The sequence below is a fragment of the Meles meles genome, chromosome 21 (genome assembly GCF_922984935.1).
Source record: "Meles meles chromosome 21, mMelMel3.1 paternal haplotype, whole genome shotgun sequence".
Lineage (NCBI taxonomy): Eukaryota > Metazoa > Chordata > Mammalia > Carnivora > Mustelidae > Meles > Meles meles.
Genome location: NC_060086.1, coordinates 23,597,059 through 23,718,954, shown reverse-complemented (window position 1 = coordinate 23,718,954; position 121,896 = coordinate 23,597,059). Strand labels below are relative to the sequence as shown.

Genomic DNA, 121,896 nt, shown 5'->3' with positions numbered 1-121,896 from the left:
AAGCGCAAGTCTTCACCCCAAACCTTGGTTTTCCCCACAATACAGTCCCCACGTGGCTCCAGCCTCAAGGACATTCAATTCTTTGAACAGTTCACACTCCTGCCCTGTTCTAATGGAACACCCTCCCACATCTACCATTTGTCTTAGACTGCCGGTTTCAGCTGAATCATGATTTCCAAATTACAAACTCAAACACACCCTGTATTTCTCAGCACTCAAGGAAAAACTGTAATTATTTATTTCACGGGTAATTATTTGTTTCTGTCTTGTCCATACAGGTGGTGAGTACCTCAGACACCCGTCAGACCTATTGATCGTGTGTCCGCAATCACCACCCACTACCCACCCAAAAGGAAGGGCCCACCACAAAGGGCCCCACTACAACCCTGAGAATGTAGACTCCAGGGGCCTCCACCCAAGAGCTCTGGAAAGTACTGGCTCTGTGCACGAATACTACGCGGTCCTGGGCCCGCATCCCTCTGAACCACCCCCTTCCCGCCTTCATTGGCCTGACCTCAGGTTCACAATGGGGATCCAGACAACCCCCAGTGGGATGCAACTTACTCAAGAGGGAGAATCCGAACATTTCCCCCGTCAACAGGACACTTAACTCCTTTCACGCCGGTCTTCCAGCAAGGCCTCAGGCCCAAGAAGACTGACACCCCCGTCTGCCTGGTTCGGACCGCGTCCCCAATCCCGCTATCCCCAGGTCAGGCGCACAGCAGGGGTGAGATAATTAGCCGCTCCTTACATGAAGCCCCGCTCCGGGCTCTTCACGGCTGCGAAAGCAGGGGCGCACGAGGTGACGGCTACCTTTTGGCGAACGAGCGTGTTCCTGAGACACGGGCCCGCCTGCCACCGAGGCCCCAGCCCCCAGAGGACGCCGGCCCCTGAGCCCTCACCCCGCAGGTACCTCTGAGCAAAGAAGCATCTTCACAAGCGCCGCGCACTCCCTCGTCGTCTGTATCGAGGAGAAAGGCAGGAAGCGAAAGCGGGCGTCCTCAGGCCACTGTCCTTGGACGCGGGGGTTCCGGAATGCTGTGCCCCGCGGAGAGACGCAAGCGGGTCCACAAATACCGAGGGGAACCGCCAGCCTCGGAGACGCAGGGCAGAAGGGCTGGCTCCGCGGACTCAGGGACGCCGCTGCCGTCAGCTCCGCTAACAGCCTTCCCGCTCATTGGCGCGATTGCTGAGTCGCTGACTGGATAATTTCCCCTCCGGCCTGAGCGAGCGTCCGTGTTGTGTGGCTGGGAACGAAAGAATTATCCAAAGACTCGAAAGCCGGGACAAGGAGGCCCAAAAAACCCGGGCCAGTAGCGTCTGGATTGACGCGCCAATGAGCAGGAAGGTTTCTCGGGGAGTCTGACGTCAGTGACGTCATTGAGCCGCGCCGGCTGAGAGCGGGGGAAGCCAGCCCATTTCTCCCGTCTTTTCGGCGTTTGGCCGGTTCCCTCCGCGTCAGTGGACCTCCGCTTCCATGTCCCCGGTGGACACAGCATCCCGGAACCTCCACGCCCATGGCCACTAGCTTGAGGACGTCCGCTTTCACCTCATGTTCTTCGGCCTCGACAGACACAGACGACGAGGGAGTGCGCGGCACTTGTGAAGATGCTTCTATGTGCAAGAGGTACCTGCGGGGCGCGGGGTCAGGGGCCGGTGTCCCCGCGGGTTGGGGCCTTGGTGGGAGGCGGGCCTGTGTCTCAGGAACACGCTCGTTCGCCAAAAGGTGGCCGTCACCTCGTGCGCCCCTCGTTTCCAACCTGTGAAGAGCCCGGAGCGGGGCTTCATTTCTGGAGCGGCTAATTATCTCACCCGTGCTGTGAGCCGCGCCTGGAGATAGCGGGACTGGGGGTGCGGCCGGAACCAGGCAGACGGGGTGTCGGCCTTCTTGGGGCTAAGGTCTTGGTGGAAGACCGGCGTGAAGGGAGTAAGTGTCGTGTTGACGGGGGAGAAGTTTGTGTTCTCCCTGTTGAGTAGATTACATCCCACTGGGGGTTGTCAGGATCCCCATTGTGCAGCTTAGATCAGGCCAATCAAGGCCGGGGTGTCGGAGGGATGCGGGCCGAGGACCGGGTAATACTGGTGCACAGAGCCCGTACTTTCCAGAGCTCTTGGGTGGAAGTCCCGGGAGTCTACACTCTCAGGGGTGAAGTGGGGGCAGCGTTGTGAGCACAGATGTGTGCCACATATTGGCAAGCACGAGGCTGGAGGGTAGCTCGCTCAGCAGAAATTGTTGAGAGTGTACTTTGTGGTGGGCCCTTTTGGGTGGGTGGTGAGTATTCAGTGATTGAGAACACATGGTAATTAGGACTGAGGTGTCTGAGGAACTCACCACCTGTTTGGACGAGACAGGAAGCAAGTAATTACCTGTGAAATACTTTGTTACCTTTTTGCTTTGAGTGCTGAGAAGGACAACCGTGCATTAGAGTTTGTAATTCAGGGAATGATGTTTAACCTGACAACAGAGGGCTAAGAACAAAACACAGATTGGGGCGGGGGGAGTGTGCTGGTTTCAGTTAGAGCAGGGAAGGAGTGTGCTCTGTTAAAGGAATTGAGGGAATGTTCTTGGGATTGGGGCCAGGTGGGGAATGTAGGGTGGGGAAAACCAAGGTTTGGTGTTAAGACTTGTAGGTTTTGTAGGTGCTTGGAGACTAAGAATACTGATTTAAAACAGGGAGTCCAGAGCCAAGTTGATCCTAGCGCTGCCACTCAGGAGCTGTGTTACTAAAGCAGTTTTCATCTCAGTTTCCGGATGGGAGAAATGGGGATGATGATAATCCCACTTCCTAGATGATTGTAAAGATGAAATGACATTGAACATTAATAAAACACTTGGAGCCATGTCTGTCGTGTAGTAGGTGTTAGTGGTGTTTGATTCAATAAATAAATAAATACATTCATCAGGACTGAAGACTTTAGGCTATCTGTGGTGTATTTTTGAACTGAAATGGCTTCGACCCAACTTCATTTCTTCTCCAGTTTGTAGGTGCTGTTGACCCCATGTGTAGCACTGTTGAATCAGAAATCATTTTTCTCTTATTGACTATTATTTGCTAAGGGAATCTGATGTGCCACCGAAGTGATCAGAGAGAAAGAAAATACTTTTCAGTAGCATATTTCAATTATGTTTCTTGAAAGATTGTTAATATAGATTCATTTAATATTTGTTGGTAACACTTTGTGTAAACTTGATTACTTAAAAAGAAGTTAATCAACTGTGGAGTAACTCAGATACCAGCAAAAGGAGAGAGAAGTAGTGTAAGTAGAGCTTGCCTATTCGTGACTCTCTGGGGGAAGGTTTTTATAATTTCTCTGTTCCTCTCTGCCTCAGTTTCCAATGCCCCCCTGTGTCTGCCAGCAGCTACACATTGTAGGGCAAGTTTGGGTTTGGAATTGCAGAGACTCTACGGCAGTCGTACCCAGGCCAAAGGGCACATCAGCAGAGCCTGTGGGGCTTTTTAAAGAAAAACGAGGAGGATTCTCAGATCCTCCTCTAGACTGACTGAGTCAGAATCTTCTGGGATAGATCCCGGGCTGTAAAGACCAGGTTGTTTGCCATGTGGATGCGTTTCATGACAGCTTTTTTGGCACGGGGCTTTCCTTCATTGGAACAACACGCAAGAAGGTTGGGAGCATCCACAAGTTCATGTTTGAAACCATTTTGCAGGGCTCTGTCCTTCAAGTTCCGTGATTTCGTGATCGGCATCGTCACCGTGGTGTGTTAAATCCTTAAACCTTGTCGGAAAGTCATGTTATTGGTAACATAGGGATTCCTTGCATGAATCATGGTCCAATCCCTTTCTGCCCCAGTCCTGTCTTTGGAATGGGGATAAGAATGGTAACCGGCCTTTGGGATGGAAGGATTCAATGAGAAATAGATCCAAGGCAGTGAGCACAGGATCTAGCACAGAGTGAAGCCTTCCACAAATTATTATTACTATTTTTGATTTCCCTCCATTTTTTTCCTGATTGTATTCTTTCTTTAAGAGATTGACGTCATGCATGTGATGAGGGAGGGGGAAGGACTCTCAGGCAAAATGCACACTGAGTGTGGTGCCCAACATGGGGCTTGATGTCGTGACCCTCAGATCATGACCTGAGCCAAAATGAACAGTCAGATGCTCAAGCAACTGGGCCATCTGCGCCCCTTGACTTCCCTCCATCTAAATATCATTGGGATGAAGTTACGGACTCTGTCCTCACTGTGGGTCACGCTGGTTCCTGCCTCAGTAGATTATGGCAAAAAAATCCCTAAAATAAAATAAAATCCCAGGAGACCTAGGGTGCTGCAGTTTTGGTGTGTTACCTCCTTCAATACAGAGGCCTCCTGAGACTAACAGTGTTGTAAACTGTCTGAGACGGCCGCTGGGAAGAATGTGAGGGGCTCCCCCCAGTGCCTGGCACACAGCAGGTGTTCAAGACTGATAGTGTCAGCACGATGTCACCTTCATCATGAACTCTCATGATGCTCTCATTCCTCCAATCCTACAGGTAGAACACTTCTCATTGGACATATTGGGCTTATATGTTACTATGTCTAATAATTCCATTCCATGTTCTTCATCTCCCCTCTCCTTATCTTCCCCATCCTCCTATTCCCCTAAGGCTATTCCCTCTTTCTTTTTTCTGTGACCCCCACCCCCAACCTGCCTCCCCATGTCCTGGGAAATTAGAAGTCCCTAATCACCAGCCACCTCTGTTTCCTCAACCTCTCCGTAGCCACTTCATCCTACTCTTTCCTTCGATCCTTCTGGGGGGGACATTCACTCTTGATGACCCATAGGGTGTTCTCTGAGTTCTCATACCCTGCATTATTCAGGATTGGGGGGGTCGAGATTGGTGTCCTCCTTCTTCTTTGCCCCCATGCCATTTCTTTGAGATCTGTGGTCCCTAGGGAGAGCACTCTGGCCTCCTCATCATTACTGTTTTCTCCCAACCCCCTGCAGTTATTAAACTAATTCATGGAAGACTTGGGTGCTGGGCCCACAGTCTTCCAATCCTGCTACAGGACTAGGTGGCCTCCATGTGCACATGGAGGACCCAGCTTCCACACAGGGCACTCATTTTCTCAAACTCATTTTCTCAAATGCCTACTTTGGCGTGATCACTTCCGCCACCACTCCCAGCGTGGTGCCCTGGATTTGCACATTGGTGCTGCACCACCTCGCACGTGAGCAGTGCGGCTCCTTTCAACCCCGATCTCTTCTTTCCAGCGTGTTCCTTCTGTCATTTCTGCTCTGCCATCTGTGTGCTCTTCCTGAGGACCTCCTTGGATTTTTCTGTCCTTTATTCTCCCTGGAGGCTCTCATCTCTCAGCTGAGCTTGAAGCTCCCAGCCCATGATTCAGCGGTTGTCCTGGCAATGCTTCTACCGCCCTTGCCTTTCGTCCGAGTAAACCCCAAACCCTGGGCGAACCAAAGCATCCATGGTCACCTTGAATCCTGATGGTGGGAATCACACAGCAGGGCAGCTCGCAACGACTGTGAGGTCTTGCCAACCAGCCTCACCGGTGTCCTCATGGAGCTCCCCCATTCTGTGGTTCTCTGGGCAGCTCCCTTTCCCACTCTCCGGAATCCTTCCAGCAGACTTGTCCCACTCTCCTCAACCCTGTGATTGATGCCGCCCTCCTCTTTCATTCTCTGTGTACCATGGGCATTGGGATGGGTAGTGCTTCACAGAGAAGATGGGAACCTTCAGATTGGAACTCCATGAACATCCGTGCAAGAAAGGGAACCATCCTTTCCTCCCGTGACTGTGGTCAGCGTCCTTCCCAGAGGCCACTGGGAGCACACCCGTCCTTAAACACAGTGGGTTCGTTACTCATCGTGGGGGAGAACCCACATATTGGGAACTGTGGGGCTGATCAGTGAGAAAGGGGTGTTCGAAAGAACGTACAGGATTTGGGCTTTGGGTGGGTGTTTTTGGGAGTGTTCAAGGAAGCAGGGCTGCGCTCTGGACTGAGTGCTGACAGGAGGCGAGATAGTTCTGGGATTAGGTAGCTCTATCAGTCTTTTCTAGAAGGAGTGTGAGTAGCGTGATGAACAGTGTCATTCTGAAGGAAGGCACTCCCTAGTATGAGCTGGGAAGGAGGATGATTGGTATTTTGTGGTAGGCACGACAACCTGGTTTTGTGTGTTTGGACAAGAGAGGAAGTGGGCCTATTTGGTCTCCCTTCTTCACCACGGCCAGGTCACCTCGTGCTGCTGTTCTGCGAGGTCGTTTGTGTCAAACGGTAGAACCACATGGCCTCTCTGCACGTGCCGGGCCCGCTCCTCCCAGCCGTGCAGCCTTGCTCATGGTGCCAGGCCGCCTCCTCGATGTCAGCCCTGCTCTTCCTTCTTGCCCAGTGGAGGAGGGAAGTCTTCAAAAGACAAACAGGTGTTTGCCAGACAGGGGAAACGAGCCTGGACACTGAAGCCCGGGGCTGTGTCAGCGGCACCTGACCTTGTGTCGGGGAGCGGGTAGCAAGAGAGCGTTCTGGAGAGGCTGTCAGAGAGTGAAATGCGGGAGGACCGAGAGGTTTCAAGTTGGGGAGTTGACGTGCTCTGGGTTTTCAACCATCCCCAGGAGCCGTGTGGGAGCTGCACTGGTGACAAAGGGCAAGTCTGTTCCCTTTTCCTTCCCTGTGGCCACACCCCCGGCTCAGGTCCCTTCTCCTGCCTGCTCTGTTGCAACATGTCTACCTCATCCTATCTGCTTCTTGTCCAGCTCCCTCTCCCAACCACATGCTCCTGCTCTGGCCAGGGTGATCTTTTTGGAATCCCACATCTTCTCTTGTTACTGTGTTACTGGAAACCTTTTGATTCCCCATCAGCGCCAAGGTGGAATCTGCACTGCGTGGTATGACTCCCTTTGCTTTTCGTGATCCTCCCACGGTACCCTGGGTCTCCTGCTGCGGACTGGTGATCTGCATTTGGATGCCTCAGAGTTATCCCAAATCCAATTTTTCCAAAACTATACTCGAGATCCCTTTCACCACCACCCCCTCCGAACTCGGTGAATGGGACCACTGTGTCCTTCTCCCACGTGCAAAAGGGCAGAGTTATCTTGGAACTCTGCTTTTACTTCCTTTCCCTCTTCTGCGATCATTCACGCAGATCTGTGATTTTATCTGCTAAATATTTCTGGGATCTACCTCCTTTTCTCCACCTCTCCGTCTGCCCTCTCAGCCCAATTTATGGTCATTTGGGGTCTGAGCCATGGTGCTAGTGTGATCGGTGAGCTTCCTGGTGCTCCTGCCTCCCCCAAGGACATCTCCCTGGGAATCCAGAGATTGGTGGAAGCCCTATTCATTCACACCCTGCCTAGGATCATGGCTTCTTGTTGCCATTGGAGCTGGCCGCAAACGTTCCTTCTGTGTCTGCACAGCTGCTCCGTCCTCCCTCTTCAGTCTTGCCTCCTCCTAGGTTCTCCCCAACCCTCATGAGCTCTCATCTCCCCTCAGATGAATGCAGTGACTCCACATTCTCTGTTGAATGTCTGTGCCAGGGGGTGCTGGATGCTGTAGGAGGGTTGGAAGGGGCTGTCATCTTAGCTGGGATGGCCAGGGAAGGCTCCCTGAGGACAAAGGTGGGGAGAGCCTTGCAAGAGGTGAGGGAGTGAGCCCTGTGCATGTCTGTGGGCACAGTGTCCCTGGCAGAGGGAAGGGGGAGTAGGAAGGCCTCCGTGGAGAGAGCTGGGCTGACTTGTTCCAGGAATGACAAGGCCAGAATGAGGGAGAAGGAGATGTTAGGGACCTGGGGTGGGCGCAACTGTCACGGGGGATTTTGAAGCAAAGAATGAGGTGACCTGACTTGGGTTTTATTGGGATCACTTCAGCTTCTCTGCTGAGAACAGTGGGGGGTTGGGGGGGTGGAAGCAGGAAGATCACTTAGGAGGCTCCTGGAATATTCCAAGAGAAGAGATGCTGTCGGATTGGATTGGGGTGGAAGTGCTGCTAATCGACCCGAGTCTGGGTACATGTTGAAGGAGGAGCTGATGGGATGTGCTGACAGATTGGATGTGGGTGAGGCCCATGAGTCAAGAAGGTGCCCTGCCTTCTGGCTGTTCCAGCTCATGTCAGATGCGGCTCCCTCCAGAGGCCCCTGACACCTGCAGACACGGTCCAGCCCACTATCTCTTCTCTGTGCATGTGGCAGTCAGTCCCGCTGCAACGCAGACATCTTGTTTAATGATTGTCTACCCTGTGGGAATAATGGTGCCCAGAGGTACTCTGTGTGTCTCAGTGCCTCGTGCCCTGTAGACCCCAGTAAGTACTTCTCAGCCAGCAGAGTGAGAGGAACTGAATGTAGATGCTCAGGTTCTATTTCCTGATGAGGTCTCCAAATTGTCATGTTCTCTTTCACTGGTTTTTAGTGGTCTGTGTGTTTTTGAAAGCAGGCCAGGGGCTGTAAGACTGAAATTCTGTTGTGAGAATTCCAGAAGTTAATCTGATGTCAACCGCATTGAAAAATGTCACTGTTGATGTGCAAGTGGGTCACAGGATCACATCTTGGCAGAGGCAGCATTTTCTGGAGGCCTAGGCCTTCCTTCCCAGCACGGTGTTGACATCTACACAGCTCAGCCCGGAGAGCAGGGTTGAGATTTTGACGTGACACATTCTGAAGGTGGGGGCGGCTGCTTTCCCTCCCCAGAGAAGACAGGTCACTCTAGAATGAGGATATTCTGGTGAGGGTCAATTAGCTGCCAAACTTGCCCATCAAGAAAATTGAATAAATCATGGCTTTTCTGGATTTTTAACCACCTTCCCCCCATTTTTTCCAAAAGGTAATTAATTAAATTTTGGGAAAAAATCGTGAAAAGCAATGGTCTCACATCTAGAATACTAATTACTTTCCTCTTACAGTTAATTTTTTAAAAGATTTTATTTTTTAAGAATTCATTTTTAAGGAATCTCTGTCCCCAAACCCCCAGATCAGGAATCACCTGCTCTTCCAACTAGCCAGCAAGGTGCCCCTTCAGGATTAACTTTTTCAATGAGAAAAGTGAATACATTTCCCCCACCCAGTAACCTAATTTAAATAAAGGGGGCATATAAGTTCTTGCCTCCTTTTTTTTTTTTTTTTTTTTTTTTTTGTTAATTGGCTGAGTGGTATTCCACAGTGTGGTTGTACTTATGTGATGACATTTGTGTTCATCATTTGGGTGGCTATTCGGGCTGTGATGAACATTTTTGCATGTGTGTTTGAATTTCCCAGTGAGATGGATTTCAGGGAGGAAGCTTCTACAAAATGGTCCTCAAAAGGTTACATCAGTTTCTGTTCTCACCCATGGTAAGTGAGATGTTCTCAGAATCATCTTAGTCTCTTAAATTGTCAGCTGGCAGGTAGAAAAAGATTTCTTTGTATTTTGAGAGAGGGGCAGAATGGGGAAGGGGCAGAAGGAGAGGGAGAGAGAGAATCTGTCCCTGCTGAGTACAGAGCCTGTGTGGGGCCAGATCCCACAACCCTGAGACCATGACCTGAGCCAAAATCAAGAGTCAGATGCTCACCCTGTTGAGCCACCAAGGTGCCCCTTAAGTTTATATTTTTATAATCAGTAGTAAGACTGAGTATTTTTAGTTGGTCTCTGTCACTGATCTTTTTTTTTTTTTACTTTTTTTTTCCATTTTATTTATTTTTTCAGTGTAACAGTATTCATTGTTTTTGCACAACACCCAGTGCTCCATGCAAAACGTGCCCTCCCCATTACCCACCACCTGTTTCCCCAACCTCCCACCCCTGACCCGTCAAAACCCTCAGGTTGTTTTTCAGAGTCCATAGTCTCTTATGGTTCGCCTCCCCTTCCAAAAATTTTTTTTTTTAGTAAACATATAATGTATTTTTATCCCCAGGGGTACAGGTCTGTGAATCGCCAGGTTTACACACTTCACAGACTGATCGTTTTTTATATGAACCCTCTCTCCTTAGCATTTTCCCACTGGGTTGTCTTTTTGGTTATTTATATTTTTATTATTGACTTGTTTTTTTTGGGGGGGGGGCTTTTTTTTTCCCTGAAGGTTTAATTGATTTATTTGACAGAGAGAGAGCACATGGATACAAGCAAGGGGAGTGGCCGAGAGAGAGAGAGAGAGAGAGAGAGAGGACAAGTAGACAGAGTGACAGGCAGAGGGAGAGGGAGAAGCAGGCTTCTCCCAGAGCAGGGAGCCCGAAGTAAGACTGGATCCCAGGACCCTGGGATCATGACCTGAGCCAAAGACTGAGCCACCCAGGTGCCCCTTTTATTGATTTGTAAGAACTTTGTATATGTAGGATGGTGGTCCTTTGCCTCTGGACTTGGTGCAGTATTTTGTCCCAAACTGTTCTTGTCTTTGAGTTTCGCTTGTACCAAACATTTCATGATACATTTCTTTTTTTTTAAATTAACATATAATGTACTATTAGCCCCAGGGGTACAGGTCTGTGAATCGCCAGGTTTACACACTTCATAGCACATACCCTCCCCAATGTCCATAACCCCACCACCCTCTCCCTCTCCCCCTCCCCCCAGCAACCCTCAGTTTGTATTGTGAGATTAAGAGTCTCTTATGGGGGGCGCCTGGGTGGCTCAGTGGTTTAGGCTGCTGACTTCAGCTCAGGTCATGATCTCAGGTTCCTGGGATCAAGTCCCACATCGGGCTCTCTGCTCAGCAGGGAGCCTGCTTCCTCCTCTCTCTCTCTGCCTGCCTCTCTGCCTACTTGTGATCTCTCTCTGTCAAATAAATAAATAAAAATAAAATCTTTAAAAAAAAAAAAGAGTCTCTTATGGATTGTCTCCCTCCCAATCCCATCTTGTTTCATTTATTCTTTTCCTACCTTCCAAACCCCTCATGTTGCTATTCGACTTCCTCATATCAGGGAGATCATAAGATCTGATTGACTTATTTCACTAAGCGTAATACTCTCTAGTTCCATCCACATCGTCGCAAATGGCAAGATTTCATTTCTTTTGATGGCTGCATAGTATTCCATTGTGTGTGTGTATGTATATATATATATATATTCCTTATCCATTCATCTGTTGATGGACATCTTGGTTCTTTCCTTAGTTTGGCTATTGTGGACATTGCTGCTATAAACATTCTATATGTTTATATGTTATATGTTTATATGTTTATAACATACGTTCATATGTTATATGCTATAAACATGCTATAAACATTCGGGTGCACGTGCCCCTTCGGATCACTATCATGATACATTTCATTCTGAATGCTTATATTGCCAAATCTGAAAGTTTAACTTCATGGTTTGTTTCTTTTAGACGATGCTTTAAAAGATCTTTTTCAACCAGTACTGCATTTTCTTTTGGCACTTTTATGGTTTTGGCTTCTATTGCTTAGACCATTTTATCTACCCTTATTATTTTGTATGATATAAGTAGCTGTTTTTGTCCCTACACCATCCAGTGATGGTCTATATCCCCCATGGATTTGAAACATCACTTAGATACCAAATTCTTACATATATTTTAACACAGCCATGTGTTATCCTTCTTCACTTCCAGTTGGATTTGCTTTTTTTCATTTTGATGCCTCAACCTTTTGACTTGTGATGTAACTTAGCTGTGAATTGATTGAGAGGTCCCATAGCTTGCTTCTCAGAGTAAGAATTGGTTTGTGCCAGGGAACTGTTTTCTTAGGTCATTTGAGCCGCTGTACTTTAGGAAGAAAGAAAAGAAAGGGACCCTGACAAAAGGCCCTTGTCTAAGTCTGTTAGAGCAGTAGCTTTTCAGGAAACCCTATCGTGTAAACTTCCACATACGTGTCATTGGCCAGAGCTAGGCATGTGGCCCTACCGCTAGCTGCCGGAACATGTGGGAGGGGAGAATTTCTCACAGGGCAGATTGGTACCTCGTAAAAATTGAGGTCCTCTTACTAAGGAAGTACAGGTAGGTGGGTATTGAAAGGGGAACTTGGAGGGTCAGCCACATCTCTCATCTTTTTTTTTTTTTTTCCCTCCTTTAGAATTTCCCCAGGTAGGGGTGCCTGGGTGACGTAGTCAGGTTGAGCGGGTGAGTCTTGATCTCAGCTTAGGTCAGAATCTCAGGGTTGTGAGTTCAAATCCCATGTTGCTTTCCATGTGGGCACATACCTTCTTAAGAGGAAAAAAAGAAAATAAGAATTTCCCAGGTAGTCTAAGAGACAGAGGGGAGGGGAAGGAAGAAAGAGACTGGAGGTGGGAGAGCAGGGGAGAGGAGATAATGTATAAAAGAAAATGCTCAGTCTTTCGTGGTCAGTTTGATGAGCTTTAAGAAATGTACACAGTTGGCTCTTGAACAACATGGGTTTGAATTGCATGAGTCCACTTATATGCGTGTGAGTCTAGACCTCAGCTCAGATTTTCTGGTATATATTGTACAGTAATGTAAATGTATTTTCTTCATGATTTTCTGAATATTTTCTTTAGCATAGTTTAGTGAGGGAATACAATGTATAATAGATATACCATACAAAATACCTTTAATCAACTGTTTTTATTACCAGCAGTGCTTCTGGTCAACAGGAGGCAAGTAATAGTGAAATTTTGGGGGAAGATGAAATTTACATGCAGATTTTGGACTGCACGGGCATGGGTACCCCTCGCCACTGTGTTGTTGCAGGGTCAACTATGTATCTGTGTCCCAGCCCTAAACACAAGACATAAAGTGTATCTGAAGCTCCAGAAGTTACCCTCGTAGCTCTTTGTAGTTCGTCTCCTTAGCGCCGCTGGTCATGTTCTGATTTCAGGATCTATGGTAGGTTAGATTTGCCTGGTCTTGAACAAGGTGTGAATGGAATCTTGCCGTATGTAATTCCTTTGTCTTCTTTCACTCAGTACGTTCTTTGAGATTTATTCATGTTGTGTGTACTTATCAAAGATAAAGCCTGGTCTTGGTTAAAGTTTAGAGACAGATTTTAATCAGTAATAACTGCATCAATCAGGAAAAGAGTCCTGCATGAGTGAAACTCCACCTCGGTTTGTCCAGAGTGCGTTTTAAGGAAAGATGAAGAAGGAAGGCCAGGGATGAGTAAAGACAGAGGAGGAACAGATGACAAAAAGTAGAATAGGTATTGATCCATATTTGCTCACTGGGAGACAAGGGCCTGACGTTTCAGTGTTGATTGAACAAACAGTAGATGCCTTGAATTTCCTCAGGCAGGCACTAAGGGGGACCTGGTGTTGTCGCCTGGTTGGGACCTGGAGCTGTTAGAAACTATGTTAATGTCTGTTTGAGTTTGTGTATGATAAGCCAGGTTTGAGAAGAGGGCTCAGAGCGGTCTGGCTAGAGTTTGGTCAAGGAAAGAGTCTTCGTCAGTGTAAAGTAGTTTCCTCCTTTGTATGTAGTGTGCATGTACCACGATTGGTTCATCTGTTCATCTGATGATTAGACATTTCGTTGTATCTGAGTGTTTGGTCATTGTGAATAGGCTACAATAAATATTCTTATAGAAGTCTTAAATTTCTCATGAAATTGTTAGTGGGGTGGGGCGCCTGGGTGGCTCAGTGGGTTAAGCCTCTGCCTTTGGCTCAGGTCATGATCTCAGGGTCCTGGGATCGAGCCCCGCACAGGGCTCTCTCCTCAGCAGGGAGTCTGCTTTCCCCTCCCACCCCCGCCTGCCTCTCTGCCTACTTGTGATCCCTCTCTCTCTCTCTGTCAAATAAATAAATAAATAAAAATCATTTAAAAAAGAAAATTGTGAGTGGGATTCCTTAGTCACAGGGTGGGGATATATTGAAGTGCTAGCCTAGTTTCCAAAGTGGTTGATCAGTTTACACTTCCCACCAGCAATATAGTAACACTCCAGTTGCTCAGCATCCTCGTTAACATTGTGTGTTGTCTGTGAGGATGACATAGTGTGGTCATGAATGATCTTAGTTGCCTTTTCATGTGTTTTTTGGGCATTCCCACATCTCTTGTAAACTGTTGATGTCTTTTGGCCATTTTTGTTGTTAATGTTTTTGGTTTTGACTTACTGGAGTTTGTTATATATTCTGGATAGGAATTCTTTGTCAGGTAGATGCATTGTAAATATATATGGATAGGAAAACGAAAATTTAAAATATTTTACAGTAGCATCTAAGACATAAACTGGTTGGGGTGACTGGGTGACCCATTTGTTGAAGCATCTGAGTTTTGATTTCATCTCGGGTGTGGAACTCAAGGTCATAAGTTCAAGCCCCTTTTTGGGCTCCATGCTGGGTGTGGAGCCTACATACAAAACAAAAAACAAAAAATAAGGAAACTAGCTAGGAATGAATCTCGTGGAAGACAAGAAACACCTCTATACAGAAAAGTCTAAAATATTGTTGAGAGGAATTCATGAAGACCGAAATAATTGGGAGATATGCTTTGTTCATGCATCAGAAGATTTGATGTTGTCGAGATTTGTTTTTCACGGCTTGATTCATGCAAACAATGCAATCCCAGTCAAAATCCTGGCCTTTTTTTTTTTTTTTTCTTAGAAGAAATGAAGAAGATTCTGAAATGTGTATGGAAAGGCAAAGGGTCTGGAATAGCCAAAAAATTCTTCCAAAAGGAACATAATTGAAGAACTTACACTGCTTATTCTTGCGGAATTTTAAGACTGATGGTAAAGTCACAGTAATCAAAGTCTTTGGCATAAAGTTAGATCAGTGAAACAGAATAGAGTCCAAAATAGAGCAAGCACAGCAAGTACTGTCAATTGATGTTTGCCCAGAGTGTTAAGTCAGTTAAGTGGGGGAAAGGGAAGTCTTTTTAATGAATAATTCTGCATGAACTGGATATTCAGGCAGAAACAATACGGACCTTGACCCCTACCTGATTCTGAGCACTGAGCACACACCTTAATTTGGGATGGATTATAAACCTAACTATAAAAACTACAACCAGGGGCAGCTGGGTGACCCAGTCTCTTAAGAGTCCAACTCTCGATTTTGGGCTCAGGTCGTGAGATCAGGGTCATGAGATCAAGGCCAGTGTCATGCCCTGTGTCGGGCTCCATGCTCAGCAGGGTGTCTGCTTGAGATTCTTTCCCTGGACCCCTCCCCCTGTGTGCTCTCTCCCCCCAAATAAATATTTAAAAAGGAAAAAAGCTAGAACCGGAAGGCATTTGTATGAAACCATGGGAGAATATCTTGACAACCTTGGGGTTAGGTAAATCTTTTGTATACAGAACACCAGACGCACTAATTACAACAGAAAAATAGATAACCTAAGAAAATTAACAGGCAAGGCAGACTGGGAGAAAATATTGAGAATACATGTTCTTAAAGGTTTACTTTTTTCTAAAGTATGTTAGCATTATTCATATCCATGGCATCCCATTATTCTTTCCTATGTTAACTTTTTTTTTATTTTTTGTTTAAGTCAGATACGCGACAGTATACCGCAGGAAATCTCTGATTGGCTTCTCCTCCTTATTCACTCTGTTGTAAATGTTGACTCCTTTTCAGTTAAGGTCTTGCCCAGACGTTTCAGGGGCTCCTTGCAACAGAGATCTTAGATCCTATTAATCCTTGTGAAGTACTTGGCTGTTAGATGAAGCTGGAAGACAATACCAGTAGCTTCCTTTGAGAGGAGATGATAGCTCATGGGTCTTAGTTCATTGAGGCCCACTGTTGCTTTTTGGTTTTAAAAATATTTTATTTATTTATTTATTTAAGAGAGTGAGAGCGAGAGGAGGGGAGGGCAGAGGGAGAGGAGGAAGCAGACTCTGCGCTGAGCGTGGAGCCTGAATGCAGGGCTCTGTCTCAGGACCCTGAGATCATGACCTGAGTCAAATCAAGAGTCAGACACTTAAATGCCTGAGCCACCCAGGCGCCCCTGTTTTTCATGGGGTTTGTTTTGTTTTCCTTAAGTGACTAAACACTTAAGGCCTTGCAGATCTGCTGAGGAAAGCAGCAGAGCTCATAAGAAGGGAAACAGACTCAAAGTCTGTGCAGGTTAAGACTTAAGACTTTGCTTCCTGCCTCCCATTTATAACCAAGAGTAAAACCAATGGGAAATAGACACCAAAAAATGAGACTAATCCGTGCAAAAGAACAAAGATAAAATTAAAAATGAGAGGTAGAGCAATATCTCAAAGGCCAGTATGCAGCTTGCAGTTCATATTCCAAACTCAGTAACTGATGTTAAGACTATTGGATTGATGTTTGTACTTGAAGATGTAAATATTGTAGGTACATGTGTATGTACATACATTGATTATACACACATGCATACACACAGACATCATTTCAGCAACTGAAGTGTTGGGGGAGGGATCACAGTCCAAGTGGGTAAATTCGCTTCAAAGGCAATAGAATTAAGTTTCATCCAAGGTTGCACAGCTTGAGGAAATGACCTTGACCTCTGTAAAGCGGTGCCTTCCATATGGGAGCTTCTGAGGGTGGTACATGTTCCCGTTTGTCCAGCATGTGGAATAATGCCTGCGTTGTAGCCAGCACATATGAGTGCTACTTAGAAGTGAAATGAAGGAGCCCCCACCTCGACCCTCACTGGCTGGGAGAGCGAGGAGGGCCCTTTCTCCTTTCCTCCGATGAAGAAATACCGGTGGAGGACAGGTCACAGGTTTCCTGGCAAGTTCCCACTGTTGCAGGTGACACTCCTGCCAATAGGGGAACGTCAGGCAGCGCTGCTTGAGTGGACAGGTGGCTGGAGCGGATCAGTGCTTCCCACGGGAGGAATGTGAGATGACTTTAGGTGGCACCCAGATAGATGTTTTACGTTTTAGAAGGTATTTATTACAGGGTGTGTTAGAAGAAAATATTGCATAGAGAGTGAGTTACAAAAGGAATGTTAAATGGAGCAGGTGGTTTGTGAACGTCATGAACATTTCAAAAGCAATAGTTGATTCAATGAAGACTTAGAAAGGTCTTTTATAAATCTGAGATTTTGGGTTCTTTGGGATTTCTTCCTTGTGGTGTGGCTGGACCACTGCACCTGCAGCCCCTGGCTGGTTCAGTCCACGTACATTTATGGGCCATTTGAAGAAGGAGCACAAATCCTGATTGCAATTCGAGAACCATCCATTGGTACCTTCTGATGAGATCAAGAAAGACTCAGTACCACAGCCTACGTCTGGTGGCTCCGGAGCGTGGGAAGAAATCTCAGAGGCGATGATAGCCATCTCTTGAGAAACTGCTGCCTGGCCAGTGCCCTTGGCAGCATGAAGGTCAATGTTGTGTGGAAAGGGAAGGCTTCACCAACTCTTATCAATCATGTTGAAAGGGAAAGACTTAAACCAACGGAAAGGGAGGATTTAACCAACTCTTACCAATCATCTGAAGCCTTTTATTCTTTTCAAATAAGTCTAAAACAGCTTTTTCATATGCAGAAAACTAAAATTCTAAGAAATCAGAAAAACATTAACAAATTGGTAGTGTTTCTTTTTTCAGTCTTACAACTGATGGTGTCTTAGAATGAAATGTAGCATATGGGTAGTGTAGAAAAATTTTCAAGCAAGTTAAAACACACGCACACACACACACACACACACACGATATCTCTGAGGCTTCTCCTATTTCTCTGCTGTTCTTCAGCCTCCCTGCCTACCTTCTGCTACTGGTACTTCCAAGGCGCTTCCTGCCCAGAGCATTTCTATCTGCTTCTCGTCCCGTCCAGAGTGCCTTTTGCACAGCTTTCTCCAATTCTGTGGGACTCCACCCAGCCCTCCCCTTTCCAAAGAGGCCTGCCCTTTAACCTTGTCTGACGCAGGTCCTTCATCCCCCATGCTGTTGTCCTTCATCTGCCATAAGCTCTTACTTCTCTTTGTCTCTGTCTCTTCCCGGGGTTCACCACTGTATTCCCAATGCCTGGGACTTTGCAGACACTCAACAAGTATTGCTTGTCTGGATCAATAGTGTTAGCTGAGGGCGAATACAGAAGCTGCTCCGTGTCATCCAGCAGAGGGCAGTAGGAATTCCAGGGAGGAGCTCCTAGTGGAAGGCAGCTTGGTCAGCTTTTCAGCAGGTAGAGTTTGCTCAGCGGTGGAGCGAGTGCTTTCTTTGTAGGGCGTGCTCAGGCGGTGGCTTGGTGTTGTTGAAGGGTTCTTGCCCTGGGTGTCAGGGTTGACCAGGTCATTTGGAAGGCCCCTTCACAGCCATGTTTGAGGACTATTCTCATTGGTCTATGGGTCTTTCTCAACTGCAGATATGGCTCTTACCACGAGAGGGCACTAGATGATGCCTTTGAGGAGAGTGCTCTCAAACCACCAACAGTGAGAACACCATTTTTTCTCTTTTAATTATTGAAGTATGGTTTATCTGTACAACATTTTGTCAGTTTCAGGTGTGCAGCAGAGTGATTTGACACGTCTATACGTTACTCAGCGCTCACTATGATTACATATAGTCACCGTCTGTCACAGTACAGTGTTATTACAATATTGCTGACGATATTCCTAACATGCTTTTCATCTTTGTGAGTTATTTACATAAGCAGAAATATGTACCTCTTATTCCCCATCACCAATTTCGCTCCCCCCACTTTCCCTCTAGCAATCTCCAGTTTGCTTTGTGTGTTGAAGAGTCTGTTTTGTTTTGTTTGGTTGGAGAACAGATTTTCATGGCACTTATACCGTGAACACATATTCCAACAGCAGCTTCACAGAACAATCTTTAACTTTTTTTTTTTTAAGATTTTATTTATTTATTTGACAGATCACAAGTAGGCAGAGAGACAGGCAGAGAGAGAGAAGGGAGGAAGCAGGCTCCCTGCTGAGCAGACAGCCCGATGTGGGGCTCGATCCCAGGACCCTGGGATCATGACCTGAGCTGAAGGCAGAGGCTTTAACCCCCTGAGCCACCCAGTCGCCCCCAATCTTTAACTCTTAATGCATACTGATACTTTCTGTTTAACTCTTGTCATCTGCATTTTCGAAGCCTGGGATTCGCAGACTCTTACATTGATTTTATGACATAGGTGGGTCACAATCCATTGTTTGAAAAGCACTGTTTCAGACAACGGAGTGTGTTCACCCCTGTAAAATTCTGTGGGTCAGTTTATTTTGACAGTCTGGGCTTGTAAGGTAATTGTGTCCCTTCGTGCATACTTGGTGTGTTTCTGTGTTGAGTTGCTGCTTTGTGTAGCTGAAGGTACGTGCTTCCTATGGGTATTTGCTGCAGTGGGCACATGGCCATCTGTGGGAGACTGGTGGGGACATGTACAGGATTAGCACAGACCATAGTCAGGGCAGGAGTAACCCTTGTCAGTGTATATGATGAGAACATATGATGTCTATCTGCTTCTGGGAACTCAGAACCTAGTTGTGTGAAAACACACACATACACACACACACACACACACACCTGCACACACACCCTACCTCTTTCATCTTACTCATCAAGCAAATGGAAACGAGGTAATGTGCTCAGGATAGCACTTAGGATGTTTGAGGCTGTAAGTAACAGAAGGCCAATTGCATTTGATCTATTGATTACATTTAAGAAAAGATTTATTTATTTGATAGAGAGAGTATTGGGCAGACGGAGAGAGAATCCTGAAGCAGAATCTCCACTGAGGATGGAGTCTGATGCTGGGCTCGATGCCAGGACCCCGAGACATGACTTGAGCCAAAACCCAGAGTTGGCCGCTCAACTGGCTGAGCCACACAGGAGCCCCTCCATTTAGTTTCAGTGATAAAGACACTTATTAATTCCCATTGAGGAATCCATTGAGGGCAAGGGCCAAAATGGCTTCACATGGCCTTAGGGATCCAGGCTCCTTCCACTACTTCTTGTTTTCCTAAGGCTGGTTCCTTACAGTTGGTAGAAGACCTCCACCGGTAATGTGGGCTTTAGCTCCTGGTTTAGAACACTAAACCTTTGCTTCCTTGTAGTATAGACTGGGGAGAGTTTAGGCTACTATAGCATTTTCCAGGTTGTGTAGACCAGAGTTCAGGCGAGTGCACCATTTTCTAGGTTGTAGCTGTTGTGTTGATTGGTTCCTAGTTTCCCCGCTATGACCTGCCTGAGGGATGTGGAAGGACTGGTACCTAATACAGAGCTGGGGGAAAGGCTTAGGTAGTCATTCGTGAGTTTTAGGAAACAATCCTGGATCTCCTTTCCTACGGACACAGACCTTGTGGTCAAGCAGAGTTGTCTGACGGGCTCTTGCCAGGGAGTTTGCTGAGGGAATAAATGGTGGCAGGTCTTCTAGGTGAGGTATGAGGTGAGGTTCTGTGCTCTGTAGGGTCCTTTGAAAGGAGTTACGTACATGAGCAAAGAGAGAAGAAATGGCCACTGGGGAGGGGTGGGGAAATGAGGGGCCGTGTATGTGAGCACCAAGACAGATGGCTGAGTCTGCTGAGATTTGTAATGGAGCATGAAACGTACCTGTGTTGGTCTTTGGAGGTAGCTGATTGTCCTTGACCTGGTTCTTGAGAATTGGGCTAGAACCTACTGACGTCGACTCACTTGCCTCCTTTCCTCCCTTCTAGGTTTGCAGTAAGCCTTGGCTACTGGCATGATCCATATATTCAGCACTTTGTAAGACTGTCTAAGGAGAGGAAGGCCCCAAAATTAACAGAGGCAAGTGACCCCCTCCCTCCCAACGTCCCCTCATCAGCCCAGAGGCCTGAGGTTTTAGGGATTCATTCTTCAAAATCGAGGGTTCCAGTGTTCACTCTCTCCAGGGGCATATGAAAGTGCTCATTTCCCAACATCCTCACCAGCACAGTGTATTAGGAACCTTTTTATTGATTCGTGAAAATCTGATTCATGAAAAATGGTATCTTAAGTAGTTTTATTTTATATTCCTCTTATTTTAGGAGTGAAGTTGAAATCATTTTTATATGTCTCAGGCCATTTACGTTATCTTTTACTATGGACTTTCTGTTCAAGTAAGGAAATACTTTCTTGTCCTTATGAAAGTGATAGTAACACTATTAGGCTCTGTAAGCCCTTTCTCTCAAGGCAGTGAAAGGATTTGAGAGGGGAGGGTGACTCATTCCCAGTCAGATTGAGAAATTAGCCAAATGACCCCAAGTGCTCGGGCATGCAGGGAATCCTGGCCCTAAGGATGGAGCCTGTGGGTAGATTCTGTAGGAAATGCAAAGAAAGTTTAAAGTGGTGGTCCCTGACAATATGGACATGGACCTTATTCTGAGCTGAGGGTGAACCCAGGCTTTAGGAAGATGGGGCCAGGCCTGCCTAAGAGGCCAGAAGCCTTCCTCCCGGGCTCCTGAGGCAGCTTTCCCAACCAGAGGCAGGGACTCATCTTGGAGCCCCGGGAGCTGGGTGCCCCAGGCAGCATGTCAGTGGCCTGCGTTCCTTCTTCCTCTGCCTGGGCTGGCATCTCCACACTGTGGCCCAAATAGGATGTGGTGAGCATTTTTAAAGTTTTTGTTTCAATATCCAGTCTGTTGTGGATGATACTCTATAACATACATTAAAAATGATTTCCTAGAAACATAAGATACAAGAGACACCTAAAATACAAGCTCAAATTATTTATTGAGAGAATCAATGGACCTAGAATTCCTGTATCACATTGTGGAACATTTCTTTCTTTCTTTTTTTTTTTTTTTAAGATTTTATTTATTTATTTGACAGAAGAGATCACAAGTAGGCAGAGAGGCAGGCAGAGAGAGAGGGAGGAAGCAGGCTCCCCGCCAAGCAGAGAGCCTGACGTGGGGCTCGATCCCAGGACCCTGAGATCATGACCTGAGCCGAAGGCAGAGGCTTTAACCCACTGAGCCACCCAGGCTCCCCAATATTATTTTTTAACATTGTGGAACATTTCTAAATGCTACTCAAATTTTGTTCTTAAAATATATACACTTAAGCGGCAGGGTTTTAGAACACAGATTTTATCTTCCTTTCCCCCTCTTTTACTTCTCACTGCCTTTCCTCCAGCTCACCACTCTGTAGCTGAACAAGTCTGTTTATTTGGCAACATTTACTTGTGCTTTCCCCTCTCCCAAGTGGTCTGTCAGGCTGTTTTATTTATTTTTGTTATTTGTTTTAAAGATCTTATTTATTTGAGAGAGAGAGAGAGAGTTGCAAAGCAGGGGGAACGGCAGGCAGAGGGAGCAGGAGAAGCAGACTCCGCACTGAGCAAGGAGCCCAAGGGGGGCTCTATCCCAGTACCCTGGGATCATGACCTGAGCTGAGGACAGACTGTTAACTGACTGAGCCACCCAGGTACCCCTGTGAGGCCATTCTCTAAACAGAGGCTCTACCCACACAGGATGGAGATTGCGGAGACACGGTAAGAAATAAGACTTTTTTTTTTCCTCTGTCATTTGTCCGTCCCGTTTCCTGTCCTCAAATATTATATTCATCACGATCTTGGAATTTTGACATTTTGCAAACTCTTGAGTGGCTTTCACCTAGCTGCAAAAAAGCACATTTCCCAGATCCAATGTTTTGATGTAATACGGTTGTCTCTCATACGTAAATTTAAGGGACATTTTATTTTTAAGATCGTTAATGACACCATTAAATAGATTGTACTTACTTTGATTCTCGCCACTTTAAATTTAAAAAAAAGAGAATGTGAAAGTCCTGATTTCTCCCATGAGTCCACATAAAAATCACTGACCCCAAAGAAGAGCAGCAGAATCCTCCTTTGCTCTTCTTCTGGGGCGGGCTCTGCAGGGATGCTTTCCTGCATCTCACTGAGTGATAGCTTGTCTCTGTGTCTCTCTCTCTCAGGATATTTTTCTCGAGTGCATGGTGTCAGTCAGCTGATAAAGGCATTTCTGCGGAAGACAGAATGTCATTGTCCAATTGTAAATCTTGGGCTGGGATGGAGACCGCCTTCTGGAGATTAAAGGTAAATGAACATTCGCCCTCTTCTTTCCCGAATTGTTTCATTTGTGAAGATGCCCGCCCGCTTCAAAATGTTAAAATATATTCAGAGGGAACGCAGTGACTGTCTGTCTCGCACCCCTGTCCCCAGCTGTTTGCGCCTGCTGCCGCCTTTAGACACGTACTTGATGTCACCGGGGCTCTGGTGAAGGATGGGTGCCTGGCTTCTCCTCCTTTCCTGTTACAAACAGAGCTTCTGATAAAAACCCTTGTAGACGAGTCCTCTGCATGTGTGGAAGACCTGCCAGTAGGATCGTGAGCCCCAGAGCCCGTGTGTCTGCCGTATTGATGATCACGAAGATTTTATCGTCATCGTGAGTGTCTACCGTACAGTTTAGAGATGTGCAAGGCTGGGTGATAGTGATAGGACACAAAGGCCTTTCATAGCGATTCCCTGATGTGATCCCTCACCTGCTCTGTTAACGAGCAAGCACAGGTATAACTCCTCTCACAGGAAACGAGACGGGTCCGGTTAGTGGCAGATCCAGGAGCGCATAGACTGCAGGTCCCGCAAGCCCCGGTTGCTTCCCTGTTCTCTGTCCAGAGCCTTGTGCTTGCTCAGGGTGTCTTTGCGGTCCGCCAGTCGGTGGTGCATCACTACCTCAGTGACGTGGTGTGGTGGAAGGAGCTGGAACAGAATGCAGGGGCAGAACGTGTCATGTGAGCAGAAGCCACTGGAGAAATGCCTCCTTGCGGCCCCATACCCTTTTGAATTGGTTCTGAGGTTTGGTTTCTCCCCCTGTCAATAATGGGTTAATAACGAATAGATCTGACGTTTTTCTTTCCTGTCAAGGTACTTGAGACTTAGGTACCCCTTCCAAGAAAATGGCTATCTATCAGGAGTGAGGAAAGCAAATAGCACAGGGTAGGAAAGATACTGTGGAGGTGTTTCGTTTGATAATCGTATTGCTCAAAGGGTTTTTTTTCTTTTTAATCTAAGTTTCTTTAAAAAAGTAATGCTTGTTTGTGCTTCGGAGCCTAGGCGGAAAGGGCCCGATTTTGCCTACCCACCTGTCTTTGTAAATACAGTTTCATTGCAACACGGCCACTCCCATTTACTTAAGTCTTCTCTATGGCTGATTTACCAGCACAACTGCGGAGTTGAGTACTTGGAGGAGAGGCCGTCTGGCCTGCCAAGGCTAAAATACTTCCTGGTCATTGGCAGCAAGTTTGCTAATTCTTGAATGGAGAGATCTGTGCTTCTAGACAGTGTGGAGCAAATTTTGTCTGCCAGTCTCATGGTCTCATGCACCTTCCACCCGGGATGGTCCCCCGGCTGCACCAGCAGAGGCTTAGCAGTGGGTCACAGGCTTTCTGCTTCCACCACGGTGGGAGATCGTTCTGTATGATCTCAGACCCAAGACTGTGGGGACAGTTGAAGGCTCCCGCTGTCCGGCAGCGAGCAGCAATAGGGCCCAGGGAAGGCAGTACCACCACAGATAAAGAGTCATGGGGTAGTGAATCCCTTTAAGGAACCTTGGCTTCTCTGTGTCTCCCAACTTCTATTTCCACACAACCCAAGGATCAAGGACCCAGGGGATGGGTGTCACCTTGGGCAACCTGTGCTGCGGTCGGCCCTGTGGGATCCCCTTTAAATCCGAGGGCTGTCCTTCCTCACGGCTCTCCCTGGAGGTGTCTGGGACCAAAGCCCCATCCTGGGTGTCCTCCACACCTCCTGTGACATGCCAACTCCTGACAAATAGGTGTCAGAAGCACTTAGGGATCCCAGAACCCAAACTGGAAGTGTCATGTGCCGCAGCCATTTTGTTCCTTTCCCAAAGCCCAGAAAGTAGATGTCTGTTCCTTAGAGGCTCCAGGTGTGCCTCTGGATAGCTTCCCCTCCACAGTGATCCCTTACTCAGAATTCTCCTGAGGGTCAAGTATCTGATGCCTGGGGACCTGATACGTGACTCGAACCCATGACCCTGAGATCATGACCTGAACCGAAATCAAGAGTTGGCCACTGGCTCGACTGAGCCACCCAGACACCCCGAGGGAAAGCTCCTTCTCATAAAGTAAGAAGTCCAACACAAGGCATAGGAGTGTATGCTGTCCTTCATTTGCTTTCAATCATACTCATTTGTCTTGGAATTTTATTTTATTTTTTAAAGATTTTATTATTTATTTATTTGACATAGAAAGAGATCACAAGTAGGTAGAGAGGCAGGCAGAGAGAGAGTGAGAAGCACACTCCCCGCTGAGCAGAGAGTCCCACACGGGGCTCGACCTCAGGATCCTGAGACCACGACCCGAGCAGAAGGCAGAGGCTTAATCCACTGAGCCACCCAGGCACCCTTGTCTTGGAATTTTAGACTCGCCTTAACCTTTCCTATTGTGGGAGTAACATTCTGGAAGGGTGTGGTGGGGTATCCTAGCGGAAGTTATGTCCTCATCTTCCCTAAACATTTCCTCCCGGTAGCCTTAGCCGGTTCGCCCATCGCGGCGTTCTGCACAAAACCAGGCATGCGTGGCAGCTGTGAGTGTGAACAATTGGGATGGCTGAGCCTGTGTCTTCTGATATCCCAGGAAGCGGTCTTTTTCTCTGTCCTCCTGTCTCCCTCTCTCTCTCCCTGCCTCTTCCGCAAACCAGACCCCCTGAGATTTTCCACAAGGGTGGGCCGTAGCTGGACCTACAGTTCTGACACTCACTGTTCGGAGCCCCCTCCTATCAGGAAACGCTTGCTCATGATTTCTGTCCCCATCATGCTGACCCCGGGGTTGGCGACCCCGCAGTCTCGGCTTCCCATCGCGGGTGACTATCTGCATACACAGTGTTCTTGCCTGTGCAGTGGCTCACGTCAGAAACGTGGGTGTCATCCCAGCCTGCAATAGCGACACCGCGACCAGATTCTGGATACCGGCACCTGTCTTTCCTTTTGTCTTTTCCCCTTGAACAAACTGGCTCTGTATTTCTGGAATAGAAGTACGGGTGGACACGGTGTTCCAAGAATACATGGGCGGGGGGCGATGCCAAGCAAGTCAGCAGGCACGGAGACCTTGTTTCTTGCTAGGCCGTAGGGTCGTGAGGAGCTGCTGCAGGCGACAGACAGGGTGTGGTTGGAAGAGGCCAGAAAGGGGTGTCTGTGCAGCTGGGGTTGAGGAGAGAACGCGTTCAAGAATAGTCATCAGGGCTGTGACTGGACATGGCAGACATGGAGAGAAAGTGCTAAGATGGCCGGGGCGTGAGTAGGCTGGGACACAGATGGGGGAGCGGGCCGTGAGTGTGTGTGTCTGTGTCTCTGTGTGGGTGTGTGTACCTCCATGTGTGTGTCTGTGTGTCTTTGCATGTGTTTCCCAGTGTCTTTGTCTCTGTGTGTCTCTGTGTGGGGTCTGTGTGTCTCTGCATGTCCCTGTGTGTGGGTCTGTGTAGATGTGTTTCTTTGACTCAGTGTATGTGTTTGTGTGTTTCCGTTTGTCTGTGTGTGTGGCTTTCACACTTGCTTTACTGCAGCCCACAGTAGACATCATAAAGTCTCACCCATGCCGCTTACTCTGGCAGGTTCTGCTGTGAGTGTCGCCGGAGTATTTCTTTCTACAGGAGTCCTCACAGCCCCGTGAGGTGCTGTCCCTTCTCTACTGTGTGGATGTGGAAAGCTTGGCCCAGGGAGTTGAGTGACTTCCCAGCACCTCGTAGCAGACAAGTGGCTGAGCTGGGATCTGAACCCCATTCCCTGGCTCCAGAGTGCCTGCCCTTCCCCCCACCACACTCTCCTCTCATGGGAAAAAGTAAATGTAGCACAAAACAGTGCTTGCCCTCACCGTGGCGGGTGCTTTGTGATGTTTGCTGTTGTATCCTGTTTGATCCCTCACATGCTGGCCCCACCCCCACATCGGTTTCCTGACCCTCTCTAATCTATGTCAGTCTGCTTTTTGGCAAAGTCTGTTAGGTCCTACATCCCCAGGGCCTCTCAGTGCCTCCCTGTCTCCATCCCAGTGGCTGTTCCCCCAGTTCCGGCTCCCCACGACTTCCTCCCTGGACCTTCTTCCTGGATGGCTGTGAGCGCCTCCTAACTTTCATCCTCTGTCCGTTCTCCACGCGGAGACCAAAGCCACCTGAAACTTGCATTTTTCCCCATATCGTTCCTGATTTGCGCCCTGAAATACTCTGTTGCCATTTGGGGCTTAGTAGTCGGTGCATGAAGACGGTCAGTAAATGTATGAGGGAATATAGAATTAGGAAACTTACTGTGTATTTTTCCTCAGGATGAAGATCTCCCAAGGAAATATTTTGAGGTTGACTTTCCGGTCATAGTCACGAGAAAGCTACACAGCATCAAGTAAGTGTGGCTTGGACCAGACAACTGAGCCGGGTAGATTCAGAGGCAGCGGTTAGTAGGGGGCCGGTCTGCATGCTGGGGACCTCATTTTAGGGGCTCTTCTCTTGGACCCCCTGCCCACTTTCTTGCTGGCCCCAGCATCCTCATTCCAACCTGTGGAGCAATCTTCCAAATGCAGTCACCCTCCGTTGGCGACAGTTCTGTCCGTGAGCGTCATTTGTCTGAACCTTGAAAAGAAATGACCTACAGTAGTTTGATCCTCTGAATTTTCTGTGTGTTGTGTCTTCTTTGTTACCTCCAGGGCATAGAGAGGTGCCCGGCCTAGAGGGATGCATAGTAAATATTGTTCGAGTGAGTGACGAGGAGACTAAACTTAGGCATTTACTGCATGTGAGATATTCTGGGTACCAGCCTGAGGCCAGGTTTTAAGAAGTTTGCAGAACTGTCGAGGACGAGTCAGTGACTCTCTTCTGGGAGCTTTTTTTTTTTTTTTTTTTTAAAAATACTGTATTTGACAGAGCAGAAGCAGGGAGAGTGGAAGATGGAGAAGCAGGCTTCCTGCTGAGCAGGAGCCCAAGGCAGGACTCATTCCCAGGACCCCGGGATCATGACCTGAGTTGAAGTCAGTCGCTTAACCAACTGAGTCACCCAGTTGTCTGTGCTCGGAGTTTTTGTGGCACCATGCGAAATGGATCAGGGATCACTGAATGGGACCATTCAGTGCTCAGAGCAGACTCGTGAATCCCAGTGGGGAAACCGAGGCTCAAAGCAGTGAAGTGAATTTCCCTCAGGGCACCCGTGGAGGAAGGGGTGGAGCTGAGATTTAAACCCTGGCCTCAAGCCGAAGGTCAGGGCTTCCTGGTGGTTTTAACTTGTGCTCCCTTCTTTCTTTCTCAGCGATTTAAATAAAATGCCAAGTCTTATATTTTAAAAAAATTTTGAATTAACCCTGAAAGTTTCAGCTTGTCTTTCAAAGATGTCTAGTTCTCATCGTTTGGAAATAGTTTTCAAGTATGAGACTGTTTTAGTTTATTCTACGGAACAAGGTTTTCACTCTTTCCAAATGCAAGATTCTGTTACAGTAAATATGCTTTTTAGTTGCCGCCTGGCATCTGAGACTGTGTATCTGCAGAGGAGGATCCGGCTTGGTAGAACCCCGCGTGAAATAAGAGTACGTGGGCTCTCCCTTAAGCCCAGAGGTGGCTTCTAGGCTGGAAAAGGCATTGGCCTTTGTGTGTGGTTGTTGTGGTAGAGGATTCAGGTCTCTCAGGTCTGATTTTTGGCATATCCTGGAGGAGAGGACTCGTCACATAAGTGTTACTGACTTCAGGTCTGTATAGGAGTCCGTTTTCCAGATAACTGTGAGCAGTAAGGACTGGGTTATACATTTTGTTGCAGAAGAGGCAGGAAACTAGAGAGACCTTGGAAAACACTGGAACATCGGGTAAGTACTGAGTGATTTCTGAGTGTTGAGTATTTCCTGATGAGATTGAGAGTGGACATCCGATTCGGAGTGTCCTGTTAGTGAACTCCCCTGACCCCGATCTGCCAAAGTGTGACTGCATGTGCCCAGGGCCAGATGCCACGGAGCAGAAGGCCCTGTGCATTCAGTGGCCCTTGCTTTGAAGAGGAGCAGGATGTGTTTGCCTTTTCTGGAGAATCTGCGAACTGTGTTTGCAGTTTTGCTGAATCTGAGCTCCTTGCCTCATTTCTGTCTTTCCCGTCTTTCCACAGAGTCAAGCCTTTCTTATCACAACCCATCATAGAATGACATTCAGAGGACCCACTTCAAATCGGCAAGTACCTTTCACCTACGTGTTACAGTATGGGCTATAGAACTCTCTTTGCTTTCTTTCCCCTTTTCCTTTTAAAAGTGTGTGTGTGTGTGTGTGTGTGTTTGTGTGTCTGGGTCTGAGCCTGCGTGTGTGCACCCATGATGTCCCAGGTGTATACTTCTGTGATACATTTACACAGTGACGGAATTTAAAACAGATGTGCATAGGTCCCTGTTCTTCAATCTTTACAGAATGTTTCTCAGTGATTTGCAAAAGATGCCAAAATAGATTTTTTCGTGAAAATCTCCATTTCCAGCTTTCCTGGGGAGCATCCATTCCGGTAGCATCAGACCCTCAGTCCCACCCCCACCGCTCCCCGCTGTCTGTACCTGACCTGCGCTGCCCGTGATGTCTCCTCCTTGTTCCCTCTGCTTGGGTTTTCGCTCTCACGTTTGAATTATGAGTGTTGCCAGCAACACTCTGCTCACCTCTAAGCCTTTTGAACCCAGGGAAACCTCTTCCAGAATGTTCCATCGTTTTCAGTCTGTGTCTGAGGGAGTAGTTCAAGGGACTTCTTTTTTTTTTTTTAAGATTTTATTTATTTATTGACAGAGAGAGAGAGATCACAAGTAGGTAGAGAGACAGGCAGAGAGAGAGGGGAAGCAGGCTCACTGCTGAGCAGAGAGCCCGATGCGGGACTCGATCCGAGAACCCCAAGATCATGACCTGAGCTGAAGGCAGAGGCTTAACCCACTGAGCCACCCAGGTGCCCAGTTCAAGGTATTTCTTAATAATTGCTGTCAGGAGCCATGCCCAGCGAGGATGGCCTTTGTGGTTGGTGGACACAGATGACACAGGAACCGTCAGACAACCAGACAGGCCTCTATGCAACCACAGTGCCATACTCCTGCTCCTAGTGAAGAAACTCCCCCAGAAAAGAACATCTCCCCCATCCCTTGTTTCCCTCCTACGAATTGTAAGTAGATCCTCTGCAGGCTTTGCCGTTTCCTGGTGTAGTTGTTTTCTCCACACTGTAGCTGTCACAGTTCTCTTCATATTGGGTGAATACTTGGGTCAGGAGGATTACTGATAACAAAAAAGTTACCACCTTGCATTAGCTTTGATCCATCAGTGCAGAAATGTATGAAGTAGAAAGTAAACACGCTCCATCATCTCTCCCCCCACCAAGAGAAGCAGCGTTCAGGGTGTTTCCTCCTGTGGATGAAGAGCACACCTAGAGATGGAAAATATCACACATGAGAAAACACACAGAAAGATAATCCAGTGCCTGGCACGTAGAGCGTTCCATAAATTGTTGTTGAGAGACCATATATACACATTGAATGAATATGTAGGTTGTAGTTCAGTATGTATCTGTTGAATGAGTGAATCTGTATTTCTCAAAATCCGTAAATTCAGGTGTCCTTTTAATAAAGTGAATCATTTATATGTCCTGCTTTGTAGCTAGCTCGCTCTTTCTGCAACTTAGTGACCCATGACTATCTTCGTGTCGTCATATATAGGTCTGCCTCATTTCTGATGGCTTTCTAGTTCTCCTCAGCATGCAAATTCCATTTTCCTTAATGTACTCAGTACCGATCGTCCTTTAGACAGCTGCGTGTTTTATGGTGTTCTCTTAAGCGGTGCTGTAGAAAGCACAGGTACACGTGGGTATGTACAGCAATTGCTGGCTCAAGGAATTGTCCCTGGTGAATTCTAACAGCTACTGCCAAATCGTTCTTCGAGACCCTCTTTACTGATTTGTATTTTCATGAGAGTAGATGAGGGTTCCCTTTCCGTACACCGTAATGCTGGCTGTTATCATTTAAAAAATTCTGCCGAACTGCCAAACCTATTAAGTTAAAAAATTTTAAAGAACTTTGTGCTGATGAGATGGAGTATCCTTCCTTCCTTTTACTGGCCTGCTGGATTTCTTTGTAAATGTCCATTGGAAATGTTGCAGTTTCATTTTCTTTTCAGTTTCTGGGAATCCTTTAGAACATTAGGATATATTCTTTTTTTTTAAGATTTTATTTATTTATTTGACACACAGAGATCACAATTAGGCAGAGAGGCAGACAGAGAGAGGGTTGGGGAGGGGGGAAGCAGGTTCCCTGCTGAAGTAGAGAGCTGGGTTCAGGGCTCGATTCCAGGACCCTCGGATCATGACCTGAGCCGAAGGCAGAGGCTTTAACCCACTGAGTCACCCAGGTGCCCCAAAGATATATTCTTTGATCAAAGTCCCTCATCAGCCTTTTTTGGGCAGATTTTTTTCTTAGTCTTCTGCTTGCTTTTGAACTGTGTGTTTGTGTCTCATGTAGACACATTTTCTCGTCCTTTGCTTTGTAGTTTTTGATCTTGCCGCCATACGGAGAAAGGAGAATTCGAGTAAAAATAAGGGACATATAAATATGAGTGAAGACCTGAGAAAAATCATAGGTGATCATAAAGCTGGCACAAATGTCATCGAAATACTACCCTGCATCATCTGACCCATGAGGATGTGACTGTAAGATCCTCCACTATTTCTTTATGATTAGGAAAGGCAAAGTGTTGGTAAACTGGCATGTGCTTGACTGTTCGATGCATCCTGATTTCGGGAATGTTAAAGCAGAAAAATATATGCATCTTGGAATTGACACTTTTGTTAAGCTGAATTATGCATGGGGTGGAAAATTCCAAGTATATAAATAGGCACACAGTGAAAAATCAGAAGGAGTAAATCAGGTTCTCTTACTCTGCTCCTTAAATCCTCCTGCTGGTTGGGATCCACACGGTTAAGCAGGTCTCTGTCTGCCTCCTGACTTTACTCTTGACTGCAGTCATTCTGAGCTGGCCACATTGTCGTGCCGCAGCCTGACCATGCCACGCTTACCGTCACCTTCGGATCTTCCACTTCCTTCTACCATGGCCTGGAACTCTTTTCCCCTAATTTTGCTTGCCAGTCTCCTTTTGATCACCTCTGTCTTAGCTTAGCTGCTGCCTCCCCTGAGAAGCTCTCCATGACCAGCAGGTGAAAGACTGAACCCTGTCCCTCCTACTCTTTTTGTTTTTCATCACCTTTTATTTGCTTCATAGCACTTAACACTCTGATATTCTCTTAATTCTTCCCTTCTTTAATGATTCATTGTCTCTCTCCCTTCTCTGGGGCAGGTAAGCCTCATGAGAGGTAGTGACCTGTCTGTCTCCTGTTCATCACTGTGTCCCCAGCACGTGGAACAGTGCCTGGCATGCAGAGATTGTTGATTGAATAAATAACACACCTGAATGGCCAAACAAACGAATGTGTTGGTATTTTTGTAGTACATCTCAACTCTTTTTTTTTTTTTCGAATGAGGGAATCACTCACTCCATGCACGCCTTTTAGCAACATGTACATTATTTGCAAGAAGGGGCACAAGTGTTTGGGAATCATTTGATCTCATAATAGGGCAGATGTGCCTTCAGAGTCTATATATTCCTTTTCTCACTTGGGGATTGTAGCACCTGGAGCTCTGACTTTGGGTTTCCCTGCTTCCGTGATACCTAGCAGGCTCCTAGGAGGTATGTCTTTTAGCTCGTGGTGTGTAGCTCAGTGTATTTGAGTCAGCTAAATGGGGTTATCTGCATCATGAGGGTGTTCAGACGCACTATGGTTTAGCCTCTTTCCCTTTTTCTACTGTGACCGCTCAGAGCCGAGAGAACCTGAGCTATTGGCAACAGTATAGGATGGCTGTTGGATATTCCAGTTCCTTCCATGGTCTGTACCCTTGAGGAAGCTGAGCAAGCAGTGCTTCGGGTATACCACCAAGCAGTTTGCTTTTTTTTTTTTAATTATAATCCATTTTTAAAACTTTTTTTTTCCCATTTTATTTATTTTTTCATCGTAACAGTATTCATTCTTTTTGCACAACACCCAGTGCTCCATGCAAAACGTGCCCTCCCCATTACCCACCACCTGTTCCCCCAACCTCCCACCCCTGACCCTTCAAAACCCTCAGGTTGTTTTTCAGAGTCCATAGTCTCTTATGGTTCGCCTCCCCTGCCCAATGTCCATAGCCCGCTCCCCCTCTCCCAATCCCACCTCCCCCCAGCAACCCCCAGTTTGTTTTGTGAGATTAAGAGTCATTTATGGTTTGTCTCCCTCCCAATCCCATCTTGTTTCATTTATTCTTCTCCTATCCCCCTACCCCCCCATGTTGCTTCTCCATGTCCTCATATCAGGGAGATCATATGATAGTTGTCTTTCTCCGATTGACTTATTTCACTAAGCATGATACGCTCTAGTTCCATCCACGTCGTCGCAAATGGCAAGATTTCATTTCTTTTGATGGCTGCATAGTATTCCATTGTGTATATATACCACATCTTCTTTATCCATTCATCTGTTGATGGACATCTAGGTTCTTTCCATAGTCTGGCTATTGTAGACATTGCTGCTATAAACATTCGGGTACACGTGCCCCTTCGGATCACTATGTTTGTATCTTTAGGGTAAATACCCAGTAGTGCAATTGCTGGGTCATAGGGTAGTTCTATTTTCAACATTTTGAGGAACCTCCATGCTGTTTTCCAGAGTGGTTGCACCAGCTTGCATTCCCACCAACAGTGGAGGAGGGTTCCCCTTTCTCCACATCCTCGCCAGCATCTGTCATTTCCTGACTTGTTATTTTTAGCCATTCTGACTGGTGTGAGGTGATATCTCATTGTGGTTTTGATTTGTATTTCCCTGATGCCGAGTGACGTGGAGCACTTTTTCATGTGTCTGTTGGCCATCTGGATGTCTTCTTTGCAGAAATGTCTGTTCATGTCCTCTGCCCATTTCTTGATTGGATTGTTTGTTCTTTGGGTGTTGAGTTTGCTAAGTTCCTTATAGATTTTGGATACTAGCCCTTTATCTGATATGTCGTTTGCAAATATCTTCTCCCATTCTGTCAGTTGTCTTTTGGTTTTGTTAACTGTTTCCTTTGCTGTGCAAAAGCTTTTGATCTTGATGAAATCCCAACAGTTCATTTTTGCCCTTGCTTCCCTTGCCTTTGCCGTTGTTCCTAGGAAGATGTTGCTACGGCTGAGGTCGAAGAGGTTGCTGCCTGCATTCTCCTCAAGGATTTTGATGGATTCCTTTCTCACATTGAGGTCCTTCATCCATTTGGAGTCTATTTTCGTGTGTGGTGTAAGGAAGTGGTCCAATTTCATTTTTCTGCATGTGGCTGTCCAATTTTCCCAGCACCATTTATTGAAGAGGCTGTCTTTTTTCCATTGGACATTCTTTCCTGCTTTGTCGAAGATGAGTTGACCATAGAGTTGAGGGTCGATTTCTGGGCTCTCTATTCTGTTCCACTTAAAACTTTTAATTGATGATGTTTTTAGGCGTACATAAAAATAAACCTGTGAATCTCTATGTATGCAACACCTAACTTTAACTATGACCAACTTCCTGTACCAGTGGTTCTAAAAGTGTAGTCCTAGACTAGAGGCATCAGCACAACCTAAGCACTTGTCAGAGATACCCATTTCTTTCTTTCTTTTTTTTTTTTTTAAGATTTTGTTTATTTATTTGACAGACAGAGATCACAAGTAGGCAGAGAGAGAGGAGGAAGCAGGCTCCCCGCCGAGCAGGGAGCCCAATGCCGGGCTCGATCCCAAGACCCTGGGATCACGACCTAAGCCAAAGGCAGAGGCTTTAACCCACTGAGCAACCCAGGCACCCTGAGATACAGGTTTCTAACTTTTGAAAGAATTTGAAAAAATTTCTACTTTCGAATGAACTGCTGAATTAGAAACTCAGGGGGGTAGAGCCCGTCAGTCTGTTTTAACAAGCCCTCCAGGTGATACTGATGGCTGCCAAAGCTTGAGAACCACTATATAGACCATTTCATCTGATCTCTGCTGGACTATTTTATTTTATTTCAAGATTTTATTTATTTGTTAGGCAGAGAGGCAGGCAGAGAGAGAAGGGGAAGCAGGCTACCGCTGAGCAGAGAGCCCAATGCGGGGCTCCATCCCAGGACCCTGGGATCATGACCTGAGCTGAAGGCAGAGGCTTTAACCCACTGAGCCACCAGGTGCCCCGTTGCTGGAGTATTTTAAAGCAAATGTTATCATTTTGTTTTACTTCGGTATGGAAACAGTATTCCTTTAATCACAATATCTCACAGATTGGCACAACGTTTAGAAGCAGCCAGCCAATTGGTACCATTGTTTCCATAGGCTTATCCTTTGAACTCCTCATTCCACTCATACAGACCTACTTGACAGTTGCTTCATAATGTTTATATAAAGATGTTCACTGCAGTGCCTCAGATGGAGAAAACTTGAAAATACCATATGTCTGATAGTGAGAGATCAGTTGAGTAAGTTATTTTATCCACTCTGGAATGCTAGGAAATCATTGCAGAGAATGATGTCATTGATATTACCGTTAAATAAGGAAAGCAGTTTTCAAAAGAAGAATTGGCCCTGTTTGTTTTTTTCTGTGTGAGGTGTGTATGTATGTTTGTGTGAGAATGTGTTTATGTTGTATATGTGAGTTTAGGCACATAGGAAAAAGGACCAGGATGTTCTACACAAAAATACTAATAGTTATCTCTGGAAGATGTGGTTTTAGTTCATTTCTACCCTCTTCATTCCTGATTTCCCCCCCCCACAATGGAGTGTGTATATATATATATATTTTTTTAAGATTTTATTTATTTGACAGAGAGGGAGATCACAAGTAGGCAGAGAGGCAGGCAGAGAGAGAGGGGGAAGCAGGCTCCCTGCTGAGCAGAGAGCCCAAGTGGGACTCGATCCTAGGACCCTGAGATCATGACCTGAGCCAAAGGCAGTGGCTTAATCCACTGAGCCACCCAGGCGCCCCGCAGTATGTATTTTTATAATGGAGAAAAACAATAAATTTACTTTAATTTTGAAAAAAATCATATCCGTTGAAATTATAATTTTTTGATGAATTTTTGTTGAAATGATCATCTCTTCTTGGATTTGCAGGTGGACACCTTGGATTCAAAGAGATATGCTGTTATTGGAGCAGATCTCCGAGATTTACCTGAACTGGAAGAGAAACTAAAGAAACGTAACATGAATCCACAGTGAGATTTTTTTTAACCTCTTATGCATTTGTGACTTCTTGCTAATAGGAGATAAGGCCAGTTGAAATTGCAGCATGATACTTCTGTCCATTTTTTATTCTGAGATATTATCTCATTGCTACTGAGAGTGGTTTTCTGTAGTATTTTTAGAAGCAAAGTTCTCAGTCAAGCCCGTTTTCCCATCAGAATAATGTGCATTGCTTTTGTAACATACTGATGCCTAACATCATAAAGCTTGAGAGAAGATAATTATATGCATAGAAACGTGTAATTGCAATATACAAAGGATTAGAATGTGGAATATATAAAGAAAAGCTACTACTGAAAAAGGTAAGTCCCATAGGAAAACAGGCAAAAGACAGATGACAAGGCACCTCAAAGAAGGAAGTGAATATTATATGAAAAGTTACTGAACCTCAGTAGTAATCAATCAGATGGAACTCTATTTTACTCCAGCCACGTCAGCACAAATATAAAAGTCTGACATTATCAGGTGCTGGAAGGTTATATGAGAACAAGACGGTCCTGCACAACTGATGCAAGTGAATTTGGGACAGTCATTATGAGCAACAGTCTGGAAGTATCTACTAAAATTGCAAGCTTGTGTGCCATGTTGTATAGTAATTCATTCCACTTTTGGTTGTGTGCACCTCAGAAAGGTCTGCCTGTGCAAGGAGGATGTTCATCATGGGCACTGTTTTCAGTAACAGAAAAATGGAACCATTCTAACTATCCATCAGGAGAAGAGTGAGTGAGCAGTATGTAAAAGGCATGACCTAGATCAGCATGGAGAGAGGTCAAAAACAAAATGTTGCATGAAAATAAAAAAGTCAAGATACCAAATGTGTATCAAACCCTCAAAATACAGTACTTCCATGATTACATCTGTGTATCACAGAAGTATTTTAAAAATGGACCGGAAGGGTTCACATCAAATTCTTGGGAGCAGGTACATTTTGGGAACAGTGGAGGAGAGTGAGATATGTGGTTTTAGCACACTGATACTGGTCAAAATGAGACTGGAATTTAACAGTAGTGGAGGGTAAAGACGTGTCTAGAAATCTTACTGTTAGTGAGGATGACACTTTCAACAATAATGGAGGTAAGTAACTCAAGAGAGAGGTTTGAGGGGAAGGTAGGAGAAACAGTTACTTAAAAAATAAATTGAAGGCAAAGAATCAGTGGCCAGTGGGGAAGGTAGGAGAAACAGATAGTTAATTAAAAAATAAATTGAAGGCAAAGAATCAGTGGCCAGTGATCAGAGAGTAGCTGTTCGGGAAATCACTGGTAGAGAAGAGGCTGTAGAGTGGACAGAGGACCAGAGCCTTGGAGGGAAGGGAGAGCTGTCCTTCTTCCGAGAAGAGAGGAAGGCGGGTGAGGACAGGTGGAAATACAGGTGAGTTTGGGCTGATGCAGGGGAGGGAGTGTAGGGAATTGAAGCTTGACCTTCCGGGTCCATCTTTTGTTAAAGTGGTGATGGCTGTCACCTCTGGGCTTTGAAGTTCTTGTTTACGTGTTTAGCCTAGAATCGAAAACCAGGTTGTCGTTGTCGAGATGTGTATTTCCACAGTTGCAGATGTTGGGGATGGCGCTCACACACCTGGTGCTTATCGTCTGTTTGTCTGTCTCACTGAGTGTTCAGAGAGCAGGGCCAATGCACTGTACATAATATGCCTCTTTTTTCCTTTGTGGAACCCTTTAGATGGTTTCCAGATGGTAGCGAGCAGAGCGTTCTTTCAGCGAAAGGGAAGTCTCAGTGTTCAAGGACACCACTGGTTTTCTTGGGGGCATATTAATGAGTGATCAGTAGGCTGCTTCCAGCTGACGGTGCTCAACCTGGAGCCCTCTCAGAATGAAGCAAGCCGAGTGTCGGAATCTCATCCTGGGCTCCAAGTGACCTCTCCTGCTTACAAGTATTTAGTAGGGGCAGTTTTTTTCTGAAACAAACAACCCCCCAGAAAAGCCTCTTTGAGCCTTAATTTCATTTATCAACTGGGGTAAAAACTACTCCACAAGATGGTCCTGAAGATTAAGTTAAGTCTGCTGCGAAAGTGGTTGAACAGAATTGACAAATAGACTACAGTCTCCTGTAGATTACTGCGGTCACCATGGTAACCAGCTGCCACCTACTGCCACTGTAGTGACCCACCACGGGAGCAAATCTGCCAAAAGAATAGGAAATATCAGTGACAAATCAGGCTAGCTCTTGGAAGGGAAGTTTGCCTCACCTTTGGACATCTACAAAATGGATGAAGAGCAGTTGCTGGGACAAGTATTAGAATTAGGTATATAATTCTCCGGGGCTTTGTTTGTGCTCCGTATTTTCCTTTATGACTGTCTTTGCTTTGCTTTCACTTGTATTTTGAAAAGTATTAATCCGATTTTTAATATTGCCAATGGCTACCTCCTAAAACTACACTGAAATATGTTAAACTTTTCATTTTCAAATAATTCAAATCTACAAGAACGTTGCAAAAATCATACAAAAAATTCCCACATAGCCTTCTTTACCTGGCTTCCCCACGTGATAGTGTCTTAAGGACACTTTTGCATTAAAACGGTTATTGGAGCTGTAGTTCTCTAATATCAACCTGTTAATTGGGGTCTTAGAACTTTCTCCCCACTCATTTGCTTTTTCTAATCATTTCTGTTTATATAATCTGAGGTTTTAAAACTTAGGTTGTTGCCAATTTTAAAAAATTATTTTGAATACTTTTCTTTCTGATTTTCAACTTTGTTTGCAACTCAGACTTCGTTGACTTTCCTCTGGATTTAGTGCCCTCGGTTTCTTTATACTGTGATCCAGTTGAGTACAGAGAGCACTTGGATATATATTCTCAAATAACTTGAATTATATACCATTTCATGGTCAAAAAAAAAAAAAGGAAAGAAGAAAACCAAAGAACAGTAATGATGGATAGTTTGTTCTGTGATTAGGTCAGAGATGGCACTTTTTTCATGGGGAGCCTTTCTAGTGATAAAGAGTCTACACCCTGAGCCCAGGTGTATAGCTTCCATTCTGACAGTAACATATACCATGTGCTTTTCAACTGCTTTCTTAGGTATTCGAGTTCAGACAACTTATTTGTTTTGAGAACCGCCACCAGTAAAAATAGACAAATATAACCCTCTGCGGCATGCCTGGGTGGCTCAGTTGGTTCAGCATCTGACTCTTTTTTTTTCTTTTTTAAGATTTTATTCATTGATTTGACAGAGAGAGAGAGACAGTGAGAGAGGGAACACAAGCAGGGGGAGTGGGAGAGGGAGAAGCAGGCTTCCCACGGAGCAGGGTGCTCGATGTGGGGCTGGATCCCGGAGACCTGGGATCATGACCTGAGCTGAAGGCAGACACCCAACGATTGAGTCACCCAGGCACCCCGAGCATCTGACTCTTGATTATGGCTCAAGTCATGATCTCAGGGTCATAGGATCAAGCCCCATGGTGGGCTCTGTACTCAGCGGGAGCCTGCTTGAGATGCTGTCTCTCCTTCTCCTTCTGTCCCTCCCCCATCCTCTGTGTACATGCTTACTCTCTAAAATAAACAAATAAATCGTTAAAAAAAATTTTTTAGGGGCTCCTGGATGGCTCAGTGGGTTAAAGCCTCTGCCTTCAGCTCAGGTCATGATCCCAGGGTCCTGGGATCAAGCCCCACATTGGGGGGTAGCAGTCTCTGCTCAGCGGAGAGCCTGCTTCCCCCCCCCCCCCCCGCACCACCGCTGCCTGCCTCTCTGCCTACTTGTGATCTCTCTCTGTTGAGTAAATAAATAAAATAAAATAAAACCACTTGCTTTGTGTGAAAAATAACAATAAGCCATGAGGAATAGCCATATTTAGGGACAGAGAAAGAAAGAGGACACAGTAAAGGAGTGAGAGAAGGAGCAATAAAGGATCCAGGAATAAACCAGCGGAGCTCACATAGTTTGAGGCTGTGTTCCCTTTTAAGAATTAAGGGTTTTAGAGATTTTTCTAGGAGTTTATTGCTTATTTCATAATTTGTTCATTACTTCGGGTCTGTTGAATCGGAGTGCATACTAACCAATGTAATTTCCTGAAGATTGTTCATGTTCTTGTCAATTCTTGATGGTAAAGACATATGAGAATTATATTTGGTTAAACAAGTATCACCATTTCTGTGTTTGTCAGTCAGTTTTTAATGTGTAACAGAGTCTCTCCAACTCAGTGCTTTGGAAAACTTCCACTTTAGAACAGCTCACAATCTAGACACACAAGTTGCTCAAGATTCTGTGAGTGGAGAGATTGGGCTGGGTGTAGCTGGTTGGAACTTCTGCTGGGGCCAGGTATAGCTGATATCCCCTCAGGTTCACTATATGTGGACAGCAGGAGGATAGGATGCCTCATTTTATTGCACAGGGCCTCCCCTCCAGTTGCAAGCTAGCTTGGGTTCATTCCCATGGTGGTTTAGGTTTCCAGGCGAGAGAGTGAGGGCCCGTGTGCAAGTGATCTTCAAGCTTCTGCTTGTGTTACGTTTGCTACGGTTCCCTTGGCTAAAGCGAGTTCTACAACTAACCCCTCCCCCCATACCAGGGGAAGGAAGAGTCTCTGCATCTGGAATGGGGGAGTCTGCTGTGTCACCTTGTCACCACGTGCAAGTGTGGCAGGGGAGAACTTTATTTTTATTTAAACTTAAGTTAATTAACCTATAATGTGTTACTAGTCTCAGAGATAGAGGTCAGTGATTCATCAGTCTTCTATAACACCCAGTGCTTATTACGTCCCACGCCTTCCTTGAGGTCCATTCCCCAGTTATCGCCTCGCCCGACCTCCATGACCTCCTGCAACCCTCAGTTTGTTTCCTATGATTAAGAGTCTCTTTCGGTTTGTCTCCCTCTCTGGTTTCATCTTACTTTATGTTTTCCTCTCTTCCTCTATGATCCTCATGATCCTTTCTTCCTCTCTTCCTGTATGATCCTTTGTTTCTTAAATTCCACATGTGAGTGAGATCATATGGTAATTGTCTTTCTCTGATTGGTATAGTTCGCTTAGCATAGTACCCACTAATTCCAGGGCACGTGGATGGCATAGTCTGTTCAGCATCTGCCTTCAGCCCTGCCTTAGGATCCCTGCTCAAGGGGGAGTCTGCTTCTCCCTCTGCCTCTCTGTCCCCCTGCTTCTGTTTTCTCTGCCTCTCAAATAAATAAATTATTTTTTAAATGCCCTCTAGTTCCAACCACATTATTGCAAATAGCAAGATTTCATTTTTTGATGGCTGAGTAATAGGTGTGTGTGTCTCTGTGTGTGTCTGTGTATACATGACATCTTCTTTATCCATTCATCTGTCGGTGCACATCTGAGCTCTTTCCATAGTTCGGCTATTGTGGACATTGCTGCTATAAACATTGGGGTGCAGGTGCCCAGTTGATCACTGCATTTGTATCTCTGGGGTAAATCCCTAGTAGTGCAATTCCTGGGTTGTAGGGTAGCTCTACTTTCAACTTTCTGAGGAACCTCCATACTGTTTTCCAGAGTGCCTGCACCAGTTTGCATTCCCACTAAGAGGGTAGGAGGGTTCCCCTTTCTCTACATCCTTGCCAACATCTGTCGTTTCCTGAGTGGTTAATTTTAGCCTTTCTGACCAGCGTGAGATGGTATCTCTTTGTGGTTTTGCTTTGTATTTCCCTGATGCCGAGTGATATGGAGCATTTTTTCATGTGTCTGTTGGCCATTTGAATGTCTTCTTTGCAGAAATGTCTGTTCATGTCTTCTGCCTATTTCTTGCTCGGATTATTCTTTGGGTGTTGAGCAGAAATGTCTGTTCATGTCTTCTGCCTATTTCTTGCTCGGATTATTCTTTGGGTGTTGAGTTGAGTTCGCTATAGATTTTGGATACTATCCCTTTATCTGACATGTCTTTTGCAAATATCTTCTCCCATTCTGCCAGTTGTCTTTTGGTTTTGTCGACTATTCCCTTTGCTGTGCAAAATCTTTTTATCTTGGTGAAGTCCCAATAGTTCATTTTTTTGCCTTTCGTTCCCTTGGCTTTGGAGATGTGTCTAACAAGAAGTTGCTGCCGCTGAGGTCACAGAACTTGCTGCCTGTGTTCTCTACAATTTTGATGGATTCCTGTCTCATGTGTAGGTCTTTCATCCATTTGGAGTCTATGTTTGTGTATGGTGTAAGGAAATAGTATAGTTTCATTCTTCTGCAGGTAGCTGTCCAATATTCCCAATACCATTTGTTGAAGAGACTGTCTTTTTTCCATTGGATATTCTTTCCTGCTTTGTCAAAGGTTAGTTGACCATAGAGTTGAGGGTCTGTTTCCAGATTCTATATTCTGTTTCATTGGCCCATTTGTCTGTTTTTGTGCCGGTACATACATACTCTCTTAATGATTACAGCTTTGGAACAGAGCTTAAGATTGGGATTGTGATGCCACAAGCTTTGTGGTGCCATCACCAGATTGTGATGCCATCAGCACTCCTTTGACTGTTTGGGGTCTTTTCCGGTTCCATACACATTTTAGGATTATTTGTTCCATCTCTGTGAAAAAAAGTTGATGGTATTTTGATAAGGATTGCATTGACTATGTAGATTGCTCTCGGTAGCATAGACATTTTAACAGTATTTGTTCTACCAATCCATGAGCATGGAACATTTTTCCATTTCTTTGTGTCTTCCTCAGTTTCTTTCATAAGTGTTCTATAGTTTTTGGAGTACAGATCCTTTACCTCTTTGGTTAGGTTTATTCCTAGGTGTCTTATGGTTTTGGGTGCAATTGCAAATGGGATCGACTCCTTAATTTCTGTTTTTTTCTGTCTCCTTGTTAGTGTATAGAAATGCCACTGATTTCTGTGCATTGATTTTCTATCCTGCAACTTTGCTGGGGTGGAGTCTTTTGGGTTTTCTGCATAGAGTATCATGTCCTCTCCAAAGAGTGAGAGTTTGACTTCCTCTTTGCTGATTTGGATGCCTTTCTTTCTTTCTTTCTTTCTTTCTTTCTTTCTTTCTTTCTTTCTTTCCTTCTTACTTTTTATAAAATTTTATTTATTTGATAGAGAAATCACAAGTAAGCAGAGCATCAGACAGAGGAAGAGGGAGAAGCAGGTTCCCTGCTGAGCAGAGTGCGTCTTCAGGACTCAATCCGAGGACCCTGAGTTGAAGGCAATTAACCAACGGAGCCATGTAGGCACCCCTGCCTTTTATTTCTTTCCGTTGTCTGATTGCTGAGGCTCAGACTTCTAGTACTATGTTGAACAGCAGTGGTGATAGTGGACATCCCTGTTGTGTTCCTGACCTTAGGGGAAAAGGAAAAGGTTCTCTTTTTCCCCATTGAGAATGATACTCCCTGTGGGCTTTTCATATATGGCTTTTATGATGTTGAGGTACATTCCCTCTCTCGCTACACTGTGAAATTTTGGTCAGGAAAGGATGCTGTAGTTTGTCATATGCTTTTTTTGCCTCTGTTGAGAGGATCATGTGGTTCTTGTCCTTTCCTTCATTTATGTAGGAAATCATTATGGATTGATTTGCGGGTATTGAACCACCCTTGCATCCCAGGAATTAAATTCCACTGGTCGTGCTGAATAATGCTTTTCATGTACTGTTGGATCCTATTAGGTAGTATTTTGGTGAGAATTTTTGCATCCATGTTCATCAGGGATATTGGTCTGTAATTCTCCTTTTTAGTGAGGTCTTTGTCTGGTTTGGGGATCAAGGAAATGCTGGCCTCATAGAAAGAGTTTGGAAGTTTTCCTCCCATTTCTGGTTTTTGAAACAGCTTCAGAAGATTAGGGATTAATTCTTCTTTAGCTGTTTGGTAGAATTCCCCTGGGAAGACATCTGGCCCTGGACTTTGGTTTGTTGGGAGATTTTTGATTACTGCTTCAATTTCTTTGCTGGTTATGGGTCTGTTTAGGTTTTCTGTTTCTTCCTGTTTCAGTTTTGGTAGTGTATATATCTCAGGAATGCATCTGTTTCTTCCGGATTGCCTAATTTGTTGAAACATAGTTGCTCGTAATATGTTGTTACAGTTGTTTGTATTTCTTTGGTGTGTTTGTCTCCTCTTTCATTCATGATTTTATTTATTTGGGTCCTTTCTCTTTTCATTTTGATAAATCTGGCCAGGGGATTATCGATCTTTATAAATTTGTTTATTTATTTTACTTATGTGACAGAGAGAAATCACAACTAGGCAGAGAAGCAGGCAGAGAGAGAGGAGGAAGCAGGCTCCCTGCGGAGCAAAGAGCCCGATGCGGGGCTCGATCCCAGGACCCCGGGATCATGACCTGATCCGAAGGCAGAGGCTTTAACCCACTGAGCCACCCAGGTGCCCCGGGGATTATCGATCTTATTAATTCTTTCAAAGAACAAGCTCCTAGTTTCATTGATCTGTTCTACTGTCCTTTTGGTTTTATTTTATTGATTTCTGCTCTAATCTTTAGTATAGGCTTTATTTGCTGTTCTTTCTCCAGTTCTTTAGGTGTAAGGTTTGGTTTTGTATTTCAGATCTGTATTGTTTCTTGAGAAAGGCTTGTATTACTATATACTTCCCTCTTTGCTGCATCCCCAAATTTTGAACAGTTATGCTTTCATTTTCGTTGGTTTCCATGAATTTTAAAATTCTTCTTTAGCTTCCATGTATTTGAGTTCTTTCCAACTTTCCTCTTGGATTGAGTTCCAGTTTCAAATCATTGTGGTCTGAAAATATGCAGGGAATGATCCCAGTCGTTTGGTACCAGTTGGGACCTGATTTATGTACCAGTAGGTGATCTATTCTGGAGAATGTTCCATGTGCACTTGAGAAGAATGTTTTTTGTTTGTTTGTTTGTTTGTTTTTAAAGATTTTTATTTATTTGACAGAGATCACAAGTAGGCAGAGAGAGAGGGGAAGGGAAGCAGGCTCCCCACTGAGCAGAGAGCCCGATGTGGGGCTTGATCCCAGGACACTGAGATCATGACCTGAGCTGAAGGCAGAGGCTTTAACCCACTGAGCCACCCAGGTGCCTCACGAGAAGAATGTTTATTCTCTTGCTGTAGGGTGGAATGCTCTGACTATGTCTGTGAAGTCCATCTGGTGCAGTGTGTCACCCAGAGCCCTTGTTTCCTTGTTGATCTTTTGCTTAGACGACTGTCCTTTGCAGTGAGGGGGTGTTAAAGTCCCTGACGATTCTTGTATTATCACCAATGTGTTTCTTTAATTTTGTTATTAACTGGTTTATATAATTGGCTGATCTCAAGTTAGGAGCATAAATATTTACGATTGTTAGATCTTCTTGTTGGATAGACCCTTTATGATATAGTGTCCTTCATCATCTATTATTATAGTCTTTGGTTTCAAATCTATTGGTCTGCTCTAGGGATTGCTGTCGTAGCTTTCTTTTGATGTCCGTTAGCATGATAAATGGTTTTCCACCCCCTCACTTTGAATGTGAAGGTGTCTTTGAGTCCAAGATGAGTCTCTTGCAGATAACATATCAATGGTCTTGCTTTTTTGTCCAATCTGATATCAGTGAGCCCTCAGAGGAAAGCAGTCAATCACTCCTGTCTCCCTGGCCTCCACCCACACTCCATCCTCAAGCAGCCTGGGACCGAGCATTTCTATCTCAGGCACATGATCCCTTTCAAGTCCGCAAACTGTGCCGACTCCTGCAGTGTGCACCCGTGCCACGCCTCCCAGGGGAGGAAGGGGGATCTTGTGGTGGTTCTGCTGCTTACTGGGCCCCTAGTCCGGGAGCAGTCAGCTGACCATGCCTCGGTTCGCAGCTTATAGAAACCCCAAGCTGAGAACCCCCTCGTGGGCTTTCTTGACTGCAGCCGGCTTCCCTGCTCCAATGCCCAGGAGCTCTGCCACACTCAGGCACCCCCGGTCTTTTTGGGACCCTGGGATCCTGAGACTACACTCTCCCACCCAGGATTCTGCCCTGCTTTGCCACCTGAGCACCGTTCAGGCAGGGACATCCCTCACCAGGACAGACGTCTGAAAGTTCCGATTTTGTGCTCTGCTGCTCTGTCACTTTCTGGTGCCGGTTTATGGAGGCTCCCCCAACCCCGCGGTTTATCTTCGGGTATATGGCCTCGGATTCACTTCTCTGCACCTCCTACCTTGCAGAACGTGGTCCCTTTTCTATTTGTAGAGTTGCAGCTATTATTCGATCTCCGGTTGCGTTTGCGGGTGTTCAGAGTGATGTGACAGTTGTCTGACTGAATTCCTGGGACCAGACTAAAGCAAGGTCTCCTACTCCTCCACCATTTTGGTCTGTCTGGGGTCGGGGGGGGGAAATTTGTAGCTGTGTCCACACAACACCACGTGCCTTTAACACTGTTTCACAAGCGACACAAATCCTTACTCATTGCTCCCCTTTTTACAGTCTGAAACTTTGGGTCACGATGGTGTTCTACATCTATGACTACATTGATTGTTGATGTGCTTGCTCAGTGCGTCTTGTTTTCCTGGGGTGTGAAAAACAGGCTTTTACTGCCCCACCGGTCCTGCCACATGTGTGCCATTAGAGAGTCCCACTTTTGTTAATGTATACGTGACAACTTTATTCATTCATTTCTTAATTTATTTATTTATTTTAGGGGGGAGAGAGAGAGAGCATACGTGCAGGGGGAGGAGCATAGGGAGTCGGAGGGGGAGGATTTCCAGCAGACTCCCCACCGAGTGGGCTTGATCTCACTACCCCGAGATCATTACCTGAGCCGGTGCTTACCCAACTGAGCTGCCTAGTCATCCCTAGAGAGTCCGTTTGATGAATACAGGTGGACGTGCCTGTTTTCTTCTCTTAAGATGGCCAACACTCCTGCTCACCGAATGCGTGCTGGTTTATATGACTCCGGAGCAGTCGGCCAACCTTCTCATGTGGGCAGCCAGCAGTTTCGACACTGCCATGTTCACAAACTACGAACAGGTAAATGGGAGCATGAGACAGTTGCATTCTGCCCTTCCATGGCGGCTTAGCACTCCCTGAGCAACCTCGGTATGTTTTCCCACTTACTCTTTTCCTTCTGCCTCTGGCCACTCACATACCTCCTTTTTCATTGATTCTAGCAATCCCCAGCATCCTTGATTTCTTGATTTCCAGCGAACTTATGGCCAAAGTCTTTGAAACTTCTATCTTGGCCTTAACCGAAATTTTTTGAGTTCTTTTATCATTGTATTTCCTGTAGAGTCAGACCTTGGTGAAGGGGATTTTGGCTGTCCTATGCGTGGAGGGGTAGCAAACTCTGATTCCTTCAGAGGCAGGAGTGATGCAAATGGATCACGTTGGCCAGTGTAAGGCAGGCAGGAGTGGTGAGGACTATGGTGAATCAGAGTGTCCATGTCCCATCTGATGGGACGGTCCCTGCTCATAGCCAGTTGGTTGTTACTGTGTGGGTGTGTGAGTTAGAGTTGAGAACTCCCAATTTTTCAGGACCTTGGTCCGAGACCAGTCTTGGTTTATTTGAAAAGAAAATTTCCTGATTTCTGAGATCACCGAGTTTGGACCACTGGCTGCCTGTTTTTCTCTTCTGACCTAGTGGAAAGGATTATGCTTTTGAGGTTTAAAATTACTCAGCTTGGGTCTGAACCCTGGCTCTTGCTCTTATGCCTGGCTCAGTGACCTTCAGCAGAATTGCATGGTGGTTGGGATTCCATGCTCTGGAGGTAGACTCCTTAGCTGTGTGACCTGGACAAGTTTCATAACCTCTCTGTGCCTGTCTCCTTATCTGAAAAATGGGAATAATAACAGTCCTGACTTCATAGGGTTGTAGTGAGGAGTAAGTGAGTTAATTTGTACAGGGGCATTTATGGCGCTGTCTGGCTGTCAGGCAGGCCTGAGCTGTTCTTTGGATCTCTTAGAGCCTCAGGTCCTTGTTGTTGTTGTTGTTTTAAAGATTTTATTTATTTATTTATTTGTCAGAGAGAGAGAGAGAGAGATTGAGAGCACAAGCAGGCATTGTGGCAGGCAGAGGCAGAGAGACAAGCAGGCTCTCTGCTGAGCATGGAACCCGATGTGGGATTCGATCCCTGGACCCTGGGATCATGACCTGAGTTGATGGCAGCAGCTTAACCCACGTGGCCACCCAGTCATCCCCCGGGTCTTTGTTTTAAAGGGAAAACTTCTCTGGATTATTAAGGGAACTCATGAGATGATGTGTAGCAGTGAGCTTATGACAAGCACTGAATACATGGTAGCTAATTTTTTTTTAAGATTTTATTTATTTATTTGACAGACAGATCACAAGTAGGCAGAGAGGCAGGCAGAGAGAGAGAGAGAGGAGGAAGCAGACTCCCCGCTCAGCAGAGAGCCTGATGTGGGGCTCGATCCCAGGACCCTGGGATCATGACCTGAGGCAATGGCAGAGGCTTTAACCCACTGAGCCACCCAGGCGCCCCCACAGTAGCTATTTTTATTGCTTCTTTTATTTTGCTTTTACTGATTATACTTTTTTTTTGTTAGTCTCATTTTATTTTTAAATTTTATTACAGACAAGAGCAGTAAAGGCCTTGCCCGCTGCAACATACCTACGGACAGATCTAAGGCTAGACCTGGTTGACTTTTTTGCCACCCTGTGCCAGGTTCTTATATAGGCCAGGTTCTTATATAGGTATTTCTTGGTTGAGTTTCTGTAGATCCTGGGAATCTGTCTTTGCTCGCAGAATAGTATGCCTGGGGAAAATGAATTCTGCTTTCTGTTGACACACATTGTGAGTGTTCACCTGGGTTTGTCCACCTTGTTTCATTCATGTTTTCTCTCTTTTTTTTTTTTTCAAGATTTTATTTATTTATTTGACAGACAGAGATCACAAGTAGCAGAGAAGCAGGCAGGGAAGGGGAGGAAGCGGGCTCCCCGCTGAGCAGAGAGCCCAGTGCGGGGCTCGATCCCAAGACCCTGGGATCATGACCTGAGCCAAAGGCAGAGGCTTTAACCCACTGAGCCACCCAGGCGCCCCTCACTTGTGTTTTCTGTTATTCAACAGGGTATGAATGTGAATTTTGACCACAGACCCTGTCACTTTGGGCAGGCCTGGGGAGGTGCCAGCTTTCACTCCATTGTCCAAGCCATCCCTAAACTGACGCGGTTCCCACCTCCCATCCTCATTTTGTGAATAATAAACATTTAACTTGATTTTCTAACAAATACAAAGTCATCGGCATACTCACGTGTATTAAATATTCCCAAACCTTCCATGACTTTCTGATCAGTAGTTTAAAATGACAAAAACCACATAAATGATGAGCATGTTAATACTGATACAAGGAGGATAGCAACTTTGTAGAATTTGCTGACTAGATAGCAGGCACATCCCACAAGTTTTGCATGTGTTAACTTACCTGATTATCACAATAGCCCCCCAGGTTTTGTGGGTCAGGGGGCCGAAGCACAGAGAATTAGACAGCTTGCCCGCAGCCACCCAGCCTCACAACTAGAAAGTGTCAGGCCAGGATTCCAACCCAGGGAGTGAAAGGACGAAGCGTGTGCTCACAGACCCCCTTCGATCCTGAAAAATTCGTGGACAGTGTGACCATTAGTGCCCCATAACCCTCACACATCCTCCAAAAGAGAGTAATAGTGGTTCTTGTCTGACAACGTTGTCACGGAACTCTGGGAATCATTCTGTATATTAAAGCGATGAAGTTTAGATACTTGATTTGTGACAGGGTAATAGCACATACCTTATGGTAATGTACACTGTATTGTTTTGTGGCATTTGTGTGTATATACACATTAATAGTCTTTTAAACTGGTTTCAAATGGTTCTTAAGAAGGAACGCTACAGGGACGCCTGGGTGGCTCAGTTGGTTAAGCAGCTGCCTTCAGCTCAGGTCATGATCCCAGCGTCCTGGGACGAGTCCCACATCGGGTTCTTTGCTCCGCAGGGAGCCTGCTTCTCCCTCTGCCACTCTGTCTACCTGTGCTCGCTCGCTCGCTCGCTCTCTCTCTCTCCTGACAAATAAATAAACATTAAAATCTTTAAAAAAAAAAAAAAAGAGGTAACACTACATGCAAAATTTTTTAAAACAATCAAATAGGACAAAAGGATGGACAGAGAAAGGCAAGCCTCTCTGCTACCCTGGACTTTTGCCCTCTAATGTGGGAAGCGGCATGGCCAGATTCCAGAACTATGTTGTGCATATATAAATGTAGACAGAGGTGTTTTTTTTTCTTAAAGGTGGATAGGAACACATTCTACACATTCGTCTGTACCTTACCTTTCAAGAGTTTGTTACCTAAGAAATCATTCCATATCTGTGTCTGTCTGTATCTTCATGTACTTCCTCTTTTTTTCTGTTTTCACGGCAATGCAATATTCCATTAAATGGCCAGGTTAGAATTTCTTTGACCCCAAGTGAGGGGCATTTAAATCCTTCCCGGGTCCTTCCTGTTACACGAAATGCTGCCGTCAACATTCTTGCGCCCTTGCGAGCACACGAGAGTAAACCAGCAGAACAGCCTGCTGGCAGTGGCGTGGCCGCCTCCCAGGCCGAGCGTCGCCCATCCAGTTGCCCTTCTAGAGGCTGTTGCAGTGTACCCCTTGTCACCTCTGCATGCCGTGCCTGCACCCAACTCTGTGACCTGTCCTGGGTATCAACAAATGTCGGCCTTGACTGGTTAGAAATAGGGTGCTGATGTCTTACTTTGCATATTCGAGAAGCACAGAAACCTTTCTGGCTGATCCACCCTCCTCTTTCCCTTCCCAGGTGAACATGGATGACTGGTTTGGACAGACCATGATCGAGAACTCCCCAGATGTCAGGGTGCTACCACAGTACCACCACAGTGGAGCGATGGTTATCAAGAGGGGAGGTGAGGAGCACTTTTAAGAATCTCAGCTGGGCCAGTTTGCCCCCAGGGGATAGTTGGCAATATCGGAATACATTTTTGGTTGGAACAACCTGTAAGGGAGTGCAACTGGCCTCTAGAGACCAGAAAAGCTGCTAAATATCTTGCAGTGCACAAGCATATCCCTCCCCACAGCAAAAAATTACGTAGCCTGGGGCGCCTGGGTGGCTCAGTGGATTAAGCCTCTGTCTTCAGCTCAGGTCATGATCCCAGAGTTCTGGGATCGAGCCCCACATCCGATTCTCGGCTAAGCAGGGAGCCTGCTTCCCCCTCTCTCTCTGCCTGCCTCTCTGCCTACTTGTGATCTTTGTCTGTCAAATAAAAAAATAAAATCTTAAAAAAAAAAAATCACCTAGCCCAAAATGCTAATATAATCTGGGTTACTGGGTAACCAGTAACCTGCTAGACAGAGGTGCAGGGAATGGAGTTACCCTGTGCTTAATGTTGAAATAGATATACTGTGGATTTTTGCAAATGGTGGTAATTTAATTTTAGCCTAAATTACCCTTATTGGCACACCTTGACAAAGCAGTGATGAACAATGCTGAGAGCAGCCTAGAGTGACCCCAGATCTCCTCCATTCCATGCATCCCAACTTCCCAGTAGATAAAAGAACTCAAAGGTAACAGTTGGAGAGGACCAATGTAAACAAATTGTAGTAAACTTGAAAGCACTGAATGTTTCTAATTATATCACTTATTTTATAAACAGATAAATTTATTATACATTTTTTGTTATTAAAGTTACCCAGTAATTGATAATTACAAGGACAAATCTTTGCAGCTGATGGGAACGGGACAAATTATAGGCAGTACATAAAGTTTCACTGTTTTTGTTTTTTTTTTTTTAAAGATTTTATTTATTTATTTATTTGACAGAGAGAGAGATCACAAGTAGGCAGAGAGGCAGGCAGAGAGAGTGAGAGGGAAGCAGGCTCCCCGCTGAGCAGAGAGCCCGATGTGGGACTCGATCCCAGGACCCTGAGATCATGACCTGAGCCGAAGGCAGTGGCCCAAACCACTGAGCCACCCAGGCGCCCAAGTTTCACTGCTTCTTGAGGTGAAACACCTCAGCCTTGGCAATGGACCTGTAGATGATTCATATTGAACAGCTGTGCTCACATGTCTTAAATTTTACTTTTTAGAGATTCAAAAGGTAAAATCACCACTAGGGTTAAGTATACCACACCCAGCAAATGAAACGGATGGTAAAACAAAGCTGATTGTAACTAAAAGGTACTAATAGCAAGTGAAAACTGGGACCCAACTCAGTGCAGCACTGATGGGGACTGTATTACAAACAGCTCTTTAGGACTCCACCGAGCAGGGGCATCGCAGCCTCTGGTGGGAGTCCTCCGGAACTCCAGCAGCACGTTCGTTTGTTTCGGGGATGACATCTCGTCTAATAACCTCATGAAACTTAGAATGAATTCTATAGCATTGTGTATCATTTACCCAAAAAACAATAAAGTTAGGGGGCGCCTTAAGCCGCTGCCTTCGACTCAGGTCATGATCTCAGGGTCCTGGGATCGAGTCCCACATCAGGCTCTCCGCTCAGCGGGGAGCCTGCTTCCCTCTCTCTCTCTCTGCCTGCCTCTCTGTCTACTTGTGATCTCTCTCTGTCAAATAAATAAATAAAATCTTTAAAAACAAAAAACAAAAAAAAACCAATAAAGTTAGGCATTTTGGGTCCATTTTCCTGCATTTAAGAGGACACTTTACGTTTTCAGTGGCTGCATGTAATGAACTGAGAATCTGCTGTAGCTGAAGCTGTTGTTAATCTCCGGGTGATATACATGTGTATTAGTCAGAGAAATAAAAGCCTTGGTTGTGTGGTCTTACTCTAGCACCCAAGAGAGTGAAGATACTGTGCGAAACATTGAGGTCTGAGAGGAATTTTCCTTGGTATACTTTGTCTTTTTTAAAGGTCACTAAAATGATTATAGAGATGAAGTCATTTCACTTGGGAAGTAAACTAAAATGAGACTCTGGGCAGATAAGGAAACTAGTAATGCTAAATGCATGAAAGGGTACGGATGTGGCAGTCCTACAATTTTTCAAAAAAATTCCAAAGCATTAGAGGCAGAAAGAACCACCTGAAGCTTTAATAAGATAGTTAACAGGGAAAAGAAAATACAGTGGTTTTTTCCATTCTAAAAAAATGAGCATGTAGGGTTAGGTATTTCTTCGCATTCTACAAATCACAAATAAGTAGAGATTTAAGAGTGGCTGGGAAGTAATAAGTTAGGTAAATACTCCCACTCCCATGAAGTTCTTTTATCCCTGAACACCTTCTATTGCTTGGGCACACCAGAATACAAGACACTTTTCTTGAGAGAAATGTGTGTAACCTGTCTTTTTTGTGTTTAGAGATTTTACTCCCTGACAGTTGCTCCCAAAGTGACAGCCTCGGCCGCCCCTGCAGGAGTGCCTTCACAGCCTCAGGACCTTGAGGTCAGGCCCACTGAGTGGCTCACTGGAACCCACACACGGCCTGTCTGTCTTTGGTAATATAAAAGCGTTGATCACTTCTCACTTTATTTTAAATACAGTTTACCAAATTACCAAACGGCTTAGTGATGGCTTCTCTGGAAAACTATGCTCCTGCATCAAGAAAAGTTTGTTCATTAAAGCCGGCAGCAGATCTGAGGACTCCAGCAACTTAGGAACCTCTCATGTGCTTCGTCTTGCATCCAGTTTGGTAAGCATCTTTACTGTCTCACTCTGTTCAGGAATGCTTCGGTATCTCGATCCTACAGAAAAGAAAAGCTATTGTGTGTTTTGTTTTATAATACTTAAACTAAAAAAGGATCCGCTGTGTAGGTAAAGTCCTTTTTGAATCTAATGACCGATAGACATTAGATTGTGATGTAGTGTGATGTTTGCCAACTTGGCATTGATAAATTCCTAAAAATACAGTTGTTCTTTCTTTTTCCAGACTACTAAAGGAGCTTCATCTTTCAAGATAACCCGTGGAATCGAAGGAGTTGGTGGTAAATTAAGGTTTGTTAAAAATAAGTAACAGTAAATGACGAGTGAAAACACCAGAAAATATTTGATTATAAGGGAACTTTTCTGTTTTATCAAGGCAGTTAAGGATTTATTAAACAGACACAAGAAGAAGGCTACTGAATTTAACTACATGAAAATGTAAAACATCTTTATGCCTTAAAGTGAAAATTCAAGTAACTGGCAGTAAGATTTGCAACATACAGAACATGGAGAAGATTATTTGGAAAATATAAAGAATTACAAATTAGAAGACAAGCAAATAGGAAATCGATGGACAAAGGGTAGGAACAGTCTATTCCCAGAGGCAGAAGCCAGAAACACTGATCTTTAGTTGGAATCACAATGTGATGCTATTACCCGACAGACTTATGTATCGTGTTGGCGGTGTTAAGAGGGAGAATCTTTTCTACGATTAGTGGAATAAATTGATACAACTATGTAGAAAAGAATCAAGGAAAATCCCGTCATATTGAAAAGGAGCATATGTTGCAAATTAAGTTTTAATCCATCTGGGCAAAGATACTCTTTATTTTTGTAAAGCCTGGAAATACTTTAAATGCCATCTGCAGGGAAATGGGATAAGTAAAGTGTGATCTAGTGATGTGATGAGACTAGTACACAGCAGTTAAGGGATGAACTAGATTATTCCAGTTAAATGTTTTGTGGAAAAACAAGATGTTTTTATGGTATGAGTTTTAAAAAATATAATAATATGTAGTGCTATCTTTAAAAAAAGCTGGTGATGCCTGGGATGCTCAGGTCGTGATCCTAGCGTCCTGGGATCAAGCCCCACATCGGGCTCCTTGCTTGGCCAGAAACCTGCTTCTCCTTCATCCTTCTCCTCCTGCTTGGGTTCCTTCTCTTACTCTCTCTCAAATAAGTAAATAAAATCTTAAAAAAAAAAAAAAAAAAGAGTACTGCTTACGATTATGCTTGTCTCTAGAGTGGTAAGTTCAGTCGGAGAAGAGTACAAAGACATTTTCAGCTTTAATTGCCATTTTTTTAAGTTCGTACATGAAATTTACTGCTTTAAGTGTACAGGCCTTTGGCGTGAAGTGGCATTAAGAAACCATCACTACGGGGTGCCTGGATGGCTCAGTGGGTTAAAGCCTCTGCCTTCGGCTCGGGTCATGATCTCAGGGCCCTGGGATTGAGCCTCACATCGGGCTCTCTGCTCAGTAGGGAGCCTGCTTCCTCCTCTCTCTCTCTCTGCCTGCCTCTCTGCCTACTTGTGATCTGTTTGTCAAATAAATAAATAAAATCTTAAAAAAGAAAAAAGAAAGAAAGAAACCATCATTACTGGAGTGCCTCCGTGGCTCAGGGTTAAAGCCTCTGCCATCGGCTCAGGTCATGATCCTAGGGTCGTGGGATCAAGCTCCATACCAGGCTCCCTGCTCAGCAAGGGAGCCTGCTTCCTGCCTCTCTGTCCTCCTGTGATCTCTGTCTCATCAAATAAATAAATAAAATGTTTTAAAAAATTTTAAAAAGAAACCATCACTACCATCCATCTCTAAGAAGGTTTTTATGTACCCCAACTGAAACTCCAGCTATTAAACAGAAACTCCCCACTCTCTTCCTGCAACCCCCTACAGTGACCGTTCTATGTTCTATGATTTTGACTTCTCTAGGTTCCTCCTGAAAGTGGAATCATGTTATTTGTTCTTCCAAGACTGACCTATTTCACTTAGCATCATGTCTTCAAGGTGCATCCACGTGTAACATGTCAAGATTGCCTTCCTTAAAATAGTTCTTAAATATTGTATTAGTCGATGCGTATGTGTATTTTCATACTTCAAAATAATTTTTCCAGAGGAATTGGTTGAGTTAACAAAGATGTAAGGAAAACTTATTCTGATTTAGATAATTCACTGTAATTTGTTTTTGATGCAGTGTGACTTCAACAAGGGAAAGCATGGCCTACACTGTGGAATGCCTGCGGGACGACGTGTAAGTACCTGCATGGGTTGAGGACACCTGCTTTTAAAGAAACACGTAACTGCTCAGGTGTTGCCTTTTTTTTTTTTAATATTTTATTTATTTGACAGAAATCACAACTAGGCAGAGAGGCAGGCAGAGAGAGGGGAGGAAGCAGGCTCCCTTCGGAGCAGAGAGCCCGATGCGGGGCTTGATCCCAGGACCCTGGATTCATGACCTGGGCCGAAGGCAGAGGCTTTAACCCACGGAGCCACCCAGGTGCCCCAGGTATTGCCTTTTTGAATGTTGCCTTATGACCTCTGATTTTGGTTTTGGGTTCTTGCTCGGAAACGTAGAACTTTGTGCTTACCACAGGGCCTGAAACTTAATACCGAGAACATTACATTTACGTAGCGTGGACATTGGTTTTACATTTTTGACCCGAAGCTCTCATCCTAATGTCTTCTGTAGTGATATTCTAATGGAGTTCCTGCTCAATGTCACCACATCACCAGAATTTCGTCGTGGGGAAGTGGCTGCCCTTCAGTCTCAGCTCAGGACTGACAAAGCTGTAGCTTTTCAGAATCCACAGGCTCGTAAGTACATTTTCAGATCCTGTTTGGTTGCTTCTAAGATACTGGGTTTTTGAGGGGCACCTGGGTGGCTCAGTCGGTTGCACGTCTGCCTTCGGCTTGGGTCATGATCCTGGGGTCCTGGGGTCGAGCCCCACATGGAGCTTCCTGCTCAGCAGGGAGAGTGCTTCTCCCTCTCCCTCTGCTGCTTCCCCTGCTTGTGCACGTGCTCTCTCACTCTCTCTCTCTGCCAAATAAATAAATGAAATCTTGTTTAAAAAAATAAAAAAAGATAATTGGGATTTTGAGAAGATCAATTTGTAGAGGGAAGAAATTGCCATGGAATTTTTTCTCTGCTTGTGTTTAAAACTGCCTTTTCCAAAAACTGGTCTAGTTTCTTAACTATGTAATTCCAGTGTTTCTAAACATTCATGTTGTTGATTGCTTCTCATCTTTGAGAGGATGTAAGTTAATTATAGAATCCCTGTTTCAGAATTTAGAATATGGTGTTTTTTCAACAGTTTGTTGATACCAAACCCACCAACAGTTCATGGTTGCTGCTGGTATTACTGTTTAGCCACTTACCTTTAGTGGATCTTTCCAAAGCAAACACTCATTTTTTAAAAAACAAGACCTTTTTTGGTGTTCATATTCTGGGTTTATATAATGTTAAATATAAAATCTTGACAAGTGTGCCTAGCAAAACAAGTTAGTAAATAAGCACCCCTGGCTCTTAGAAGTCCTACAACTTCAGTAGGAGCCGAGGTTTGCAGGTGGGCCACTCGGGTATAAACAGGTGACCAGCTGCAGGGACCCTGCGTGGGATGGGCCTCCCTCAGAGTGCAAGCCTGTCAAGTGTCTGGAGCAAAGTGAGAGCTTGGTTGATGTTACCTAATATTATTTCCTGGTGATACTTTGTTTTACAAGGGAGTATGATCTTCCTTACTCTGGACATCCACCCAGGAAATACAGAATTGTAGAAAAGACGACTTATGTGTCAATAGTGGCTTCTTCCCTGCTGTCAGCAATGAGGCTCCAGCCCTCAGCCTTTCTGCCTGGATAGTTACTGCCATCTCCTGGCTGCTCTCTGCCCCCAAGTCCGCATCTTCAGTCCATCTACCGCGTTGCCCTTACAGCAATCCTTCTGATGTGAAAATCCTTAAAAGGTTTCTTCCTGTCTGTGGGATAAAGTTCAAACTCTTCAACTTAGCATGATGTTAACTTCCACAGTCTGGCCCCCGCCCACCTCTCTTGCCTCTGCTCTACCTTCTTCCCTTCCCTTCTGCAATTTCCCCGCAGAATCCATTGTCATTCTTTATGCCTTTGTCTGTTTTCTCTGTCTGAAAGGCCACTCCCTAATCACTCCCCTAGTAACCCCCTACCCGTTCTGTAAGACTCATTCCAGATTTTACTTCGGTTACTTCTTTCCAATTCCCACCGCCCTTCCCTTGCACCCCTGCGGCTCTTTTGCTCTAGTGCTGACGTCACACCCATCATGCCTAATTTCACCATTTTCCCTCTCAACATATTGAGGGCAGGCATTGATTTTGTCTTACTCGTCTCTGTATTTCCAGCACCTAACAGTTCTGGCGCAGGGAGTTGCCCCAGGAATGAGCAAAGGCACTGACCGAAGCGGGAAGCAGGGACAGTGTCCGTGCTCCAGCGAGGAGTACACTCTGACCCCCGCAAGCTAGCGATAGGACTGATCCCTGGCACTTCCATATTTCTTTTTTTTTTTTTTTTTTTTTAGATTTTTTTTATTTATTTATTTGACAGAGAGAGATCACAAGTAGGCAGAGAGGCAGGCAGAGAGAGAGGAGGAAGCAGGCTCCCTGCGGAGCAGAGAGCCCGATGCGGGGCTCGATCCCAGGACCCTGAGATCATGACCTGAGCTGAAGGCAGCGGCTTAATCCACTGAGCCACCCAGGCGCTCCCTCCATATTTCTTCTTAACCTGACACCTCCTCATGACTTAGAGACCGTTGGAGGAACTTCGAGGTAAATGACTTTCCCAAGGTCACATGGTACATCGGTGGCAGAACTGTAACTGGAGTCAGACTCCTGGCTGAAACCCAGGCCATTGTACTTTCCAGACGATAGCAGGTCGATTCACGTTAGAGAAGTGGTCAGGCCAGCCCTGGTATGTAGAAGCTGCTGTTACATAATTTCTTACCTTTCTCAGCACACTCAGCAGGCCGACTTTTAAATTTCTTTCTTTTGTTTTAGATTTTATTATTTATTTGACAGAGAGAGATCACAAGCAGGCCGAGAGGCAGGCAGAGAGAGGGCAGGAGTGAGAAGGAGATAATTTATAAGATAAAATATTCAGGTGTTCAGTGTTTAGTCTGTGAGCACTGACAAATGTACACAGTTGACTCTTGAACAACATGGGTTTGAATTGCATGGGTCCACTTATAGGTGGATTTTTCGATACATACAGTACAGTAATGCAAATGTCTTTTCTTCGTGATTTTCTGAATATTTTCTTTAGTGTCCTTTAGTGAGGGAATACAATGTATAATTCATTTACCATACAAAATGTGTTAATCAACTGTTCCTATTATCAGTAGGGCTTCTGGTCAGCTGTAGGCAATTAGTAGTGACGTTTTGGGGGATGTGAAATTTATATGCAAATTTTTGACTGCACAAGAATGGGTACCCATAGCCATTGCATTGTTGAAGGGTCAGCTGTGTATCTGGGTACCAGCCCCCAAGCGCAAGACATAAAGTGTATCTGCAACTGCAGAAGTGACTCTTGTATCTCTTTCTAGTTGGTCTCCTCACCCCCCGCTGGTCATTTTCTGATTTCGGATCTATGGTAGATGCGATTTGCCTGTTCTGGAACATCGTATAAACGGAAGCATGCAGCATGTATTCTTTGGTCTTCTTTTACTCAGCGTGTTCTTTGAGGGTTATCCATGTTGTGTGCACGTATCAAAGGTAAACAGCAGCAGATCGTAGTGCAAGTGGTGAGGACAGATTTTAATCTAATAACTACTGCAATCAGGAAAAGAGTCCTGCATGCATGAAACTCAACCTGGATTTGTCCAGAGGGCTTTCTAAGGAGAGAATGAGAGAGTAAGGTTGGGGCTGAATAAAGTCAGGGAAGGAAAAGATGACAAAAAGTGGGAAAGGTCTTTGTCCATGTGAAACCTCCAGGATTTGCTCACTGGGAGGCAGGGGCCTGATTTTTCAGTGTTGGCTGAAGAAACAGTAGCTACCTTGAGTTTTCTGAGGCAGGCACTCAGGGGGACTGGCGTCATCCTCGGTGAGGGGACTTGAGCTGTTAGAAACTATGTTAGTGTTTGGTGAAGTCTGTGTGTGGTAAGTCAAGGTTGAGGCCTAGTTGAGAAGAGGGCTCAGAGGACACTGGCTACAGTTTGGTCAAGGAGAAAGTCTTTGTCAGTGTAAAGATAGTTTGTTCCTTCGTATGTAGTGCCCATGTACCAGGATTTACTCATCTGTTCACCTGATGATTAGACATTTCATTGTATCCAAGTTTTCGGTCATTGTGAATAGGCTACAATAAACATTCTTACAGGAGTCTTAAATTTCTCCTGAACTTGCTTAGTGGATTGGTTAGTCACAGGGTGGGGATGTGTCGAAGTGCTAGCCTAGTTTCCAAAGTGGTTGATCAGTTTACACTTCCCACCAGCAATATAGTGACACTCCAGTTGCTCAGCATCCTCGTTAACATTCTGTGTTGTCTGTGAGGATGAAATAGCATCTCCTTCTGGTTTCACATTGCATTTCCCTGGTGATGAAGGATCTGAGTTAGGCACCTTTTCGTGTGTTTAGTGGGCATTCCTGCATCTTTTGGGGACCGTCTGTCCAAGTCTTTTGCCCGTTGTCGTTGTTAATGTTGTTTTGGTTTTGATTTGTTGGGAGTTTATTGTGTATTCTGGGTGGGAATTCTTTGTCAGACAGATGCATGATAAACGTACGTGGAAAGGAGAATGAAAATTTAAAATATTTTACAGGAGCATCTAAAACATAAACTGGTTGGGGTGACTGGGTGGCTCAGTGGATGCTCATCTGACTTTTGATCTCAGGTCTTGGACTCAGGCTTGTGAGTTCAATCCCTGCACTGGGCTTCATGCTGGGTGTGGAGCCTACTTACAAAAACAAAGAAACAAACCAAAAAAAAGCACACTGACTGTGAATAAATCTCATGGAAGATATGAAAGAGCTTTACACAGAAAACTATAAAACATTGTTGAGAGGAATTCAAGAAGACACGAAATAATTGGGAGATACGCTTTGTTCATGCCTCGGAAGATTTGATGTCATTGAGATTGTTGTTTCCCACGACTTGATTCATGCAAGCAATGCAATCCCAGTCAAAATCCTAACCACCTTTTAAAATTTTTATTTTTAGGGGCGCTTGGGTGGCTCAGTTGGTTAAAGCCTCTGCCTTCGGCTCAGGTCATGATCCCAGGGTCCTGGGATCGAGCCCCGCATCGGGCTCTCTGTTCTGCAGGGAGCCTGCTTCCTCCTCTCTCTCTGCCTGCCTCTCTGCCTACTTGTGATCTCTCCCTGTCAAATAAAATATTTAAAAAAAAAAAATAAATAAATAAATATTTTTATTTTTATTATTTTTTAAAGATTTTATTTGAGAGAGAGAGAAAGGGATAGGGACCGAGAGCAGAAGCAGAAGGTGAGGGAGAAGCAGGCCCTCCTCCCCCTGCCCTGCCTCCCCCAGGAAGAAGCCTCAGGAACCTAGCCATCTTTTTCTTTTTCCTAGAAGATATGAACAAGTTGATTCTAAAATTTATATGGAAATGCAAAGGGTCTAGGATGGCCCAAAAAGTCTTTAAAAGAACACATTTGAAGAACTTACACTGCTTATTCCCACTTACTTTTAAGACTTACAGTAAAGCCACAGTAATCAAAATCTTTGGGGTAATGATAGCTCGTGAAACAGAATAGAGTCCGAAAATAGAGCAGTCACAACAAGTACTGTCAATTGATGTTTGCCCAGAGTGTCAAGTCAGATCCGTTCAGTGGGGGAGAGGGGAGTCTTTTTGGTGAACAATTCTGGGTAAGCTGGGTATGCATCCGTTTCTTCTGGATTATCTAATTTGTTGTCATGTAGTTGCTCATAATATGTTCTTAAAATTGTATGTATTTCCTTGGTGTTGGTCATGACCTCTCCTCTTTCATTCGTGATATTATTCTGGGTCCTTTCCCCTTTCTTTTGGATAAGTCTGGCTAGGGGTTCTTCAATCTTAATAATTTCAAAACCAGCTCCTAGTTTCATTGATCTGTTCTGCTGTTTTTCTGGTTTCTATTTCATTGATTTCTGCTCTAATTTTTGCGATTTCTCTCTCCTGCTTGGTTTAGGCTTTATTTGCTCCTCTTTTCCCAGCTCCTTTAGGTGTTAGGCTAGCTTGTGTATTTGAGACTTTTCTTATTTGTTTTAAAGATTTTATTTATTTGTTTATTTGACAGACAGAGATCACAAGTGGGCAGAGAGGCAGGCAGAGAGGGAGAGAGGAGGAAGCAGGCTCACCGCCAAGCAGAGAGCCCGATGTGGGGCTCGATCCCAGGACCCTGGGATCATGACCTGAGCTGAAGGCAGAGGCTTTAACCCACTGAGCCACCCAGGCGCCCCAGTTTTCTTATTTTTTGATAAAGTTTTGCATTGCTATGTACTTTCCTCTTGGGACCACCTTTGCTATATCCCAAAGGTTTTGGTGTCTGTGTTTTCATTTTCATTCATTTCCATGAATTTTTAAAATTCTTCTTTAAATTCCTAGCTGGCCCATTTTTTTTTTAATTTTATTCATTTATTTGACAGAGATCATAAGTAGGCAGAGAAACAGGCAGAGAGAGAGAGAGGAGGAAGCAGGCTCCCTGCTGAGCAGAGCGCCCGATGTGGGGCTCAATCCTAGGGCCCTGGGATCATGACCTGAGCTGAAGACAGAGGCTTTAACCCATTGAGCCACCCAGGCGCCCCTGACCCGTTCATTCTTCAGTGGGATGCTCTTTAGTCTCCAAGTCTTTGAGTTTCTTCCAAATGTCGTCTTGGGATCAAATTCCAGTTTCAAAGCATTGTGGTCTGAAAATATGCAGGGAATAATCCAAGTCTTTGGTATCACTTGAGACCTGATTTAGGACTCAGTATGTGATCTATTCTGGAGAATGTTCCATGTGCACTGGAGAAGACTGTGTATTCTGTTGCTTTAGGATAGAATATTCTGTAAGTATATATTCCTTAAGTCCCTCTGATCCAGTTTGTCATTCAGAGCCCTTGTTTCCTTGTCGGCCCTCTGCTTAGATGATCTGTCCACTCTGTGAGTGGGGTGTTGAAGACCCCTATGATTATTGTATGATTATCAAAGTGTTTCTGTAATTTGGTTATTAATTGGCTTATATAATTGGCTACTCCCAAGGTAGGAGCATAAATATTTGTAATTCTTAGACCTTCTTGTTGGGTATAGACCCTTTAAGCATGCTATAGCATCCTTCTTCATCCCTTACTACAGTCTTTAGTTTAAAATCTAACTTGTCGGGGAGCCTGGGTGGCTCAGTGGATTAAGCCGCTGCCTTCGGCTCAGGTCATGATCTCAGGGTCCTGGGATTGAGCCCCGCATCGGGCTCTCTGCTCGTCAGGGAGCCTGCTTCCTCCTCTCTCTCTGCCTGCCTCTCTGCCTACTTGTGATCTCTCTCTCTGTCAAATAAATAAATAAAAAATCTTAAAACAAAAAATCTAACTTGTCTGATATGAGGATTGCTACCCCAGCTTTCTTTTGAGGTTCATTAGCGTGACAAATAGATCTCTACCCCCTCACTTTCAATCTGGAGGTGTCTTTAGGTCTAAATAGAGTCTCTTATAGATAGCACATCGAGTCTAATACCCTATTTCTTTTTTTTAATATTGTATTTATTTATTTCTCAGAGAGAGAGAGCGTGCCCAACAGGCAGAGTGGCAGGCAGAGGCAGAGAGGAGTAGGCTTCCTGCCAAGCAAGGAGCCTGATGGGGACTTGATCCCAGGATCGTGGGATCATGACCCGAGCTGAAGGCGGCAGCTTAACCCACTGAGCCCCCCAGGTGTCCCACCCTGGACATTTACCCCATTTACATTCAGAGTAACTACTGAGAGAGATGAATTGAGTGCCATTGTATTACCTCTAAAGTCCGTGTTTCTGTAGACTGTTTCTTTCCAGTCTCTGTCACTTTTGGGCTCTCTCCTCACTTCGAAGATCCCCTCTAATATTTTTTTACAGGGCTGGCTTTCAGTTTCTCTTTGTCCAGAAAGCCCTTTATCTCTCTTTCCGTTCTGAATGACAGCCTTGCCGGATAGAGTATTCTTCGCTGTATGTTTTTCTCATTTAGTACCCAAAGATATCTGCCAGCGCTTTCTGGCTTCCCAGGTCTCTGTGGATAGGTCTGCGGCCAGACTAATGTACCCACGCCTGTAAGTTAGGAACCTTTTGTCTTGAGATGCTTTCAGGATTTTCTCTTTGTCTCTGGAAATTTGCAGGCTTCACTACTATCTGTTGCGGTGTTGATCTGTTTTTATTGATTTTGAAAGGGGTCCTCTCTAGGTCTTGAACCTGTATGCCTGCATCCTTCCCCAGATGAGGGAAGTTTCCAGCTATGATTTGTTTAAATATATTCTGTGTGTGTGTCTCTCTCTCTGTCTCCTCAGGGACCACAACAATTCTAATATTGTTTCACGTTTGGTTTTGCTGATTTCTTGAGGCCTCCCGGCATGGTCCATGAGTTGCTTTTCTCTCTTTTCCTCAGCTTCCTTCCTTTCCATCCACTTGTCTTCTCTGTCATTTCCTCTCTCATCTGCCTCACGTACTGCAGCTGTTAGAGCACCCAATTTAGACTGCATCTCAGTTAAAGCATTTTGAATTTCAGCCTGATTACATGTTATTTCTGCACTAAGAGATTTTCTAGTGTCTTTTATGCTTTTTTCAAGCCCAGCTAGTAACCTTATAATCATTATTCCAAATTCCAGCTTTGACATTTTACTTACACCCCTATGGATTAGATCTGTGGCAGAGAGTATGTCCTCTGGTTCTTTCTTTTGTTGTGAATTCCTCCTCCTATTCATTTTGCCCAGAGAAGAATGGATGAACAAGAGAGTAAAATAAAAAAATATCAACCATGACCCAAGCGAAATACACACTAGTGAACTTCAAAGAGGCCAGAAACCAAAAACTAATGAAAAAAGAAATGTGGGGACGGGGAGGCAGGGCAAAAAGAGAATATAATCTCCCAGGTGGTCAAACCTCCAGGAGGTACTGGGTTGTTACAAGACACCAAACCTGAGAGGGCTGGGTGGCTCAGTCAGTTAAGCTGCTGCCTTCGGCTCAGGCCATGATCCGAGGATCCTGGGATCGAGTTCCAGTCAGGCTTCTTGCTCTGCAGGGCCCCTGCTTCTCTCTCCGCTTGTGCATGCATTCTCTCTCTCTCTCTCTCTCTCTCTCTCTCTGACCAAAAAAACCCCACAAAAACCCAAACCACCAAATCCCAAAACTGTAAAATCACCAAAGTTACATATACACAAACATAACACTGAATACAGTGAAAGGAAGCCAAAAATGAAGAATATATCTAAAAAATGTAAATATAGAAAATGAAAATTTAATAAGACTTAAAAAAGAAGAGTTGATAAAATAAGAAACTAATTGGAATGGAGAAAAGAAAAAACAAAAAGGAAAAAATTTTAGACTGAAAGATAAATCATGAAAAAACCTTTGAATTCTATTTACTGTTTTCCCCTAGTGTTGGGATTTTGCACTCCCGTGTGCTCCTAAACGTGGGTGTTCACCTGTCCTTCCAGGTGTTTTCTGGGGAAAGGGCCTGCTGTGCTGATTCTCAGGTATCTCTGCCTGCGGCGAGTTGTGCCACCCCTTGCCAGGGCTCAGTGTAAACTGCTTCTGGTTGCTCTGTGCCACTCTTGTTCCCTGAAGGCTTTGTGGGCCACTTTAGAGGATGAAAATAAAAATGCCTGCGCCCTGATTTCCAGCCCTAGAGCTGGAAGATCTCGGTCCACTCTTTTCAGTAAACTATCAGGGATAAGCAGCCTTCACTTTTGTGCGTGCCAGACTTTGCAGTCTCCTGTGGTTCATGCCTGCCCCAGTCCTCCTGGGAGAAGGCAGAGGTCATCGCTCTTTCTGTCCTATGCAGGGCCCCCACACATCAGCTACTGCCCAACCTAGCCACGGTTTGCGGATTATGGCAAACTCAGTCCAGAACCCCCTCCTCTGCTCCCCGACCCTATCCAATTTCCCCACTCCAATGCCTGGGAACTCTGCTGGCTCAGACACCCCATGCTTCCTGTGACCCCAGGGGTCCTGAGACCACACTGTCCCACCTTGGATTCTGCCCCACCTCACCACCTGGGCAAGGACAGCTCTCACTGGAGCAGATTTCTAAAGGTTCTGGTTTTATGCTTTAGGGCTACCTCACTTTCCTGTGGCCAGCTTACACAGGCTCCCTCTCTGCACAGAGGATCTTCCCATATATCCCTGCAGATTCATTTCTCTGCACCGCCTACATTGCAAAAAGTGGTCACTTTTCTATCTGTAGAATTCCAACGATTCTTTCCTTATGTCCAGGTTGAATTCATAGGTGTTCAGAATGATTTGATAGTTATCTAGCTAAATTCAAGGGACCAGATGAAACGAGGTCCTCTACCGGTGCACCATCTTGCCTTCCCCCCTCAGTTTATTACTTTGTTTTAAAAGATTTATTTAGAGAGTGAACGGGGTGGGGGGAAGGGCCAGAGGGAGAGAGAGAATCCTGACACAGACTTCACTAAGCTGGGTCTGACATGGAGCTCATTTCCAGGATCCTGAGATCATGACCTGGACCTAAACGAAGAGTTGGCAGACTGAGCCACCCAGGTGCCCCTCCATTTGGTTTAAATGTTAAAGACATTTATTAATTCACAAGATATCCGATGAGGGGCAGAGCAGGCTCCAGGCCCACAGTGCCTTGGCATGCTTGTAGGGATCCAGCCTCCTTCTGCTATTTCTCCTTATCCTGAGGCTGGGTCCACTCCTAGCTGCCAGAAGCCCTTCAGTGTTAATCTGGGCTTCAGTTCCCTGGTTTAGAACACTCAAACGTTGGTTTCTTGTACAGTAGACTGGGGAGAGTTTAGGCTACCACAGCATTTTCTGGGTTGTGTAGACTAGAGTTCAGGCTACTGCAGTGTTTTCTAGGTTGTAGCTGTTGTATGTATTGGTTCCTGGTTTTCCCACTATGACCTGCTTAAGGGATGTGGAAGGACTGGTACCCAATATAGAGCCAGGGGAAATGCTTACTCATTCGTGAGTTTTAGGAATAATTATTAGCAAAGAATCCTGGATCTCCTTTTCTATGGACACAGAACTTGTGGCCGAGCAGAGTTGTCTGACTGGCTCTTGCCAGTGAGTTCGCTGAGGGAATACATGGTGGCAGGTCTTCCAGGAGAGGTATGAGGTGAGGTTCTGTGCTCTGTGGAGTCCTGGGAAGGGAGTTAGGCACATGAGCAAAGAGAGAGAAGAAATGGCCGCTGGGGGTGGGGGGGCACCTGGGTGGCTCAGTGGGTTAAGCCTCTGCCTTCAGCTCAGGTCATGATCTTAGGGTCGTGGGATCGAGCCCCACATCAGGCTCAGCAGGGAGCCTGCTTCCCTGACCCCCACCTCTCTCTGCCTGCCTCTCTGCCTACTTGTGATCTCTCTCTCTCTCTCTGTCAAATAAATAAATAAAATCTTTATTAAAAAAAGAAAGAAATGGCCGCTGGGGTGGGGAAGGCGGTGGATGAGGGGCTGTGTATGTGAGCACCAAGACAGATGGCTGAGTCTGCTGAGATTTGTAATGGAGCACAAAATGTGCCTCTGTTGACCATTGGAGGTAGCTGATTGTCCTCCTTGACCTGGTTCCTGAGAACTGGGCCAGAAGCTATTGACCTCACCTCCCCTGCCTCCTTTCCTCCCTTTCCAGTCTGTTAAGCCTTGGATACTGGCAGGACCATTCCATCCAGCATTTTGTAAGACTGTCTAAGGAGAGGGAGAGGAAGACAACTGAAATTCACAGGCACAAGTAACCCCCTCCCTCTCAATCTCCCCTCATCATCCCAGAGGCCCAAGGTTTTAGGGATTCTTTCTTCAAAAGAGAGAGTTCCAGTGTTCACTCTCTCCAGTGGCATATGAAAGTGCTCATTTCCCAACATCCTCACCAACACAGTGTATTAGCAGCCTTTTCAGTGTTGTTAATCTGATATGTGAAAAATGTTATCTTATGGTAACTTTATTATATATTCCTCTAATTTGGGGGGTAAAGTTCAAAATCATTTTATATGTTTAAGAGCCATTTATGTTTTACTGTGAACTGTCTGCTAAGTAAGGAATTATTTTCTTGACCTTAGTAAAATGATAGTAACACTATTAAGCTCTGTAGCTTCTAGCAAGCAGTGAAAGGATTTGAGAGGGGAGGGTGACTCATTCCCAATCAGATTGAGAAATTAGCCAATTGACCCCAAGTGCTTGGGCATGCAGGGAATCCTGGCCCTAAAGATGGAGCCTATGGGTAGATTCTGTAGGAAATGCAAAGAAAGTTTAATGTGGTGGTCTCTGGCAATAAGGACATGGACCTTACATTGAGCTGAGGGTGACCCCAGGCTTTAGGAAGATGCAGCAAGGCCTGTCTAAGAGGCCTGAAGCCTCTGCCCCGGGCTCCTGAGGCAGCTTTCCTAACCAGAGGCAGGGACCCACCTTGGAGACCCGGGAGCTGGGTGCCCAGGCAGTGTGTCAGTGGCCTGCCTTCCTTCTTCCTCTGCTGGGCTGGCATCTCCACACTGCAGGCCAAATAGGGTGTGGTGAGCATCTTTTAAGTTTTTGTTTCAATATCCAGTCTGTTGTGGATGATATTCTATAACATACAATAAAAATGATTTCCTAGAAACATAAAATGCAAGATAACCTGTGAACTACAAGCTCAAACTATTTGTTAGGAGAATCAATAGACCTAGAACTCCTGTATCACATTGCAGTACGTTTCTAAATGCTACTCAAATTTTGTTCTTAAGATACTTCTACTTTAACAAGACTTTAGAACACAGATGTTATCTCCCTTTCCCCCTCTTTTATTTCCGTCTCCTTTAGCCCAGCTCCCCACCCTGGAGCTGAACAAGTCCATTTCGTCAGCAACTTTTGCTTGTGCCTTCCCCTCCTGCAGACGGTCTGTGAGGCCATTTTATAACCCTAGAGGCTTTTACCCACACAGGATGGAGATGAAAGAAACAGGGTCAGATGTAATAGCCTTGATTTATTTATTTGCTTTGACATTTATTGGCCCCGTTTTGTGATTTGAAAATACTATTTCATCATGATCTCGCATTTTGAGTTTTATCTGAGTCCTAAGTGGTTTGTATGTGGCCACGAAAAAGCATATTTCGAAGAAGAACATTAAGATCTGATGTTTTGATGTAAAATACTTGTCTTTCCTATGTACCAATCATGGGACACTTTAAAGATTTTATTTATTTATTCTGAGGGAGAGCATGAGTGGGAGGGGCAGAGGGAGAGGGAAAAACAGGCTCCCAGCTGAGCAGGGAGCCCAATGCAGGGCTTGATCTCAGGTCCCTGAGTTCCTGACCTGAGCCAAAGGCAGAGCTTCACTGACTGAGCAACCCAGGTGCTCCACAGGGTGTTTCATTTGTAAAATCATTAATTCTACCATTAAATCATTAAATAGATTCTATTTACTTTGGTTGCAACAGCTTTAAATTCAAAAGAAAGAAAAGGAATAAAAAGGGAAGAGAATGTGAAAGTCCCTATTTCTCCCATGACTCCACACATCAATCGCTGACCCCAAAGAAGAGCAGCAGAATCCGCATTTGCTCTTCTCCTGGGGTGGGTTCTGCAGGGATGCTTTCCGGCTTCACTGAGCGGTAGCTTGTCTCTGTGTGTGTCTCTCAGAATATTTTCCTCAAGTCCGTTCTGTCAGGTAACTGATAAAGGCATTTCTACCAAAGACAGAATGTCATCGTAACGTTCTAAATTTAGGGCTGGGATGGAGACCACCATCTGGAGATTAAAGGTAAATGAACATTCACCCTCTTCCTTCCCGAATTGTTTCATTTGTGAAGGTGCCTGCCTGGTTCAAAATGTTAAAAATATGTTCAGAGGGAATGCACTGACTGCCTGTGTCATGCCCCTGTCCCCAGCAGCTGCGCCTGCTGCCACTGTCAGCCACGTACTTGATGTCACCAGGGCCCTGGTGAAGGATGGATGGGTGCCTGGCTTCTCATCCTTTGCTGTTACAAACAGGGGTTCTGACAAAACAGAAATAAAAACAAAAACAAAAAACCCTTGTAGACGTGTCCTCTGCATGTGTGGAAGACCCTGCCAGTGGGATCGTGAGCCCTAGTTACCCTGTGTCTGCCGTATTGACGATCATGAAGATTTTATCGTCATCGTGACAGTGTCTTCCATACAGTTTAGAGATGTGCAAGGCTGGGTGATAGTGATATGACACAAAGGCCTTTTGTAGCGATTCCCTGATTTGATGCCTCACCCGCTCTGTTAACAAGTAAGAACAGGTATAACTATGCTCACAGGAAAGGAGACGGATCCAGTTCATGGCAGAACAAGGACCAAATGGCCTGAAGCTCCTACAAGAAAAAGTTAGATGCTCTTCCACAGTGGACCAGGTCAGTTTTATGACCTGCAAAGATTTCTGTCTGGGTTGGTGGCCAGGGCTTTGGCCTAGGCCATTTGCTGGGGGAGTGGATGGCAGTGAGCCTTCTTTCCTGGGCCACACCTTTAATTTCACCAGAGATGTGCTGAGGAAAGGAACTTTCCATGGCAATGACGTGGACTTTGCTGATGTCAACTGGGCAGAGCGAGACATCGACAGACTCTCCAGATGAGATCCGAACACTGGAGGCAGAAGTGACATACTAGAAGAACTCGTCCCAGTCTTCATGCCAGCGACCGCAGAGGTTAGACTCAAATCCAGTCTGGAAACTGAAGAGCACCAGGGATGAACAGCACTGGATGAGGGGGATGGATGACAAACAGCTTGGCGTGGCGCCATTGCAGATTGCCCATCAGGGGAAACTGGCAGTCGTCGATGAGAGGCACTGCGAGCAACTAACCGAGTATCAAAAACAGATGGAAGACCTGCAAGATCGAGACTGTACTGGGAACGTGAAAGATGACTTCCTTCAAGAACGGAAACTGAGCTCAGAAGGTTGAAGCAACAACTTGCAGAGATGCAGCAGCTGAATGAGAGTTGAAACAATGTTGCTTCTGATGGCAGAGCAAAACACCAAAAGTTGCTTTTGGAGCTCCAAGATGTAAGACATCAGCTGGAAGAATCTATTCTGTGGAACAATGAGGATTCTCTGGAAAACAAGATCGCTGTGAGGGCTTTAAAAATAGGGAAAGGAGAGTTACTAGCAAAATTGTGTGGGGCTAAAAAGAAGCTGTTGGAAGAGACAAACAAGTCTGGGCAAAGTCTCAAAGAATGGTCACCGGTAGAGCATGCACATTTCATTCAACTTGGTCAAGAGAAAGACCTGGAAATACTACACCTCCAAAAGAGGATGGAGCAACGGACGCCGGCCATCAAGAAATGAAGAAACTGCTGTCCTCTGCTTTAGAGGAGCAGAAGCAATTGACACAATGTGTCAGAGAGCAAGACGTGTGCATTGAAGAGCTTAGAGAAAGGCCAGAGCTTCAGGAGGAATTCGGTAAGTCGACGGGAATCTTAAGAAGCCATGACATTTTACAGCCATCCATGCAGGACAAAGACATGTGTCCCCCATCCAGGACAGACAAAAATCCCCATGTGAATGCAGACCTGGAGTGGCTAAGACAACAGAGTCTCACTGTCCCCGTAGTTGACCCTAAAATCCTAGACGAGATTGTCGAACTTGAGTATGAGGTATTTCAACTCAAGGAGTTAAAACATGATCTTGGGGTGCCTCGGTGGCTCAGTAGGTTAAGCAACGCCGTTGGTTCAGGTTGCGATCCCAGGGTTCTGGGATCAAGCCCCGTGTCAGGGTCCCTGCTCAGCAAGGAGCCTGCTTCTCCCTCTCTCTCTGCCTGCTACTCCCCCTGCTTATTCTCTCTCTCTCTTTGTCAAATAAGTAAAATTTTAAAGAAGAGGACCTCAAGGAGGAAGGAAAAGGACAACCGAAGATCACTGACAATCAGCAGCAGGGGAAGGTAGGACTGCTGCAATCTTTACAGGAGCAGAAGCAGAAAGTAGACCATCTTCCTACCGACAGGAGATGAATGTTAAGCATGCTCAGCTCCCTTCAGTAAAAGACAAGCAGATTCAGAATTTGCAAGACACTATAGAACAGATGAAAGCCTGGTTCCCTGACAAAAATCCTCCTATGAACAAAGACCTGGAGAGCCTGAAACAACAGAGTCACACTGTCCCTGTGGTTGACCTAAAATCCTAGTTGAGACTGTAGAACTAGAGTGTGAGGTCTTTCAACTCAAGGAGTTAAAAGAGGACCTTGGGGGGAAATAAAAGAGCAACAGATCATTGACAACCAGCAGCAGGGGAAGGTAGCACTGCTTCAGTCTTTACAGGAGCAGAAGGAGAAAGTGGACCGTCTTCAACACCGGCAGGAGCAGATGAACACTGAACACGCGCAGCTCCTTGCAGCGAAAGACAAGCAGATTCAGAATTTGCAAGATATGACAGAACAGATGAAATCCCAATTGCCTGACAAAAGCCTACACATTCCAACAGAACATCATGATGATGCTGAAGTGATAAGTCGGCCTCTTACTAGAGAGAATGGAAGTAAAAAACCATGATTTATTATTAAGAAGAGGAAGAAGTTTAGGGTGCCTGGGTGGCTCAGTGGGTTAAGCCTCTGCCTTCGGCTCAGGTCATGATACCGGGGTCCTGGGATCTAGCCCCGCATCGGGCTCTCTGCTCAGTGGGGAGCCTGCTTCCCTTCCTCTCTCTCTGCCTGCCTCTCTGCCTGCTTGTGATCTTTGTCTGTCAAATAAATAAATAAAGTGATCAAGGATTAAGAAGTCACTGAATGCACACCTACAGGAAACATCAGTGTGGGTTCAGAAATATATCAATTAAAGCAACTAGAAGTGGAACTAGCTTTACGAGAACGAGAAGGAGTGGAAGGAGCTTAAATCCCAAGGCCATGCCAAGACACTGTGGGCACTGGAGTCTGCTCTACCTCTCAATGAGTATCTTGTGAGTTAATAAATGTCTTTACATTTAAACCAAATGGAGGGGCACCTGGTAGGCTCATCATTTGAGAGGCCAACTCTTGGTTTTGGCTCAGGTCATGAGCTCGGGGTCCTGGGATTGAGCTCTACATCAGGCTCCTTCTCAGCAAGGGGCTGTTCCAGGATTCTCTCTACCTCTGCCCCACTCCCCCACTCTCTCTCTCAAAAATAAACCAAATGGAGTTGGTCTTCTGTTACTTACACCCTGAAACAGCCTAAGTGATATTCTAAGTGTATTAACCTATTTCCATTTCCTTGATGAGTAAGCTCAAAGCAGGAGGGTGTGTGTGTGTGTGTGTGTGTGTGTGTGATGTCACCCAGCTCAGTTCTGAGCTCACAGAAGCAGACAGATATCTTATCTTCTCTTCATATCCACTGACAAAGCTTACTGCTGCCTTGACTGCAGTCGGTGCTAATGCTGTACGAACATGTCCCCCCACCGCGTCCATGTCTCCACATCAGCAGACACCTGTAAAAAAGCACATACCATTGGTGACTCAAGGCAGCAACTCAACACAGAAAGACACTAAGGGACAAAATTACCTACAAGCCCAGATTGTCCAAGGAAAGCTGACCCACAAAGCTTTAAAAGAGTAAACAGGATTCCGTTGTCTAAAGTAGTGCTTTTCAAACAAAGAGTTGCTACCCATCCATGTCAGAAGATCAATGTAGTTAATAAACTAACTGGAGTTAGACCCAGAAACATCTTAGGTATTACCTGGAGCACATGACCTCATTTCCCTTTGCTTGAAGAGTAAGCTGAAAGGGGCAGTGTGTGTGTGTGTGTGTGTGTGTGTGCGCGCACGTGTGCCTGTGTGTGCATATGTGTGTGCAGGGTGTGTGCTTGTGTGTGTGAGGTATCACCCCACTAGGTCTGAGTTCCCAGGATCAGAGAGCCTGGAGCCTTTATAAACTCCTGATTCGGATAGCGATAATGAGATTCACGAGAAACTAAAAAAGAGGAACCTGAACATGCCATCGTGGAGGGAGATTACTAAAGTCATCATAAGGAATATATAAAGGAAGAATGTCCTCCCCCCACTCCAGTACCAGAACAAAAGGAGGGAAGAATTGCTACTGTGCCAGGGCAAGTGGCGCCGTCACCATCGGCTCCACCTTCCTATGAGAAGGCGCCATTTAGTGAAAAGGATGAAAAGTCATGCCATCAGCCATTCAAAAAGGCCTCAGTGAAGCAAAGCGAGCAGGAGACTTAGATGCCTTACATTTTAATTTCCCAGTTACTGTTAGAGAACATGTTACTCCAGGATATGATCCCAACAACCCTCATGGTATCTATGAGGCCATGCATGAGCCATTTCCCTTCAAGTTATTCAAGGAATTACAACAGGCAGTACAAAACTATGGAGTTAATTCCCCATATACAACGGGAATCATTCAAGGCATCTGAGAAGACAATCGACTTACTCCGATTGATGGGTTATTACTAGCAAAAACAGTCATCCTCAAGTGAGTTTTTACAATTTAACATGGGGAAAGATCATGCAGAAACAGCAGCTGCCCGTAACACAGCTAATACTGTTCCTGTTTCCATGGAGCAGCTCACGGGCATTGGGCCATGGGCCTGGTGCAAGATCAAGTACTAATGAATGATGAAGCTATTGAGCAGCTTCGACGTTGTTGTTTGAGAGCCTGGGAGAGAACAGAATGCCAAGGAGAGAAGTGCTCTTCTTTTCAAAAGGTGGTACAGTGTCCTAAAGAACCCTATACTGATTTTATTGCAGGATTACAAGAAGCTATTAAAAGGTAAATTAATCTTGAAGCTGCTAATACAGTTCTTCAGCTACTGGCATATGAAAATGCCAAGGCTGATTGTAAAAAACTGATTGCACCCTTTAAAGGCAAGGAAACATTAACAGACCATATAAAGCTATGCCAAGGAGTGGGGACAGAGACCTATAAAGCTGATTTGTTAGCTCAAGCAGTGGCTGCTCTGACCACAGGAAAATTTAAAGGACAGTGTTTCAACTGTGGGCAGACAGGGCATCCTAAAGCTCAACATAGGCAACAAGGAAAATTCTCCCTGCGAAATGCGAGACATGAGCCACCAGGTCTCTGTCCTAAATGTAAAGAAGGAATTCATTGCGCAAATCAATGTCATTCCAAATTCCACAAGGATGGATCCCGCCTTCAGGGAAACTTACTTTGGGGCAAGCCTTCAACCCCCCCAAAACAAGGGGGCCATTCTCCCTTAGCACCGAGATTTCAGACAAATGTACCATTTTAAATTTATGTAGTGCTGGATTAGATATCCCCATTCCAAAAGATCATCTCTTAATGCCTGCTGAGCTTCCCACTAAAATTCCAAATAATTTTTGGCCCTTTACCTAAGGGAACCACTGGGTTACTTTTGGGACAGTCTAGCCTCACCTCAAAGGGAGTATTAGTCCACACCGGCATTATTGATTCGGATTATACCAGTGAAATTTCAGTGACAATAACTACTGCAGCTCCAGACTGTTTCCAAAAAGGGGACTGCACTGCCCAGTTGCTACTTTTACCCTCTTTCCAGGGTCAATTTAAAAACATGGAAAGACGGGATGCCTTGGTGGCTCAGTGGGTTGGGGCCTCTGCCTTCGGCTCGGGTCATGATCTCAGGGTCCTGGGATCAAGCCCCGCATCAGGCTCTCTGCTCAGCCAGGAGCCTGCTTCCCCCTTTCTCTCTGCCTGCCTCTCTGCCTACTTGTGATATCTGTCTGTCAAATAAATAAATAAAATCTTAAAAAAATAATAACATGGAAAGACAAAGAGGCGACCCACGGAATGGGAGAATATCTTCACAAATGACACTACAGACAACAGACTGATCTCCAAGATGTATAAAGAACTCCTCAAACTCAACACTCAATAAACAGATAATCAGATTTTAAAATGTGCAGAAGACATCAACAGATACTTCTCCAAAGAAGACATACAAATGGCTAACAGACACATGAAAAAATGTACATCATCACTAGCCATCAGGGAGATTCAAATCAAAACCACATTGAGATAACCACCAGTTAGAATGGCCAAAATTGACAAGACAGTAAACAACATGTGTTGAAGAGGATGTAGAGAAAGGGGAACCCTTGTACACTGTTGATGGGAATGCAACCTGGTGCACCCACAGTAGAAAACAGTGTGGAGATTCCTTAAGAAACTAATAATAGAGCTTCCCTATGACCCTGCAAATGCACTGCTGGGTATTTACCCCAAAGATACAGAGGTAGGGAAAAGAAGGGCCATATGTACCCCAGTGCTCACAGCAGCAATGGCCACAGTCGCCAAACTGTGGAAAGAGCCCAGATGCCCTTCAACAGACGAACGGATAAAGAAGATATGCTCCATACATACAATGGAGTATTATGCCTCCATCAGAAAGGATGAACACCCAACATTTGTATCAACATGGACGGGGCTGGAGGAGATTATGCCGAGTGAAATAAGTCAAGCAGAGAGAGTCAATTATCACATGGTTTCACTTACTTGTGGAGCATAAGCAATAACAAAGGACATTGGGTGAAGGACAGCCCAAGTGGGCTGGGGGAAATCAGAGGGGGAGGAGAACCATGAGCAACTGTGGACTCTGAGAAACCATTTGAGGGTTTTGGAGGGGAGGTGGGGAGGGGGTTAGGAGGGCCTGGTGGTGGGTATTAAGGAGGGCACGTATTGCATGGAGCACTGGGTGTTGTGCAAGAACAATGAATCTTGGAACACTGGGAAAAAAAAACAACCACCTAGTGCTCATCACAACACATGTCCCCCTTAGTACCCATCATCCCGTTACCCCATCTCCCCACCCAACTCCGATCCCAAACCCTCAGTTTGTTTCCCGGGGTCCAAAGATTCAGTTATTCTAGATCACTCACCCTCAGTCTAGCTGTAAGGCATACTCAGAAGCTGAGCATCTCACCTGGTGAGGTTCTACAGTTGGAGACCCACGTTGTCTCCCACCACCAAAACGCTTACAGTAAGGGGAAGCCCTCTTTCCAGGTTTTGCTCAAAAGTCACCTCAGTGAGACCACTCTATTTAAAACTCTAACGCCTCCTTCCCTTAGCACATGTCATCACCTTTCTATGCTATATTCCCCCACCCCCATGGCTCTTCCCACCATCTCATTATTTATATGCTCATCTATCTCTCCTTACCCAAATGTGAGCTCCAGAAAGAAGGATGCGTGTCTGCTTTATTCACGGCTGTGTCCCCAATGCCAGGAACAGAGTAGGCTCTCAATAAACACTCAAACACATGAAGGGAGGAAGAGAGGAAGAGAGGAAGGAAGGGATTCTCCAAACACAGGGAGATCAAAGATCCTGAGAATCCAAACTTGCAACAAATTCTCACTATAAAAAGCCTATGGGAAAGACCCATAACATAATCTAGCCTGGAAATAAATCAGACAAGAGCTCCCTAAGGGAAAGGATACTTCAGCTAAGTCTTCAGAAAAGGCAATGCAGACAATCAAAATTAGGAAAGAAAGACTGAAGCAGTTAGGTGGGATTCTAAGAATGTGTTGTTTTATATTTCAGACAGTCGTGGATGCTCCCTAGCCAAGCTCCCTGCATCTTTTCTGTATGGAAGAGGCCCTCGCTTGGACCAGGACAGCACCAGGCTTGACTGCGAAAAGCCAAGTTCAGAAGGTCGAGGTGGAAGACATCCCACCAAAAGCATCCAAGAGTGAGTCCTTTTTTTTTTTTTTTAATATTTTATTTATTTGACAGAAATCACAATTAGGCAGAGAGGCAGACAGAGAGAGAGGAAGAAGCAGGCTCCCTGCTGAGCAGAGAGCCCGATGCGGGGCTCGATCCCAGGACCCTGGGATCATGACCTGAGCCGAAGGCAGAGGCTTTAACCAACTGAGGCACTCAGGCGCCCCCAAGAGTGAGTCCTTTACAGAATAGAGTAGTAGATTCCAAGGAACACCTGGAGCCTTGAACAAAAAGGTGTAACTCTGAACGTTTTTCCCAAGGAAGGCAATCAGACCAGTGAGAAAATCAAGAATGATCAAACCTCAAAGGCAAATAAGTTTTTCTCCAGTTTAACGGTGTTTGTGTTATTACCCGGATAGCTTTTTTTTAAGTGATCACGCTGCCATAGGACTTTTTGTAATGCATCCAAATTCGTAGGCTGGGAAGGCCAGGAAACAAAGAGTAGGGGGCAGGGTTATTACTTGACTTTCAATTCAGTAAACAGAATTCATCCTTCTACAGAGTCCTTTATACGAAATACTGCCAGCAGCTATATGCCCCAAAGAGATGGAGTTTGAATGACTTAAGTTACTGGCTTTCAGACCGAATGCACATTTCTGAATATGCTGACCCCCGCACTACATGAAGTGATGTACAGCTATTCTCCACATACTTTCTGTCACTACCACTCTCCTCTCTGGCTTCGGCTCGTTCCCAGAATATCGGGATGACATTAAGTGACAACGGCTGTCATATTCCCACGACACAGGGAACCGCTCTTGCTTCTTTCAGTGGATCCCTTCAGAAGGGCCCTTCACAAGGTGTTGGGCAGAACGCAAGAGAAACGAGGGCGCTGAGAAGGACGAGCTCCCAATGACCACGCAGAGGAGCAACTCCTCTGTCAAATACCGCCGACTGGTCACAACTACTGGACAGTTTCCCAGGTCCTGGGGATGCGAATGGAACCCAAAGGCGACCCTGGCACCTTGTGCCTCACTTAATCTCCTTATGACATTCAAAGAAATACTAATCAAAAGGCGATTTACAGCTCTGCTGCAGCGATTGCTAAAAATGCCAAGGGAAAAAGACCGCCTTAGTGCACAGCAAAACTCAAAACCCCTCTCCCCAGGCTGTCTCTGTTCTCGTCATTCCATAGCCCCTAAGACTCGCTCATAAATCAAACCCTAGCGGTCTTTCTCTCATTTCCCTATTCGGTGTCCGCTCTCTGGCTTCTTCCAGTTTTCCTTTTCTACCATCACCCAGATACTGTGTGAGAAAAGAGAGGAGTAAGCCAGGTGGGCCTGGGGCAGAAACAGATGGCGCAGATTGACAACTTATATTTTCTTTTATAACCCTTCATTATTCGTCCTTCAAGGAGTGCCCATTCTGAGCACAGCTGTGTTTTAGTGAAACCAAGGGTGTAAAGTATTATGTTATCACCTATGTGTTGATAAATAAGCCTTAGCATTAGTCCAAAAAAAAAAAAAAGAATTTAACAATGAACAAAGAAGATTTAATTACCTCAGATGTGATCCAGGAATAGCTCCTTTGCGAGAGTGGAGAAAACAGACCTGCTTTTTCCTAATTCCTTTAGCCAACAGCCAGTTCTTTAAAATCAACCTAGGAGTCAAGACAACAGTTTTTAAGACACACATACCAACACGTTTCATTTCTCAGCATACAGTTAAATGGTACTAAGGACACTATCATTCTGCAGCCATCAACACTGTACATCTCCACAATTTTCCCATCTTCCCAAACTGAAACTCTTGTCCTCATGAAACAATGCCTCGTTCTCTCCTCCTTCTGGTCCCCAGTAAGCACCTTGCTACTTTCTATCTCTCTTACCTAGATTACTCAAGGCATTTCATGAATGGAATCAGACAGTATTTGCTCTTTGCTAATTGGCTTATTTCACTTTGTGTAGCGTCCTCAAGGTCCATCCATGTGGTACCATGGGTCAGCATTTCCTTCCTTTTTAAGACTATAGAATCCTCCCTAACAGAGGTATGCTACCTCTGTGGATCCGTTCGTCCCCTGATGGACACGCGGGGTGCTTCCACCTTTTGTCTATGGAGAATAATGCCACTATGAACCCGGGTATTCAAGCCACCATTTTGTTAGTTTGTGTCCAAACGTCTTGGGTTTTTTTGTTTGTTTGTTTCTTTTAAGATTTTATCTATTTCTTTACAGAGAGGCAGCATGAACATGGGAAAAGGCAGAGGAGAGAGAGAGAAAGGGAATCCCAAGCAGACTCCCCACTGTGCATGGGGCCAACGTGGAGCTCTATCCCATGACCCCGAGATCATGACCTGAGCCAAAGTCAAGAGTTGGATACGTCACCCACTGGGCCGCCCAGGCGCCCCTCCAAACTTCAAACTGATTAAGAGACGATGGGTACCCATCGAAAGAGAAATGGACAGACAGATGGGGCATATCCATACAATGGAACCCCAGCTGAGGAACGAAGTACTGAGAGGTGTCACAACACGGATGAATTGGGAAAACACGACACTAGGTGAAAGAAACCAGTCACAAAAAGGTCACATATCAAGCGATTTCAGTTATCTGAAATATCCCAAATAGGTAATCCACAGAGACAGAAAGTAGATGATGGGTTGACGGGGACTGGAGGGAGGCCACACGGGGAGGAAACTGCTTAATGAGCACAGGGTTTCTGGCCAACAATGTTCTGGAGCTAGTTAGAGGTGATGGTCACACAACCCTGTGAATGTACTAAATGCCACTGCATTAGTCACTTTATTTTTTCATTAATTACCTTTCGTTCCGGTGTAGTGAACATGCAGCCCTCTATTAGTTCCGGGTGTACAGCACAGGGATTCAGCAGTTCTGAACATCACTCGGTGCTGCCCACGGTTAGTGTCCTCTTAATCCCCTTCCCCTGTTTTACCCATCCTCCCAGCCACACTTTGCTGCTGCTGTATTGTACTAAGACTGCACGGTCCAGTGTGGGAGCCACGAGCACATGGGGCTGCCGAGCGCTCCACATGTGGTTCGTCCAAGCCGAGACATGGCATCAATGTAAAATACGCGCTGGAGTTCAATGGCGTAGTATGACCAACCGATGCAAAGTATCTCATTAATACTTTCACACTGATTACATGTTCAAAAGGCAATATTGTGAATAAACTGAGTTAAAGAAAACAATAGCAAATACAAATAAATAGGGGTGCCTGGGTGGTTCAGTGGGTTAAGACTCTGCCTTCGGCTCAGGTCATGATCTCAGGATCATCAGGATTTCTGCTCATCGGGAGCCTGCTTCCCACTCGCTCTCTGCCACCTCTCTGCCTACTTGTGATCTCTCTCTGTGTCAAATACATAAATAAAATCTTTAAAACATAAATAAACAAGAATGAAAATAATAATAATAAATAATAAATTTCATCCATTTTATTATACTGTTTACAGGTGGCACAGGAAAATTTTAAATTACACATGTGGCTCAAATTATATTTCTCTGAGGCAGGGTCAGTTGAAGGTCTAAGCCAGTCTAGGCGTAGAGGGAGGGGAATGGTCAGAGCTTCTCTGAATCCCAGGAGTCCCTCCTGTCCATAGTGGGCAGGTCAGACTGAGCACAGAATTAAGTGGGGGTCACCGCAGAGGAGCAAGGAGAGAAGAGCGGGTGGGAGAATGGAGGACAGGAGAGCGTCACCCTGGCTGAGAACTGGAGTTCCAGGACCAAGAGGGCACAGCAAGCCAGACCTGAAGTGCTTCAGACTTGTGCTCTTCTCCCTTGCAGTGTCCTTGGATGGGATGACACTTGAGTCCTAGGGGTCATGACCGAGAACAAGACTTTGAAGGCCCTGCGGAGGTCCTTATCTGATCCACAGATCCTCTTGGTCACTGCAGGGAGCACTTCCCAAAACAGACACCCGAGGACCACACCCCTGCTGGCACCAACAGAAGCTCTAGGATTTGGTACCGTCTCACTGTGGGACAGGCGGCCCAATGATGACAGACACTGCCCATCCCACAACTCATGGGAGCGGGGCTCAGAGCCAGATTTCATTTCACTTAGGAAAATGAAGAAGTGTGAAGTTTTCTGCACCATAATACTGTGAAGCAAATTCATGCCTGAGTCACACATAATCTGTGGCTGAGTCAGCAGGACAGCCCAAGTCCTCAAACATTCAGAGCATCTAAAGCACAAGGTCTGTGGGCTTTTCTGCATACGGCTGCCTCCAGGTCTTCACTCCCATAGCCTCCACCCTGAAGCACCACGACCCATAGGCTTCCCATTTGCATATGTCTTCTTGAGAACATACTAAGAATTTCCAGGGGCCAGAAGCCAAGAGAACTAATAATACAAAAGCCACCAATTCTAAACCTCTGAACGGGATAGGATTTATAGGGATAATAGTCCAACTGCTTCATTCGAGCGGGAAGAAAGTACAGCCTAGGTGGGAAGTGGGCAGGGCGGACTTGGTCAAGGTCAGACACTGGTGGTCAGGTCTCTAACTAGAAGGCACCTCTTTTTCCATCTCCTGGACATCTCAGATGTCATGGCAGCTGGCTCCTCAGCACTGTCAACCTGACACCTTTCCCTTTCCAAATAAACCACACAATTTGCAACACGCCAGGCAGAGTCTTTCGAGCTGGAGAACATGCAGATATCGAACTGGAGACATTCCAACCCTACAGAGAAGAAATTGCCTTTACCAGAATTATGCACATGTGTGTCATCCATGTCGATACTTACCAAGCCCACATACCAGTGTGGCTGTGTCACTCACGTACATCTGCACACGCATATCCACACGGAGAGAGGGAGGCCGCAAAACCTGTCATTCTGTCATTCTGCTCTGCCACGTCCTGGGGATCACATCCCAGTCTTCCTACATCCCCACTCCTTGGAGAGGCCCCTTGTTCTGTGTTTCAAACACACTCTTTTTTCTGTGTTCCGAGAGACAGAACAAGATCAGGGCTGTACAATGCAACAAAGTGTCAACGAAATGCGATATCATGCAAGCGCCTCTGAAGAGGACCACAGCAGAGTCCACATCCATAAGCACTAGGGGCGCTGACATCGCACGCCATCTCTCAGCAGTCTGCCCGCGGCACGCTGGGGGCTGCACAGCCCTCTAGGACCACACCGAAGGCGACAGAGCCAGGATTAAGAAGACCGCGAAGCCAAGTGGTATGTGAAAGGCAGAAAACGTAGAAGCAAGTCTGAGATAGGGTCAAATACCCAGGCAGGTCACTGCACATTGCCTGACACACAGGTACTCGGTGTGTACTTGTTGGATGGATGGAGAAATGGGTGAAGAGATGCATGGGCAGGTACCATGGAAAATTCTGTACCCTGTCCCCACTGTCACTCCTGGAACTCAACCCCCGGCACAGCATTCAGCGTAACGTGGATCCTCAAACTATAAAAAGCCAGTGCGATGGCTGACTGGATAGAGGAGTAAATGATTCTGATTCTTCTCCATCCATTTTCAAAAGTGAGTGTTTTGTAACACTTGGGGTTAAGTAAAGTAAGGCCTGGGGAGGGAGAGGAACCAGCATTCATTGGTATTTATTCCACGCTGAACGTGTGCGTGTGCCCTCACACTGAATTCTCAAAAGACATCTGTGAGCAGCTTCTATTATTATCTTCTGCATTTCAGACTGGATAAACCTGAGCCACAGAGAGATGGAGTACCTTGCCCAAGATCACTTGCTCAAGACACCAAATGGAGAGCAAGGATCTGAACCAGGGCCATCTGACTTGCTTCCAATCATGCCGCACTGTACAATGCTTCCCCCGAGTGCAGTGCGCTGTGGAGGCCTGGTTTAATGGAACAGTAGGGAGAAGGAGCTCTGGCCGCTCTGATTCAAGATCCCAGAGGTATCCTGCACTGCTTCCCCCGACCTTGACTCCTAAGACACCACCCTGGACCCACAGAGCCCCAGGAAGCATGCTGTGAAAACTGCTGTTCTGTGGGATAGTCCAGGGCCCTTGCCTGTGCTGAGACGCTTCCCAGGCACAACAGTTTCCAACCCACAGGGAAATAAGCAGTGGGTAGGACACGGTGTAAAGCATCCAGACAGACCTGGGCTTTGTTGCCTCACCATGTGGAGCGTCGGCTTCCTCAGATGTCGAACAGGAAAAATAACACCTTTGGAAGGGTGACTGAGGATGAAAGGAAATGACGCACGTGGAGTGCTTGGCTCTGTGCAGTGTCCGTCTAAGTGCTCCCTGAAGGTCAGCTGATGGTCATGGTCATGGAGGAAGCCACAGAATAGCCTCATTTTCTGAACCCTCATAGGTGGCAACTCCTTTTGTCTCTTTGACAGCTAAGATGGTAAAAGAGAATTTGGTTTGATTTAGAATGCCAACTCTTGGAGTCACTATCTGAGGGACCCTGGGCCAGTCATGTCACTGCTCTGAGCTTTCCTTTCTGTTTACTTAAATGGGGAAAAGACGCCCTACCTTAGGTTGTGAGAATCAGATTAAATGAAGGATTCCGCTCCGGAGCAAGAGCCCATAGCACACGTCTTGGTGACCTATTTCTCAGGGACCTGGAGGCTTGGAGGGACAGCTGACAGCCCCACCCTCACGAAGTCCACAGGTGTGTCCTCAAAAAGAGCTCCCACCCACTTCTCACCCCCGCGTTTACCACCCTTGCGTAGGACTAACTGATGTTTAGCTCCTTTCCTGCACTGACATTTTATTCTATAAGCTTTCTTCTCTCTGCCATGGACACTGCCTGAACTATTCGAGACCAGTCCCTGCTTTAAAAATAATGATAAAACTGCCTGTCAGTGGAAATAAGCCCCACACACTATGTCACCAACAGAAGCAGGAGAATCTCTGAGACACCTCTGTGAGTTCGTGCGGCATGCAAGATGAAACTCCATCTCGGCTCAGTCATACACGCTCTGAAACCATATTGCAGGGGTGGAATTTTCAGTTGTTCACCCGGTCAACATGAAGGTGAGGGAGACCTGGACAAGCAGGCAGAAATCTGCCCATTAGAAGTCAGGGGCTCTGAGCTGCCAACGGCCTGGCACACCCTGACCACTTCAGACACACAGCACATGAGGCAAACGTGCAGACTCTGGAGGCAGAATCCCCAGGTTCAAACCCAGCTCCATCACTTGCTAGATGAGTGGAGCAAACTTCATCTCGCTGTTCCTCAGTTTCCCCCTCTGTGAAATGGGGTGAACGACGGAGCCCATACTATCGGTTACTGTGAGGAACAAAGAAGTCAAAGCATGCAGTTCATGCAGTCACTGGTGTGTAGGAAATGTTTAGTAATCTGAATAGGAAGAGTTACACAAGGCCTTTCCAGAAGTACTGGTGTGTAGGAAATGTTTAGTAATCTGAGTGGGAAGAGTTACACAAGGCCTCTCCAGAAGTATCTAGATGTTCTGTTGCTCATTGGACACAGCCCAAACTCAGGAGCATCTGTGCATGACCCCGTACACTGTGGTCTCTGATGCTCCGTCCCTGCAGCCATGCCTCTTGCTTCTGGCATCTTCCCTCATTCCTGCACGACATGCAGTTCCCCTACATGTCCCCACTCTCTCTTCCCTTCCTCACAACTACTGGCACTTACAAATTCCTGCTCATCTTCTCCAGAACCCCCTCCCAACCTCCCCAGCATGCAGGAAGACTGGATTAGGGGCTACAAGAAGAATCTCCACGCAGGCATGAGGCTTGGTCCTCTTGGGCGATGACAGTCCTGGGAAACTGCCCTTTGGTTCACCTCACCCCCTGTCAACACAGAAGAATGTGCTAGGTGTCGCCAGGGAGCCATCCTGGGTGGGCAGGCAGCCAAAGGGTCAGCTTCTCCCAACATGTGAAGAGGGATCAGGTTGTCCATGGTGAGGACCAAAGGAAGTTTCCTTGAGGACCTGAGGGGATCCAGTCTCTGCTCGGACAGTATCATTGGCAGCTGGGTGCCTTCATGAGAACCTGGGAGCTACACATCCTGTACAGAATTTTTCTCCTTCCATAAGATACTGTATCGTTTACTCACAACATCTGGCTTCCTCTCCTCCAAACACACCAACGTCACCTCCATTACAACACCCAGTGCCTCTCTTCCAGGAGCCCCCGGCACCCTTGCATTTCTTCTCTTACACTCCTTCTCGTGCTGTATATGCCACGTGTGGAAGAATGTGGGTTCAAGAACCAGACTGCTGGATGCCAATTCCCGATTCTCCGTTTACCAGCTGTGTGACACCAGGCAAGTTCCCTAACCTCTCTGCACTTTGGTTTCCTCATCTGTACAATAATACTAAGAACCCCTTTGTCGTACTGTTCTTGTGAGGGCTAAGTGAGTTCATTCATGGGAAGCATTTGGAATAGCAGGTGGGATGCAGAACTTGTTCAATAAACACTGGCAACGAGTCGTAGGACTACTAACTTGTATCTATAAGCCCTTCCCCCCGGGGCTGTGAGATCCAAGAGGCTAGTGGCTACCTGCAGGGTTCATCCTTTGCCCCAGCACAAGAGATGACACAAAGCAGGTACTCAGTAAATACCTGTGGAAGTCAGAGGAAGACAAAGAAGAGAGGAGGGGAGGGTTGGAGTAGGCAGAGTGGAGGACAGGAATGCCTTGAAGGTTGTTTAACGCAACCTCTGTATTACAAATAGAAAATTATCTAGAACCGAAGAAAGCCAGATGAATCAATTTCCACCCTAGCGGAACTGATTACCTTCTTCAGTCTGCCAGAATCACAGAACTATTCTCCATCATTACATATTCATCATTCCTTCTACTGAGTTCATTATCTGTTTTCTGGAAGAGAGGGACTAGGACACATGAGCAATTCCTTAAAGGACACGCTGGACGGCACAACGGACTCCCTCCATTGGCCCGGCATCCAGCTGCTCCTTCCAAGAGCTTCTCCATGGGGACATGTTAATCCCAGCTGCTCCCTCCATAAGCCCGCCATAAGCCAGGGATCACCTCAACACTGACCCTGCAGTCCCCAGATCAGCCTCAGCTTTGCACACGGAATCCCTGATTTTACTATCAAGGGACCTTTTTTCAGTTGCACGTTCACATGACTCAAGTTCTCAAGATGAATGTTTACAGCCAAAAAGTTCATTAAATAGGGTTTCAGTGCAAAATCCTCATCATATGGGTTAGGATCCTCTAACTCCACACAAACAGCACTTTCTCTCCCTGTCACCAGCCACGTAACATTCAAAGGACACGTGACAATCAGCCACTTGGAGCTGCAGGACTTGGGTGAATCGAGTCTCAGCAGCACCAAGAGAAGATGGACTGACGCATCCATCTTAGAGGAACAGATGGCCTGGCCTCATACTGCTTCCGCCTCACTCGGGGACACTTCTGTGACTCTGTGCTACACCCACTGATACTATTGCTGACTAGCTCCGTACAGGGGTCCTGGACAATCCCTTTGGGGGTGAGGCTAGGAGCCTCCACACTAATACTTCTTTCTCTCAAGTGGTTTTTTTCACTTGTCACCAGATAGTTGCTAACACAGTTGAAGCTTAAAGGTCTTCCTTAAATCTAAAACTGACTATGCAAGTTATTTTAATGGTATGATGCTCGAGGGGAGATACAGTTGTGTGTTGAGATGTAAGCGGGTGCTTGACTCTCAGAATTATGTAATGTTCAGGATTGCTTTTTTTTTAAAAGATTTTTATTTTTATTATTTATTTGAGAAAGAGAGCATGAGAGGGAGGCGGGTCAGAGGGAGAAACAGACTTCCCACTGAGCAGGGAGCCCGATGAGGGACTGCAGCCAGGGACTCCAGGACCATGACCTGAGCTGAAAGCAGTCTCTTAACCAACTGAGCCACCCAGGTGCCCCGAAGATTCCTCTTTTTCTAAGCCCGGCCAGCCCCACTCTGGTAACCATAGTCACCATTAATTAAGGTTAGGTACACTCTGATGGCCAGTACTCCAGGGCAGCCAGAAACACTGGGATGCCCACCCAGTTCTTTCCACTACTACACAGTGTTCTCTCACACTGAGGCCCACTGATACAAAGTCTGATCTTCACTGACTGGACACAGAGAAATCTCAAGCTTCCTTGGGGTCTCAAAAAGTTAAAATGGTCAGTCTGAAGATCAGAAAATTATAGCTCTCTACTCCCCTCATTGATAGGGATCTTCTTCCTCACTGGGTTTAGGGAACTTGGGGTATCGTTAAAGTTCATGTATATTTAATCTACACCTTACACATCCGCAGTCACTGCACAAAGCCCATCTGCTTGGTAAGAAGAGAACCTGCTTCCAACTCCTCTGTGGGTACCAGAAAGGTAGTCCTTTTTTTTTTTTTTTTTTAAGATTTTATTTATTTATTTGACAGACAGAGATCACAAGTAGGGAGACAGGCAGGCAGAGAGAGAGAGGAAGGGAAGCAGGCTCCCTGCTGAGCAGAGAGCCCGATACGGGACTCGATCCCAGGACCCTGGGATCACGACCTGAGCCGAAGGCAGAGGCTTTAACCCACTGAGCCACCCAGGCGCCCCAGAAAGATAGTGCTTAATCAAACTGACGCACTGACATGACCTTTTAAAGGTCAACTCTCTTGGATATTACTTGAATACTTGTATTTTTAAAATACAACGTTCTCCCTCTAATCTATAATTCTTTCATAGCTCTAAGTAATTGGAAATCTGTATCACTTGCCAGAAAGAGAAGGCAAAAAAATACAAATAATATAACACCCTTAAACTGTCAAGGCATACTGTTGTTTGCTAAAGGCACTGAAACCGAAATCTGCTCCCTCATTGCAAATGACGGTATAGACAAAAGGTTGATATCCAGGATCTATAAAGAACTCCTCAAACTCAACACACACAAAACAGATAATCATATCCAAAAAATGGGCAGAAGATATGAACAGACACTTCTCCAATGAAGACATACAAATGGCTATCAGACACATGAAAAAATGCTCATCATCACTAGCTATCAGGGAGATTCAAATTAAAACCACATTGAGATACCACCTGACACCAGTTAGAATGACCAAAATTAGCAAGACAGGAAACAACATGTGTTGGAGAGGTTGTGGAGAAAGGGGAACCCTCTTACACTGTTGGTGGGAATGCATCTTGGTGCAGCCACTTTGGAGGACAGTGTGGAGATTCCTCAAGAAATTAAAAATAGAACTTCCCTATGACCCTGCAATTGCACTACTAGGTATTTACCCCAAAGATACAGATGTAGTGAAAAGAAGAGCCATCTGTACCCCAATGTTTATAGCAGCAATGGCCACGGTCGCCAAACTGTGGAAAGAACCAAGATGCCCTTCAACGGATGAATGGATAAGGAAGATATGGTCCATATACACGTTGGAGTATTATGCCTCCATCAGAAAGGATGAATACCCAACTTTTGTAGCAACATGGACATGACTGGAAGAGATTATGCTGAGTGAAATAAGTTAAGCAGAGAGAGTATGTATCATACTCTCATCACTCATACTCATCATCATCATAGTCAAGTATCATATGGTTTCACTTATTTGTGGAGCATAACAAATAACATGGAGGACATGGGGAGATGGAGAGGAGAAGGGAGTTGAGGGGAAATTGGAAGGGGAGATGAACCATGAGAGACTATGGACTCTGAAAAACAACCTGAGGGTTTTGAATGGGCGGGGGGTGGGAGGTTGGGGAACCAGGTGGTAGGTAATAGGGAGGGCACATATTGCATAGAGCACAGGGTGTGGTTCAAAAACAATGAATACTGTTACGCTGAAAAGAAATTTTTTAAAAAGTGAAAAAAAATAAAAAATCACTTAGTGTTAGAAAAGTGTTAAAGATGCAGTAGCCTAGACTGAGACGCCCTCGATGCTATCAAATCATCAGAGGAACTGGAAAAGAACTTTGTGTGAGAAATAAAATCCTGCCCATGGAAGAGGGGGACTTGGTGTTCTTTAAATGCTGCTAGAATGCACCCTCTCAAATCACCTCACATACCATGACTGGACATGCCCCACTCTCTAGGAATTTTTTTATGCCAATGAAAACAAAATATTCAAACAGCACCAGCTATAAGTCTCTACATCCAACCCCACATTAGAGACAGTCATAGCAATACAAAGTCCACTGGTTACCTCACCAGGATAAAGGCCATCTTTTTTTTTTTTAAGATTTTATTTATTTATTTGTTTGTTTGTTTATTTATTTATTTATTTATTTATTTGACAGCGAGAGAGAGAGAGATCACAAGTAGGCAGAGAGGCAGGCAGAGAGAGAGAGAGGGAAGCAGGCTCCCTGCCGAGCAGAGAGCCCAATGTGCGACTTGATCCCAGGACCCCTAAGATCATGACCTGAGCCGAGCAGCGGCCCAACCCACTGAGCCATCCAGGCGCCCCGATAAAGGCCATCTTTGAAAAAGTGATGATGAACATGATACTCAGTGATGAAAGAGAAAATGCCTTTTCCTTAAGATCAGAAACAAGGCAAAGATCCCCACTTTTACCACTTCTACTCACCACAGAATCGGAAAATTCTAGCCAGACCTATTAGGCAGGAAAAAGAAATAAACGGCATCCAGACTGGAAAGGAAGAAGAAAAATCATTCCTGCTTGCATTCTTATACATAGAATGCCCTAAAGATTCCAGTACACATGCACACACACACAATTAACATATTAGACTTAATTAATTCATCCAAGTTGTAGGATACACAATCAACATTCAAAAATCACTTGCATTCCCTTGCACTACCAATGAACAACCTGAAAAAGAAATTCAGAAACAATTCCACTTACAATAACATGAAAAAGAATAAAATATTTAGGAATAAACTTAACCAAGAAGGTGAAAGGCTTGTACACTGTGTTTAAAAAGAGACAGCATGCCCCAAAGGGGGTCACTTGTACTAAACCCCAACATCAGCAAACCAAGATCGAACACCTAAACTAACCACCATTTCAACCCCCCAGGAATGCAAACTTTAACCAGTCACCATGGAATTAGAAGGTCAGCACTAAAGAGATGATTCACCCATTTGACTCCTTCTGTTCCCCATAAGAAGGTGACCTCCTCTAAGACAAGGCATTCTTTGGTAATCATTTCCTTTTTCCACTCCCTTTCCACCTTTAAAAACATTTCCTTTCCCACAGCTCAGCAGAGTTCCTTTCTACTTGCTAGAGGGGATGCTGCCTGTCTCCTGAATTGCTGAGTAAAGCCACTTTGATGTTTAAATGGACTCGGGTGAATCTTCCTGTTTCACAGATTTGATGGCACCACTGGGACCGCAGGAGACTTCCAAGAGCTTCAGGGACAAGAAACACAGGCGAGGTACCCCACAGACCCTTTGAGTTCACGGCCTTCTTCATCACTTCCAAGGGCTGTGGGTAGGCTCACAGTTGATTCTGAGCTCCACTCTCTTTGGGTCAAGCTCGGAGCATTCGTCCAGCTTTGGGGATTCATTCCGTTTGGCAGAGGAAAGCTCTCCTGTTGACTCTTTTATGGTACTTAAAGAGCAATTTGGTTGCACTTAATTGCTACCTTAAATTAACAGCTGCCTGAGCCTCGAGAGCTTACCATCAGGGCCAGAGTGGAGGAAGAGATGACAGTGGGCTTCCAGTGGGACTGAGTGGTCTCAAACATGACCAGCTTAGGGGAAAGCACCCATCCCCTCAGAATTCCCAGGTGGAAAGCAAAACTCTCCAAACCCATGATCTCAGTGGCTTGTCTGCACGGCTTTCCACAACCTGTCCTTCTTTGAGGAAGGTTGTTTAAATTCCTTCCCAACTCTTCCCAGAGGGTTTGAAAATCAAGAGGTTTTGAAATAACTGAGCCTCGTCTTCAACATCCATTCACTACGTATTTATTCAGTATCTACTCTCTGGCAGGCACTGGGCCAGGCATGAGAGAGAGAGAGATGGCAGTGCATCACCAGAGAAGGGTGCTGCGCTTAGGAGGGCTGCGGTCTAGCTGGGATGGCAGACATCCTCAATCACTACGTGCACACTAAGTAGTCACTACCGGGGTGCCTGCGGGACTCGGTTGGTTAAGTGTCTGCCTTCGGCTCAGGTCATGATCCCAGGGTCCTGGGACTGAGCCCTGCAGAGGCACCCTGCTCAGGGGGAACCTGCTTCTCCCTCTCCCTCTGACCCTCCCCCCTGCTTGTGCTCTCTCACTCTCTCTCTCAAACAAATAAAATCTTCAAAAATAATAATAATAATAATTAGTCGTTATCTCAGTACTATAAATAAGAAGTACAAACTGCTTAGCAGGGTGTCTTAGTCCATTTGAGCTCTTGTAACAAAATACCACAGACTTGGTGACTTAGAAACAACAGAAATCTACTTCTCCCAGTTCTGGAAACCGGATGTCCAAGATCAGGGGGCAGGTATGGTCAAGTCAGGGCCATCTTCAGAGGCACAGACTTCTCCTTGTATTCTCACAGGATCAAAGGGGCTAGGTAGATCTCTGGGCTCTCTTTTCTAAGAGCACTAATCCCATTCATAAGGGCTCCACCCTCATGACCTTTTGCTGGAGTTTTCCAGGAAGAACCGTGAAGCCTAATGGAGACAAACCGATGGTCCCGCAGAGACCACAAGCCCCTCCTTCATGGCTCGGCTGTCTGGCTGGTACCATCCTGGGTGGAGGCTAAGCAAGTGGAATCTGGGGAGACACGATTCAGTCTAGTGATGTCGCAAGATTGTGCTTAGACATGGTGATTCTGAGAGAAGGATTTAAACAGTCCCCCTTCACTGTGGCTCCTCACACTCCTCACCACTCAGCCTGGCCACCCAAACTGCCACCCCAGGGTAGAACGCAGGCCCTGGAGGAGCAGAGAAGGGGCAGGACAGGGCGGTGCTCAGGAGACTGGCTCTGGTTTTGCAAAACTGCTCTCCTACTTGCTAGCTGTGCGCAGCTACTGGGCTGCTCTTGGCCTCATGCTCCGGGGGGATGATCATAGTGGTTCCTGCTGGCATGCTTGGGAAATCAAGTGACTTAATCCAGGTACAGTTTGTAAAACTGTCCTTCCAGTACTAAGTACTCAGTGAAAGACCAGACACACATGTACTCCCATGGTTGTGGCAGTATTGTTCACAAGAGCCAAGGAAACCAGCCAAGTGTCCATCAATGGATGAGTGAATAAAGATGTAGTAGAGAGCTACAATGGACTATGATTCAGCCAGGGAAAGTCTGCCATTTACAACAACAAGGAAGATCTTGAGGACATCGTGCTAAGATAAGTCAGACAGACAAAGACAAATACTGTATGGTAGCTCTATTTTTAAGACTTTATTTACTTATTTAGAGACAGAAAGAGAGAGAGGGAGAGAAAAAATCTCAAGCAGATTCCACACTGAGCTTGGAGCCCAATGCAGGGCTTCATCTCAGAACCCTAAGATCATGGCCTGAGCTGAAATCAAGAGTTAGAACCCTAACCGACTGAGCCACCCAGGTGCCCCTGAATGGTACCCCTCTATGTGGCATCTAAAAACAAAAACAAAAACAAACCTGTAAAAACAGAGTGAAGTTGTGATTACCAAGGGCTGGGGCGGGGAAATGGGAGAGGTGTTTTTGAAGGCACGTAGTGTACCTGAAGGATAAATAAGTCCCAGAGACCTAATACACAGTATGGTGATTACAGTCCACAATGGTATCAGAAACATTAAACTTGCTGAGAGACTAGATCTTAATTGTTCTGAACACAAGAAGAAATAAGAATTATGGGGGTGCCTGGGTGGCTTAGTGGGTTAAGCCTCTGCCTTTGGCTCAGGTCATAGTCTCAGGGTCCTGGGATCTAGCCCCACGTCAGGCTCTCAACTCAGCAGGGAGCCTGCTTCCCTTCCTCTCTCTCTGCCTGCCTCTCTGCCTACTTGTGATCTCAGTCTGTCAAATAAATAAATAAATAAAATCTTTAAAAAAAAGGAAATAAGAATTATGTAACATGATAGAAGTGTTAGCTAACAGTACAATGTCAACTGTATTGCAATACAAAAGTATCAAGTCACCTTAAAGTGACACCATGTTCTCTGTCAAATAATACATCTAAAAATAAATAGTAGTTGTTCTAACACAATTCTGGACCCACAGGGCTGAGCATACAGTCTGGTTCATGACTGGCGGTCTATACAGAGTTGTTTAATATCATTTGATGTTGACACCACCACCACCATCGTCGTCATCACTGAGCCCTTCCCATTCTAATTGTTTGGGAAGCATTTTGCAGACCCTTGATTTCTTGGCGTGTGCTGAAGGAAAAACTCTAAGTAGATACGTCCACCCAGTTTTTCTCAGAGACTCAGAACGTTCAGAAGCACATTTTGGTCTGGCGGTTGGATATGGACAGTGGCAAAGCAAAGGAGAAAGGAAGAATGAACTGGGAGAAAAGGTTCTCCTGAGAACAAACGCCAAAATGTTTGATGTGTCAGGAATGGTCTACGTCCATATGACACCTTTTTATGTCTAGCTCAGCTAAGTCAGTTAATTAGTTTTACCTCAGGGATGATGGTCCTTCCTTTCTCCCTACTTCTTTCCTTCCTTTCTTCCCTCTTTTCTTTTGGTTCTTCGTCCTTTCTTTTCTTCTTTCTTTCCTTCCAAAGGAGAAAGATCAAGAGTTGAAGAGTGGGCGCCTGGGTGGCTCAGTGGTTTAAGCCGCTGCCTTCGGCTCAGGTCATGATCTCAGGGTCCTGGGATCGAGTCCCACATCGGGCTCCCTGCTTGGCAGGGAGCCTGCTTCCCTCTCACTCTCTCTGCCTGCTTCTCTGCCTACTTGTGATCTCTCTCTGTCAAATAAATAAATAAAATCTTTAAAAAAAAAAAAAAAAAGAGTTGAAGAGCTAAGAGATACACAATCAGGCCAATACCCAGACAAACCAGTAGACCAAACACCAATTGAACAAGCAATTCCCTAAAAGCCAGTTGGCTAAATTTCCCATCCAGCAATCATCATTCCCTGAATTCACCTAAACCCTGAGATAGAGCTGAAGATGGAAAAATAGAGACAAACAAACGCGACAAGGCCCTTGGAGAATGGAAGTAATCAAGCCTTGCTTAGAGAGTTGTTCAAAGACCGTGCCTACAGCTGACGGAGAAGTGCGGGGAGGGAGGTTGGGTTTTTTCAACAGACCCAAAGGGAAATGGGCATTGGAGGCTTTAAATAGGAAGGATGTAGGGACGCCTGGGTGCCTCTGTCATTTCAGCGGCTACCTTCGCCTCAGGTCATGACCCCAGGGTCCTGGGATAGAGTCCCACATCGGGCTCCTTGCTCAGCAGGGAGCCCACCTCTCCCTCTCCCTGCTTTTGTGTGTGCACGTGCGCGCTCTCTCTCTGACAAATAAATCAAATCATTAAGGAAAATAGGAAGGACTATAAATCAAAGAAGAAAACCTCAAGCAAGACCAGGAGACTGGACACACTCCCTCAGAACACTCTAAACATGGTGGGAAGACCAGCGCAAATAATTTAGACAAATCCCACGCATGGAATAGGAGGCAGACACCAACACAGAGATGGATTTTTTCTCCAGAATGAGTAGGGCACAGGGTCACAACCTCTACATGGGAGATTTTCTCCAACTGACTTTAAATTCTTTCTTCCATTCTACACAAGTGGTATAAAGTGACCTAGGATCCTAACAACCCATAAACTATGGAGATTTTCTTCTTTTTCCTAATTTCCATGTTTCCTCCTTCCCCAGATAACACTATGTCTGTTATGTGACCCCTATCAATGGAGACATTCATGAAGCCTACTAGTTAAAAGTATGCGTTCAATGGAGTTCCTGACTGACTCAGTTGGTGAAGCATCTCACTCTTGGTTTCAACTCAGGTCATGAACTCAGGGTGGTAGGATCAAGCCCTGTGTTGGACTCCACGCTCAGCAGGGTGTCTCCATCTAAACCTCCTCCCACCTAGTCATTCTCCATACAAATGTATCTTTAAAAAAAAGTGTGGATTCAAGAGAAAACCCGCTTATTCAAGTCACGTCAACCTTCTCTGATTTAATTTCCTCATCTATATAATGGGAATAAGATAATAAGAGCACCAAATTCATAGGATGGATGTGAGCATTCAATAAACAACTATTTAAATTTCTTAGAACAGGAGCACCTGGGTGGTTCACTTCGGTAAGCTTCCCACTCTTGTTTTCAGCTCGGACCATGACTTCATGGTTGAGAGATCGAGACCCACAATGGGCTCTGTGCTCAGCGTGGTGTCTGCTGGGGATTCTCTCCCTCCCTCCCCTCCTCCCACCACCCGCCTGCTTCTCCCTTTCTCTCTGCTGTTCCCCCTGCTTAAGCTCTCTGGCTCGTTCTCTGTTAAATGCATAAAATTTACAGACAAAACAAAACAAAAGAAAAAACAGTCCATAACTTTTTTTAAATTTTATTTTATTTTTTAAAAATTTATTTATTTGACAGAGAGAGATCACAAGTAGGCAGGGAGGCAGGCAGAGAGAGAAGAGGAAGCAGGCTCCCTGCTGAGCAGAGAGCTCGATGCCTGGCTGGATCCAAGGACCTTGGGACCATGATCTGAGCTGAAGGCAGAGGCTTTAACCCACTGAGTCACCCAGGCACCCCAATCCATAACTTTCTGACAAGAGCTAAGGGTGTCAGACATTACACCAAACATGCAGATCACGATATCCCAGACCCTGAAGGGCACAGCCCTGCTACATGTCATCGAACATTAGTTTATGGGTTCTCCCAATCTCGCTGAATGTTTTTTCAGATAATGGAAAGCCCAGTGCCAAAAGAGCTGTCATGAAACGCATCTAGATGGTAAACATGCTTGGTCCTTGTACTGACTCCGTGAGTCTAGAGTAGGACCCAAGCAAATGTCATTTCTTTAAAAAATCCCCACAGGGGGCACTTGGGTGGCTCAGTGGGTTAAGGCCTCTGCTTTCTGCTGGGGTCATGGTCTCAGGGTCCTGGGATCCAACACTGCATCCGGCTCTCTGCTCAGCAGGGAGCCTGCTTCCCCCTCTCTCTGCCTGCCTCTGCCTACTTGTGATCTCTCACTGTCAAATGAACAAACTCTTTAAAAAAAAAAAAAAAGACAAAAAAAAAAGTCCTTCATGCTTTGCTGATTTGCACTGGGTTGGGTACAACTATTTAGTCTCTGCATTTCCAAACCCAGACTTCCCCTACAATGTTTGGGCTGCAGACACAGGAAGGCATTGGAAACTGAGACAGAGAAGAACAGAGAAATTATAAAAACTCCCAGAGAAAACCGACTGCAGCGCGAGGCCACATCCCAGGGTGGGTGGCTGTGGCGGCAGCTAGCCATCCGGGGCCCTGCCTGAGGGCCGCCCCCCTGCATGCTGCGCCCTTCACAGACCAGGTGCGTGCCTTCCAGGAGCAGGTGGACAAGCTGGGGCACCTGCAGGTGCACTTGGTTGCTTCAAAGCCATCCCGCTCTTCACGCCTGACTCCTGTGGCCTCTCCGACCAGCGCACGCGGAACGCCTGCAGGAGAAGGCGCAGGTGGCCCTCACGGAGCATGTGCGGGCCCAGTCCCCGTCCCAGCCCCAGCACCTCGGGCGTCCGCTGCTGCAGCTCCCGGCACGGCGCGCCCTCCAAGCCTCCCTCAACTCCCAGCTGTTCTTCATGCGCCTGGTGGGCAAGACGCCCTCCGAGACGCTGATCCGAGACATGCTGCTGTCAGCAAGTACCTTCAATTGGCCCTACGGCTCTGGCCAGTGACATCGCTTGCTGGACACACCACAGCTGGGTCAGCACACCTCAAGGGACACGGATGCTTCGGCCTCCCACAGGGCTCCCAAACGGAGGACCTTGGCTTCTCTCCTCAGACTCCTATTTTTTAAAAGACTGTGAAACATTTGTCTCCTCTGGTTTTTTTTTTTTTTAATAAGCACGATACCAAAGAGAGTGTCAGGCTCCAGCCTTGGCCTCCCCAGAACTCCTGGCCAGAATAGAGGGCCAGGGACTGAGGGGCCCATTCCTGGGACAGCCTGGAACTCAGCACCCCAAGCATGAACTTTTGGTGCCGGTGGGGTTGGCTTCCCTTGGGGAACGACCTGCCGTTTGGACTAGAGGGGCCAGTGTAGCAATGCGCCAGGCAGATTGTCTGGATCCGGAACCCACGTTGGACACTATATGATGAATGAATCAAAGTCAATAATAAAGATGTTTCCTACCTGAAAACAAAAACAAAACAGAACAAAAACCTATCCCATAGAGAGTCAAGAAAAGCCAAGCTCTAGTTATACTACTTCTCTGTCCTTATTCTGTGCTTCAGTTACTCTACAGTCAATTTACTTTAAGTAAGCAAGTTTGCACAAATGGTTACCAACAAATAATAAATCAATTTATCAGGAAATTTTAAGGACACCTAATTGGGACATGGTTCTGAAAAGCATTTTATTTCCCTCTCATCATTTCAATGGCACTGCAGATTCTCTGGGCAAATAACTGTCCATTTGAGAAAAAATTATTTCTAGTTCAACAGTGTGACACACGTGGTCAGCAGCACCTGAAAGCTGTTCACAAATGTCACCGCGGACTGCCTCCGAGTCTTCAAAACTTATCCATGTGTTTATTTATTTCTGGAACCAACCACCACTGACTCCTACTACCTGTCAGACATGGCGCTAAGTGTTTTATTCATGTTAAATATCACTTCATCTTCACGATCATCTATGAAGTGGGATTATCATCATCCCCATTTCTCCCATCAGGAAACTGAGACGTACAGTGCTTTAGCAACACGGCTCATAAGAGGCAGAGCTAGGATCTGCTTGGGTCTGGACCCCATGTTTTCAGTCACTATGATTAGTTTCCAAGACCCTACAAAAAGTCCAAGTCTTCATCCCAAACCTTGGTTTTCCCCGTCCTACAGTCCCCACGTGGCCCCAGCTTCAAGGACGTTTTCTCAATTCCTTGAACAGTCCACATCCTTCTCGGCTCTAACTTAACACCTTCCCACATCTGCCTTGATTTCTTAGCCTCCTGGTCTCAGCTTAAAGATTACTCAGGAAATTACAAACTCTGATGCACCCTGTACTTCTCAGCACTCAATGCAAAACAGTAATGACGAATATCACAGGTCATTATTTCCTTCCTGTCTTTTCCCGCCAGGTGGTGAGTCCCTCACTCATCCTGTCAGTCCTATTTATCATGTATTCCAATCACTGATACACACAACCCACCCAAAAAGAAGGCCATTCCCCCTACACAGACACAGACACACACACACACACACACACAGACACAGACACACACACACACCCTGACTGGCCTGATCTCGGTGCACGGTGGGGATCCTGACACCCCATAGTGGAATGTAACCTACTCAAGAAGGAGAACGGAACTTCTCCCCCATCAACACTACACTTACTGGCTTCAAGTCGGTCTTGTAGCAGGACTTGAGCCAAACAAGGCTGAACCTCATCTGCCTGGTTCGGCCGCATTTCCACTCTCGCTGTCTCCAGGCCGGGCACATAATTAGCAGCTCCGTAAATGAGTCCCCGTTCTGGGCTCTTCACAGTTGTGAAATGAGGGGCGCACAAGCTGACAGCGACCTTTTGGCAAACCAGTGTATTCCTGAGACACAGGGCCACCTCCCAGCGAGGCCCCAGCCCCCGGGGACACAGGGCCCTGACACCAGGCCCTACAGGTACCTCCGTGCAGAGAAGCATCTTCCCAAGGGCCGCTCACTCCCTCCTCCTCTGTGTCGACCTTGAGGAGGAAGTACGGGAGGTGAAAGAGGGCGTCCTCATCCAGTGGCCATGGGTCTGGAGGTTCTGAGGTGCTGCGCCCACAGGGCCAAGGAAGCAGGATCCAGAGGTGCCAGGCAAGGCTCACAGAAGGCTGCAAAATGGCAGTTGGTCTCAGTGACCCGCCCACGTCAGCTATCCTTCCCGCTCATTGGTGCTATGCCCTGACGCTGATTGGACAATTTCCCCGCTCCCTCGGCCTTCGGAAAGCATCATTGGACAGCTCTTTGGGCCCCGCCCACACAACCCTGGGCGCACACGCTCTCTCCTTTCCCATTCCCACCTGGTAGGCCCTCAGTCCCACCACCGTCCTCCTTCTCTGCTGCTGCTGTTTTCTGAGTTTGGCCTCTCTGAGTTCATCACAAGCTTTAGATGGTTGGAGTCAGTACAAAACCCAGCTTTCTCCCACGGAATTTCTTTAGCACCCTTTTCAAAACTCAGATGCGCATATTTGTGGGGACTATTTCTGGGTTCTTTGCTCTGTTCTGTTCTATGTGTCTGTCCTGCTGCAAATACCACACAGTCTTCCTGATTATAACTACTAATAAATTCTGAAACTCCGTAGACTGTGTTCCCACGTTAGTATTATTTTCAAAATTCTTTTTGAAACTACTCTAATTCCTTTGTCTTTCATTTTAGAATATTTTATAATATTTTTTACTATCTCTGCAAAAACGAATGAAGCTGACAGGATTTTGATAGGAATGGCATTAAATCTCTCCAGCAATCTGGAACAAATGACATCTTTACAACGCTTAGTCTTCCAAATTATGAACACGGTGTATCTCTCCATTTATTTATATCTTTCATTTGCTATATCAGTGCTAAATAGCTTTCAGCATGTGATGCCAGGACAGGTAGTGCTAGATTTATCCCGTAGTAATTTCTTTAAACGAGTAATTGTGAATGTGTGTTTGATTGTGGAGCCTACATATTCATCGCTAACATAGAGCAATACAATTTACCTTTACATGTTTATCCTGTATACTGTTTCACAGTGAAATTCCATTACTAGTTCTAAGAAGAACTGTCATACCCTCTTGTGGCATAAGGCCTGAAATTCAGATTCCGTATTAAGGGCTGTCTTGACACCTGCAAGATCAAGGAGCGACTCAAATGGCATCATGCATGTTCTCCTCTCCCTCTTCCCTCACAGGGGAGGTCTCTTAACCAAAAACTCTTCTCATCACAGGCACTAGACATCGTGCCTATTGGTTTTGGGGGAGCAGCGTTCAGTTCCCTAGAAACCCACTGAATTCCTCAAGCAAGGCACTCACACCCTCCCATGGGAACCAGGACTTGCCACACCCTCTTGTTTCAAGCACGTCTTGCCTTCCAAGGCCTGCTGGTTCTCTCAGTTCTCAAGTGTGATCTCTGTGCAGTCCTGCGTGGTGTGTGGTATCCTCCTGCCCTGAAGTGTGAGTATATGTGACTAGTAAACTGTTGTCAATCACATGTGTCGGGTGTCAGGGGATCCCCACAAGTCTGGAGCAGGAATCTCTCTCTCTCCTCAGAAGGTGATTAGAAGAAGTGGTATCACAAACACGATGTCCCTATGTTAAATGAGGACACGGAGGTCAGCTTGACCTACTCCTTCACTAACTAACTGCCTTCAGAGGTGAGAATTCATGAACTGAGAGGGAACTGGCCATCGCTGGCCAGCTTGTGTGTTGGCTCGTGTTCTGCATGTTCTGTTATCTCACACGGAGGTCGCCATCCATTTCCAACTATGTCCCATCCTTGCCAACAAGGTGAGAATGAATGAGAATTGACTGTATCTAGGAGGGAGGTGTCACCTATGTGACCTGCATGTGGCCTGTATTGGTCTCCAAGGCTCCCCCCTGAGGTTGGCAACCGAAGGACATGCTGCCTGGTGTGCTTGAGTTCCAGGGACTGGGTGTTGGGCCAGTGCTTGATGCTGACGTCCAGATCCTATGGGGGAAAGCACACCCCAAGCACAGTCCTGGGGGTGACCCTCTGTGTTGTGGGTGCAAAGGAGGGAGGCCCCAACCCCAGGGAAATGTAAGAATGGCTCCCTGGCTGCCTCGAGTCACTGTGGTTCAGGCAATGGGAGTGGCCTTGCCCGGCTCCCGAGCTGCCGCTCCTCTCCCGGTTACCATGTGTCTTCCTGAACCCTCAGGGTTTTGAGGAGCGCATCCATGGTAGTCCAGGGCCCACAAGCTGATGAAAAACAGAAGAGTGGAGGGGGGCGTTTGGTGTTCCATTTCTCTCCCAGAGCCAAACCCCTCCCCAGCACACTTGCCTTTCTCGTAGTGTTGTTGGTCCCCAGCTCGTCGATAGACTCCTCTTGTGATCCAGGGGCTTGAGGCTCTGACTCTGGCCATGGGCAGAAGGATTTTGCTGGCTGTGGACTCCAACACTGGGGAGATGGACTGGCATTCCCACAGGAAGAGGACAGCCATCTGTGGGCTGACCTACGCAGTCCCCTTCCCCATAAACACCCAGAGCGTGTGCACCCTGAGTGATTAGATGGGGACAGAAACAAAAACTCGTGACTTGACGGGGCTAGAAATGAAAACCTATCCTGAGGGAGTCTGTAGAGGGGGAAAAGGCGGCAGGGCAAACAGTCCACACTGAGAGAAGGTAGGGCTGTAGCAGAAGATGGTTTTGCTTCATCAGCAAATAGGCTGTGGGTCCCGTGCACTTCCACTGACCACTCCACTGCCTGAACCTGTTTGGCACAAGATCCTGATCCTCAGGGTTGGGGGGTAATATACGGGGGACCCCTGTGGCATAGTGAGGGGATCAATTCCCACCTTGACTTATGCCACTTGAAACCATACAACCATCGCCACGACAGAAGCTCCAAGGCTGATGATGCTGATTTGAGACTCTCTGGAAGAAAAAACCGAGAAAGAGGAGCAAGGGAAAAAGACACCCTCCCACCCCACATGTATATCCAGGAAGACACTAACCCAAGCAAAGGAGGAGTGGAAGAGAGAAAACTGAATACAGGAGGCAAAACCTGCCCCCCCCAACCGACTAATTCAACATAGGTTGAAATTTGACCCAATTGGAAATCCAGCATTTACAAGGGCACCTGGGTGGCTCACATGGTTAGTCTTCTGACTTCAGCTCGGGTCTTGATACCGGGATCCTGGAATAGAGCCCCATGTCAAGCTCTCTGCTGGGCAAGGAGTCAGTCTGCTTCTCCCTCTACCTCTCCCTGCTGCTCCCCCTGGGTCCTGCTCTGTCACACTTGCTTGCTCTTTCTCTCTCTCTCTCTCTCTCTCTCTCTCAAATGAATACATAAAATCTCTAAAAAATAAAAAATAAAAAGGAAATCCAAAATTTACTAAAATAATTTAATTGGCAAAATTAAAAGGAGGCCGATTGCCTTCTGTGCCTCTACAACATAGGTTCTGAATGAACTCTAATGTTGCTAAGATGCACCGGTTGGCTAACCTTCACGGACTTAATTCAAAATCTGTTTAAAGCAAGTATAATAACCATAGATTCTACCTTCTGTATTTAATGCTTTGACATCTCAGGCCTTGCTGACTTTGGAGGGACTGTCCCTGGCAGGCTGACTTAATTCCTAGAGATGGTCAACAGCTTGCCTACTGGCAAAGCTTTCACATGTAAACCAACCAATTCAGAGCCTTTACCCCCAACCACCTCTTGTAAGAAACTCTTACTCTGGGCCACTATCCCCTGCCCTGATCACCCCAGGGCCAGGGACAGACTACTCCAGACAGACACCACTGTGTCCCGGAACCCCCTGAGATGACACAAACTAGGCAGTCTTAAACATGCTTACCTGGGCTCACCTGCCCCTTGCCATGGAAACCACAATAAAGGGTCTTGCCCGTATTGTCTGTCCCTTCACTCCCTCTTTCTCCTGACCGACACTGGTGCTTCCCTGGGTGGCCCGCCATGGCTCTCAGGACCTCCTTTCTCGGGATCAGTGAGCCTACAAATGCTTCTTGCATTGTGAGATTTACTTGTATATCTGCTTGTCTTACCATACCTGGTTAAATAAGCCCCTGTACCCTTAAAACACTTGAGACACCTGGGAGGCTGAGCGGGTTGAGCTTTTGGCTCAGGTCAGGATCTCAGGGTCATAGGATCGGGTCCCATGTCCTGCTATGTGCTCAGGGTGAGTCCGCTTGGGATTTTCTCTCCCTCTGCCCTTCCTTCCCCACCACCACCCCTGCCCCTGCTCCTTGCTATCTCTCTCTCTCTCTCCTTAAAATAAAGAAACAAAGTCATTATAAAAAACCATGAGGCAGCCCAACAATTTAAAGATGGTGAATATTTTGCTATTATATATTTGGCCAATATGTCCTGTTCAGTGCCTGTTTCAACATTCTCTCAGTCACACGTGCCTTGACCTTGAAGGAGACAGGATTTCCCTCATTATGCACAGGGCACCCAAGCCGCTCTGCTATCACAGGCAAACTGTGGGCAGGACCTTACTGCACCCAGCTTTCTCCAGGAACATAGATGGGACGTCACATTTAGGACATCCTACTGTGAGCATATTTGTTTGGCAAACTTGTTAAGGACCTACAAATGCGGGGCTTCCTGGGTGGCTCTGTCGGTTAAGTGTCTGCCTTGGGCTCAGGTCCTGATCTCAGGGTGCTGGCAAGAAGCCCTGCATCAGACTCCCTGATCAGCGGGAAGGCTGCTTCTCCCTCTGCCTCTGCCCCTACCAGCCCTTAGTACTCTCTCTCTCTCTGTTTCTCTCTCTCTCGTGTTCTATCAAGTCACTAAATAAAATCCTTAAAAAGAAAACAGGATATAGAAGTCCAACCTCTTTCAGTACTTTTTGGGTTCTGGAGGCAACATAGTCCTTGTTTACAAATTTTACGGAAGCCCATTTCAGCTGTTACCTGTCACTGAGCCCACGTTGAGTGGGGAGGGTCTCCCCTCAACAAAAGGTTCTAGGATCTGTGCAAGTAAAATTACCTGTTGGGGGTGACTGGGTGGCTCAGTTGATGAAATGTCTGCCTTTGTCTCAGGTCCTGATCTGGGGATCCTGAGATAGAGCCTGGCAGGGGGTTCCCTGCTCGGTGGGGAGCCTGCTTCTCCCTCTCCCTTTCACCCCCTCTTCCAGCCAGAGCTCTCTCTGAACTACATAAATAAAAGCTTTCGAAAAAACCACCTGTTCGTGCCCAGGTGAAAAAGCTGGAGCAGCCGCCTATCTCGCTTCCTGGAGTCCCTGGACCACCCATGCTATCTGTCAATTGTCCATGGGCACCCAATGCAAGAAACGGCCCTCCCTGGCCCTGGTTAGAGACCATGAAAGCAGCAATTGCTGGCCATGCACTGCGCTCTCCTGGAAACACAGTCTCCCACAGACTCTGAGCCTTCCTATCCAGCTGTCTATTATTCTCTGGGTCATGGCACCCCCACCAGCTCCATAGAGTCACCAAGGCCTACTTGCTACAGGCTGAAGCCAAAGTCTGCACATCCTACCTGCAGGCGGAGGTAGCGGCTTCTGTCCACAGTCACTGCCTGACTCCATGGTGCTGGAGGACGTCAGCTCTTCCTTCTACGCCTTGGCCACCCAGGGATTCCCTTGGGATCAACTGCGTGAACATCAATGGAAGTTATTACATTTGGGGCTTGATGACCATATCTCCCTCCTGCTCACGTGACAACTTCACGTCCTAGAGAAGCTCCTGTCCTAAGCCTTAAGACTCTCAGGTTGAAAGTGATGTCCATACATCAGAGTCCACTGTGATGGAAAGCCTGAGATGAAGATTCAATAGCAAGTGTTGTCTTGGCATCCGGGAACTTTGGAGGGCCTCAAATGGCCTCACTCCATGTTCCCTTCCCACTCTGCTCCCACAGATCAGATCTCCTGGCCAACAAGCTCTTCTTAGCACAGGAACCAGGCACGGTTTCTTCCCAAGTAAGCTCCAGTTCCCTGACAGCCTGTGCAATGATCCAGCAAGGCAATCAGTCCCTCCTGCAGGAAGTAGGGCTCATCTTTGCTCTCCTGGTACTACATAGTCTGCACCCACAGACTTTGTTCATTACGTTCCAAGATGCAACATCCCCCGTGGCCCTGCATGGTGTGTGTGTCCCTCCTTTCCTATAACCATATGATAGGCCCTGAATTAATTACGGTGGAGCTCAGCTGTGCAGCCTCTGGACATCCCAAAACTGTAGGGTGGGAATCCCTCCCTTTACCAACAGGTGAAGAAGAGAAAGAAATCTTTCTCACTTGTACCTTTGTCAAGGCACAATGATGAGGCTCATGGGCTTGAAGTGATTGGGATAGTAATGTATTGGGGGCTTGCAAGAATTCAGCTGGAGCTAAAGGGCAGCCTTTATGTGAATGATGAAGAGGAAGGAAGACCGCAAAGGCAAGGGCTTGGATGGTCTCTTAAATGTCAAACTCCAGGCAGTGGGGGAACCCTCCAGTAATTACAGCAGGGAAGGAACATCACATTGTCATCTCAGTCCACCCTAACAGCAGTGTGCAGAATGGACTCAAGGGAGGCCAAGCGTGGAACCAGCAAGATCGGTAGGTAGTTGACTGCACCAGTCTGAGGCAGAAGTGGGTGAATCAGAGCACTGACAACAGGAAGGCAGGGAAGGAATTACCGTATTTGGCAGGCTGAAGAGACAGCAGAATGGAAAATTAATGGAATGAGGACGTTAAAGAGATCTGAATGGATCCTTTCCAAGGTACAATGGAGCAATTCGCCTTGAAGGACAAATGAAGATTTGAAGGGGCTTTTAAAGAAATGAAGAAGGGAGCTGACCATGGACATTCCAGGTAAAAACCACTTAAAGGCTGATCAAGAGGAGCTACTTATATAATTTAGGGTAGAACCATAAGCTTCTGGGTTTTCATTTAAAGAATAAGATGGAATTCATTCCCATTTCAAATGGTCTCTATGACACAGTGATTTGGGGGTGGGGGGAAAGCAAGTCAGAGAATAGTATACTCCTAAACAGGCCAACATACATAAGGCCCGAGAGAAATCAGGTTACGCATAGTGTGCTTTTGCAGACAACAGAAAAGGAAATGATTTTTAAAAATTAGAAAATAAAAAATAAACGGAGAGAAATGAGACTTACCTGGGAAAGGCGAACTTCCATTTTTTTTTTTTTTTACCTTATATTCATCTTGTGCTTTCGTGCTATTCACCTCGTTTCCCATATAAGGAGTGTGTGCTCGTGTATCTGATAAATTTGGGGAACACTAAAACAAGTTGACATGTTCTCTACATAAGGTATACCTAGACACCTAGCCCTTGTGAAAACCTTAAGCATTACAAACATTGTTGGAAGAATCCTTGGACCACAGCCTCCAGCCCATCAGTGTCGACTCTGCTACAAAAGTCAGCACTGTTGTGGCATCTGGGTGGCTCAGTCTATGAACTGTCTGCCTTTGCCTCGTGTCCTGGTCCCGGGGTCCTAGGATCAGGTCACAGGTCAGGATCCCTGCTCCATGGGGAGCCTGCTTCTCTCTCTCCCTCTGATGCTCCCCCTGTATGTGTGCCCTCAATTTCTATCAAAAAATTTAATAAAATCTTTAAAAAAAAAGGAGTCACCAGTGTTTTCACTTTGGCAAATACTTCTGCAGTCATTAAGACACCCCTTTTTTGTTAAATCAAAAAAGAATATGTTTCCTAAGCTGAAAGCAAAACCGTGAACATTTGAAATTTTGAAAAAGGACATTAGGGGATAAGGTAGACACACAGAGTGACTTGGGATCTTCAAAGCGTGGGCTCGTCTCTGGCTTGACAATCGTCTATTTCGTTGAGAGGTCTTCGGCCGCCTTTCCAACCTTCCTGGCCGGTGACAGGATATGCGGTGTGTACGTGGGTAAAGCATCAGGGACAGCACTCAGAAGAAGGTGCTCCGATCCACCCATTTCCGGTCCCGGTGGGTTAATAAGAGACACAGCTGTGGTGCGGGTCTTGACATCTTTTTTGGGGGGTGTGGATCCCAAGGTAGCGTTCAGTCGTGGTGGGCCTTTTTTCTTAGCCAGTTTTCCCCTTCCTCCTGAATCTGGGGGCTTCACGTCACAACCAGAGGATTTTGGTGGTGGAAAAGCTGAATGAGATTCTGCTTCTAGAAACTGCACAAAAAGTTCTGAAAAGGAATGTTTGGCCACAGCCTGGTGATTTGGTTTCGCAGGTGTGTTGGGGGCGCTTTGGGATCCAGGCCCCCCAGTCACCCTACTGGGCACAGCCGCAGGCTCCTGGCTGCGCAGCTGCCGCAGCTGGTCTTCTCGGATCCCCAGCGTGCTTGCCATCAACCTCAACGCTTCCTGCCGTTCCGCATCAGCTGCCTGGAACGATCCCACGAAGAGTCTCCTTAGGAGGGTTTTGTCCACCATTCCTTCGGACTGACTTACTAAGGTCATCAGTTTCTTCTGTGTGTCCTCCAGTATTTCCTGCTGGACCTCATTCTGTTTCTTGAACTCTTGGAGTTGGTCTTCCTTCACCTCCAAGTCGGCATTTGTTTGATGCAATCGTCCCTGTAACGACTTCAGTTTTCCTTCGAGGGCGTCTGCCTTTTCCATCCATTCGGCCAGTTCCAGCTTCAGGTTCGCTAGTCTTCGCTCATAGCGCCTTCCCTCTTCCTGGGAGGCAGCAAGCCGCAGCTCAGCTTCCTCCTTCTGCTGGGTGACCACGTGCAATTGCTCCTGCAGAGACTCTGCCTGCAGACTGGCTCTGTGGCTGGCCTCTTCCATGGCAGCGGAAGACAAAAGGAGTTTTCCCTGCAAGACCGTCACTTCCTCTCTTAGCTGAGCCACTTGGTCTTCTGAGGCCAAGGCTTCCCGGAGACGAGAATCTTCAGCTTCTGCAGCGAGGTGCCGCGCTCTCTCCAGCTCCTGGCTTAGGAGCAATTCTCGCTCACGTAACTGGTGAACCTCCTTCTGGAGGGCACAGGTTTCCGTTTCTTTCTGTGTCAGGGCCAACACCACCTCATCTCTCTCCCGTTGACACACAGCTGCCTTTTCCTGCATCCTCTGGAGGTCTGCTTCTTTGGCAGCAAGTCGATGGGTCATTTCCTGATAGTCCCTTTTCAGATCGCTCTTCTCCCTTGTCTTCTCATTTAGGATGGCCAAGACCTGTTCGCTTTTCAAAGCACACTCTTGCAACTGCCGCTGAAGTTGTTCCACGTGCCTGTTCTGGCTGTGAGAAGCCGCAGAGAGGCTGCTGGAAAGACCCTGAATCTCCACATCCTTTTGCTGGATAATCCGAGTGAGGTTCCCGATCTCCTCTTTGGAGAGCCGATCCACCTGCTCGGTCAGTCGGATGTTCTGCTCAGTGAGAAGCTTCATCTCCAGTTCCTGTTCTTTGATTCCTTGGACTAATCTTTGAATTTCGGCTTTAGATGGATCACGCTCTTCACTTCCGTTTTCTCTGGGGAGAGGCTGGCTCGCTCGCACTTCCTCATCCTCACAGGGTTCTCTTGGAATTTGTGGGCTTTTGTCGGGCAACTGGGCTTTCAGCTCTTCCAGTGTGACTTGCAGATTCCGAATCACCCCGTCTTTCGCTGCAAGGAGCTGAGCGTGTTCAGTGTTCATCTCCTCCTGCCGGTGTTGGAGACGGTCCACTTTCTCCTTCTGCTCCTGTAAGGACTGAAGCAGTGCTCTCTTCCCCTGCTGCTGGTTGTGAATGATCTTCTGTTGTTCTTTTATTTCCTCCTCGAGACCATCTTTTAACCTGTTGAGCTGGAAGACCTCACCTTCTAGTTCTACCATCTCCTCTAGGATTTTAGGGTCAACCAGAGGGACAGCGCGACTCTGTTGTGTTAGGCGCTCCAGGTCTTGGTCCACATGAGGATGTTGGTCTGTCATGGATGGGATGTCTTTGTCCTCCATGGATGGGGGTAAAATGGCATGGTTTCTCAAGGTTTCGTTCCACTTACCGAATTCCTCCTGAAGCTCTGGCCTTTCTCTAAGTTCTTTGATGTACTCGTCTTGTTCTCTGACGCATTCTGTCAACTGCTTCTGCTCCTCCAAAGCAAAGGACAGCAGTTCCTTCGTTTCCTGATGGTCAGCGTCCATCTGCTCGATCCTCTTTCGGAGATGTAGTATCTCCAGGTCTTTCTCTTGACCGAGTTGAGAGAAATGTGAATTATCTACTGGTAAGCAGTCTTTGAGACTTTGCTCAGACTTCTCTTCAAACAGCTTCTTTTCGGCCCGACACAATTTTGCCACTAACCGTTCTTTCTCTATTTCTAAAGCCCTCACGGCAATGTTGTTCTTCAGAGAATCCTCGTTGTTGCGCAGAACGGATTCCTCCAGCTGATGTCTTGCATCTTGGAGCTCGAGAACCAACTTTTGCTTTTCTGCTCCGAGATCCGAAGCAAGGTTGTTCAAACTGTCGTTCATTCGCTGCATTTGTGTAAGTTGTTGCTTTAACCTTCTGAGCTCCACTTCCCTTTTCTGAAGAAGGTCCTCGTTCACATTCCTGGCAGCGTCTCGGTTCTGCAGGTCTTCCAGCTGTCGTTGATAGTCCATCAGTTGTTGGCGGTGCCGGTCAGTGAGGTCTGCTAGCTTCTGCTGGTGGACGTTTTGCAACACCGCCACTTCCAGCTGATGTTCGTCCATCTCCCGCATCAGCCGCTGCTCTAGGTCTCTGATGTGGCTCTTCAGTTTCCACACAGTTTCTGGGTCCATGGTATTGGGTCCCTGGGTGGAACACGGCCACAACGTCATCCAATGAGTCACTTCAGCCTCCAGTGTTTCGATCTCACGGAGGCGTCTATTGATCTGGGTCTGGGATGAGATGACATCAGGCAAATCCATGGCGTCCCCAGGGAAAGTCCCTTTCCCCAGCACATGTCTGTTAATATCAGAGATGTCCCTGGTCAAAGAGGTCTGGCTGCTGTCCACGGCCCCTAGGGAACGGCCTAGGACACAGCCCAGGCGACCAGCCCAGGAGAACATCTGACGGTCATACAACTGCCCTGGTCCGCCGTGGGAAAGCGTCCAGTCCAGTCGGACTACCCCGCCAAGTGTCACAGAACCCCTGCCTGCGCGAGGCTAAGAATCCAAAGCCAACTGGCGTTACCAGGCAGCGCCTGCGTGCCCCTCCCTTACCCCTCCTCGCGCGCGCTCCCGCGCTCCCGCGCTCCCGCGCTCCCGCGCTCCCGCGCTCCCGCGCTCCCGCGCTCCCGCGCTCCCGCGCTCCCGCGCTCCCGCGCTCCCGCGCTCCCACACGCCACTGCTGCTCAGGTAGTTCCAAACAGCTAAGGTCCTCTGGCCACTGGTCTGGGTCCCAACCACTCCTCCCTGCAACTTCCCGCGCCAGGCCTGTGCCCTTACCCTCCTTCCCCTGCTTTGCTGGCTGTCCTGGGGGGCCCCTAGTGCATGCTCCTGCCTGACTGTCCCCTGGTGCCTGCCGCCAGAAAATGCACCTGGCCCTCCACTTCCACCTAAGTGGGATCACAGTACACAAAGTCCCTTGGCGGTGCGCTTCCCATGCAATAGTGTCTTTTTCATTGAGGTGAAAAGTACAGTCACAGGCAACCATCCAGCTAGGAGAGAGGATCGGCTGTGCATTTCACAGATGTCTACACCAGCGCAGAGAACGGACCTCACGGAGACTTTGGGTATTTCCAGCCTCCAGAGACTCCAGAGTATCCTGTCCCTCCTTGCCCCGTCAGTCCTGCAGGGACAACTTCGCCCGCACCTTGGTTTGGCGGCTCACTGGCCGCTGCCTGCCCCGCGCCTCTGTCGCTTCCCGAGGTTGTGCGCCTAGACCAGGCAGGCGGTTGCGCAGGCCGGTGGAGGTGCCTGGTCCGGGGGTCCTCCGCTCTGCACAGAGTGGCCCAGGTGTGGGGCGGCAGAGGCCCGAGTCCGCCCCGCGGGGTCCCGGCCTGGCGCTAGTCCACTGGTGATGGTTAGGAACCGCTCCCGCAGCGGCCCCGCCGGAGCCCCGCTGCCCGCCGCGGTCGTCATGCTGAAGCCGCAGCTAACCAACCAGACCCTGGCAGGGAAATGTGCCCATTCCCGCCGCTGCGACTGCGCGGGGTGCTGTCCGGGGTCGGAACAGGAGGGCTGGCTGCTCTCTTGGGGGCGTGCTCCCGTCCCCTGCCGCCACCACGCACCAGGCACAGGGGGTCCTGGCCCGGCACTGCGCCACGCCACAGACTGGAGCCCAGCTCCGGGGCGCCGCCTGAGTCCCAGAGGAGCCCCTTGGTGGGTCGGCCCTCGGGGTCGCCCCCTGCGTGGGTTCCCGCCGCCCTCTGTCCTGGCCCCGCCCCGCATCGCCCTGGGGGGGACTGCACCTGAGCCTTCCCTGCCTTCCCTAGTATAGGTAATTTACATATAATGTAAATATTGTATATATTTATGCTGGTGTCATACATATATATCAGCATATACATACATGATGTCATATATATAGTGTATACATATTGTATATTGCACATATATAAATGTAATATAATGTAATGTATAGGTACTCTCTCTATATTCTCCTCCCCCATATTTTTAAGATCTCCAAATCACATGCCATCTCCAAACACTGGGCCTCTCCGGGACTCCACTGAGAAAATCTGTACCCAGATCTAGTGTATCCAGTTTCTTTTTTTTGAAAACACACTACCGTTGTGTTTCCCTCTTCAGATCTTTGATATCCTTAATCCACTCATGACCCTTGTCTTTTTTTCTTTCATTAGAGGTTTATTTTCATTCCATTCATTTTAGGGAAGAGAAACACCAGGTCTTCCAGAATCCAAAGACTCAAAGTTTAAACTAAAGAAAACACACACACAGGGACACAGAAATGCATTCAATCTCTGAAGCATAGGTAGGTAATAACCTTAAGGGCATACATTAATCAAGGATGGGTAGTGCTAACCCGTGTAAATGGATAAAGAGGGCATGGCGCGGGAGGGCCTCCCAAGAAGAGGACCTGTTGTAGGAAATAGAGAACAAGTCAGTAGAAAGGCAGACTAAAACGGCGGGAGACCAAGGGTGTAGGGCGCACGGACAGGGATAGAACTTGCTACAGAAAAGCGGAAGGAGGTGGGGGTATATAGGCTAAAGGCCGAATGGTCCAGGCGCATCGGCAGGGTTTGAGGGGGACTGGGAACACTGCGGGAAGCTGAAGAGGATGGGACGCCAGCACTCCGACATGAAGAGGCGGGCGCGAGCGCCGGGGGTTCAGAAGGTGGAATGCACCGCAGAGGGGCGGAGGAGCGGGATGCCCGCGCTGGGGCTGAAGGAGCGGGGCGCACTCGCGGCGGCGAGGCAGGGGGCGCTCCCTTGGGGCGAGCGGGGTGCGCGCGCAGAGAGGCGGGTGAATGGGATGCGGGGTCTGGGGGTGAGAGCGCGCGGGGCACGCGCAGGGGCGTCTGGTTCCCTCCCGCCTTTTGGGGAAAGAAGCGGCGCAGAGAGTTTTGAGAGCCGCGGGAGCCGAGGGAGCGTGCTGTCTTGGGTGGGGTTTGCCGTGGGCTGGGGCTCTGCTGGCGGGGAGCGTAGCACACCGCTCGGAGGTGGGGGTGGTGACGGGTGTGGGACCAAGAGAGGAGCGAGCGCCTCCTGCAGTTCTTGGAGTGAGGCAAGCGCCTTGTGCAGTTCTTGGAGTGAGGCAGCCCTGGTGGTCGCCGCCGGGAGACCCGGAGCTGTTAGGTGAGTGCCCGCAGGCTCCCTGCCTGTAGCTCCTTCCCACCTGTCCACCCCGTCCTTTTCTCCTTGGGGCACACCCCACCTTGCTGAAACCCCGAGATCCAGAGTGGTATGCAAAAGTGTCCCCTAGCTTTGTAAAAATTCTGGAAAATTTAGGTGGATTCCTGAAATGCTGAGGAAAATTGGAAATGACTTTTTCCCCCCTTTACCGGGTACAGGACAGAAGTCACTCAGTGTCATCTAATTTGATTTCTACTTGAAATTGTCCTGTGTATGTTCAGTGTTAAAATATAGTGTGTGCGTGCAATAATTACAAAATAAGTAAGCTTATTTTCAAAAACTTGTATTTAAAACGGATTTTTTAAAATGATTTTTATTATTTATTTGAACGAGAGAGAGCAAGAGAGGGAACAGGAGCAGGGGAGTGGGAAAGGGAGAAGCAGGCAACCCCCGCCCCAGCAGGAAGCCCATGCGGGGACTGGATTCCAGGACCCTGGGCAGAAGGCAGACGCTTAATGACTGAGCCACCCTGGCGACCTAAAATGGAGTTTTAAAATGCTTTAAGATTTTAAGGAATCTGGCAGCCTTTAGTTTTTTTTCTAGTTGTTTTTTTTTTTAAACGGTTTTTGAAAACCAACAGTTTTGACAAAGGACATAATTTTTTTTGTTTGGGGACATAAAGTTTAAATGGTTCGGAACAAAATATATTAAGTGTTAAATAGAGAATAAAGCATCTGTCTGAGAGATCTAATTGTCTTTATACCTCTAGGACCAAGCATACAATGACCAATGTGTCATTGTATCTGACACATTGTAGACATTTAACAAATATTTGCAGAATGGGGGAATTCTCTTTTTAAGTGCACAGACTTGTTTTAGGAAGCCATTTAAACCCACCATGCCCATGATATGATCTTCACACATCTTTAGAACCTTTAGTAGACAAGCTTGCCTAGACTCACCTCATTACATTTTACCATCAGAGAAGATTTTGTCCCACTCAAATCAGAAAAGGACTAGAAGGATTCGGATTGATCTTACCGAGATTGTGTATGCCAATCATTCTGATGTACACAAAAAAAGATCTCACCACCTCACACCAGTCAGAGTGGCTAACATTAACAAGTCAGGAAATGACAGATGTGGGTGAGGATGCAGAGAAAGGGAACACTTGGCAATCCAGACAAGGATCCGAAGAGTAAGCATGGAAGTGCATGTATTCTACAGGCTAAAATCAAGACAAATAAGCCGGTAAAAGAGGTGCAAAAGCTGAAGATATTCATTGAAACAACTTTGCAGATACTAAACCTTAGGCATGACCCTCTCAATGAAGCTTCTGTTGAGCGCTGATGTTTTCCAAACTTTTCATCCCATTGATGAAGACATTAGTAAGGCCCTCGGCCCCTCTATGTCATTATGCCATTACAGTGCTTTCTTCTCCCTGGGATTCTAAAGACAGTCTACAAGATTCTTCTTCCTAGCTACGAAGTAATTAACTTATGTACTAATTATCCATTCCAATATTTAAGATTTCTCCTGGATACCTTAGTCAAGGCACGTTCAAGAAACACCAAGTAGGGCACAACATGAGGCCAAGCAGAAGCTGCAGCTCCTTGAGGGCAGCCAGTCTGCCATCTGCTGGGACTTTATGCCTCTCGTGATTGACCTGGGATTCAAGGGCGGGGTTGCAGATCCTGGAACGCCTGAACCAACTGTTTTGAGCTAACATTGGAAATAAGGGTTGTCTGGATTTGGAAGCAATCAATGGACAGGAACAACATGGAAGGCGTGTGCTCTGGCTGGGATAGAGAAGGGACATCGTGCAGATGTTCATCAGTTGAATGCACGGGGCTCTTCTCAGACCAATCTGTGGCAGAATGGACCCTCAGCTGACTTATTTATCATAGACTATAGCAAAACATGTGTTTTTAACAATGTTTAAAAAAGAAATGCTGTGGCTCCTCGGTGACTCAGTGGCTTAAGCCTCTGCCTTCAGCTCAGGTCACAATCTCAGGGTCCTGGGATCGAGCTCCGGATCGGGCTCTCTGCATGGCAGGGAGCCTGCTTCCCCCGCCCCTCTCTGCCTGCCCCTCTGCCTACTTGTGATCTCTGTTAAATAAATAAATAAAACCTTTTAAAAAAAATGCTAACTAACAGCACTCTTCTCATTTTTCAGGTAGAATTGGTTTGTGTGAGGGATGTAACTATATCCATAACCAACAAACAAACGTGTGCACAGTACAGATGTCCTCTCCATGTAAATGACAGGCCACTGTTAGTCAGAGATAACCAGCCTGTATGTCCCCATGCCTGTGTCTTCTCTCTGTGGTTAATCATATCCCCATACTTTGCACAGTGCCAAGCACACAGTAGGCATTCAGTAAACTTCTGCTGAAAGCCAAGAGGGTGACATAATCAGATTTGCATTAAGAAAGGGGCATTTCTTAATGCAAATGCATTAAGATTATGCATTTGCATAAGATTTGCATTAATTCAGGGGCGCCTGGGTGGCTCAGTGGGTTAAGGCCTCTGGCTTTGGCTCAGGTCATGATCCCAGGGTCCTCCAGGGTCCTGGGATCGAGCCCCACATCGGGCTCTCTGCTCCACGGGGAGCCTGCTTCCTCCTCTCTCTGCCTGCCTCTCTGCCTACTTGTGATCTCTGTCAAATAAATAAAAAAAATATTTTTTTTTTAAAAGAAAGAAACCCTGTGTCTGTTCCCCAATAAAAGAAGAACTTGTGAATAAATAAAATCTTAAAAAAAAAAAAGAAAAGAAAGAAAGACCAATTCAACTTCAGAGTTTAGACTAGTGATATGTTTTGGTTATCTGTTCCATACTTGTTTTACCATAGTTTTTTTTTTTTTTTTTTCCTTACTCTATGTAAGTGGTCTAATTGGCTGTCTTCCTCACTTACAAATTTCATTATGGCAAGGACCATATCCTGGAGTAGAAAGAAAATTGGAACCTGACCCAGTATGGAAGTATGTTAGGGTTTGGCCAATCAAATTAGGTCACGGAGGGGATAAAAAAAAAAAAGAAAGTTCAGGTGTCTGGCTCCTATCTGGCTTTCCTGAGATGAAATTCAGAGATTTCAAAATGAATAACGAAAAAAATCCTCTGCCCTCCAAAAATTTTTTATTTTTTATACTTCTAAAAATTGTATCTCTTTTTTAAAATTTTATTTTATTTCTTTTCCATGTTCCAGACTTCATCGTTTATGCACCACACCCAGTGCTCCATGCAATACGTGCCCTCCATAATACCCACCATCAGGCTCACCCAGCCCCCCACACTCTCCCCTCCAAAACCCTCAGTTTGTTTCTCAGAGTCCACAGTCTCCCGTGGTTTTTCTCCCCCTCCAATTTCCCCCAACTCACTTCTCTCCATCTCCCAATGTCCTGCGTGTTATTCCTTATGCTCCACAAGTAAGTGAAACCGTATGATAATTGACTCTCTCTGCTTGACTTATTTCACTCAGCATAATCTCCTCCAGTCCCATCCATGATGATACAAATGTTGGGTGTTCACCCTTTCTGATGGAGGCATAATATTCCATTGTGTATATGGACCATATCTTCTTTATGCATTCGTCCGTTGAAGGGCATCTTGGCAAAAAGTTTTTATTTTAATTGTGATGGAATTGTCAGGACCCTAGTACTCTGACTCCTTGCTGAGAGGATTATTTCCTCCATACGTAATATATAAGGGAAAACAAATTTTTTAGAAGAGTCCATCCATTTATTTGACAGGCAGAGATCACAGAGAAGCAGGCTGAGAGAGGAGGAAGCAGGCTCCCCGCTGAGCAGAGAGCCGGATGCGGGGCTTGATCCCAGAGTCCTGGATCATGATCTGAGCCAAAGGCAGAGGTTTTAACCCACTGAGCCACCCAGGCACCCTATAAGGGAAAATTTTTAAAAAGATTTTATTTCTTTCTTTATTTATTTGTCAGAGTGGGGGGAGGGCACAATCAGGCAGAGCAGAAGAAAGAAGCAGGCTCCCAAGACCCTGGGGTCACGACCCGAGCTTAAGGCAGCAGCTCAACCAACTGAGCCACCCAGGCATCCCTAAAGGGCAGATCTTTAATTGCAGGGGAAAAAAAATACAGTGAAGAATAAAGTGAGAGAAGCATCTTTTTGCCTTGAAACTTCTCCCTGGTGCAAATTCAGGGACACAAAACTGACCTGTACAGCTACAGTTTTCCTATTCCCACTTCTTTGCATTTTTATAGAACAGGGACAGGGGGATGTAGTCAGCAACATCACATGTGACTAGAAAAATAAATCTGCAAACAGCATGTCTGTTTCTTTTTAATTAGGAGCTTTGATTTATTCCCTCCTTCGAATTGAGTCTAGCCTTTGCTTTGGTTTAAAAAAAAAACAAACAAAAAAAACCAAACAAACAAAAAAACACGTGCCCAGAAATGGCTGTTGTTTCAAGTTATCCCTCACAGAAAGTGCCTCTTTCCCTTTTATCAGCTCCCTAGAGCATGAGCACCAAGGGACAGTCCATTACCACATGCCTAGCAAGGACGTTACCTAGAGAAAGGTGAGTGTGGTACCAGGCCCTCCCAAAACCACAGGAAGTGTTTGACCTTAGAGTTGGTAGATAATATGAAGCATTGAAATTCAGGCATCTGAGAGATTTCAGACAAACCTGGCCGTCAGAGACCATTTCTATTTTTCCCTTTTTGGGTACTGTGTAAAGCAAATATAGTTTCTTTCCAGCTCATACCATAGTAGTTTTCTAGAACACGGCTTAAGCCTAAATTATTTTGCCTTCTTAGGAGTTACTGGTAATTCGAGGGCATAGATGAGTTCTGTTTCAGCAGGTGTGAGGTTTATAAATTCACAGTATCTTGGAAAGCTGACATTAATAAAAGTAGAAGGGCAAAACTTTTCCTAACTGGGATTCATTAGCTTTCTAGGGAGTCTCCAGGTCCATGAAAGGCGGGAGTGAACAGAGCCATTTCCCCCTTCTAATCAACCCATCATTTTCCCTCACCTATCCCTCTGAGGGCCTTTAATAACAGTGATTTTTTCTGCTGCCTTGAAGGTATTTGGTATAAGAAGTCAATCAAAGATGAATATGGATTAGAAAGTTATTTCATGGGGCGGCTGGGTGGCTCAGTCGGTTGAGTGTCTGCTTTTGGCTGGCGTCATGATCCTGAAGTCCTGGGATCCAGCCCCATGTCAGGCTCCCTGCTCAGTGGGGAGTCTGCTCCCTCTCCCTCGGCTCCTCCCCATTTGTATTCTCTCTCTCTCTTTCATAGAAAATCTTTTTTTTTAAAGATTTTATTTATTTCTTTGACAGAGAGAGAGAGAGCGAGAGCAGGAATACAAGCAGGGGGAGTGGGAGAGGGAGAAGCAGGCTTCCCACAGAGCAGGGAGCCTGATGCAGGGCTCCATCCCAGGACCCTGGGATCAGGACCTGAGCTGAAGGCAGATGCTTAATGACTGAGCCACCCAGGCGCCCCAAACAAAATCTTAAAAAAAATTTTTATTTCATTAGATCACACTGGAGCAAGAATTCCTGGCCCTGCCCAAACAGAAAGAAACAAACAAAAAACTCCCAAATTATAAATCTAATTGAACGGTGTTTCCAACTAGCATCTGACACCTCTCCACCAGCCCTCTGTGTATAAAAATGAATATAAGTTTTTTGTCCTTTGTGCTTTATGTTTGAGCAACAAAAAGGTAAAGGTATATACTCCTGCTATACCCTAATTATTACATAGGGGAGAGGCTAGGCTGGTGTTCCCAGACTTTATGACTATGCACTAGATTCACCTGGGGGACATGTTTTTAAAATGAAGATTCCTGGAGTCCAGACCCAGTAGATTCTGATTCAGTCAGAGCAGTGTTGAACCCAGGAATCTGCACTAACAAGTACTCCCCATGATTCTGATGCGTTTGGCTTTGAAACAAAAAATGGGCTAGGCCTTCCAGGGGGTTCCCAAATTAAGGCAATTTTAACACCTAAGAAGTCATTTTTACTCTCTTGGCTACTTGTGTCATAAAATAATTTAAAGGAAGCTACATCAGCCTAACTTGCTTCTACAATTTCAGATTTTTATTGATATCATGAGGTCTAAACTGAACGTCCTCAGACGTAGAGCACTGGCATCTAGACTTTCTCAGGAAGGTGTTAATCCCCGAGGTCTCTTCCTTTCTTGTCTTTGCAATCCTATGACCCAACTGATGTCACTTGGGTTCTCCCTCTTTTCATCTGATATCAACCAAAAAAGGTGCATAGCAAACTCAGATCTCACACAACTCAAAGGAAAGTGAAACGCAGTTTTTAAGACAAAAAGGATGTGTGTTCTGTTTAACACAATGCACAAATCCATGGGACACCTAGGGGCTCAGTTGGTTAAGCGCCTGCCTTTGGCTCAGGTCATGATCCCAGGGTCCCACCTCAGGCTCCTTCCTCAGGAGGGAGCCTGCTTCTCCCTCTGTCTGCCACTCCCCCACTTATGTTCATGTGGTCTCTCTCTGACAAATAAATCATCTTTAAAAAATAAAATAAAATGCACAGGTCGAAGAGATAATGGGAGAGTAAACATTAACTAGAGCAGCTTTGACTATAGATTTTTGACCATTTAAGTGAGGTATCAAAATAATCATGCGCCTGGCTGCGCACAATTTAGTGCACTAATTCAAAAATTAGTGATTTGAAAATGTAAAGTGTTTATTTAAAAAAAATTTAAATAACCATGCCACCCCCGATTATGATTCTAGTCATCTTAAACATTTATAAATCATACCTCTCTCCACTAAGGAGCTTAAAATCAAAGAAAGGTAAAATACTGATTCTGTTTGAAACTGGGCATTGGGTAAATGGGATTCCATTATACTATATCTTTAATTTCTGTTTGTCTGAAAATGCCAATAATGGTTTTTCTTTCATCCAGTTAAGGATGTTAAGGAAGCTAAAACATGACTTAAGAAATTAATTATCAGGGGCGCCTGGGTGGCTCAGTGGGTTAAGCCGCTGCCTTCGGCTCAGGTCATGATCTCAGGGTCCTGGGATCGAGTCCCGCATCGGGCTCTCTGCTCAGCAGGGAGCCTGCTTCCCTCTCTCTCTCTGCCTGCCTCTCTATCTACTTGTGATCTCTCTCTGTCAAATAAATAAATAAAATCTTTAAAAAAATTAATTATCAGTAAAAGACAGTAAAGTTCCAAGAAGGGAGAAAAAAACTCCAGACAATAGTGGTATTTTCCTGAAAGGGATTCTGAGAGGAACAAGGAAGGAAATGCTGACTATTGGAACAATGGATTAGGAGGAGCCAGGATTAATGCCTCTGGCACCAACATGGCAAGGTGATGTTCCCAAGTTCAAACCACATTCTTGGGGCACCTTGGTGGTTCAGTCGTTAAGTGTCTCCCTTCGGCTTAGTTCATGATCCCAAGCTCCTTGCTCAGTGGGGAGTCCGCATCTCCCTCTCCTTCTGCCTGCCACTCACCCTGCCTGTGCTCTCTCTCTCTCTCTCAAAAAAATGAATACAGTTAAAAAAAAAAAAAAAAACTTTCCTGGAGTCTGTTTTGCCCCCACTAAAGTCTCCTTCCTTCTGACTTTCCTCCCCACCCACCTTCACAGCCCCGCACCCACCCAACTGCAGCTCAAGGCAGGAAGATGGGCTCCATAGAGACAGATTTGACTCTACAGTATGAAAATACACAGCTTTCCAGCAACGTATTCCTCTAGTCTTCTGGGTCTAGTGTCTTCCTGACTGTTCATTTTCTCTCCCAGGGCTTGCAATGTCTACTGTGCAGAAACAGTTTGAAGGACCTCATCTAGCATTGTGGCAGAAATATGCCATGAGCTGGTAAGGCAGCCTAGAGAAACTTCAAGGTTTTCTGTCACCTACCCTCTTGTTTTATGCTAGTCTGGGTCATGGGTATTCTAAAGGAGGAAGAGATTTTTTAAAATATACTTAATAAGCAACAGTAATGAGTAAGAAGATATAATCAATTTGGAGCCTCATCTAGGGAATGTTCTTCTTCCCGCCCTCTTTTCTCCTTTGTTTTGTATCCTCTTGGTCACCCATTTTCTCCTTCCATGTCTTCCATTCTCAGCTCTTTTACTACTTCCCTCCATTATGGGGTCTTATTACTCCAAGCATTAATTATTCAAAAGGTAAAGGGAATGAAAACACAAGATGAGAATCGGAGCTCATGGATCCAGCCTCCTCTATCACCATAATTATGTAATTAGCTGTAAGACTGGTTGGGAGCTGAAGAAAAGCACAAGGTGGAAAGGTACAACACCTACCAATGCCACACATGTTAAGAATGGCATCCCCGGGGTGCCTGGGTGGCTCAGTGGGTTGAAGCCTCTGCCTTTGGCTCGGGTCATGATCCCAGGGTCCTGGAATGGAGCCCCGCGTCGGGCTCTCTGCTCAGCAGGGAGCCTGCTTCCTCCTCTCTCTCTGCCTGCCTCTCTGCCTACTTGTGATCTCTATTTGGAGAAAAAAAAGAAAGAATGGCATCCCTTCTCAACTACACACACAGCTTCCTCCTCATTTAAGCAGCAGTCACCATGGTAGGTAGGACACTGATAAAAAGTGTCAGGTCTGGGGCGCCTGGGTGGCTCAGTGGGTTAAGCCACTGCCTTCGGCTCAGGTCATGATCTCAGGTCCTGGGATCGAGTCCCGCAGCGGGCTCTCTGCTCAGCAGCAAGCCTGCTTTCCTCTTTCTCTGCCTGCCTCTCTGTCTACTTGTGCTCTCTCTCTGTCAGATAAATAAATAAAATCTTAAAAAAAAAAAAAGTGTCAGGTCTGTCCACAAGATGCAGTCCTACATTGGCATGAACAGCTTAATAGGAAATGTTGCAGTGGTGCAAAATACATTTAAACTTAGAATTTTATTTACCTAGCTGATGTTGTGAATTATATTTCAATTCCTGACACATTTGAACAGAATTTTTCGTTTGGGTCACAGTTATGTTTTGAGGTGTGAGTGGTGGTATAATTGAAGAATTAGGGAACCTTCTAAATAGGGGTGTGTGTTTGTGTATCCCATCTACGCTGAACTGTTGGATGTAGTTCCAATGACTGGACTCACAGGGGTACAACTAATTCGGGGGTAATGCTTAAAAAGTACTGGAAACAGAGGTTTATGTCCCATGTCAATGAATTTGAACTTTATCCTGAAAAACACGGGGAATCATTGAAAAATTTTGAGCAGGTGGGCGACTTGATCAGAGCGGTGTTTCCCCAGCCTCTCTCATTGGTATAACACCTTCATGATTTGTGCCATATCTATCACCTATCGTTTACTCAATGTTGTTTAAACCTACTTTTACTCTTTTTGCCAGTGTACTTAAAGAGGTAACTCATTACCAGCATTGCTTGCCATACTATTCAAAATCAGAGAACAACTGTTGACATGGAATAGTGTTCATTTATGAACAACTTAAAAGCTTCTCATGCACCATTCGTGTTAAGTCTGCCACACTTTGGGTCACTCTCCTGTGTCGTATGGACTGAGACGGGTGCCCCCTGAAGGCACAGAAACTGGATTTGCACCAGATTCTCAATGGCCAGGTCGGGTCTTAGATGTCACCCGGAATCCTGTTAGACAGTTGTAGGAGTGAA

General features: G+C 46.1%; 2 protein-coding genes and 1 long non-coding RNA gene across 8 annotated transcripts; all 3 read left to right on the top strand.

Moving 5' to 3' along the window:
* The first annotated feature begins 1,395 nt into the window (after positions 1-1,395).
* Positions 1,396-22,681, top strand: LOC123933388 (leucine carboxyl methyltransferase 1-like). Its single transcript, XM_045992492.1, has 3 exons — positions 1,396-1,627; positions 20,381-20,471; positions 22,599-22,681. Exons 1-3 carry the CDS (start codon positions 1,518-1,520, stop codon positions 22,632-22,634), a joined length of 237 nt encoding a protein of 78 aa, XP_045848448.1. The 5' UTR covers positions 1,396-1,517; the 3' UTR covers positions 22,635-22,681.
* A 6-nt stretch (positions 22,682-22,687) lies between these two features.
* Positions 22,688-28,830, top strand: LOC123933392. 2 transcript variants are annotated; one of them, XR_006816591.1, is made up of 3 exons: positions 22,688-22,719; positions 26,958-27,031; positions 28,766-28,830. It is a non-coding gene; the product is annotated as an uncharacterized LOC123933392 (long non-coding RNA). The 2 variants fall into 2 exon arrangements; XR_006816590.1 differs by lacking the exon at positions 22,688-22,719 and adding an exon at positions 23,005-23,068 and having other exon boundaries at positions 28,766-28,822.
* Positions 28,831-31,156: 2,326 nt separating this feature from the next.
* LOC123933381 lies at positions 31,157-80,989 on the top strand. 5 transcript variants are annotated; one of them, XM_045992469.1, is made up of 10 exons: positions 31,157-31,315; positions 35,773-35,873; positions 46,622-46,742; positions 50,520-50,625; positions 53,213-53,361; positions 53,599-53,663; positions 55,563-55,619; positions 56,058-56,182; positions 76,912-77,059; positions 77,593-79,501. In XM_045992469.1, exons 2-10 carry the CDS (start codon positions 35,863-35,865, stop codon positions 77,714-77,716), a joined length of 906 nt encoding a protein of 301 aa, XP_045848425.1. In that variant the 5' UTR covers positions 31,157-31,315; positions 35,773-35,862; the 3' UTR covers positions 77,717-79,501. The 5 variants fall into 5 exon arrangements, with proteins under 5 accessions (XP_045848425.1, XP_045848428.1, XP_045848424.1 ...); XM_045992472.1 differs by lacking the exons at positions 31,157-31,315; positions 46,622-46,742; XM_045992468.1 differs by lacking the exons at positions 31,157-31,315; positions 35,773-35,873 and having other exon boundaries at positions 46,409-46,742.
* Positions 80,990-121,896: the final 40,907 nt, after the last annotated feature.

What these genes read in the sequence shown, in the direction of transcription:
- LOC123933388 (XM_045992492.1), top strand. Translation starts at nt 1,518, where the DNA reads ATGGCCACTAGCTTGAGGACGTCCGCTTTCACCTCATGTTCTTCGGCC. An exon ending in GATGCTTCTATGTGCAAGAG is followed by an intron (nt 1,628 to 20,380) that starts GTACCTGCGGGG and finishes CCTCCCTTCTAG; the next exon opens with GTTTGCAGTAAGCCTTGGCT. An exon ending in AGGCCCCAAAATTAACAGAG is followed by an intron (nt 20,472 to 22,598) that starts GCAAGTGACCCC and finishes TCTCTCTCTCAG; the next exon opens with GATATTTTTCTCGAGTGCAT.
- LOC123933381 (XM_045992468.1), top strand. Translation starts at nt 46,584, where the DNA reads ATGAATACAGGTGGACGTGCCTGTTTTCTTCTCTTAAGATGGCCAACA. An exon ending in TTCGTCTTGCATCCAGTTTG is followed by an intron (nt 53,362 to 53,598) that starts GTAAGCATCTTT and finishes TTCTTTTTCCAG; the next exon opens with ACTACTAAAGGAGCTTCATC. An exon ending in CCCACCAAAAGCATCCAAGA is followed by an intron (nt 77,060 to 77,592) that starts GTGAGTCCTTTT and finishes ATCCTTCTACAG; the next exon opens with AGTCCTTTATACGAAATACT.